At 39.6% G+C, this 107392-nt stretch overlaps 10 protein-coding genes across 18 annotated transcripts; 5 read left to right on the top strand and 5 right to left on the bottom strand.

The window, feature by feature from the left end:
• Window positions 1–3794: 3794 nt before the first annotated feature.
• Window positions 3795–9098, bottom strand: upf3b (UPF3B regulator of nonsense mediated mRNA decay). Of its 2 annotated transcripts, XM_053631366.1 has the most exons (11): window positions 8893–9098; window positions 8306–8412; window positions 8007–8113; window positions 7565–7663; window positions 7358–7468; window positions 7210–7253; window positions 6447–6638; window positions 5082–5242; window positions 4597–4927; window positions 4202–4275; window positions 3850–4055 (listed from the first exon to the last, which is right to left on the bottom strand). In XM_053631366.1, the coding sequence occupies exons 1-10, from the start codon at window positions 9004–9006 to the stop codon at window positions 4228–4230; spliced, it is 1314 nt and encodes a 437-aa protein (XP_053487341.1). In that variant the 5' UTR covers window positions 9007–9098; the 3' UTR covers window positions 3850–4055; window positions 4202–4227. The 2 variants fall into 2 exon arrangements, with proteins under 2 accessions (XP_053487340.1, XP_053487341.1); XM_053631365.1 differs by lacking the exon at window positions 4202–4275 and having other exon boundaries at window positions 3795–4055; window positions 8893–9097.
• A 311-nt stretch (window positions 9099–9409) lies between these two features.
• ndufa1 (NADH:ubiquinone oxidoreductase subunit A1) lies at window positions 9410–12546 on the top strand. Its single transcript, XM_053631650.1, has 3 exons — window positions 9410–9641; window positions 12213–12302; window positions 12441–12546. The coding sequence occupies exons 1-3, from the start codon at window positions 9540–9542 to the stop codon at window positions 12459–12461; spliced, it is 213 nt and encodes a 70-aa protein (XP_053487625.1). The 5' UTR covers window positions 9410–9539; the 3' UTR covers window positions 12462–12546.
• A 5940-nt stretch (window positions 12547–18486) lies between these two features.
• On the bottom strand, window positions 18487–23154 carry nkap (NFKB activating protein). The gene is made up of 8 exons (XM_053631575.1): window positions 22449–23154; window positions 21952–22032; window positions 21786–21850; window positions 21248–21340; window positions 20830–20869; window positions 20425–20610; window positions 20158–20307; window positions 18487–18920 (listed from the first exon to the last, which is right to left on the bottom strand). The coding sequence occupies exons 1-8, from the start codon at window positions 22802–22804 to the stop codon at window positions 18746–18748; spliced, it is 1146 nt and encodes a 381-aa protein (XP_053487550.1). The 5' UTR covers window positions 22805–23154; the 3' UTR covers window positions 18487–18745.
• Window positions 23155–27743: 4589 nt separating this feature from the next.
• On the top strand, window positions 27744–34583 carry zbtb33 (zinc finger and BTB domain containing 33). Its single transcript, XM_053630704.1, has 2 exons — window positions 27744–27827; window positions 28587–34583. Exon 2 carries the CDS (start codon window positions 28588–28590, stop codon window positions 30505–30507), a length of 1920 nt encoding a protein of 639 aa, XP_053486679.1. The 5' UTR covers window positions 27744–27827; window position 28587; the 3' UTR covers window positions 30508–34583.
• A 628-nt stretch (window positions 34584–35211) lies between these two features.
• On the bottom strand, window positions 35212–58090 carry tmem255a (transmembrane protein 255A). 5 transcript variants are annotated; one of them, XM_053630706.1, is made up of 10 exons: window positions 57699–58090; window positions 56711–56853; window positions 56236–56298; window positions 54973–55062; window positions 54803–54868; window positions 54597–54685; window positions 54343–54414; window positions 52304–52466; window positions 39289–39429; window positions 35212–36125 (listed from the first exon to the last, which is right to left on the bottom strand). In XM_053630706.1, exons 1-10 carry the CDS (start codon window positions 57751–57753, stop codon window positions 35982–35984), a joined length of 1026 nt encoding a protein of 341 aa, XP_053486681.1. In that variant the 5' UTR covers window positions 57754–58090; the 3' UTR covers window positions 35212–35981. The 5 variants fall into 5 exon arrangements, with proteins under 5 accessions (XP_053486681.1, XP_053486683.1, XP_053486680.1 ...); XM_053630708.1 differs by having other exon boundaries at window positions 57858–58090; XM_053630705.1 differs by lacking the exon at window positions 57699–58090 and having other exon boundaries at window positions 56711–57180.
• A 4420-nt stretch (window positions 58091–62510) lies between these two features.
• Window positions 62511–69180, top strand: atp1b4 (ATPase Na+/K+ transporting subunit beta 4). Its single transcript, XM_053630676.1, has 9 exons — window positions 62511–62702; window positions 63020–63095; window positions 63903–64131; window positions 65652–65780; window positions 66761–66874; window positions 67214–67413; window positions 67679–67735; window positions 67882–67974; window positions 68169–69180. Exons 1-9 carry the CDS (start codon window positions 62662–62664, stop codon window positions 68328–68330), a joined length of 1101 nt encoding a protein of 366 aa, XP_053486651.1. The 5' UTR covers window positions 62511–62661; the 3' UTR covers window positions 68331–69180.
• Window positions 69181–72111: 2931 nt separating this feature from the next.
• lamp2 (lysosomal-associated membrane protein 2) lies at window positions 72112–78404 on the bottom strand. Of its 2 annotated transcripts, none has more exons than XM_053630677.1 (6): window positions 78222–78404; window positions 76264–76757; window positions 76026–76151; window positions 75790–75844; window positions 75528–75698; window positions 72112–73452 (listed from the first exon to the last, which is right to left on the bottom strand). In XM_053630677.1, exons 1-6 carry the CDS (start codon window positions 78262–78264, stop codon window positions 73304–73306), a joined length of 1038 nt encoding a protein of 345 aa, XP_053486652.1. In that variant the 5' UTR covers window positions 78265–78404; the 3' UTR covers window positions 72112–73303. The 2 variants fall into 2 exon arrangements, with proteins under 2 accessions (XP_053486652.1, XP_053486653.1); XM_053630678.1 differs by lacking the exon at window positions 72112–73452 and adding an exon at window positions 73789–75338 and having other exon boundaries at window positions 78222–78402.
• A 1370-nt stretch (window positions 78405–79774) lies between these two features.
• On the top strand, window positions 79775–93531 carry cul4b (cullin 4B). The gene is made up of 20 exons (XM_053630993.1): window positions 79775–80601; window positions 81252–81367; window positions 81588–81691; window positions 81857–81926; window positions 82508–82581; window positions 82674–82836; window positions 85436–85525; window positions 86153–86235; window positions 86327–86394; window positions 86531–86649; window positions 86731–86923; window positions 87059–87163; window positions 87246–87356; window positions 87491–87576; window positions 87670–87777; window positions 87880–87993; window positions 88185–88290; window positions 90262–90434; window positions 90531–90683; window positions 92281–93531. Exons 1-20 carry the CDS (start codon window positions 80013–80015, stop codon window positions 92374–92376), a joined length of 2721 nt encoding a protein of 906 aa, XP_053486968.1. The 5' UTR covers window positions 79775–80012; the 3' UTR covers window positions 92377–93531.
• Window positions 93532–94184: 653 nt separating this feature from the next.
• mcts1 (MCTS1 re-initiation and release factor) lies at window positions 94185–99971 on the top strand. 3 transcript variants are annotated; one of them, XM_053630491.1, is made up of 7 exons: window positions 94185–94311; window positions 94402–94453; window positions 96494–96646; window positions 96763–96860; window positions 99301–99449; window positions 99556–99623; window positions 99755–99971. In XM_053630491.1, exons 2-7 carry the CDS (start codon window positions 94443–94445, stop codon window positions 99834–99836), a joined length of 561 nt encoding a protein of 186 aa, XP_053486466.1. In that variant the 5' UTR covers window positions 94185–94311; window positions 94402–94442; the 3' UTR covers window positions 99837–99971. The 3 variants fall into 3 exon arrangements, with proteins under 3 accessions (XP_053486466.1, XP_053486468.1, XP_053486465.1); XM_053630493.1 differs by having other exon boundaries at window positions 94194–94311; window positions 99316–99449; XM_053630490.1 differs by having other exon boundaries at window positions 94262–94453.
• A 2261-nt stretch (window positions 99972–102232) lies between these two features.
• c1galt1c1 (C1GALT1-specific chaperone 1) lies at window positions 102233–105308 on the bottom strand. The gene is made up of 2 exons (XM_053630489.1): window positions 104629–105308; window positions 102233–104155 (listed from the first exon to the last, which is right to left on the bottom strand). The coding sequence occupies exon 2, from the start codon at window positions 104139–104141 to the stop codon at window positions 103182–103184; it is 960 nt and encodes a 319-aa protein (XP_053486464.1). The 5' UTR covers window positions 104142–104155; window positions 104629–105308; the 3' UTR covers window positions 102233–103181.
• Window positions 105309–107392: the final 2084 nt, after the last annotated feature.

The following is a 107392-nucleotide window of genomic DNA, read 5'->3' as shown; positions in this document are numbered from 1 at the left end:
GTCGAGCGACCATGGTGCAGTTCATTTATAGCATATGGTTAGCTTTTTATTTCTGGCGATTGTATTTAGGCTTCATAAAAGTTGTGTTCATTTGTGAAAATTCTCTTGATGGACAAAACGTGTTAGTATTGTAAACTTGTGTTGATCACAGAGCTTATTTTTTGTGATAATCCAAAAGCCTATGGGAAAATCCTATTGGGTTTTTGTTGAAGGAACCAGTATGATGCTAAATTCTGGGTTCCGGTACAAAATGACGTCACCCCTGCACCACTCTGTTCATTGTTCGTCGTTTTTTGTGTGCTATTTAAGGTGGCCGACAGAGGGCTAATGCACTGCAAATACAGAAAACACATGCAACTGCAGGAAATGCAAAATCAGAATATGTGCAAATGAAGAAGACAGTTAAAACTGGACTGGACTACTGTAATTCTTTGTATGTTGGCCTTCCTCAATCTGCCTTCTGATCTGCAACTTGTGCAAAATACAGCAGTAGATTTTTAACAGGGAACAAAAACAGGGATCATATTTCCACTGTTCTGGCATCTCTTCACTGGCTTCCCGTCAAGTTTAGAATTGGTTTAAAAATTCTTATTTATGTATACAGTGCTCTTTCCGGTTCTGCTCCACAGTACATCACTGACATTCTTCACCTTTACTCTCCTACTAGAGCATTGAGCTTGTGTAAACAACTTCTTCTATCTGTCCCCTGTTGTCGTATTAAGAAGGTTGGTCCCAATCTTTGGAACAAGTCAGAAAAATCGCAAAATCAGAAGACGTAACATCAGAGAACACATGCAAATACAAAAACACACGAAAAATCAGAAGACATGCAACTGCAGAAATTGCAAAATCAGAAAACGCATTCAATATACACTCACTGTCCAATTTATTAAGAACACCTGCACATTCATGCAGTTGTCTAATCATTCCATCATGTGGCGACAGCACAATGCATAAAATCATGCAGATACAGGTCAAGAGCTTCAGTTAATGTTCACACCAAACATCAGAATGGGGAAAACATGACTTTAACTGTGGCATGGTTGTTGGTACCAGATGAGCTGGTTTGAGTATTTCAGGAACTGCTGATCTCCTGGAATTTTCACACACAACAATCTCTAGAGTTTATATGGAGTGGTGCAAAAAACAAAAAAAATCCTGTGTGCAGAGGATCTGCAGGTTGAAACACCTTGTTGATGAGAGACATCAGAGGAGAATGACGAGACTAGTCTAAACTGACAAGAAGTCTATTCCTCAAATAAGCATGCTTTACAACCGTGGTGAGCAAAAAAGCATTTTGGAACACACAATACATCAAACCTTTAAGTGGATGGGCTACAACAGCAGAAGACCACATCAGGTTCCACTTCTGTCAGCGAAAAGCAAAAAATCTGAGGCTATCATGAGCACAGACTCACCCGAACTGGACAGTTGAAAACATTTTTTCTAATGTTCAAATGTTCTTGGCTGACAGGAGTGGAACCTAATGCTGCTATAGCTCATCCACCTCAATGTTTGAAGTTTTGTACATGCTGAGATGCTTTTCTGCTCACCATTGTTGTAATGAGTGATTATTTGAGTTACTATAGTATATCCTTCCTGGCAGCTCGAACCAATCCATTTTCCTCTAATCTCTCTTATCAACAAGGCGTTTCCACCCACTGAACTGTCGCTCATTCAATGTTTTTTTTTTTTTCACACCATTCTGTGTAAACTCTAGAGACTTTTGCATGTGAAAATCCCAGGAAATCAGCAGTTTTTGAAACACATTGATCAGACCATCTGGCAGCAACCGTCAAGCCACGATCAGTCACAGAGATCACAATTTTTCTTCATTCTGATGTTTGATGTGAACCTTAAGCTCTTGACTTGTATCTGCATGATTTTGTTTAGCATTGCACTGCTGCCACACAATTAGCTGATTAAATAACTGCATGAACGTGCAGGTGTTCAAGTGTTCCTAATAAAGTGGATGGTGAGTGTGGCTGCAAGCAGCAATTCAGGGGTCCAAGCACTTTTTGTCCACACTCCTTAGCAACTGAGGAAGTTTTTTATTTATTTTACTAACTTGTGAATTATATCCCCTCCTAGAGGGAATTTAGACAAACTTCTTGAAGTCCCTAAGGACAAGGTCATTTGCTCATCTACAAACTTTGGACAAAATACATCATATTGTTGCTGAGATATGCCCTCACGTCCTGTTTGGTGACTTCACAGACAAATTCATTTCAATTTTTCAACACAACAATTTTTGCTATAATTCAAAATAGCCCACTTCCTGTTACAGAAATTACAACTTTCTTAGATCACCAAGACTCTGAACCTTCAAGAAAATCAATAGAAACAAGAATCTTGAATTGATGTTGAGCAGTTCAAATGTTATGAGCAGTTTTCAAATTTGCAAATTACACCGACCCGTAGGGGTGAATTTAGACAAATCTTCTTGGAGCTCCTTAGGAGGAGCTTAGTCAGTTATCTACAAATTTTAGTCAAAATACCTCACACAGTTGCTGAGATATGCCCTCACATCCTGTTTGGCAGATTTGCCATCAAATTCATTTGCCTGTTACAGATGAACTGTCCTGTATATCAGAAATCTGAATTACAAATTTTTATCAGTCTGGTCTCCCAATGCTACATGCCAAATTTGGTGATAATTGGACAAAATTTGTATGGGAAGAAGCAAATAAATTCAAAATGTCCGACTTCCTGTTAGAGAAATCACAAATTCAGTACATTAACAAAATTGGCACCTTCAAGGAAATCAGTAAATCTAAATTTTCCATGTGGCTGGATTAACATTGGTTTCTGGATGAGCGGCTAGCTTAACCACAATGCTTCTTTTTATGAGTGATCCACTAGGTGATTCCATCACATGTCCCCCAGAAACATTTCCATGTTATTGTTTCTGGCCTATTGCAGTGTTTCTGATTTTGTGCTTTCTGCATTTGCATGTTTTTTGTATTCACAGCACTTTGGTCCCTGTAGGCCATCACAGCTATTGCCATATAAGGGCTCATATAAATCTCTAAAAGCTCTGCATGTGTAAAATATGTATTCTAGTTTAGTTCAATAATTGGTATAAGAAGATGTTAAGTTTAATGTTCATACCTGCTCACTTTTTTCCACTCAGTAGTGAACTTAAATTAACATTTAATAAAGCAACTTCCAGGAGTCAAATTACTGAAAGAGCTAATTTAGCTTTTATTTAGTGGCATATTGTTACTGACCAGTATAAAGTATCTGTAACAAGATGAAGAAAAATATTTGATGCATTTTTTGATTCTTCATGAGGTAAAGCTTTATTTTAAAAAGTAGGGAAGGCCACTCAGCGAATTCAACAAGACCTGCAGGCAAAAATTTCCTAATTTAAAAAAAACAAAAAAAAAAACCAACAAAACACCCTGACATTAGCAAAAGCCTGTTATAACAAAACCTCACCCTCTGTGCATCCCATTTTCCAAAAATATTCTCTTCAAATCAAAGGTCTGCATATGTGGTGTAACATGATGAGTGTCTTGTGAAGTACAGTACTAACTCCTTTAAAACAAACATTTCAATGAAATAAAAACTAAAATGATTTTGGAAGTGTGGAACGGGAAACAGATTGAATTGGTAAGCTTTAATACCAGAAAAGCAGAATATCTGAAGTACATTGTGTTTGATTGTGTACCTAGAGTAAGGTCACTTAGAGTGCTCATGGCCCAAAAACTTTGGCTTCTTTCACTCTGCCCCACTGCTCAGCTCAACTATAAGCGAACAGAAAGTAAAGGGGGCTTTAATCAGGCACTGGACGGTGGCAACGTTTACTTCTGTATCTCTGACAAACAGCTTATGAGGGACAGGAACCTCTTGCTTTAGCAACACTGCTACATTGCCTTGATTTGGCCAGTACTGTTTCATCTCCATGTGGTGGTCTTTCCTCACTCTTCTTCTTTCTCTTGTGTATTTTTGGCATCCCTCTCAGCCTTCTTATCCCCAGCCTGGCTAGCTCCTGTAGCTCCTCTGTTGCGGCTCCTTGCTCCTGGCTGGTACAGCTGAATGGCAGGGCGATCCTGGGGCAAAGCGAAAAGCACTCATTATGCATAAAGAAGAAACATTTGTGAAGCAAACTCACTTACTGGTAGACACCAGGGACACTGCATCCATGGTGTCTGAGAGAAGATGTGTTTAATTGGTGCGTTAATAAGTGCCCACTTACAAGCGTCTAACATTACTACGTTCAGCTCATAGACCAGTAGTGTTTTGTTTTGGTGTCGCTGAAGGCTTTAATAACTGAAATTGAATCAGGAGTACAAGAAAAAAAAAATTCATTCACAAACTATTGTGATATTTGATTATGAAATGATTTCCACATGCAAGACAAAAGGTACCAAGTAAATATTTACCATTTTCTTGACTTCAAAAAGAGATGAGCGGCTGTTATAAAACACTTTTAGTTGAGTATTTGACTAAAAATACATATTTAACACATTTATTATTTTAGTAACCAGCCAGTGGTTTACAGGATGACAAAGTACTCATTTTAATATTCCCATGACTATTTCATGTATATGTAGACGTACATGCAATAATATATTGTAAAAGACAATGTACCTTGTTCCTTAAACGATCCTTTTTCACATTTTCTTCCTTTTTAGCATCTTTAGAAGACTTGTCAGATTTGTCAGCTTGACCGTGTCCTGTGGATTCACCGGTATTCTCATTCCTTCTCTTTTCCCAAACATACTCCTTTTCCTTTTTACTCTCCTCCTCTCTCTTTTTGTAGGCGTTCTCTCCATCGTGGCGCTCTCTCCTCTTCCGACGGTCCTCGTCCTGCCTCTTGATTCGCTCCTTCTCTTTTTGCCGTCGCTCCCGATCCCGTTCACGGTCTCGATCTCGGTCCACTTCACGGTCTCGATGCTCCCTGCGTCCATCTTCCTCATATCTGCAATGAGTTGAGAAAAAGTGCTGATCCAATGAATATTTTGTATGATATGGATCCAAGTTAAAAGCTGAAACTAGAACAAAACATGCCACTGAGTAGTATTTGGCAGACCACAAAAAAACCCAAAAAAGAAAAGTCTAAGATGAATACAAACTTTCTTGGCTTGTCCTCTCGGTGTTCGCCATTTTGACGTTTTTTTGCATCTGCTCTCTCTGGAGCTCGGTCATCCCTCAGTTTCTCTCGCTCTGGCTTCTTGGGTTTCTCTTTTGGCTTTTCATTGTCACTATTCTCTTGCTTCTCTAGTTTCTTCAGGAGCTGAGGCAGAAAACAAATGTTAATAGATGGAAAAAACCTACACACACAGTTTTCTATCAGAACAAGTCAATATTTCTGAATATTTGCTTATTTAAGAGTTTTGAAAATGTGAACAGTAAATTAGGCATTTCTAGACACTTTATTTAATAGTAAACACAAGAGTTGCATATTGAGAATTGACCGGCTCTTCAGAAATTCAGTGCTGTTGGCTATTCAAACATTACAGCTTTGTCTGCCAACATCTCTACACGTAACGTACTCGGCGTAACATACTCAACTGAAATCTCTATCTGGCTCCTTCCCCATACATGAGCTCACAGATACCCACAACTGGCTGGTGTAGCTGGGATTGACAGGGGAGAGAGCGTATGCTATCACGCCCACCCAAAATACACAGCGAATTTGCTCTTGTGAACTCAAAGCTCTGATTTGTCCAATTCCAACCAATAAAATTATAAAGAAAAAACATCTATTGGCTGTCTTGGTAACTGATTCCAAATTAATTTAGCTTCCTATGTTTTATGAAATGTTATTGGGTTGAAAAAAAAAAAAGAAGAAATGTTTAATTACTTCAAAGTTAATTGGTTCAAATAGCTTTACAACTCATGGTGACAGCGCTGCATAATGCACATTCCAATCCTCATGAATACATTATTAACCACACAATGTCAATTACGAATAAAATTAGCAAAAGTCATATGAAAGAAACCTTGTAAACAAGTTTGGCTTGATTGCATACATTGCATTGTAACTATAGACTTTTTGGCAAACATAACACAGGAAAACGTTTTCCGTCAGGGAAGGAAACATGATAAATATGACCATAAATTTACGAAACAGTTGAACAACCTGATATTCAAGGACAACTCCACACGATACCTAGTGGGGAATAAGCATCTTTCAACTCGGGACATTGAGGTTCCACTGTTTCTCATGTTGGTCAGAAATAAATGATTACAAGTAACATTATTTCTCACATCTAAACATAAGTTATGTCAGGGGCCAACACTCGAGTCTAATGTATTCCCATACTTTGGTCATTCTGTTTTATCTGCTCTAACCTTCCGAGTACAAATTAATTTTTAAAGTGCTTTTTTTGTGATGTAGTGTGCACACAGTGTGGTTCATAAAATAGGCCAAATAATTGATAAGGAAAATCCGTTCTAGCTATGTAAATTATACAGATTTTGTTTGTTAGTTGTACCTTGATTCTTGGCTGCTCATCTTTAGGTTGGTCCTTGTCCTTTTCAGGTGCCTTTTCTGCTTTCTTTAATTTCTCAGCTTCTTTGCGCTTCCTTCTGTCCTCTTCTCTCCACTTCCGCCGCTCTTCATCACGCAAGCGTTTGCGCTCCAGTTCTCTCCTCCTCCTCTCCTCTTTCTTCTCCTCTCTTAATCTCTGGAAAGTGAGTGTGGATTAGCATTTCTAATCATGCCTAATACAAAGCTGCCCAATAACATGCAAGCATGGTGCCTGATGAGAAGCAGACTAATCAGCACAGACACTGGCCTACTCTGAAGTTAGTAGAACATCTTGTTATTTGCTGTGAAGAATTTAGGTATTGGACTCTATTCAGCATGCAGGTTGAAGTATTTACAACAGTGATCATCGATATATGCTCAAAAGGTTTTTTGTCTTTTTACATTCAGACAAATGAAAGTCATGTCATAAATCATTCTTTAACAAACTAACATAACCTCCATCCATCCATCTTCTATACCGCATATCCTTTTCTTCAGGGTCATGGGGAAACCTGGAGCCTATCCCAGGGAGCATTGGGCACAAGGCTTTAGACTGGGGGAGCATGGGGAGGACATGCAAACTCCGCACACACAGGGCCACGGTGGGAATCAAACCCCCGACCCTGGAGGTGTGAGGCGAACGTGCTAACCACTAAACCACCGTGTGCCCTACTAACATAACCTCTGGCACTTTATTTCTTGGCATCAACCAGAGACATAATATTTACCTGTTTATTCTTAAGGAAGTCCAAAAGAGGAGTTGTTTTCTTGGCTGAATAAAGAAAAAAAAAATTACAAAAAATTTAAACCTGGAAATAATTTCAGGCAAATATAAATTCACATATATTTTGCTGTACATGTCAACAATCAACTTACCAACTAGTTCCTTTGTCTTGGCCTCTATTTCTTCTAATAATGTCTCAGTGGTTGAAGTAAACTTCTCCTCATCACCATTGTAGATTTCCAAAAACTTCTTATAATCAGTATCTATGAAACACACAGTCATATTAGCAATTAATCAGTGATGGAAATCTGAGAGTTGTGGGGTTTTTTTGTTGTTGTTTTTTTGGCCTGATTTATTACCTTCTTCAATTGTTCCACTTTTGGAATCCTTTTTCTTACTCCTCTTTTTAGCAATCTTCTGGAATGGTGCGAATTCAACAACTGCAGGGTATTCTTGTCCTGTAGATCAAAATAACACTATCATTCTTACACATTATATCACATAGGGGCGGCTGTGTTGGCCGCAGGGTTGGCGGTTTTATTCCCAGCCCAGATGCCTCCAAGACCTTGGGCAAGACACTGAACCATTGCATGGTAGCTCTGCTGCCATTGGTGTGTGAGAGTGTATGTGTGTTTGTGTATGTGTGAATGAGAAACAGTGTAAAGCTTTTTAGAACCGCTAAGGTTCTATATAAGGTACTATATAAGTGCAGACCATTTACATAAGGCAAAATTAATTTGGCATAACAGTATACATAAACATCAAATTATCTTATTTTAAATGGATTATTTATATACAAACCTCGATTGTCAATGAACACATAACCATCAAAGCGGTCTCTGAAAAGAACAATGTCCTCCTGGTTCTTGAAATTTAGATATGCTCTTGCAAACAGATGAGGGTAGAGGCTGTAACGAAACAGAACAACTTCCACGTCAACGTTTATGAGAGTATGTTTTATCTGGGATAATTATTTCTCATGAGCTAAATTAAATGACATTATTTATTTATTATATTATATATTATTATTATATTATATATTTATTTATTTATAGATTCCTACAGACACAGTGGTTGTCTGTGACGAATCGGCCACAGACCTGGTGTCACTTGTGAAGAACTCGAGATAATCCACTTCTGGCAGAGGCTGTAACTGCTCCTCCAGCTCTTCTTTAGTTATACTGGGAGGGAGGCGGCGGATCACAATCTGATTCAAACACAAATCAAAATCATCATCATCATCATCACAACAACGCGGCCATGACAAACCAAGTCATTTAAACAGGAAATCTCAATCACTTCACAATTCACTTACGCTTTATTTAGCTGTTTTAACTCTGAGTTGAACAAAAACTATTTATTTGTTTGCATTGCAATTGTTCTTGTGGAATGAAAAGCTATATATGGTTCATCCCGAAACACTCGTTAAGGCTGTAGAGGTTAGCGTTATATAGTTTTTGCTTTTCCCACAGATTAGCTAGAGCTGAACACATCAACTGATGCACTTAACAGTCAGTAACTTACACGAAAGTAGTGAAGGAACTCTAACTGGCAGCTAATAAAGTACAAAACTGCGATACTGCTAAGAATGGTATAACCACTTGGTTGTACTGTACAGCCCTACCTTGTTGACGAAGCTAAGAAGCTAACTGCTCGTTACGTAGCTATAAGCAAGCTAGCTAGCTACCTTTGTCATGGCCTCCTTCTTCTCTTTATTTGGCTTCTCCGTTTTTTCATTTTCTTCACATCTGATCTCCACTTTCTTCTCTCTGGGCCGCGTATTTTCCTTGTCTTCTTTCATGTTTCAAAATGCAGCAGCAGTATTTACTAAGGAAGCTGTGAGGAGGAGTCGAGGCGGACTTCAGCCAACTTTGTCTGGCAGTTTCTCGGTAACACAGACGGACGCTTCTGATTGGCTGCCTGCTCTCTGGCCTATCTACAGAGATAGTGATGCCTCTGTTCATCTAGAAAGTATTCATTCTTTTTTCAGACTATATATATATATATATATATATATATATATATATATATATATATATATATATATATATATATATATATATAGTATTTACGTGATTGTTTATACTTCTTTGCATCTTAGATGTATTATGTATCATATATAGATATCGTGAACTCACCACAAGAGGGAGCTGAAAAATTATGGCTCCGTTTGCAAACAGGAAGTGGTGGACCATCTAGCGGAAGTCAGTGCATGACCGTCAACGCAGCAGACATTTTGGTCAAAATAGAGAGAGACTTGCAGTTTATCTCCTGATTAGTGCAGTAAGACAAGACCCTTGTTAAACTGCAGCTACATTACACTTTACCTTCATCATGTGGTATGAAATACTGCCCGGATTTGGTATAATGACGGCTTGTTTGATCATTCCTGGAGTGGCCACTTCTTACATACATAAATTTACCAACGGTGGAAAGGTGAGTGGTTAGAGATAACTAGTTTGAGTCTTGTCTACATTTCAGTTAGCAGCCACTCGATCCAAAGCCATGCTCGTTTGAGATAGTTTACAGACGTACAGGACAGTAGCAGAGGGTTAAAGGACTTGCAGGGATTTTGACTAATTTTTCTAATCTAGCTCAGAACTTAAACCTGAGCCATTACTGCCTTTAATATTTGTTGTTGTAAAAGGCAACCTAATGACAATATACTAATCACATCACAGTGCAGTTAGTGGAAATGTCCGCTTTTTGTGATTAGATAAGCAATGGATAATGGGTTATGATGCAAAAAAGGGACAATGTCTCTGCATCTTTTGATTTGATAAAATATTAGAATGGCCACATTGATCTTGTATTGTTTTACAAGATGAATGGTAAGTCCAGCTACTTATCATGTTATGTGCAATGGACATCTGTGCTGAATATTGATGCTAGTTCATTGTTCTCACCTGAAATTACAACCAAGAAGAGAAGCGACTCTCTTCATATTCTCTTATATTCAGCTGCATATTAGTCTGCTCAAGTTGATAATTTGTTCAGTAAATAATAATAAAAAAAATCCAGTAACTCAAACAATAATTATTTCGGTTCTGTTTCTGAGTATTGAGTACACTATGAGCAGTTACCAGTTACTATATATATAACTGGCTTAAAAACAAAGTTTTTCGGCAAACTATTAGCCAACATGTACTAAAATGGTTTCATCATAATTGGTATGGGAGCATTGTAGGCCCCAGTAGCAAATTAATCTACTCATAGATGTGTAAATAAAGGATATAAAACACCAATGCAGTCAATATGGAGTATACAGTGCCCTCCACTAATATTGACACCCTTGGTAAGTATGAGCAAAGAAGGCTGTGAAAAATTGTCTTTATTGTTTAACCTTTTGATCTTTTGTTAAAAAAATTCACAAAAATAATCTGCTCTCATGGATATCAAACAATTGCAAACAAAACACAGGTTTATTAAAAAAAAATGTTATATAGGTGTGCAACAATTATTGGCACCCATATGAATTCATATGAGAAATATATTTGAACTATATTCCCATTGATATTTTAAGTATTTTTTTTTTTTAGTACACCTAGATGACTAAGAACAGGAAATTGTTTGACCATGACTTCCTGTTTCATAGGGGTGTAAATATGAGGTAACACATATGCCAAATTCCCTTAGTCATTCATAATAATGGGTAAGACCAAGGAATATAGCTGTGCAGCAAAAGGTTCTTGAGCTTCACAAAATGGGAAGTGGCTATAAGAAAATAGCACAAGCATTGAAAATGTGACTGAAAATAGTGCCCGAAGTCACCTACATCACCACAAGTTGTTTGGAAGGGTTTCAAGAAAAAAGCCTCTACTGTCATCTAAAAACAAATTCGAGCATCTTCAGTTTGCCAGACACTACTGGAGCTTCAAATGGGATCAGGTTCTATGGTCAGATGAAACCAAAATAGAGCTTTTTGACGATAAACCCTAGAGGTGGTTTTGGTGCACACAGAGAGGTAGCCATATGGAAAAGTACCTCAGGAACACGGTTAAATATGGTGGTGGCTCTTTAATGTTTTGGGGCTGTTTTTCTGCCAGAGGTCCTGGACATTATGTTGGGATACATGGCTTCATGAAGTCTATCAAATATCAACAGATATTAAATGAAAACCTGACTGCCTCTGCCAGAAAGCTTAAAATGGACCGTAGTTGGATCTTTCAGCAGGACAGTCATCCAAAACGTACATCAAAATCAACACAAAAATGGTTTACAAAATCATGGTCCTGCCATGGCCATCCCAGTCCCCTGACCTGAAATTCATAGAAAACCTGTGGGGTGAACTGAAGAGGAGAGTCCACCAGTGTGGACCTCAAAATTTGAAGGATCTGGAGAGATTCTGTATGGAGGAATGGTCTCAGATCTCTTGCCATGTATTCTCCAACCTCATCAGGCTTTATAGTAGAAGACTCAGAGCTGTTGTCTTGGCAAAGGTAGGTAGCACAAAGTATTGAATAAAAGGGTGCCAATAATTGTTGCACACCTATATTTAACAAAAAAATTATTTTTTTTATAAACCTGTTTTGTTTGCAATTGTTTGATATCCATGTGAGCAGAGTATTTTTGTGAATCTGGTGATCAAAAGGTTAAAAAATAGACAAATTTTCACAGCCGCCTTTGCTCAAATTTACCAAGGGTGCCAATATTAGTGGAGGGCTCTGTAGCTCTGTATAAATGTTGCCAACATAAATGTCACATGTATCATTATGGACAACATTAAGGTCATTGCTTGCTTTCACCTTTTCCTCAGTCTCTGTACTGATCAACATGCATAACCCAAAAACCTCACTGAGCCAATCAGTTACAAAAAGTTAAGTTTATGCTTTTAAGCATAAACGATGGCAAATAACATTAAATCTCGTCCTTAAGAGTTTGGATCTTTGTTTAGTACAATCAGCTTGGACAAAGGCAAGATTTATTATCTGCAGTACAAGGTAAAAAAAAAAAATAAAGGCTTTATTCTTGGCATTTTTTTGAGACTTAACCTAATTTTGCATTTAGGAGAAAAGAATCGCAAGAGTTCCTTACCAGTGGTACTTGATGGAGAGAGACAAGCGAGTGTCAGGGACTGGACTATATTACCAGTCAAAGGTCAATTTCCTTTATTAAATTTATTCATTTTATTCTTTACATTTTGTATTTTATTGTTATGATCAGATTTGTATGTCTATTTATATTAGTGTGTGGCTTTGTTGAAGAGCTTTCTGAAATGTTTTCTTGTTTTTACAGGGACTTGAAAACATTAAATGAAGATTTTGCCATACCTCTGCCCCTGTCTAAATGTTTTGCAACATGCATTTTGACTAGCCATCTATTAAAATTATTTATATATGTACATTATCTGTTTTGTGTCATGGATTCGTATTTTGTGAGCCACAACACTCGATTTACCCAATAGCAGTTGACATACAGTATCTCACAAAAGTGAGTACACCCCTCACATTTTTGTAAATATTTGATTATATCTTTTCATGCGACAACACTGAAGAAATGACACTTTGCTACAGTGTAAAGTAGTGAGTGTACAGCTTGTGTAACAGTGTAAATTTGCTGTCCCCTCAAAATAACTCAACACACAGCCATTAATGTCTAAACCGCTGGCAACAAAAGTGAGTACACCCCTAAGTGAAAATGTCCAAATTGGGCCCAGTTAGCCATTTTCCCTCCACGGTGTCATGTGACTTGTTAGTGTTACAAGGTCTCAGGTGTGAATGGGGAGCAGGTGTGTTAAATTTGGTGTCATCGCTCTCACGCTCCCTCATACTGGTCACTGGAAGTTCAACATGGCATCTCATGGCAAAGAACTCACTGAGGATCTGAAAAAAAGAATTGTTGCTCTACATAAAGATGGCCTAGGCTATAAGAAGATTGCCAAAACCTTGACACTGAGCTGCAGCACGGTGGCAAAGACCATACAGCGATTTAACAAGACAGGTTACACTCAGAACAGGCCTTGCCATGGACGACCAAAGAAGTTGAGCGCACGTGCTCAGCGTCATATCCAGAGGTTGTCTTTGGGGAAATAGAAGTATGAGTGCTGCCAGCATTGCTGCAGAGGTTGAAGGGGTGGGGGGTCAGCCTGTCAGTGCTCAGACCATACACCGCACACTGCATCAAATTGATCTGCATAGCTGTCGTCCGAGAAAGAAGCCTCTTCTAAAGCTGATGCACAAGAAAGCCCGCAAACAGTTTGCTGAAGACAAGCAGACTAAGGACATGGATTACTGGAACCAGTGTCATGGTCTGGGGCTGCATGAGTGCTGTTCATTTGAGGGAACCATGAATGCCATGTACTGTGACATACTGAAGCAGAGCATAATCCCCTCCCTTCGGAGACTGGGCCGCAGGGCAGTATTCCAGCATGATAACGACCCCAAACACACCTCCAAGACGACCACTGCCTTGCTAAAGAAGCTGAGGGTAAAGGTGATGGACTAGCCAAGCATGTCTCCAGACCTAAACCCGAATGAGCATCTGTGGGGCATCCTCAAACGGAAGGTGGAGTCGACATCCGTGATGTCATCATGGAGGAGTGGAAGAGGACTCCAGTGGCAACCTGTGAAGCTCTGGTGAACTCCATGCCCAAGAGGGTTAAGGCAGTGCTGGAAAATAATGGTGGCCACACAAAATATTGACACTTTGGGAAGGATTTGGACTTTTTCCTTAGGGGTGTATTCACTTTTGTTGCCAGCAGTTTAGACATTAATGGCTGTGTGTTGAGTTATTTTGAGGGGACAGCAAATTTACACTGTTATACAAGCTGTACACTCACTACTTTACATTGTAGCAAAGTGTCATTTCTTCAGTGTTGTCACATTAAAAGATATAATCAAATATTTACAAAAATGTGAGGGGTGTACTCACTTTTGTGAGATACTGTGTATAGTCACATAATCAAAGCTTATTCCGATGGACAGCCAATTTAATCTTCTAGACGGTGATGGAAAAGTAAACTATGGTACCATTTACTGAGCAAAAATGTATTCTATTAAAGCTTCACTATATGGCCAAACATTGGGGTCTTCCCCAAACTGTTGCCAAAAAGTTGAAAGTGCACAATTGTCTAGCACAGGGGTGTCCAATCTTATCTGGAAAGGGCTGGTGTGGTTGCAGGTTTTCATTTTAACCAAGCAGAATCCACACCTGAGTCTATTGAAAGCCAAGATCAACTGATTAAACAGATGGAATCAGGTGTGGCTCCTGCTTGATTCATGATTGTATGATGATACCCCTGTGCACAAAGCGAGATCCATGAAGACATGGCTTGCCAAGGTTGGTGTGGAAGAACTTGAGTGGCCTGCACAGAGCCATGACCTCAACCAGGTTTCCTCACCCGACGTTCGTGCCTGACCTCACTAATGCTCTTGTGGCTGAATGGACAAATCCCCACAGCCATGTGCCAAAATCTAGTGGAAAGCCTTCCCATGAAGAGTGAGGGTAATTATAACAACAGAGGGGGAATAAATCTGGAATGGGATGTTCAAAAAGCATATATGGGTGTCCACAAACCTTTGGCCATATAATGTACAAGCTATATAATGTAAGCTACAGTGCATTCAGAAAGTATTCAGATCCCTTCATTTTTTTCCACATTTTCTTATGCTGCAGCCTTTTTTCCCCACATCAAGCTACACTTCATAACGACAAAGCAAAAATCAGATTTGTGATCTTTGCAAAATTATTGAAAAGAGAAAAACTGAAATCACATAATACTCCTAACTCAGTACTTAGGTGAAGCACCTTTGGCAGTGATTACAGCCTAAAGTGTTTTTTTGGGTATGATGCAACAAGCTTTGCACACCTGGATTTGGGAATTTTCTGGGATTCTTCTCTGCAGATCCTCTCAAGCTCTGTCAGGTTGGACAGGGACCATCCGTGGACAGCCATTTTCAGGTCTCTCCAGAGATGTTCTATTGGGTTCAAGTCCGGGCTCTGGCTGGGCCACTTAAGGGCATTAACAGAGTTGTCTCTAAGCCACACTTTTGTTGTCTTGGCTGTGTGCTTAGGGCCATTGTCTTGTTGGAAGGTGAACCTTTGGGCCAGTCTGAGGTCCTGAGTGCTCTGGAACAGGTTTTCATTAAGGAGATCTCTGTATTTTGCTGGGTTCAGCTTACCTTCCACCCTGACCAATGCCCCAGTCCCTGCTGCTGAAAAACAGCCCCATAGCTACCACCACTTGCTTGGAATTGAGGCCAAACAGTTCAATCTTCGTTTCATCAGACCATGAGAGTCCTTTATGTGCTTTTTTGGGTGCAAATTCAAAGCAGGCGTTCATGTGTCTTGCACTGAGGAGATGCTTTCATCTGGCCACTCTGCCATAAAGCCCAGATAAGTGGCATTGCAGTGATGGTTGAGCTCCACACACGATCTCTGGAGCTCATCCAGAGTGACCATAGGGTTCTTGGTCACCTCCCTTACCAAAGGCCCTTCTCCCACAATTGCTCAGTTTGGCTGGACAGCCGGGTCTAAGAAGAGTGCTAGTTGTTCCAAACTTCTTCCATTTAAGAATTATGGAGGCCACTGTGCTCTTGGGAACCTTCAATGCAGCAGAAATGTTTGTAGTCTTGCCCAGATCTGTGCCTCGACACAATCTTGTCTCTGAGCTCTGCAGGCAGTTCCTTTGACCTCATGGTTTTGTTTTTGCTCTGATATTCATTTTCAGCTGTTAGACCTTGCCTAGACTGGTGGGAGCCTTTTCAAATCATGTTCAGTCAACTGAATTTGCCACAGGTTGATTCCAATCGAAGTATAGAAATATCTCAGAGAATCCAGAGAAATGGGATGCACCTGAGCTAAATTTCAAATGTCATGTCAAAGTGTCCGAATGCTTGTCAGTGTGATATTCCAGGTTTTTCTTTTTAATAAATTTGCAAAGTTATCACAAATCTGCTTTTTGTTTGTCATTATGGGGTGTGGTGTGTAGATTGATGTGAATTTTTTTTCTCTGAAATGGGAAAGTTATCTCTCTTAAGCCTATTATCTAATCTCTATTATGTGAACTCAGCAAAAAAGAAACCTCCCTTTTTCAAGAGACTATTTTAAAGATAATTTTGTAAAATCCAAATAAACTTTACAGATCTTTATTGGAAAGGGTTTAAAGTTTAAACATTTATTTCATGCTAGTTCAATGAACCATAAACAATTATTGCACATGCACCTGTGGAACAGTCCTTAAGACGCTAACAGTTTACAGGCACTAGGCAATTAAGGTCACAGTTACAATAACTTAGGACACTAGAGACCTTTCTACTGATTCTGAAAAACACCAGAACAAAGATGCGTAGGATTCCTACTCACCTGCGTGAACATGCCATAGGCCTGCTGCAGGGAGGCATAAGGACTGGAGATGTGGCCAGAGCAATAAACTGCAATGTCTGTAATGTAAGACGCCTAAGACAGTGCTACAGGGAGACAGGAAGGACAGCTGATCATCCTTGAGTGGAAAATTACATGTAACCATGTGTCCCCCCAGACGTGATGGTGAACTTGCAAATGCCTTGGGGAAAGAATGGAGTAACATCTCACAGCAAGAACTGACAAATCTGGTGCAGTCCATGAGGATGAGATGCACTATAGTACTTAAAGCAGCTGGTGGATACACAACATATTGACTTACTTTTAATATTGACACCCCCCCCCCACCCCCCTTTGTACAGGGACTCCTAATTATTCCATTTCTGCTCGTCAAATATCTGTGAAACTTGTTCATTTTATGCTCCAGTCATTTAATGTTTTGTTACTACAAATATTTAGACATGTTAAGAAATTTGCTGGAAATAAAAACAGTTTAATGTGAGAGGATATTTATTTTTGCTGAGTTTATTATATAGCTATATGTACACAAATATGTACCAAATATTGTACACATTTGAGTAATAAGCCTAATATTTGAATAGTATTATGGATCATGTTCATAAAATAAATCTGTGCTGAAGAGGTCAGTGGAATGTAGTTTACAGTTATAAGAGTTTCCTGGCTTAAACTGAACCCCTGCTTTACATAAAAGATTTATGTCTGTAGTTTGACTGGGGAAAAGTGAAAGGTTAACATCACTGTTAATATCCACCCAAAGACAAATTTTTTTTTGTTTGCAAAATCCAGAAAATATCAATAACCTGGTTAGACCAACTGACAAGAAATACACTGTATCGCCAAAAGTACACATGCTTTTTGAACATCCCATTCCGGTTTAGTCCCCCTTTGCCGTTATAGTAACCTCCACTCTTCAGGGAAGGCTTTCCATTAGATTTTTCAGTGTGGCTGTGGGGATTTTCTCATTCAGCCACAAGAGCATTAGTGAGCTCAAGCACTGATGTTGGGTGAAATGGCCTGGTGTGCATTCAGCATTCCAGTTTATCCCAAAGGTGTTCAGTGGAGTTTGTGGTCAGGGCTCTGTGCAGGCCACTCCAGTTCTTTCACTCAAACCTTGGCAAACCATGTCTTCGTAGAGACTGCTTTTTGCACAGGGGCATTGTCATGTCGGAACAGGTTTGGGCCCCTAATCTCCAGTGTAAGGAAACTGTAATGCTATCGCATACAGAGACATCCTATACAATTGTGTGCTTCCACTTTTGTGGAAATGGTTTGGGGAGGCCCATATCTGGGGGTGATGGTCAGGTGTCCAGATACTTTTGGCCATATAGTGCACATAACTTGGTGGATTAAAAAGTATATATTGATTAAAAAAACTTCTAAAAAATAATAAGATACTTGATTTAAAAGTAATGATGCACCATATCACTACTGGGGAATATAACTATATTCTGATGCTACTGTAGCACTACCAGCCAACATTGCTTTAAGGCTACTCTTTTAATCAATATTAATTTATTATGTATAATATATTATGAAGAACTGATGGGAATAGAGGTGGTAGGGGCATTTGGTGTAATTTCTTAGTATAAAATGCTTAAAGAATGTATTCATAATGCCCAGTGTTCCTGGCATAGCCTTCACCTGACCACCATAAACCAGAACATTCTTTTTCCAAGTACTCTTCAAAATACTACGCCCAAACAAAGGCCATAATGTTAAATATTTCTGTACTGACTGGAATTAAAATATTCAATACCACCTTCTCCACTTGAGAATTCTGGTGCTAATGCAATTACTTCTAAAATAACTACAATCCACTATTTTTGCACTGATGATTTTAAAAGTTTACCTTTTGGATCTCACAGGACATACCAATTCTGCCAACATTACCATTACTACAACTCCCCCTTTTTAAAAAATTTTTTTTTTATCCGGCTCTATAAAGGTTGGATGACTCGAGTTTGATGTGTTTTCAGTGCATTTATTTGTACATTTTAAATCTAGACTGAATGATGTTTACATGGCTCTATGAACATTAATACAATAGATAATCTTCAGACTCAAAGCTTTTTTTTTTATCAAGAGGAGAAAATAAAACACAGCAAAAGGTTGATAAATGACTTCCTCAGTAAATTTTGCACATTAAGAACTATGACATTCCTACTAAATTATAATACAATGAAACCCAGAGCTGGGATTTTAGCACTGCTTTTAACATTCTACTTCTCTTCTTTTCCCTTAGTCTTTCTGTACACCATTTCCCTGAAACTGGAAAGGATTTTACTTTCTCTCTTTCTCCTTTCTTCCTGGTTGAAGGAGGCAAGGGCTCTCTTTTCATCAGCACTGTAGATCTGGTTTTCCTTTCTCAGACGCACAGCCTCCATACGCCGATGTCTGTGGGGTTATCAAGCGTTATAGAGTCATTAAACAGAACAAGCCCTAAACAATGCATCTTAATGCAGCTCTGAACTGCATCATGAAAGCTGTCACTGCAGGAGAAACAGACGACTAAAAAACAAAACAAAAAAACAGGCACGTATGCACAAACACTAGTGTAGCATTGCTGATGGACTACAGTGCTGGACCCTATGTCAGAAATCATCAAATGAAAAACAGTAACCAATTTATCAATGATGTGAAAAAAGTCCTCTCTGTGTATCATCAAGATGTCTCACAGTGCTTGATTATTGGTGGTTATTTACCTGGATCATTCAACATTTCATCGCAAAGCTGCTAGACAGTTAGTGAATGATGCCAGCAACAGCACAAGAAATGCTTTCAAAATTTTTCTTAATCCAAAATAAATCTAATATGCTTTTTGCGCAATTCAATTAAGAATGTCAGCTTTATAGAAAGAGTCAGCATGTGTATGTCACAAATACTCTCAGGGGCAGTAAAAATTGTACAGGTTTACATGGGGGTGTGAGAGCAGGCAGTAAAGGAAGAAAGTGCCACCCATAGGCGGTTGCCCAGTTAGCCTACGTGTGGTAATGGTGGCCCTGTCTTTATGCACTAATGTGTGTATTTATGCATCAGCTATGCATCTCAGTCCGTACAGGATTTCACATAGATATTTTGTGATTGTTATGGCCAAAATTTGTACATTTTGTTGCTGCTTTTTTCATAATTTGCAATGCAACGTGCGGAGAATTCATGCGACTTTTACGTCAGTCAAACTTGACATTTGTAATAATTTTACGCTACCAGGAAAGAAAAATGGAGGATAACAGTGAAGGAGGATTTCAGTGGTGGGATGATGAGATAACAGACTTCATAAACATTTGGGGTGATGCTGCTGTACAAGCAAAATTAGAAAGCACGTATCCCAACTACTCCATGTTTGAAGAGATCGCAAAAGAAATGGCCGAACACGGCCATACGAACACCTGGCTACAGCGCCAAAGGAAAGTTAAACGTTTCCGCTGCTCCTTTGCGCATGTGGTGCAGTTTAAGAGTGTGATCTGTTCAGACTAATGTCAGATATGGGCCACATTGAAAAAATGTGAACAGCCTAACAAAAAAAATCGGATTTGGGCCACTTTTGCCTACTGTGTGAACACAGCCTATGTGTATTACTTTGAGTGTATGTTGTTAATCCTTTGTTGATAAAAATCAATAAAAGCCCACATACCTGCTTCCGCTCATCACATAGCCTGATTTCTCAAAGTCCGCAATCTCATCACTGGTAAGGCCAATTTCACCTCTCCTTGGAATACGCTTGCCTGCTTTTACGTACTCCGCCATGGCAGCACCTTCACCGGGTAACAGAGCATGGCCAAAACTATAAAAGCAGGGACAGGGAGGAAAGCTTCATTAAACTCCAGACAATAATGATATTCAGCAGTAGTGTACTGTACAATAATAACCTTATGAGTAATATACTCATGCAAATACTCACTCTAATGGTTTATCATCCTGGGCCATGTGAGTTAGAGGAGCTTCAGGTCCAACCACATTATCATCAAGACGAGTTTTCTCCACCCACAGTTCTCCGAGATCATCATCTTCCTCTGCGGACTGATCACTGCTGGAACTGCTTGACTCTTTGCGGCTCTTTTTAGCCTTCTTCTTCTTTGATTTCTTCCTGAGATAATAAATATACATTAGAAGTGTACGTCTTTACTTAGAGCAAGGGGTTTCCAGAGAGCCACAGCGCTGCACAGTGTAGCATTTTACCTTCTTACACACACCTGATTAATCTTATCAGCTATTTACCAAAGCCTTTAGATGTCTTTTGAATTTGATGTCTTAGAAGGGGAAATTATACAATAGAAACATACATTAAGAAGAGATTCTCACTGACCTTTTACTTTTCTTCTTTTTCTTCTTCTTCTTGACCTCTTCTGTAAACAGAAGCAACAACAAACAAAAAAACATAACTGTTTGTATATCATGGCTGGTCTGATTAAAACAGAGGCTCAGTCAAAAATGTCTCCCCATTTGACATGTAAGACACTAGATCGGGGTCACTCAACTCCAGTGCCACTCCAAAAACTTTTCCAAGTTTTTTCCCCAGCACACCTCATCTAGCTCACCAGCTGATTATTAACAATTATCTTACAAGAGTTGGTAATGGCATGTTAGGGTTAGGAAATCTCACAAGCAGGACTGATTTATGCATGCTTGTATGAGTGTGTAACTTTTAGCCATACTGGATGTAATACAGTATACTGGGAGTAGGAAAGCAATTCAGATTAATGGTTGAATAAAGCAAAACAGACCTTCTGAGTCACTTTCTGATTCTGTGTCCTCCGAGTGCTTGCGACTTTTCTTTTTTTTCGATTTTCGTTTCTTTTTCTTCTTCTTCTTTTCCTCTGTAAATAAGAAATTGAGGAATCAACAACAGTACTCTTTAAATCAATTTACTTCATCAGCCATGATCATTAGCCATCACCATGAAACAGTTTAAGAGTTCTGTTAGGATCAGTCAGAGCACTGCTTGTGCAGGTCTGCAGAGTAAGGTTGTCTGTAAGGCTCACTGTGAGCCAACAAATAAAAAAGGGAAAGTTGTTGAAGGGGAAAAGCTCCTCCATGATATGATGCCAGCAGCTCTGTGTGAAGACACACTAACTTTTAAGGTGTTTTTTTTTTTTTGATGTGATGACATAGGATGCATCAGAACTGGTGTATGCAAGGTGGGATTTTTCAAATGGACTTTTCAAACCCAGGGTGACACTCAGGACCATCACATGTTGTAACACACACACAAAGCCCACAGCTTTAACAAGCACACACAGATGTAAATGTAAATCACCACACCTTCTGAACTTGTCTCAGAGCTGCTGTTCTTCACATCCTCTTCAACTGGAGTGTGTTCATCTGAGCTGTTGGGAGGAAAACACCACTAATTTAAGCACATACAGCTCTCACACACTGTTGGAGATCAGGTAGCATACTTCACATCCAAACTTTAACTCATACTTACTCAGGGTCTCGGACTCTTGGTGAATAGCCCCAGACCTCAGGACATCCCAGCTCACCGATTCTCTCACGCTCTTGCAAGCGCCTGAATATTATTATTATTATTATTAATAATAATAATAATGAGTCTTTATTTGTCACATATACATTACAGCACAGTGAAATTCTCCCCCACATATTCCAGGATGTTATAGGAAGCTGGGGTCAGAGTGCAGGGTCAGCCATGATACGACGCCCCTGGAGCAGAGAGGGTCAAGGGCCTTGCTCAAGGGCCCAACAGTGGCAGTGCTGGGGCTTGAATCCCTGACCTTCCGATCAGTAACCCAGAGCCTTAACCGTCAAGCCACCACTGTCCCATAACAATAATAATAATAATAATAAATAAAACACAATCACGTGTTACATAGGATTTTTTTTAATCAAGTGACACAACCTTATCTAAAGTCATCAGTAACTCTATTTTAGTGATTGTATAAGTCTGACTACTAAGTCAGATATTACCTGGCGATGAAGGCTTCTTGTCTTTGCCTTTGGATATCGTCTCTCTTGTCGTAGTAATCGGATCTCGATCCCGCATAGTGTCCCCGGTCCCGCTCGTCAGCCCAGGCCAACTTCTCTCGTTCTCTCGATCTGGACCGACTGCGCGAGCCGCCCATCCGGAAGCGGTTCCGGCTCTTCTCTTTGTTATCGGACCATTTCGACTTCCGCTCATCGGTCCTGTTGTGTCTGTGGTTATCGGCCGCAGGACTCGACACGCGCTCCCGCGAGCGACTCCGCGCACTTCCGCTGCTCGAGCGGCTCCGGCGGCGCTTTCTCGGGCTACTGGCCTCCGAACTTTTGCCGTTGAGCTCGGGCATCGTTAAGCGCTTTGCTGTGTTTAAACAGTCGCTTTCTTTTAGTACACACTTTAAGTGCTACTTTCTGAGATAAATAATTCCTCCTTGTTTACATTAATGCGTGTGCTGAAACCGTCAACACCAAACCTCAGAGGAACGAGCTGTGGCTTTAGATCCTCAGAGCGGCCGAAAATGGATTTACAGTTCAGACTGTGTTAACATACTGTCCGAGCCGTAAAACAAAAACCAATCATTAATCCGTGTATCTAAAATAAACGCGTTTCGAACAAAAAAAAAGGTCTAACTGTTATTTACGTCGCAATGTCGCGAGTTGTGCTAAGTTTGTAATATCGCCCCCTACAGTTTGAACCCCACATCGATACTAGGTACGCGTTTTCCCGGCGGAAATGCGTCATAATTTACTTTACTTCCGCTGTTTCTTCTACCAGAAGTCGCTTTCGCTAAAAAAAAAAAAAAAAAAAAAAAAAAAGATTGCCTGCGTCTTGAATCACAGAAAAGTTTTTAACACCGAATCTACCATTTTCTGGCATAATGGCATATTTTCTGGCATAATGCGGAACAAATAGTTGCGAAACACATTAAAGTGGCTAATTTTAGCTGTTCTAGTTAAAACAGCTGTGATTTTTTGTGGGGTGTTTGGAAATGTGTTTAAGGATTATGTAGTGAGTGTAATTGTATTTAAGTCTGTGTTTGTGTCAATGTGTAAGCATTTATGTAGATGTATTAATGGTTATATGTATGATACCAGTGACAGACAAATTTCTGCTCTGTGACAAACAGAATGGACAATATAGTAAAATTACGAAAATGTTTTGAATAGATGGTTACAAAGGGATTATCTCTGACATAATATTAAGGAATATTAATCAAATTCAGTATAATTTCATTTGGAAGAATAAACATTATATTAGAAAGGGCAACCTTGTAAAACCTGTTATTGAGGGTGGATTGAATGTAATTGACTTTAAGGCCATGCAATAAACAATAAAATGAAGTGGTTCCAGACATTTCTTAGGAAATGACAGTTGATCTGGTTCAAACCACTTAGTAAAGTTTTTGAGGATTTTTGGGTGTTGAGCTTCTTTTGAAATGTGATTTTGAACCTTGTAAATTACATGTCAAGCTTCTTTTCGCAGTCACGTATAAAATTGGACATTAATATATAAGCACAATTTTTTTTCACCACACAGCTGTTCATTGTGGAAAAATAGATTGATTCTCTTTAAAAGAAAATCTGTATTTTGTTCATGATTTTGTGGAACAAGGTGTTTGGTCTGTCACACCTAATGGATGAGATAGGGAACGTACTTACTCAAAAGTATAACTTCACTTGTGCTAAAAAAAATATTTAACATTGCTCAAAGCTGTTCCCTCTGGTATCACTGTTGATTTGTCTGTTAATTGGTCTTCTCATTCTCACAGCAATTATGTATTTACAACAGTATCTAATAATACGGATTTTTTTTCCTAGTCTACTTTATACCCTGTTTATTATGATGTTTCACAAAAACTATTTAAGGCACATAAAATTAATCATTGTATTATTTAACCATAGTTGTCAAAATTCATGAATCAGTTCATATATTCATTCACCTGCTGTCCCAAATGACCAAACCATGTTTTGTAATTTGGGACATCTTGAAAATTATTAAATTACAAAAATCTGTGCATTATGTGAACAAACTTCATGCTTATTTTGTTACAGTAGCATATGTATATATGCATAATAAATATGTGGAATAAATTAGTAATCACAACTTTATAACTTTAAAGGGGGGGGGGGGTGGCTAGCCAAAGTGTGTCATTTTTCATGCCTCAAGATTTTGGGGGTCAGCTTCATATTTGATTAAGTTATCAATCACTTCCACAGCAAGGGCTTAGTAACAAAACTTTTGACTTTCACCTGTCAGGCCAGACAATAAATGCTACTAAGTATAACAGTCCCATGAAGTTTACCTGATATCCCAATAATTCACGCTACTGTATGACCTTACATTTGAATATCACAACATATTTTGCAGTGATGGTCATGATAGCCTTGAAAATTTTGATTTTGAGTCAACATTTTTTTCAGCTGTAAGAAGGCAATGTCAGGAAACTTTTGTACAGGTCTGGTTTGATTTTGAAGTGACATTATATTGCTTTTGGCAGATTTGGCAACCCAGTTACTGAAGAATTGCAGTCAGTAGTGTCTGAACAAAGCCTATGTTTTGTTTCAGTAAATTGGTGTATACCACAGATTCCAACTTGTCCTCACAGTTTAGTGTTTTCCTTACTCTAAAACAAATAATCAGCTAATTAACAGCCCTTCCTGACTTTAACCATTTAATGTTTGTGTATGTGTCAGAGCAGGTAAAGGGGGTACTCCAGGATCAGGGTTAGGAATCTCATGATTATTCTTAATTTAAGATCATTTACAGTGGATATGAAAAGTCTACACAACCCTGTTAATAATAGCAGGTTTTTGTGAAGTAAAAAATGACGCTAAGATAAATCATGTCAGATCTTTTCTCACCTTTAATGTGAAATTGTAAAGTATACAAATAAAGTGAAAAACAATCAGAAACTTTTTTAGGGAAAAAACAACAACAACCTAGTTGCATTAGAGTGCAAACCCCTAAACTAATACTTTGTTGGAGAACCTTTTGAATTTATTACATCACTCAGTCTTTATGGGTAAGAGTCTATCAGCATGGCACATCTTGATTTAGCAATATGTTCAAACTCTTTCTTGCAAAAACATTCTAGATCCGTCTAATTGTAAGGGCATCTCTTGTGCACCGCCCACTTTAGGTCATCCCCACAGATTTTTTTTTTTTACTTGGATTCAGGTCTGGTCTCTGGATAGGTCATTCCAAAACATTGATCTTCTTTTGGCTAAGCCATTCTTTTGTTGATTTGGGATGTATGCTTTCAGTCACTGTTGTGCTGAAAGGTGAAATTCTTTTTCATCTTAAGCTTATTAGAATGTTTTGCACTAAAATCAACTGCTATTTGGAGCTATTCATGATTCCCTCCACCTTGATAAAAGCCCCAGCTCTGACTGACGAAAAGTAACCATAAAGCATCAAGTCAAGTCAAGTCAAGTGGGGTTTTATTGTCATTCCTCTATATAACTTGTATACGTTGGAACAAAATGCTGTTTCTTCAGGACCATGGTGCAACAAGGAACAGTACACAAGACTACATAAAGTGCAAATACACAACAGTGTGAGACGAGTGCAAAACAATAAATACACAAGACAATAGATATACAGAACATGGACTGTAATTGTAAACATGGACTGTAGCTATTTTGTAAAGTAGCAGCACAAGTATAGCAGCAATACTGGCAGCAAAAACAAGTTCCATAGAATAAAGTGACTGATGCAGCTACTGTATGTAAAGTGCAGTGTGCAGTAGTACTGAATCTTAATGGGTTAGTGCATGTGCAGTGGTATGAGGCTGACTGGGTTAGGTGTTCAACTAGCCCAGGTGAGTGTTGGGAGGCAGCAGGGTGTTGAGTAATCTGACTGCCTCAGGGAAGGAACTGTTGTGGAGGGTGAACAGTCCATGAAAAGGGTGAGAGGGGTCATCTGCAATACTGATGGCTTTGTGGATGCAGCAGTTGTTGAATGGCATGATGTGGCCACCACCATGCTTCACCGTGGGTATGTTATAGCCTAGTAATATGAGATCATTTTAGGTCTTTAGTGAAAAATATACATAAAGTCCCCAGAAAGAATTTACATATATAAATATTCACCTCAGTGTGAATGATTTACAGCAATTACAGATGCTACTTTTTCCTCTTTTTTTCCTCCTATTAGCTTTGCGCATTTCCCATTTGCAATTTTCAGGTCATGCCACAGGTTTTCAGATGGATTAAAGTCTTGGCTTTGACTCAGCCATTCCAAAACACAAACCCATGTTTCTCTCTCTTTCCCTCTCTCTCTTTTTCAGCCATTCCTTTGTAGTTTCTTCCCTGTGCTTTGGCTCACTGTCCTGCTGGACAGTTCCTCCTGCTGAAAAGCATGATGCTACCACCATTAATACATGAAGACTTTCTGCAACGCACGGTGCCTTAGTGGTTAGCACGTTCACACCTCCAGGGTCGGGGGTTTGATTCCCACTGTAGCCCCGTGTGTGCGGAGTTTGCATGTTCTCCCCGTGCTGCTGGGGTTTCCTCGGGTACTCCGGTTTCCTCCCCCAGGTAGGCTAATTGGCATGTCCAAAGGTAGGCCTTGCATGGTAGGCTGATTGGCATGTCCAAAGGTAGGCTTTGCATGGTAGGCTGATTGGCATGTCCAAAGTGTCTGTAGTGTGTGAATGTGTATTTGATTGTGCCCTGATGGATTGGCACCCTGTCCAGGGTGTACCCAGCCTTGTGCCCAATGCTTCCTGGGATAGGTTTCCCCGTGACCCTGAAGGAAGGATAAGCGGTATAGAAAATGGATGGATGGACTTTCTGGAGGCACTGTATATCTGCAGTGTCTTTATCCCAGCTCATTTGGCTGCGGATGTCCGTTTTGGGTTGCCTTTAACGCGCAGACCTGGCAACCCTAATTGAAAACAAACGCACGCGGGTAGTTGCGTCAAGAGGGTGTCATAACGTGCTGTGAGCTTGAAAAAGTTTTAGGATGAGGTCCATTCCAGCTAAATCCTACTTGTGCAGTAGTTTTCAATTCAGTTTATGCGAATACTTGGTCACGTGGATTAACGGCTAGTAATGAATGCAAAATCACATTCAGTTAGATAAAATACAGGCAAAGTAAGGTATCAAATGCACTGGTTACTTAAAGCGTTTATAACTATGACAGACATGAGAGAGATGTGTACATCATCACTGATGGTCATTATTCACTGCATGCCGGTTGATTGAGCAGACAGATGATTCTGCGACTCCTGTTGGTTATACAGAGAGTCGCAGCCTTTCCTTCAGCTCCAACAACAGACTTTTTGTTGTCTGCTGCCACAAACCAGCATTGTGTGTTTTTTATTACTTCAAAAACAGAAGCCTGGATACAGACGCTTCGCACTGCAGGTACACAATTAAGCATCACTAAATATTAATATTTTACAAACCTGTGATGTTTTCTTCCATTAATAAATATGACAGCTAAGTCAACCTAGCTAGCTTGGCATTTCACACCCTGCTAGCTAGGTTAGCTGTGCTAGCACCGTAGGCCGCAACCTGGCGCCGAACCAGGAGAGATGAACTGAACATTCAAGCGTTAGCGAGTCAGTTAATGTTTTTAGCCCTTTCTGCATTATCTGGTGATTTTATACTTTCGGGCACGTGTTTGCAATAAGCCTAGAAAATACCCGCTTATTAATGCTGCACTTCCTGAATGCTTAGCGACCAGACATGAAACTTGCATTGCACGTAAATTAATTACTTGTGTCCCTTTTTGTTGCTTTCACATCAGTTTAGCTTGTTAGCTAAAAGGTCTGCATTAACAGCGTTTAGACCCGTTAATACAAATAGAATTATAAAGGTCTGTTTCACATTAGCATATACTTTTTTTTGGTTTTTTTTTTTGTTTTTTTGTTAACGAAACTACAATTTTAAACGTTTTATAGTCCACCAATAGCATCACATGCGTCTATAAAAACAGTGTTTATTCTGGCTACCGAAACCCGTTACATGCAGACCACCAGCGACAGGTTTTATACTTCATGTGGTGGAAATGATATCGAATAATTATATTCTAAAATATTCTTATGTTATCTGCAATAAATAGTTTGTTTAGGGAAGAATGACTTTATTTTTCTCACCAAGTTTTCACCGCTTTCTTCACAGGATGTCGAAATTAAAGCTGATATCTGTAACTGACACACAGTTTCCTGTGTCATTGCTAGAAGCCATCAGTGAGCAGCGAAACAACGGATTATTCTGTGATGTGACCATAATTGTACAGGACCGCAAGTTCAGGGCGCACAAGACAATGCTGTCAGCATCTAGCACTTACTTTCGGCAGCTTTTTTCAGTTGCAGGACATGTGATTGAGCTAAATTTTATCAAGGCAGACATATTCGAAGAAGTCCTGAATTACATATACACCTCAAAAATCCACCGAATTCGCTCCGACAAGCTTGAAGATCTTATCAACGCAGGCCAGATCTTAGGAGTCAAGTTCATTGCCAATCTCGCGACCCCACTTTCACAAGTCAAGGGGCTACCTGGCTTGTCAAAAGAAGGAGACACCAGCAATGTTAATGCTGCTGAGAAAAATGAAACCGGAGTGTTGATTATGCCGATCATCACAGAATCCTTCTCTTTATCTGCCGAGGAATTCAAAATGGTAAGTGGCAGTGTTGACAGAGATGATCAAGACAACGATGTTCTTTTTGTCTCAGAGCTGGAAGCGCCGAAAGCTCAGAAGACAAAGCAATCTCAGGTTATAGATTTGGACGAGGAGGAAGGGCCAGATCCTAAAAGGCAAAAAGGCACAAATGAGGAAGAACTGAATCCTGAAAGGGAAAAAGCTCAACATGAAGAGAGCAAGCTACCTTCAGAAGGTGAAGTGCCAAAGAAATTCCAAGACAAACCACAAGCCCAATCAATCCCTGCAGCTGTTACTATGTCCCCAAAAACCGTTGATGCTGTTATGGTTTCTGATGCAAGATCCTCCACACAGAGTGCACCTGCTACCCCAGCTCATGTGAACAGTCATACCCCTGCCTCTCTAAATACCACTCTGCCTATGGAACCCAATGATGTGCTTGGAGTTCAGAAGAAGACGGTTTTGTTGGAGCAGTCACCAGATCGGCCAGACAAAATCAGACTGTCAGATGTGAGGCCAACCTTCAGCACTAATAATGGAACTGGGCTAGATGCTGCTTTGACTAAGAAGACAATTACATTAGACAAAGCCTCAGAAATCGATTCGCTGTCATCAGGATGTAAGGTTTATGCCAACATAGGGGAGAACACCTATGACATTGTTCCTGTGAAAGAGTACTCGGGTGAAGGAGAAGCTCGCCCTGCCCCTGGACGAAAATCACAGACCTCAATGCACGGTGCAAGCAATCTGACCACCGGCTCGCCTCGAGGTAAGAAAAAAGGTAAATCGGAGCAAGAGGATCATTATGAACTTATTATGGACGGAAAGACCTTTTATGTGTGCATTGTGTGCAAGCGTCCCTATGTGTGCCTGACAAGCCTTAGGCGGCACTTTAACACACACTCCTGGGAGAGGAAGTACCCGTGTCATTACTGTGACAAAGTATTTGCTTTGGCTGAATACAGAACCAAACACGAGATCACTCACACAGGTGAGAGAAGGTATCAGTGTTTACTGTGTAGTGAAACGTTCCTCAACTACCAATTGTTGTCATCACACTGCAAGCAAATGCACAATCAAGACCCTTCAGGCAGGAAGGAGAAGGACGACACGGACAATAACTTGTACCGCTTACTTCCATGTAAAACGCTGCAGTTCAAGCCGTACTCTTTCGTCTCGGGCGAGACCGGGGGGATTCCACTCATTAATGGAGATGGGATTGTGCAGCACGTTAGCCCTGGCAGGCCACAATTCACAAACCAGGAACTCCCTTCCAGCCAGAGCAAAATGTTGACCTGGAATGACATCTTTGTCGAGCCTGATGCACACAATCGACCAGGGGCTCATTCACGACCCGAAGCCCCTCCTCGACCCGCAAACCAAATGAACGCAGAGAACACGACAGAGTTTGAATTTGTCATACCAGAAACATACTGAGCTGGCATGTTCACAATTCTGAGTGCTATGGTGCCTTTTAATGTTCCAGGTTTAAAGAAATATGTTCTTGAATTCAGTCAACTGGATAAGTAAGTAAGTTAATTGAACACAAAATAGTCGTGTGAAAAAAATAAATACATCCCATGGAAAGTGTTGCTTTTTTTTGACATATTTGAACAAGCAAACAGTTGAACATTTGAAACAGTGCCTATTAATAAAGATTATTTACTTGAAAAAAACCACAAGGAAAATGATACTTTTCAAATATTTATTCAACAGAAATATCAATAGATGTGATATTCTTCTGTGGAAAAGTAAGTACACCCTTGGCCTTAGAAGCTAGTACAGCCCCCTTTATCAGAAATAACTTGTAGGCATTTTGCAAAATTGCCCACCAGGCTTGCTGGAGTTTTTGACCACTCTTGCATGCAATATTCTTTCAGTTGCAAGATGTTTGAGGATTTTCTTGCATGTACTGCCTGTTTCAAATCCCCCCACAACATTTCAATGGGATTCAAATCCAGGCTTTGACTAGTCCATTCCATAACCCTCCATTTCTTCTTTTTGAGCCATTCCTTGGTGGATTTGCAAGTGTGCTTAGGAACATTATCCTGTTGAAAGGTCCATTTTTTTTGTTCAACTGTTGTACAGATGGCCTCACATTATCTTCAAGCACTCTTTGATATGATGCAGAATTCATAGATGAATCAATGAATGCAAGTTGCCCAGACCCTGTGGCAGCGAAGCAACCCCAAACCTTAACATTTCCACCACAGTGCTTCACAGTTGGTATGAGGTGCTTCTACCCAAAAGCTGTCTTTGGTCTGAGCCAAACGTGTCTGCTGTTACTGTCATCAAACAACTCCTATCTTTGATTCATCTGTCCAAAGAACATGATTCCAAAAGGCCTGGTCTTTGCCTACATGCTCATTGGCAAACTGTAGTCTTCCAAAGGCTTTTTCCAGGCACGCCTCCCATGCAAGTCAGATTTGTGCAATCTCTTGTAGAAGCTTGCACTTTGACACCAACAGTTACTACCAAGACTTACTAGCAGTTACTACCAAGACTTACTGGCCATTTGGCACTCATTTGAAATCTGTGCCATTTGTAGATTATTTTCCTTACAGTGGAATGATGTATTTCAAATAATTTGGAGATCTTTTGAAATCCCTCGCCAGACTCCTAAGCATCCCAACCTTTTTTCTGAAGGCCTTACAGAACTCTTTAGATCTTTGCATGATGACACCACACACCTCAATAACAAAGGGAACACCAGACACTAGATATGAGACCAGTTTAAATAAGACAGATTCCACCTGCACTTCCTAAGCAGGGTCTAATCACTGGTACCCAATCCTGAAAACCTGATTCGAATTTTATGGATTTGAAAGTGTGATAAATGTAGGGGTGTACTTACTTTTGCAATGTGACTGATGGTTTTTTTTGTTAATTTAAATTGTGAAAATTACTACAAAATGTCAGCTTTGTGTCATTTGATAGTGTATCAACTTTATTAATTCTGTTTCAAAGAGTATCAAATGTTTACTTGTCCAAATATATCAAAAAGCCAACAATTTCCATGGGGGTGTACTTATTTTTTCACATGACTGTATGTTTACCATTCAAGATGGGGTTCAGGGGCTTTGTCAGAATCATGTGTTTGAAATTGTTCTGTAGCTGTTACATTTGTCTAATGCTTTAAATTTTGGCAGTACTTCTCATACAACAAATATCTTTGAACTTTTACTTTAAAAGTACAGTGTGGGCTTGATCAAAACAAAACAAACAATAGTGACAGTGGTAATTGAGGGATGCTATTTTCTTCCCTACATTAGACTGGATATTCCTTTATTGTATGAATATTATTTAAACCATGCAAATTAGGGCTGCAATTAATGACTATTATGATTGAATAATCTGTTGATTATTTCTTCGATTAATCGATTAGGTGGATTAAAAGACTGATTTTTATTTTTTGTATTGTTTCCGAAAAAAAACCATGTTATTTCACATTCTGCCCAATGTTGTCCTTCATTTGCACCACATTGTGCAAAAGATATTAAATGTATCTATGTGGGCTATGCTATACCTTGTGCAAAGGATTTTAAAAAATATTATCATTATATTTTTAAAACAACTGATTGTCTACAAGCTTTAAAGCAGAAGTTAAATCACCATATTAAAAATGCTAAAATAACAAAGAAAAGAAAAACAAAAGCGCAAACTAAGTAAGAAGTTGAATGATCTGCAGTAACACACACATTCACTTATCTGAACACAGTAACATGTTACTTTATTTTGTAAATGTATGACACTTCTTACATTTATATACAATTACATGTTATAACTTCATTACGGTTACTGCTCTCATAAAAAACACAATTACTTTTGTTTCTAAATATAGCATCAAACAACATATTTGATCAAAATGAACATTTTAGTCAGCGTTATTGCGCTTCCTTTCTATTGCACGCTGTTTGATTGACGCACATGCGTGGACTCGTGCTCATTCATTGAAGTTTAACGGAGACTCACTCGCTGTCAGGACGAGACTTTTATGTAAAATGGAAATACTGGCTTGAATTTCTAACATTTACAGATAAGGATATAAAGGTAAAAATGTAATTTCTGCGCTGAAGAAAACATGTCTGGAACACATTAAACAGGCGTCTGTCGCAGCATCTAACACGACAAGCCACGTTAATACACTCACGAGTTTGTTTGAAGCGCTTAATATAAAAAACATTATCATGTTTTGGACAACCTGGATCGTGCACTTTTCCCACAGCAGCTCACGCTGTGACCTCCACTGTTTTTCAGATGTCTTTTATTCATAGAAATGCGTTTTTCACCGTTGTGAAGTGACGTCACTGACGGGATATCCACAGTGACGTCACAGACCCAACTAATCCATAATGAAATTCGTTGTCGATTATTTTAATTATCGATTTTATCGATTAGTTGTTGCAGCCCTAATGCGAATCAGCCATTTGTTGCAGTAAATCAGAACTAAATGACATCAAGAAAACAAAGCATTTCATAGTGTACCCTTAATCTGTGAAAGTGTTGAATTGCTGGAAAAAAATTATGAATGGTATCAGTGGGGAAATGGTATGAGTTAGGGTAATGAGTACAGATGTTCTTTTTAGTTCAGTTTGAATTTTGGCATAGTTTGCATTGTGAGATTCATTTTACACAATCATGTTCAACACTTTTACAGTATTGCTAGCTTGGAGGAACTTTGATAATGTTTAGATTGAGTAACTTAATGATGAGTCTGAGAGCACACCATTTATAAAAAGTCTGCAAATGACCATGTATTATAACGCCAACACAGAAAACGTGGACAAATGTGCAGAAGATTAATTGTTACAGTTTAGTGCTGGAGACATTGACACATTCTATGAACAAAATTGTTTGTGTTTTGGGTCTTTCATTATGATCATTTCAATAATTTATAAAACAATAATACACTTGTTCCATTACAGAGACCATTCATTTTATACGATAATCTTGGTTTTCTTGTCTAGCATAAAGAAACAATTTTTGTATTTATGATTTGATTGCAGAGGAGGATAGAAGACATTGGTGAATGTTAGTAATATGTCCATTATTTAGCAGATGGCACTTGTAAAATTGTACATTTTTATTTATATGCTGGCCATATACGGCTGTGGTCATTTCCACCAAAAGTGTAATGAATGAAAATGAATTATTGTGAATTAATGAAGTAAAGTGGGTGAGCCTCTACTCAGCAGATCATTATCCAAGTGTAACAGGAGGAGTAATTTGTTGTTGTTGTTTTTTTTCCCATGTGTTTTTCTATATTTCCTTCTTACATATACATGTATGTATTCCATTGTATTCTAGTTAGTAGGTAATGGTTTGGATGGCTAGGATGATCATGTGACTAAATATTGCCACATTCATAAAGTGAGTGCTCTAACATTTGTTAATCTTGCATATTAACAAATTTTTGTTCTACTAAAGACCAATTTAATTGTTTCTATTTTGTTCAACTATATTTATTAGGTGCTGTACAATGTGAAATAAAACTTTAGAGTACTTATTTCTCATTGCTGTCAATTACGTAAACATTTTTCTCCAGCATTCATTCTTCATGGAGGTGTCTAGCTAAGTTTAATAATATAGCAAGTCTGATAACTGAGTATATAGAAGGTGGTATTCTACATTGTCTAGTCTGTTTTTGTTTCAAACCACCAACTCTACAGTACAAAGGTAATATTTATACACATAAAATATGTTTTCAACAGTGATTCTTGCTAAATTTTTTCTGCCATTTACAGATTTTTGCGTACAAAGTTGTACAGTTTGCTTTAAAAAACCCCCCAAAAACAAAGTACATATAAAGCTAGAGACTCCTCACTAATCACAGTGAATAGACACCTTTTAAGATATGATTAAATGTATACTAAGAGAAGGCAGTATGAACTGTTCCTGTACTTCAAACATGTAATACTAGGCCATATATAAATAGCTTAAGTGTACAGATTATGTGTAGTTTATATTGTCACTGCAGTAACAGTATCACTTTTTTTTTGTTAGTTGGTTTTAATGACCTGCCAAGAATTCTGCAGCTCAAGTGTTCATGTTCTGATATATTTCATTTGTAGCTACCTTTCTATGAGTGATGCAATTCCATATTTACAAACCTGAGACAATTGTCAGAGGTGATGTAAGGATCTATCTGCATGTTCCACTTACAAGTTGTTTCCTCTGTTTAGTCATTGTAATAGGATTATTCACAATCAGGAAAAGGATATTTACACTGCAGGTGATTGAACATAACATGATTGATTGCACAATTCAAATGATTTGTACCTGGGTGAGGTGCCAAATAAAATGACCGTTTTTCCATGTTGCATCTTGCTTAGACAGAATATTGAAAGTATGCTTTGGGCTCCACAAGATTACCTCTAGCTGCCCGAAGTGACACGGAAGGATTATGTTACTGTGTTTTACAGTTATATTCAGGTACAAGAAACTGCAAATGAACAAGACAATACATACATACAAGACTCCTCATTCCTCTTCAGCTGAGGTGAGGCGAAAAATCAAACCGCACGCTCTGTGCCACTTTGGAAACATTCACTTAATACAGTGAGGGAGATGCATGGTGGCAGTCACTGTGTCCAAATAGTTCATAGACATGACTCATGACAGGAGCATAATGACACTTTTAAGGCATATTTGTGAAAAAGTCTTGATGTTAGTTATAGCATGGAGTTGTGAGGCTGCCTACTGTACCTAAACTGGACATCTGCAGAAATCTCACTGCGTAGATCTGCTCTGTAGAGATGAACATCCTGGTTCTGTACTGTAGCTGTGATCTGCTTCCAGCTTTGCAGTGACCCTCCAGAACAGCAGGAACTGTTTTTAAGTTATGTATGCCCATTTTTCCCTCAACCCCTTGAGCGTATTGTCAGTATTACCATGGTTCTTTGTAGTGTCCCTTAAGGACTGTATGGAGGGGGTTTATCATCAGGTGGATAATAAGGAGGAGAATAGCGTGGAGGGATCATAGTGGGCCACATGTGACTGGCTCCAGACTGCGAGTCATCAGATAGGCCAGAAGAGTCAGGGAACATGTTGGAGACCTGAAATGACAGAGTATTAGTGTACTTTCTTTATTTTATTCATTGGTATACAGTGCTTTAGCATTGAAGAACAGTGTTGCTATGGAATGTAAATGCTAATATGGGTGATTCAGTTATTCTCCAATGATGGACTCAACTGAAACGAAAAGATCTAATGGAAATTATGTTTGCTGTATTGCATGACTGAATTGTACGAGTCTACAGAACCTCTATATTGCCTTATGGTCCTGAAAGTACAATATTTCTATCAGCTGCATACAGATGGGAGGACAATAAAATTGACAAAGTATTATCTTGTTTTATCACTAAAACAAGACTAGGTATGCCTAGCTTAGCTGGACTGTGGTACAACAATCAGACATTTAAGCTGTCACTATAGCAACAATTGCAAAACAGTGGAATTTAACAGAGATGGGTTTAATGCTTTAGATCCCACTACCATAACAAGATGTTTGGAATGGCTGTAGCATTTCCTAAGAGCAACTCATAAAATGCATTTTGTGACTGCTCCAAGACATTTGCACTGTTCCCAAGCATTAGTATCTTGTGGTATGGCCTCTATATTTCTGCTCTCAAAGTATTCTTTAAATAGTGGGTTGTGATACTTTCACCTCTGCCCTGTGGAGATGTTGGTGATGTCACTGACTGCTGTTTTTGGGTTTTTCTTCACAGCTCTTAAAATGTTTCTTCTGTTTTTTTAGCCAACCTGTTTGATAGCGGTTGTTTCATTCTTTTTCAGGGCATTCCAAATTGTTGTATTGGCTATGCCCAATGCTTATGCAATGGCTCTGATCAATTTTCCCTCTTTTCTCAGGTTTAAAATGGCTTGTTTTCTCTAATAGACAGCTGGTCCTCATATGGTTTATCCTTTAGCAAATTCACAGGACTCAAACCGAAAGTAGATATTCAGAGCTATTATAGTTTAAACAAGCAATCTAAGAGGGCACACCTGAGCAACAAGAAACACCTGTCAGTCACATGTTCTAATATTTTTGATCACTTGAAAAATGGGTGTGTTCAAACAAAAGGTGCCATTTTCTAAGGTGTAACACATCTAGATGTAAATATCAGGAAATCAGCTGAAATTCTGATCTACTCATCATCATCTTTTGATCTCAAACCCAAGTGTCTTCAATGTATAGAAAATCAAAAGAATTGGCCTTGCCATTCCAATACTTTTGGACTATGCATTAATTTTACCATTGCCATGAAAACATTTTCTGTGCCTTGAGTCACAACATTTTGAGGAAAGAAATCGCAGCTCTTCATGATTTTCATCTACCGTTCCCTCCAAAACTGAGGCCGTTTTCATTTGTTTTTACTGTAGAGTGGAGACATTTGGGTTTGAGATCAAAAGATGAATATGAGAAGAGAATTTAGAATTTCAGATTTTATTTCCTGTTATTTATATGTAGATGGGTTAAACGACACAGAACATAGCACATTTTGTATCAGACCACCAGAATTGTAGGTGAGCAAAAATATTGGAACATGTGACTGACAGGTATTTCTTATTACCCAGGTGTGTCATGTTAGATTGATTGTTTAAACAACAAATAGCTCTGAACATTTACTCTTGATTTTAGCTTTCAGTTTCACCTGTGAAGACTGCATTTGCATCTGCAAATTTAAAAAGGATAAGCCAACATGAAGATAAGGGAGCTCTCAACATGAAGATCATGGGAGAAAAGCAAGCCATTTTGAAGCTGAGAAAAGAGGGAAAATCAATCAATGGCATTACACAATCATTGGGCATAGCCAATATAATTTGGAATGTGCTGAAAAAGAAAATAACCACTGGTGTACTGAGAAACAGACACTGAATGGGTCGGCCAAGGAAAACAACAGTTGATGTGAGAGCTGTGAAGAAAACCCCAAAACCAACAGTGACATCACCAACATCATCTGTACTTTACACTGGGCAGGGGTGAAGGTATCAAAATGCACCATCTGAAGAGGACTTTGAGAGCAGAAATATAGAGGCAATACATAGATGCAAACCACTCATCAGCAATAAGAATGTGAGAGCCAGATTGGAATTCACAAAGAAATACAGAGATGAGTCATAAAGGTTCTGGAACCAAGATTAACATCTACAAAGTGAAGGAAAGTCCAAAGTGTGGTTAAAGAAAGGATCTGCTCATGATCCAAAACATACAAGCTCATCTGTGAAACATGGTGGTGGTAGTGTCATGCTTCTGCTTGCATGGCTGCTTCTGGAACAGGCTCACTAATCTTTATTGATGATGTAACTCATGATGGTAGCAGCAGTATGAATTCAGCAGTTTACAGGAACATTTTGTCTGCATCCAAAATAATCGGTAGGAACTTCATGCAGCAAAACAATAATCCAAAACACACTGCCAACTCAACAAAGGACTTTATCGGGAAAAATGTGAAAACTGAAGAGGAGACTGAAGAAAGAAACCCCCTAAAGCAAACAACAACTGAAAGAGGCTGCGGTAAAAGCATGGAAAAACATCACAAAAGAAGAAACCAACAATTTGGTGATGTAGTTATTGCAAGCAGGGGATATGCAACCAAATATTTAGCGTTATTTACTTTCATTTACTTCAAGATCTTGCTGTCAATAATAAATTGTTATGAAATGTAGCTAGTGTTAGCTGCCTTAGTTTATGTCATCACTTTGTTCATTCACTTTGTAGCTCTAGTTAAAATATCAGTACAATGAGCTAGCCTAAACATCAAAATGAGTAACATCACAGAAATACTGTAAACAACTCTCTGCTGAGGGTCTTCTAGAACAGTTTACATTAAAACAAGACATGACTCTACTACAGAACTGTCACCGGCTTCAGGTGCAATTACCTCATTAACCATACCCTTTTAATTATCATGAAATAATTTAGATAAAATGCATTTCTGTGATGAAAAATATGGGGAGAGTTATCAAGGTCAACTGAACTTGTAAAAAGGACATAATTCCTGAAAATAATTTGTGGAAATGTAACTTAAAATGTATGCCTGGCTTGTTGTCACTAAATGGGAATGGGCAAGGTTAAAAACTGTACTGCAGGGACTCTAGAGTGCCTCTAGTAGTTGTTTGCTGGCAGTAGTTTTGCTCTAAGTACTGTACTTATTTTAAGCAAACCTGCTCAACCGTGCAGCAAATATCAGATGGTGCAAAGACAATGCTGATTACCTGAAGGTCATAGGCAGTATAAGGTGGCAGGCAGGGGGTAGTGTTGTAGAAGGAGTTGAGGGTGGTTGGGGCATGAGTCTCAGGGGCTGCTGGAGTGGCCAGAGAATCAGGTTCACAAGTGTCAGGGGCAGCAATTGGATTCTTAAAAAAAAAAAGAATATTAGAAGCTAAACTTCCATCTGTCAGAACAAATAAACAATGGAGTCCAAAAGAGTCATGACCCATACCATCAGGTCAGTCATGAGCGTATATATATATATATATATATATATATATATATATATATATATATATATATATATATATATATATATATATATATATATTTACAGTGGCAAGAAAAAGTATGTGAACCTTTTGGAATTTCATGGTTTTCTGCATAAATTTGTCATAAAATGTGATCTGATCTTCATCTAAGTCAAGGGTATTGACAAATATAATGTGCCTAAAATAATAACACAAAAAAAATTCTGATCTTTCATGTTTTTATTGAGAACAACCTAAAAAACCTCATAGTGCTTGTAGAAAAAGTATGTGAACCCTTGAGTTAATGACCTCAAAAAAGCTAATTGGAGTCAGGTTATAGCACACCTGAAGTCTCATTAAGAAAATGAGTTTGAAGGTGTGGACTACAGCTACTTTGACTAATAAAAACCCCTCAAACTTTTGGAGTTTGCTCTGCACAAAAAGCACATGCTTTTGTGAGCCATGTATCACCAAAAAGAGCTTTCAGAGGATCTACGATCAATAATTGTTGATTTACATATAGCTGGCAAGGGTTACAAAGTGATTTCAGAGACTTTAGAAATTCACCAGTCTACAGTTAGGCAAACATTCTACAAATGGAGACACGTTGGGACTGTTGCTACTCTACCAAGAAGTGGGCGCCCAGTCAAAATGACACCAAGAGCACAACGAAGACTCAGGTAAAGAAACAACCCCGAATGACAGCCAAAGATTTGAAGGCATCATAGGACCTGGTTAACATCTCTGTTCATGAGTCTACAATACGCAAAACATTGAACAAGTAGGGTATCTATGGCAGGACACCACAAAGGAAGCCACTGCTTACTAAAAAGAACATTGCTGCACACCTGAAGTTTGCAAAAGAGCACATTGACACTCCACAGCGGTATTGGCAAAATGTTTTGCGAACTAATGAAACTAAGATTGAACTATTTAGAAAAACCACACAGCACTACATCTGGCATAGAAAGGGCACGGCATATCATCATGAAAACATTATCCCAACCGTAAAGTATGGTGGAGGAAACATCATGATTTGGGCCTGTTTTGCTGCATCAGAGCCTGGCCAGCTTGCAATCATTGAGGGGAAGATGAATTCCCAAGTATATCAGACAATTCTTCAGGATAATGTGAGATGTCTGTACATCAGCTGAAACTGTGTAGAAGTTGGGTGATGCAACAGGACAACGACCCAAAACACCGGAGCAAGTCCACAACAGAATGGCTTCAAAAAAACAAAATCTACCTTTTGGAGTGGCCAAGTCAGAGCCCAGACCTCAACCCAATAGAGATGGTATGGAATGACTTGAAGAGAGCCATACACATGAGACGTCCAAAGAATATGACAGAGCTAAAGCAGTTCTGCCAGGAAGAATGGGCTAAAATTCCTCCTGAATGATGTGCAGGTCTGATCCACAGCTACAGGAAGCGCTGGTTGAGGTTATTGCTGCCAAGGGTGGGGTCAACCAGTTATTAATTCTAAGGGCTCACTTACTTTTTCCATTGCCATTTTGAATGTTGAATGAGTATGTTCAATAAAGACATGAGGGATCAGAATTTATTTTGTATTATTATTTTAGGCACATTATATTTGTCAATACCCTTAACTTAGATAAAAATGGTAAATGGCGCACTTATATAGCGCTTTTATACAAAGCGCTTTACACTGTGTCTCATTCACCCATACACACACACACACACTCACACACTAATGGTAGCAGAGCTGCCATGCAAGGTGCTCACTTGCCTTCGGGAGCAACTTGGGGTTCAGTGTCTTGCCCAAGGACACTTCAGCATGTGGAGTCATGCGGGCCGGTCTACCAACTGATCCACAGCCACCCCATGAAGATCAGATCACATTTTATGACAAATTTATGCAGAAAACCATGAAATTCCAAAAGGTTCACATACTTTTTCTTGCCACTGTGTATATATATATATATATATATATATATATATATATATATATATATATATATATATATATAAAATCAGGTTTATTGTCAAAATTTACAGACATTCAGCTGTTTGCAATGAACAAATCAAACAGAAGCAATTGAAATAGTTCAACACAACAAATGGTTCAAGTGGTTTCCCCGAAATTCAACTGAAAATGCAACTTATAATGACTCCAGTTTCAAAATTATTCAACCTCTTCATGGCAAGCATCTTTAGTACTTAGTAGAGCACCCTTTTGCTGTTATGACCTGTTGCAAACAAGAGGCATAGCCAGACACCAGCCTCCTGAGGAATTTTAGCCCATTCCTCATGAGCAATGGCCTCCAGTTCAGTATTCTTATACAATACTCTTGGGTTTGCATGCTGTAACTGCCTTCTTCAAATCCCACCAGAGATTTTCTATGGGGTTAAAGTCAGGTGACTGCGATGGCCCTGTAGAATCTTCCAGGACTACTTCTACAACCAAGCCTTGGTGGAATTTGAGTATGCTTGGGATCATTGTCCTGTTGGAAGGTCCAACGATGCCCAAGCTTCAGCTTCCTCACTGATGGAATGATATTTTCTCTTAGGATTTCCTGATACTTCAATGAATCCATCTTGCCTTCCACATGCTGCAAGTTTCTAGTGCCAAAGGATGCAAAGCAGCCCCAGAGCATCACTGAGCCACCACCATGCTTGACTGTGGACAGAGCTTTCTTCATTCTTCTTTCTCAAAACATACTGCTGATCGTTCCAAAAAGTTTCAGTTTTGTTCAACGTTCTGCAGAAAAGAATCCCAAAACCTCTGTGGCTCAGTTATATGATTATGAGCAGATTTTTCTTGTGCCTTTGGGTCAGTACTGGTGTATGTCTTGGAGTTCTGGCATTGGAACCTTCTGCGTTTAGTATTTGCCTTACTGTGCTCACTGAAACCTCAGTGCCTGTTGCCACCAAGTCTTGCTACAGGTCATTTGCAGTCACTCAAAGGGTTTTTCAAAACCGGCCTTCACAGAAATCTGGTTGCAGCCGTCGATAGCAACGCTCCTGCCTCATCCAGGTATTTCATGTATTTTCTGTATTTCATAATAAGTTGCATTTTCAGTTGAATTTAGGGAAATCGCTTGAAGAATTCATTGTGTTGAACAATTTCAATTGCTTTTATTTGATTTGTTTATTGCAAACAGCTGAAAGGCTATAAATTTTAAATAAACCTGATTTCCAATGGGGTTGAATAATTTTGACTGCAACTGTACCTTTATATATACCACTCTATATATACTGCGATGGTGGGCCTGCAGCCCGGGCACACAAAACACTACGCACTCCTCGCGCACCTGCCGGCAGGGTTCTGACTGGACATCAAGTTTTCCTATGCTTCATCTCTTAACCCGTCTCTCTCCCTCTCTCTCTCACGCAGAGGCTGACACCGACGAAGACAATGCTCCCCGGCTTCACCACATTCTCTGTCGGCACCCATGCTCAGCTCCTCATGCCCTGGGCACCGCCTCAATGCTACTGCAGCCCAAACGCTCCTTCCCATGCTAGGAAGACCACACTAAGTTCCTGCACTCCTCACCCTCTCATCGCCTACACATTTTTCACTCAGTATAAAGAGCATGTTTTTCCCCATGTCTGCCCCCTGTGTGTCTGTGTTCCACCCTGTCTCAAACACTGAGTAGCTACACTAGTGGAGAATTTGGGTATAGGAACTCAGACCCAACTACACCTCACCATGGACCCCATGCTACAGCACCTGTGGGAGACTAAGATCCAGCAGCAGGCAGTGACCCAGGAGCTGGCTCAAAGCCTCTGCACCGCCACACAGAAACTTTTGAACCTTAAGAAGAGGCTGTTCGGGTGCCTCGGTTCCTCTCCCTCACCTGTGCATTGAGGCCCAGCATCTGCTCACAAAACTCTGCAGCGAAGACGACGTTGAAGCCTACATCCAGACCTTCGAGCACATCGCCCTCTGTGAGCAGTGGGAAGAAGAGACCTGGGCACACATCCTCGCTCTGTTTCTCACTTTGAAGGGAGAAATTCTCCCCCGCTGTTGCCTGTCACTCTCAACGTGGCGGCAGAGTTACAATGCGGTCGTAGAGTGGGTGGTCCATTTTCTGTGGGCTCTGCCTCCCCAAGAGCATAGGAAAGGTGTTGGGATGAGAGGAGAGAACAACCCCTGAGAGATGCTGGAAAGCCTTGTGCGAGCACTCGCCACCCTGGAGATTGGCAGAGGTGAGCGGCCTAGTTCAACCTAGGGCTCCACCATAACCAGGGGCCCCACTGGGTCGGCCCCAAAATCTACAGGGAGAGGAACTGCCACAACAGCCGCCCCGACTATGGAACTCCCCGGGTTGTGTCCATGCCCACCGAACCAAACCCTGGCTGGCTGTGTTCTCCATACACTGACCCTGCCCAACCCACCAACGCTCTCCATCCAGGTAAATGTTCGGCCAGTCACGGCCCTTCTGGATTCCGGCAGCACTGTGACCCTGGCACACCCAACCTCCCTGGTACAAACCCTCAAGCCCACTGGGACACTACCGGTCACATGTGTGCATGAGGATGTCAGGGAGGTCCTCGTGGCCAAAGTCCACCTCACCACCACAACCAGAGAGTGGTCGCTCCTTGCAAGACTCATCCCTGAGCTTCCCGTCCCACTGCTACTTGGATGGGATTGGCTAGGGTTCCCTGCGAGGGCTCAGAGATGCCGGCATAGGACACCAGCAGCCCAGACCCGGGTCTGGCAGGCCTGCAGAAAAGGGGACGCCGCCACCAGAGCTTCCTCAGATGAAACACCTTCTCCCTCTAACCCTGTCTAGTCTGTTTTTCCAGGTCATCCCAGAGGGAAACCTGCGGCGCGAACAGAAGGCGGACTACTGACTGAGGCACTGCTGGGGCCAGGTATGGCAGATAGAGGGGGTGAACCAATACCCTGATCAGCAGCTACCAGCCTCCTTCTTCCTGGTAGAAAACGACCTCCTCTATCAGCAAACTTAGCACTGGGGCCAGGTTTCTCATCTTCAAACTCAGCCCATTCATACACCTGGTCCACACGCACCCACTGGGGGGACACCTGGGTCCTAGAAACCCCCTGGAGAAGCTGCACAACAGGTTCCTCTGGCCGGGTATGGATGTTAAAGCCCGGGCCTTCTGCAGGCTGTGCCCTCAGTGCCAGTGCACTGAGCCCTGGAAACCACCTCCAGCACCCCTCAACCCGCTACCAATCTTCAGCATCCCCTACGAACGGATAGGTATGGACCAGGCAGGGCCGCTCCCGAAATCCGCCCAGGGCCACGAGTACATCCTAGTGATCCTGGACTACGCCACTAGATACCCCGAGGTAGTACCCCTGAGGAAAGCCACCTCCTGAAACATCACGAGGGAACTCGTGCTGCTTTTCAGCCGGGTCGGGATCCCCAAAGACCTGCTCACAGACCAAGGTACACCTTTTGTTTTGAAGCTTATGGGTGATCTGTGTCAGCTGTTGCAGGTGAAACACATAACGACCTCCGTCTACCACCCCCAGATGGACGACCTCATCGAGAGATTCAATCAATACTCAAGAGGATACTAAAACGGGTGGTAGACGAGGAAGGACAGAACTGGGACCTCCTCCTCCCCTATGTGCTCTCTGCCGTCCGAGAAACCCCTCAGGCCTCTACCGGCTTCACTGACTTCAAGCTCCTTTTCAGATGGTGACCTCGAGGACTGCTGGACGTGGCCCGGGAGGCCTGGGAAGAACAACCCTCACCATTGTGCTCCCTGACTGAATATGTCCAAGAGATGCAGGAGCGGATCGACAGGGTAATGTCAATTGTTCGAGAACACATGGAGGCCACCCAATGAGACCAGAAAAGGGTCTACAAACGCCTCCTGTAAGTTCCTGGCTCACTGGCAGGGCCCACAAACAGTCCTGTAGAGAGTAGGCACAGTAAACTACCGCCTGCAATAGCCCAGTAAGTGTGCCAACACACAAAAATATCATATCTATTAAAGAGGTGGGTCCAGCCTGCTCCTGTAGTGTCCGCCTTTGCCACTGTCTCCCCAGATCTCCCCAAGTGCACCTTAGTCCAGCAGGGAGAAGACCCAAGCCTGACACAAAGACAGGAGTTAACAGAACTAGTGGACCAGCATGCTGACATCTACTCCACCACGCCAGGTCTGACACATCTGCTCCAGCACGAATTTAAGACGGGAGTGGTGGTTAGACAGTGGCCCTATTGCATCCCGGAAGCACACTGTCAAGCTATCGAGGAGCAGGTTAGCCGGATGCTTCAGGATGGGATCATAGAGGATTAATCCAGTCCCTGGTCCAGCCTCATCGTGGTGGTTCTGAAGCCCATCGGTAGCCTTCGGCTGTGTAACGACTTCTGGAGGTTGAACACAGTCTCCAACTTTGACAGCTACCCCCTGCCTTGAACGACCTGGTGGAGCGCCAGGAGAGAGACTGGTTCATATCCACCCTTGACCTAACAAAAAGATACTGGCTCTGTCCCCGGACGCAAAGGCCAAGACCGCTTTCAGTACTGCCAGCAGCCACTGGCAGTGCCAGGTTCTCCCCTTTGGCCTACATGGAGCTCCAGCGACCATCCAACAGCTGATGGACATCATCCTGAGGTCGCATCTACCATTCGTGGCTGTTTACCTAGACGATGTCATCATTCACTCCTTTACCTGGGCAGACCACCGGCACTACCTCCAGGAAGTACTCGGGAGCCTGTGGAAAGCTGGGCTGACCACCGACCCAAGTAAGTGCCAAGCAAGTGCTGACAGAGGCACAGTACCTGGGGTACAGCATTGGCTGCAGTCTGCTGAAACCTCAAGAAAATAGAGGCTGTGAAAGATTATCCCCAACCCACCTCTAAAAAACAGGTATGTGCCTTCTTGGGACTGGTGGGGTATTACCGAAGGGTCCTACCTGTCTTCTCTCTAGATTCCCCCATCTCAGATCTCACCAAGGAGGGCCAACCGGACCGTATGTGCCTTCTTGGAGCTGGCGGGGTATTACTGAAGGTTTATACCTATCTTCTCCTCTCTAGCATCTCCCTCTCAGATATTACGAAGAAGGGCCAACCGGACTGGGAGCACTGGACCGACGAGGCAGAACAAGCATTCCAGGCCCTCAAAAGGATCCTCACCAGCTCTCCAGTCCTCAGGAATCCAGACATCGATCTACCATTTACGGTCCACACTGACCTCTCGGAAACAGGGCAGTCCTGTCCCAGATGTTTGACAGGGAAGAGCACCCGGTCCTATACGTCAGCAGAAAACTGACCCCCGCCAAGAGGAACTATGCCACCGTGGAGAGAGAAGCCCTGGCAAATGAGCCATAGAGGAACTCGGGTAATACCTGGCAGAGCGCCACTTCACCTTCATCACTGACCATGTGCCCCTGCAGTGGATGGCCAGGGTGAAGGACTCCAACACAAGCTTGACCGGGTGGGTCGTGCAGTGGCAGTGCAGACGGCCTCTCCCGCAGACATGCCATGTGGGCCCAACAATGGCCAGCAGGAGGTTCGGAGCTGGGCGGGGGGTACTGTGATGGAAGGCCTGCAGCCTGCACACACAAAACACTACACGCTCCTCACGGACAGTGCCACTTCAGCACCCCGAAGGTTTTGGACAGCACAGAAGCGCATGGCTGCAAAGTGGGGTGCAGAAATATACATGGCTGGCAGCCAATAATCACCATCCAGGAGAAGCCAGGAGAGTATAAAAGGGCGCATCCAGCCAGCAGAGGTGAGCAAGTTTTCCTATGCATCTTCTCTTAACCCATCTCTCTCTTTCTCACACAGAGGTCGATGACGATGCTGACAATGAAAACAATACTGCACAGCTTCACCATGCTCTCCGCCAGTGCCCATGCTCAGCTCCTCATGCCCTGGGCACTGCCTCGATGCTGCTGCAGCCCGAACGCCCCTTCCCATGTTAGGACAAATAATGAAATGAAACCTTTCTAAATAAAAATATACTACAAAGAGAAGTTTTTAAAGAAAACATCTTATATTATCACATTATCAGTCTCTCCAGGATTTTGTGATTTTGTGATCACAGAAATTAATGCAAAATCAAGTGATTAGCCTAATATTAGGAGGAGCTTACAATTTTTCAAAACTTTCAAAATTGTCATCACAATGCGCATTCAGAGTGTCAAAGCCCTCTTCAATTCATGTGCACTGAACATTGAGGTGGGCAGAAGGAGGGCAACCGGGATTCGAGCCAACCGGGAGTGGCTTGACATGATGTATGCCATCATGGGGTATGTCAAGGAAGAGCCTTCCAACCAGGCTGGAGCCATCTACCACCCCCCCTCCCCCACTGAGGATCTCCTCCAGCCTGCCGAGTCGATGGAGGACGTCGTTCAGCCTCCTTGCTCTTCTGAGGATGCCGCTCAGCATCCCTGTTCAGCTGATTACGCCGCTCAGTCTACCTGTTCAGCTGAAGATGTTGCTCCATCTCCTGGTGTGGCCTAGAGGTCTGCTTTTCTTCCCTGCTCTGCCTCAGACATCACTACTCCAGGCTCCTCTTCGGACATCACTCCGCCTTCCTACTCCACTGAGGACATCGCTCTGCTTTCCTGCTCAGTTGAGGACATTGCTCTGTAATCCTGCTCGGCTGAGGACGTTGCTCTGCATTCCTGCTCAGCTGAGGACGTCGCTCTACCTTCCTACTTGGCTGAGGACGTCGCTCTGACTTCCTGTTCGGCTGAGGATGTCACTCTGCCATCCTGCTCCGCTTAGGACGTCGCTCTCCCTCCATGCACTACTGATGGCCATTGTTGCTCCTTTGCTTTGTGCTGTATGCCGCTCCACCCCTTCCTGCTCCACGGAGGACATCGCTCCCCCCTCATGCTTCACAGAGAACATTGCTCCTCCCTCTGGCCTCACAGAGATCCTCACTCCCCCCTCTGGCCTTGCGGAGAACTTCGCTCCCCCCTCTGGCCTTGCGGAGAATGTCGCTCCCTCCTCTAGCTTCATGGGGAACGCTGCTTCCCCCTCAGGCTCTGCCTTGAGCTTTGTTCCTCCTGCTGGTTGTGCAGTAGCCATTGCTCTGCATTCAAGCCAGGCTGGGGATATCATGTCATCTCTCTGCAATGCAGAAGAGACCTGCCCACACCTGAACATCAGAGAGCATGTCATATGTCTGAGCATGTCTGAGTGTGATGAGACGGTCTCCCAAGCCATGTTCCTGTCTGAGGGTGCCGAGACAGCCTCCCAAGCCATGTTCCTGCCGGAAGTCGAAGAGACAGCCTCCCAAGCCATGTTCCTGTCTGAGCTTGAGGAGACGGCCTCCCAAGTCAAGTTCCTGTATGAGGTCGACGAGACAGCCTCCCAAGCCAAATTCCTGTCTAAGGCAAAAGAGACTGCCTCCCAAGCCAAGTTCCTGTCTGAGGCCGAAGAGAAGGCCTCCCAAGCCATGTTCCTGCCTGAGGTCGAAGAGGCGGCCTCCCAAGCCAAGTTCCTGACCGAGGTCAACAAGACGGCCACATGCCGAAGTGTCCTTGGGCAAGACACTGAACCCCAAGTTGCTCCCGATGGCAAGTTAGCGCCTTGCAAGGCAGCTCTGCTACCATTGGTGTGTGAGCGTGTGTGTGAATGAGACACAGTGTAAAGCGCTTTGGATAAAAGCGCTATATAAGTGCGCCATTTACCATTTTACCTGAGGTTCTGTGAAGACTTCTTGCCCATAGGGCCAGGACTGCCAGGGGAGGGAGTGTTTTCTGGCGCTGCGGGCGTAGCGCCTGTGGGTGGGTGGTGGGGTTCTGTCATGATTTCCCTTTGTGCAAAGCACTGGAGCTCACAGCGCGCTCTGAAACCCGAAGCGCAAGCTTAAAGCGCAAGCGCACATTGACATTGACTTTGTTTACGTTTGACATGTGTTTTGTTATGGTTTATGTCCTGTCTCCACCCCTGTATTGTTATTGGTTATTTCCCTTATGTAGCATCATTATACTCAGCTGTTTTGTGTTTCACCCTTGATTATTTAAACCCTTTGTGTCTCTTTGTTTGTCACGAAATATTGAGTGTTATCACCATGCCAAGCCTTTGTTCCTTGTTTCTGTGCCATAGTTTTGATCCTGTTCTCGCCCTTGTTTTTCGATTCTGTTTTGCCTCGTTTATGCCCGTTTGCCAATTGCCTGAGCTATTGCCTGGTTTTGACCACGTTATTGTTTCATATTTTGGATTTGTCTGCCTGTCTCTACTCTGGTAAAGCTCTTATCTGCACTTGCATCCATCCTAACCTCCATTACGTGACAATGGGAATTTGCACTGGGAGATAAAGTGCTCATATTACTTCCTATGTCAAGCTCTAAATTACTTGCAAAGGGCCCTTTGATGGAACATGGTGAGTTTGGGAAGTTGACTATGATGGAAAATAGTGGGAGGCGATGCAGTACAAATATGCCACCTCAACCTTCTTAAACCATGGAGAGAGGTGGTTCCTGTGGTTCTGGCAATGGTGGTTCTGGAGAGACAAGCTGGGACAGGAGGTCCCCTTAAAAAAACTTGCCTCATTCCACCATAGTCACTTGTGGAAACCATTTCTTCAACAGGTTGTCATGTTGCAAGGGGAATATTTCGATGTGTTTTCGCCTCAGACTTACTCAGTCACATAAATCTCATAGAGCACCAAATTGAGACTCCTCAAGGCATGGTTCTAGCAGCCACACCTATCATTTACCCAAACACAATAAAAAGATAGTTCAGGAGGAACTCAAGTAATCAAGGCTGATGGGTCAGTCCAATTCTGTGTGGACTTTAGAAAAGTCAACATGAAAAAATTCCCGAGAAAAAATTGTCTTTTTCCACTAAATGTGGGTTACATCAAATTGTTACCCTTCTGTTTGGTTTGGAGCCCCTGCGATGTTTCACCATCTCATGGACGGAATACTCTGCCCACACAATACATATGCCACTGCCTATTTAGATTACATAATTATTTACAGTAATGATTGGCAGAGGCATTTACAACATCTGAGAGCTGTCCAGAGAATGTTGAGACAGGCAGGACTCACAGCAAGAAGTGTGCAATTGGTCAGGTGGGACTATGGTACCTGAGTTTCCACTTGGGCTCTGGGCAGGTGCGTTTGACAATTGATAAAACAACAGCGATTGTGGCCTGCCCCAGACCCAAGACCAAAAAGGGGGTAGCTGTAGGCCAGAGAGCTCCACAGCCTCAGTCGGGCAGTGGGGGTCTGTGGGGGGGGGCATGGTTTGAGTGTCAGCTGCGGACGGAGAGTGGGTGGGTTGAACTGGCAGGTAACATGTGATGATTCCCACCTGTGTGTTCAGGGTTGACTTATGTGTGCTATGTTTGTCCTTTCAGGAGAAAAAGAGAACGCAGTGAAACTGAGAGGCACGGACAGAGTTGACAGTTGTTGCACATAACACACACGCATACCCACACATGCAGGAGTTTGAGCCTGGAAAGTGTTGCTGGACTTGAGCAAGGCAGAAGTCTTGAAATATTGGGACGTTGTTTTATTTAGTTTTTTCCATTGAGTGTTGGAAGCACGCTGAAAAGTGCTAGTGGGAAAAATAAAGCGAGCCTGAAGCTCTGATAAAAGTCAATGTGATAAAAGTCCTCCTTCCCACCCACCTTCAAACACACCAGGTTCTACACAGACACTAACCCATGATGATAAAATAAATAAAAAATTAAATCTTTCATTTCCGTTTGCTTCTACAAAATATTCAGACCGGTACTTTGTAGAAGCACCTTTGGCAGCAACTGTAACTTTAGGTGTTCTTGTGTAAGTCTCTACAAGCTTTTCACACCTGGATTTGGGCAGCTTCTCCATTCTTTATAGCAGATCCTCTCATGCTACATGAGATTAGAAAGGGAGAGTCTGTGAATTGCCAGGTCTCTCCACACATGTTCTATGAGGTTCAGGTCTGGGTTTTGGATGGCCAATCAAGGACATTCAGACACTTGTCATGAAGTCAGTCCAGAATTGTCTTGACTGTATGCTACAGGGCATTGTTGTGCTCAAAGGTGCACTTTTACCCCAGTCCTAGGTAGGTAATGTGCACTGTGATGCAGGCTTTCTTTAAGTCTCCACATCCCTGCCACTGAGAAGCAACACCATAGCATGATTTTACCACCATCATGCTTCACCACAGGGACGTTATTAGCCAATTGATAGGCAGTGCCTGTTTTTGCCAGATGTAGTGCTTGGGGTTCTGCCCAAAAGGTTAAAAAATTTTCTCATCAGACCTTTAAGTGTCCTTTAAGTGCCTGGAATATGCCTTTTACTCAGGGGTAGTTTCCATCTGGGCACTCCAACATGAAGGCCTGATTAATGGAGTATTTCAGAGATGGTTGTCCTTCTAGCAGTTTCTCACATCTCTGCAGAGTACTTCTGAATCTCAGAGTGATGATTTGGTTCTTGGTCACCTTCCTGACCAAGGCCCTTCTAGCCTTAGCTTATACCTCTCTAGCGGTTATGGAGTTTGGCTGGATGCCCTAGGAAGAATCCTGGTGATTCCATACTTCTTGTATTTCATAATGATGAAGTCCACTGTGCTCTAAGTCTGAATACTTTAAATCAGAGATTTTAATTTTTGATTTTTACTAAATTAAAAAATAACAAATAAACATGTTTTCACTTTGCCATTATGGATTATTGCATTTGGATTAATGGCAAATGGTAAATTTAATCCAATTTAAATTATATATTTAATTCAATAAAATGCTCAAAAATAAAGGGGTCTGAATACTTTCCAATGTATTTTTTCTCCCCTCAATTATGGATTTGTATGCACTTTGAGAAATTAATAAATAACAACTGTCCTAGTTACATAAAGTAAATGCAATATGCCAATTCTACCATGTCCTTGAAGGTTCCAAGTACTGCTGCTGTGATGATACCCAGGAAGAAGGCAATGATGTTCAGAATTGTGGCAGACCACAACAAGTGGTAAAGGTACACAACGTCTTGGCAACTCCGCACTTCAGTGTACTCATGGTAGCCTCCTCTGGGGTCAACGTGGCTGTCCGAGAGTGCAGAAAAAAGCATTTTAGCATAAGATTCATAAAATGAGTTTGTATCAACAAGACTAATAACATACAGCTACAGAAAAACAGACCTTCATGCAAGAAGAACAATGAAATAAAAAGTCTGCCAGTGCACATCACTCTTAAGAAGAACATAACATATAACATAAATAACATATGAACCAATTAATACAGGCGCATCTCAAAAAATTTAAATATCATGGAAAAGTTCATTTTTTTCCATAATTTAATTTAAAAAGTGAAACTTTCATATATTCTAGATTCATTACACAAAAAGTGAAATATTTCACGCCTTTTTTTAAAAAATCTTGATGATTATGGCTTACAGCTCATGGAAATAAAAAATCCAGTATTTTAAATATATTAGAATAAAGAATTTATAATACAGAAATATCTACCTTCTGAGAAGTATGTTCATTTATGCACTCAATACTTGGTCAGGGCTCCTTTTGCACAAATCACTGCATCAATTTGGCATAGCATGGAGGCAATCAGCCTGTGGCACTGCTGAGGTGTTATGGAAGCCCAGGTTGCTTTGAAGCGGCCTTCATTTATTAATGTACTGTTGGGTCTAGTGTCTCTCACAGATTCTGGTTCAGGTCAGGGGAGTTGGCTGGCTAATCACGCACAGTAACACCATGGTCAGCAAACCAGTTACTAGTAGTTTTGGCACTGTGGGCAGGTGCCAAGTCCTGCTGGAAAAGGAAATCAGCATCTCCATAAAGCTTGTCAGCAGATGGAATCATAAAGTGCTCTAAAACATCCAGGTAGACGCTGCACTGACTTTCGACTTGAGAAAACACTGTGGACCAACACCAGCAGATGAGATGGCACCCCAAATCATCACTGACTGTGGAAACTTCACACTGGACTTCAAGCAACTTAGATTCTGTGCCTCTCCACTCTTCCTCCAAACTCTGGGACCCTGATATCCAAATGAAATGAACAATTTACTTTCATCTTCCCCATGACTGTGTGTACTGAACCAGACTGAGAGATTAAAGGCTCAGGAAACCTTTGCAGGTATTAGGAGTTAATTAGCTGATTAGAGCTCTTCTCAGGCCGACATTTCTCCGTTATAAATTATTCAAGATTAAAACAAAAAAAAAGGCTTGAAATATTTCACTTTTTGTGTAATAAATCTGGAATCTGGACTGTGCTCCTGTGAACATTCAAAGCTTTAGAAATGGCTTTATACCCTTGCCCAGATCTATGACTTGACACAGTTCCATGGACTTCATGGCTTAGTATTTGGACTAACATGCACTGTGAATTGTGGGAGGGACAGTGGTGGCTTGGCAGTTAAGGCTCTGGGTTACTGATATTGAAGGTCGGGGGATCAAGCCCCAGAACTGCCAGGCTCTAGGTTGCTGATTGGAAGGTCAGGGGTTTGGGCCCCAGCACTGCCAGGCTGCCACTGTTGGGCCCTTGATTGAACTTCCTGACCTGCTGGGGTATGCGAAGAAAATAATTTCACTGTGCATATGTATATGTGATAAATAAAGACTCATTATATATGAAAGTTCCACTTTTTGAATTAAATTATGGGAAAAAAAATGAACTTTTCCACGATATTACATTTTTTTTAGATGCACCTGTATATACAACCCCTAAATTTGGCCTGCAAATGAGTTACATTTCCATTAGGATACTAGGCAGCTGCTTGTGAAGTTGAGAGATGAGGCCTGGTTTTCACTTCAGGAAGAAGCACCAGTAAAAAAATCTTTTATCATTTAAAAAACACCATGTTTCCAGTGGTGCAACCTGTACACAGCCACACTGAGTACTTCAACCAAAACAAATCATGGCTTGTCAATGTTGTCGAAGGAGCTAAAAATAAAAACAACCTACTTCCAAACCATGGATGATTTCCTAAATTTTTTCAAAACATCTTTATTCTGAAGTCCCAAAAGAGGATGTTCTCTGAAACATAAGTAAACACAGGCGGTCTTTTCCAACAGAGCTCGAGGCAAAATAAAGCATGCTTAGTGAAAGCTAATATAAACTGTAACATAAGTAAGATAAAGCAAAGATAGCCGTGTTTCACTTAAGAGCTGCCGTGAGAAACAGAGAATAGGCTGAGAGGGCAAAGGTCTCATACATACTTTCCACAGTTGTAGAGGTCACAGCAGTAGCATGTCTTACTCTTCACACGCAGGTTACATGACACACGTGACGCTGTCTGGCAGTGAACCTAAAAAGAGTAAAAGAAATCTGAATATGTGAATGCTGCATCTCTAGCTAAAAGCAGGTAGTAAGAAGTACACTCATATGCAAATACTTAGGTTATTATGAGATAGAATGAACTCACATCCACATCAAATGCTGTTAAACTGGAGTAGTATTCACATCGACCAGCATAAACAGGTCGGAGGTCCTGTGGGATCACAGAACACCAAAAAAGGGCACATAATAATGGGAAAATAGTGTATACAACCTTTTTGGATTCCTTTTTGGAATATCAGAAATAGAAGAACTCACTATGTGTCTTGCTGCAAAAATGCCGTCCACTATAGCACAACATAATGAAGCCACCACACCAAAGCTGATGAAGACGATGGAAGCTACCAGCTGCAACACAGACAGGAATTTACTGTGCAGTGCAGTATATTTGCAGTGCATATAGTAGTCTCACTATTTCTTACTATTTGTTCATTTTTATATTCACTCTGCCCAAATGCTCCTGTTTTATAGCCACATTGTTGTTACATAGTAACATCATAGTTTAAATCAACATTCTCTCTGAATAAAGGATGATCCTGGTTATCAGACTATTGTTTCTGTTGCACAGATTTATCAATTACCCTGTCTTCTGTGTATTTCAGTGTAACTAATAAACACTGTGGTGGCATTAGTTGGTGTATCTTCTACCTTGCAGTCATGGGTAATTAAGTGTGAAGCCCTTTGTAGAGGATATGATGAGAGTAAATTTGTTCCTTTCTCTGGTGCCCCCTAGTTGGCTCTGTGCCAAGCTCCCCTTGAATGAGCTCTCCTCTCCCTCCGCAGACTCAGAAACAGGGAGGATTCGATTTCACGTCATCCCATTCTTCCTGCAGTGCATGCAGCTCTGCTGGGCTGAGGGACCTGAACACTCCCAATGACATACCACCTTCTACAACTGACAGCTCCATGGAACCAGACTAGGCGCAAACATTGTATTGAAAAACACTGCAGGACAATTTTACAAACTACAGTTTTCAAAAATGTAAATGTAATTTTAGTGATCTGCTTATCCCCTTTAGCAGCTCCAACTTCTTCTATTTTTCCAATCCTATTTATACATCGCATTGTGCACATTTAACACTTGCTCCTGGCAGCCCATTATGTCAATTTACTATTTCTTCTGCTCTGCAGTTTTTTCCCCATACATTCCTGTCTCGACTCCTATCCTGCTCCTCTTACACAGAGCTATTTCTGGGTGCATCTCACCAGAGTCCCTGAAACATATTCTAATGTTCAAACTGTTTAACTGAACTGTTCCTCTGTTATAACAGTACAAGTAAGAACATTAACACAGTGTTCAAAAACCTGTGGGTTTCTCTGCCCCATAATGGAGGCAATGTGGAATTTCTCATAAAGGAGCAATGCTGTGTCATTGTCATGGTGCAAGAAAATTAGTACGATGCAGAGCAAAATTATATATATATAAATAAACACACAAAAAAACCAAAACAAACAAACAAAAAACAAAGAAAGAAAGAAAGAACAAAGAACAAAGAAAGAATGCAATGGAAAACCTCTTACCATCTGCCTCTTATTCTCAATTAAATGAGCCCCAATGATTCCAAGAAAGGAGCCGAAACCAAGCTGAAAATAACAGGATAGATGCTGTTACTGGTATTATCACTTGAGTCAGAGATGTATGAGCTTTATATAATCTCAGTCATTCATATTTCACACAGTATCTATTCACTTTTTTCTTCTTCCGAAAAAAAAAAATTACATTGCAGTATTATTAAACAATAAATAACTATTAAACAATTAAGTAGCTCATTCCATATTGATCTGTATTTAAACAAGTATGAAGGTACTTCACCTTATTAAATGTGCTACGGTCAGTTTATATAGATGGATTTCCTGTCTCTGAGATATGCACAACAAAACAATAGGAACTAATCTTTCTGAGACATCAACTTTAAATAGTGATAATTATTATTTATGTAATAATGCTCTTAGTGATGTAAGGTTATTTTAAATACATATAAGTATGATTACATACAATGACTCCAGGATAGTAGCCTCCAACTGTGATGTTCTGTGTCCTTGTGGTGGCAGCCAAGCCAAAAACTAGAATAAGTATAGACACTACAAACAACATTGCAGTCACAGTGATGGACTTTCGCTTCCTCCTCTTGAAAGTCCCTATAAGGATGATAAGTAGGTCAATGGCATGAAAACATGTGAGTTTATCTGATGGCATATGCTGGTTAAGCTTTATCGGGTTGGATTATTTTTTAAGAGCCTAGAACCGAACCCGATACAATCATTTATACACATCTGTGAAAAGCTTTAGTGCGTTTTCATTGTCTCAAATACCACTATTGCCATCAGCCATGCTGATAACTAAAAGCCATATTGATCTTGGAAGCCATTTTGTTTGTATGGTTATTAATTATGAATGACATAAGCCTAATGAATAATGACTTTTTATTTTATTGTTTACAAGATTTAAAAATGTAAACAAAGCATCCAAACACAATCTTCTTGGTTACTGACCTCAGGTTCGCAAATTTAGAGTTCAATGAATTTTAACTGAATGAACACTTGGAGTGTTTTTGGTTCAAAGGAGATCACGTTTGCTCTTAATGCAAGGTGTACAGTTAAAACGCAGAGTGCAAGGATTTCATTTGTCAGCAATTTAGCGACCATTAACTTCCACCGCCACACCTACAAGGTTAAACATTTCCCCATAATGATCACATCAAATAAGAAAGAACACTAGTGTAGATCAATACAATATGTTTGCCCTATATACCGTTATTGTTAGGACTGTAAGGTAAATCGTTAAGCTTGCAAAGGAGAATGTTATTCCTGTACCGTCAATCAAACAATGCACGATTTATAAGCGAGGTCATCGGTAACGGTAATATTCATTCATACACGCAAATGGTGTACAGTGCAATTCTTCGACTACAATAACCGGAAATAAGGTTATATTCGCACAAAATCCAAGCCGTGCAGCAGAACGGCATTGACCTTGCACGTACCCATAGCATCCGACATAGGGATCCCAGCAGCTTGCGCATTCACTCCCGTTGGCATTTTTGGAGGATCTCTAGCATGAACTGCAGTTCTGTTTTAAGACTAAAAATGAAACCCCTTAGTGAGACGATAATTTTTTCGCTCGAACTTAACGAATGAGACACCTTCGCTTTCCGCGGCATTCTCTGACAGCAAACGCGACGCCTGAGCTGTGACAGTACTCCGTTCAGCTCCACCGTTCTAACTCGCTGCCGTCCTCGTGTTTTGGTCCAGAAAACGCAGCCTCCGCGCATGCGCTCTGTGCGCCCTCCACACGCGCGAGCTTTTTCTCTGACAGAAATATCAGGACTAATGTATTTAGCGTAGAAAATTATTTTACCACAGAACAGTGTCCGGTTTCATCTTCTATAAACAGTTTCCTCAACTGGGAGATTTGAGTCATCTGAGTGATTCTGAGTGATTCTCTTACTGAGAATTAATAAAATCTAAAATTATACAATATTCTGAAGACATGTTATGGATGAGGTTGAGATATACATACATATATATATATATATATATATATATATATATATATATATATATATATATATATATATATATATATCCCTTTTTTTCATTAGTGGAGGCTAAGGACTAAAAATGGTGTAATTTAGCAATAAATAAATAAATAGACAAATCTGATTAATAATAGGCCTACACAATAAAGCAATAAAGCAGTTTCTGTTTGGGTGTCCTTAGCTAAAAAAACCCCCCCAAAAACAACAACAACAACAAAAAAACAACAACAACTAAACATGACTGTGTGATTTGTGGTTAAAAATAAAGGGGTTCTCAGACTTTTTGCAGACAGGGACGTCTTTAACCGTAAAAAGAAATCCATCTACTCCTAAACACTGATATATTTTATCAACATAGTCCAACTATTCAATTAACATGCACATTATTTAAGCATTACATGTGTACTATATTTTTCCTATATACTGTGGACCTTTTTCATCTGTAAACTTTTCAGTCAAATAACACATTTTTATCAAAAATGGTCATTTCAAGTTGACATTAAGTTTTGTATTAAAATCAAGTGCTCAGTTGAATAATATGTATATACATATATATATATATATATATATATATATATATATATATATATATATATATATATATATATATATATAAACCTTTTACTGACGGAGGATGTAAAGCCATGCATATTGAGTATGGCAACTGAATCAGGAGAAAATCATTCTGAAAATAAAAGACGTGGCCTTGTCAGCCCGAACAGTGCATCACAGCTCTGTCATCATGGCACGTGATATGGAAAAGAGCACGGATATAACTTCAGATTTTTTTCTCTTGCGCTGGATGAGTCTACACACACACACACACACACACACACGCGGACGCACGCACGCACGCACAGACCCCCCCCACACACACGAGGTTATGCTGCCCAGGAAACTCATCTTTAAAATTAATTCCATATTGCAATTGTTTGATGTATATTTGTTTGTTTTTCAGTTGTCCCTACTCAAAAACAAACACATAAGTCATTGTGATTTAAATGTTATTGAATAAACGTGTGTGTGTGGGTTTTTTTTTTTTTTTTTTTTACAATAGTAATATAGGCTATTAGTTTTTGCAATGGCTCTTTCGAAAAACAAAAATGAAAAAATGGCTAAAAATGAAAAAATGGCTATTTGGTGAAAAAAAGGTTCCCGACCCCTGTTCTATGGCATTCGTCCAAATAACTTCTTACTGGGACCTTTCTTTTCAAAAGTGTACACATGGCTTGGAATAATTCAGTATCTATCCAGTGACAAAGTGTCTAGCTTGCTTGGTTTTCCCCACTCATAGTGAATTTTAAATGTTGCATTTATAATGATTCTTGTTCTTCTAATAGCAACCTTGTACTGTATAGTGAATTCCGACTGTTTTTAAGAATCTTAAAAAACTTTTATTTATTTATTTATTATTTTTGCTAACAAGCAATACAAAATGTAGGCTATTACGTTACTCTTCTGTCCACTTCTGGGCAGTGAGACTGGACAAAAATCAGTGAACACTATATGCCATACAATCTGATAGGCCTATTAGACACTGACTCTGACAAAATGTGCCTTGGTGAAGACTGACTTAATACAGTTGATAGAAATGACAAATTCATTTTGTTTCTGGCAAGGAGAAAGCAGTTGAACAGATGAAATTGTGATTTTGTTTTGTTAGCAGTCATAAAGTTTGTCTTAATATCATTTCATGCATAATTTTACAGCTATTTAGCAGTTTAGATAGGGAATGGGTGCAGTAGTCTTGTCTTGCTCGGTTTGTAAACATTATTCAAGAGCCCCACACAGTGGACAACTGGAGCATTGGCGTCTCCAATGTGTCCCTGGAGGTCTACAAAACATATTGTACCAATCGCTATTAAAAACTACTCTTACTGTTCCATATATGGTATTAAACACAACAATTTAAGGTTGTATAGTCCTAAATTAAGGGCTTGGTATTACTATTTATCCGATTGCACTGACAAATTGACATATCTGTGCTCTATTTGCAAATAAATTTGCAAATAAATTCATACTTTAGCAAAGTCTATAAATAGCCCACAAGAAGGTTAATCAGACCACCAGTCTGCATTTACACACCTACTGCATTAAGTCAGTGAATGCTCTATAGACTTCATTTATTTACAGTGCCCTCCACTAATATTGGCACCCTTTGTAAACATAAGTAAAGAAGGCTGTGAAAAATTGTCTTTATTGTTTAATCTTTTTATCATTTGTTCAGAAAATTCACAAAAATATTCTGCTCTCCTGGTTATCAAATAATTGCAAACACAACACAGGTTCATCCAAAAAAAAATCTTTCTTAAATATAGGTGTGCAACAATTATTGGCACCCCTTTGAATTCATATGAGACAAATATATTTGGGGTATAAATATGAGGTAACACATAGGCCAAATTCCCTTAGTCATTCATAACAATGGGTAAGACCAAGGAATATAGCTATGATGTATGGCAAAAGGTTATTGAGCTTCACAAAATGGGAAGTGGCTATAAGAAAATAGCAACTAGTGGCTATAACAAAATAGCAAATAGTCAACTGGAAATGTTATGAAACAACCTAGAAGAGGACGTGTGGTTTGAAGAGGATGGTTTGAGTGGCCAAAAATCTCCAAGGATCACAGCTGGAGAATTGCAGAAGTTAGTTGTGTCTTGGGGTCAGAAAGTCTCCAAAACTACAATCTGAAGTCACCTACATCACCACAAGTTGTTTGGAAGGGTTTCAAGAAAAAAGCCTCTACTCTCATCAAAAAACAAACTCAAGCATCTTCAGATTGCCAGAGACTACTGGAACCTCAAATGGGATCGGGTTCTATGGTCAGATGAAACCAAAATAGAGCTTTTTGACAATAAACACCAGAGGTGGTTTTGGCGCACACAGAGAGGTAGCCATATGGAAAAGTACCTCATGCCCACGGTTAAATATGGTGGTGGCTCGTTAATGTTTTGGGGTTGTTTTTCTGCCAGAGGACCTGGACATTTTGTTAGGATACATGGCATCGTGGACTATCAAACATTAACAGATATTAAATGAAAACCTGACTGCCTCTGCCAGAAAGCTTAAAATAGACCTTGGTTGGATCTTCCAGCAGGACAGTGATCCAAAACATATACTTAAATCAACACAAAAATGGTTTACTGACCACAAAATCAAGGTCCTGCCATAGCCATCCAGTCCCCTGACTTGAAACACACAGAAAATCTGTGAGGTGAATTGAAGAAGAGAGTCCACCAGCGTGGACCTCGAAATTTGAAGGATCTGGAGAGATTCTGTATGGAGGAATGATCTCAGATCCCTTGCCATGTATTCTCCAACCTCATGAGGCATTATAGGAGAAGACTCAGAGCTGTTATTTTGGCAAAGGGAGATAGCACAAAGTATTGACTAAAAGGGTGCCAATAATTTTTGCAAACAATCATAACAATTTGTTATGTTTAACAAAGTTATATATTTTTGATAAACCTGTGTTTTGTTTGCAATTTTTGTGAATTTTCTGAACAAAAGATCAAAAGGTTAAACAATAAAGACAATTTTTCACAGCCTTCTTTGCTCATATTTACCAAGGGTGTCAATATTCGTGGAGGGCGCTGTACATGTTCTATTTTATATATAGTTTATGCATTGAGTCCATTCCATTGAAAGTTCACTCAGCGTGTGTGTGTGTGTGTGTGTGTGTGTGTGTGTGCGCGCGCGCATGATCCTACGTGCTCTTCATAAATAAATACGCGGGAGAAAAAAAAGAAGAACAAATTTTCCATGACGACATTTCCATTCATGTAAAAAAAACAAAAAAACAACAGCGGGTTCACACAAGCTAACAGAGTACAACGTGACTGGGATACAAATATTTAAACCGTTGACAAGTAGCGCAATTTATTATAATCAACAGGGGCCACAACTTTCCTCAGTCTAGAGTGGGAAGATCCTGGAGGCTTCTGTGTGTGCTATGTGTCAATGTATGACTGGGAAAAGGGGACAAATATAATTTAGATGTTCATTATGGAAATTATGGCCTATCAAGCAACTTTAAGAACAGCAGAGGTGTTGTCAAACCGCGCGTTTAGATGAGGGCAGAATCAGGGATTGTGGCTGTGTCTCATTTCAGACTGAGAGTGTACTGTGCGTGTCCAGAATAGCATATATATAACAGAGTGGCCCTCACTTCAGCCAAAAAGCTCTTCGGGGATTTAAAAAAACAAAAACAACAAAAAAAAACCCTCCTCCACCTTCTCCCCCACCCCCGACTTTCTCCCTGCAGTTTATACCTCATTCACTAGGATGCTGGCCCTGTAGCAGGGAGCTTCTCCGTGTGCGCTGTCCGTCGTGAGAGGAAAAACTAAATGAAATCAAAGAAAACATTTAACGTTTAATTTGAGCCAAATTATCCCGCCGTTCAGTGTCAATGCGACGTTTCGGTTTCCGGCGTACAAGACCTACTTTTGGGTACCGTGAAGATTAATTGTAACATTTGCTATTTTTTTTCCCCCCTTTTCCATTGTAAAAGTTGTAAATTTTTGGGCTTTTTTCCCCCTCTTTTTTTTCGCCTTGGCTCAAACTTTATTTTGGTGGACTAAAATATATTTTAAGATTTTAAGTCGTGTTCTCTTCCACTGTGCAAGTTTTACCTTTTTTCCCCCCCTTCACTTCACTTCACTTCTTTGGCTTGTCCTGAACTTTATTTCGGCGGGTCTGAACAGCGCGTTAGTGGCTTTGGGCCGCTCGTGTATGTGATTGGTTTAACAAGTGCCTTTGTTCTCCAGCGAAGGGAGCATGGCAGCCGAGAACACTGCGGGCGGAGCTGAGGAGCTGCAGCTCGAACCCTCAGCACCAAAAGCGGTAAGCAAACACACTCCACCAACATGCTGCATCTTTGCCATTTTGGGTCATGAGCAGTGATGGAAAAATGTTCATCCTTTATTTTACATCAGCACTGAGCCAAGTTCTGTCTGTCTTTGACAGAAGACAAGCACTCAAATGCTTTTTTACTTTTAATGGGTCCTCCCTATTCTCTTAATCGGTTTGATAAGGATAGTTTATAACTCCAGCCGCATTCATCATTTACAGCCGCTCTAGTCTAGTTGTCATAGGTTTACTTGATTGATAAGGCAAGAGAGAAAATAAAGTTGCTCCATGGGGGTTTGAGGCTCCTTTGCAGTGGTCAGATGGAGGTCTCAGTGTGTGCTGTGACTCTGTTCTGAGAACGAAAGTGCTGAGAACATCTGGACAGAGAATGACCCTGCTCTCCTTTGCAGCTGGGGGGACATTAACCTCCCCCCCCATCCTCCCACCCCAATGAGGGTCTTAGGAGTCAGCAGTGCTTCTCTTTTCTGCTTTCAGTCACATTCACAAGAACACTGCACTGAAATCGTGAATGAAAATTTCACACAGTCGGAAGGATGTGCCAGTTCACTTTGCTTCATTACCTAACTGCCTTATTATTCACTCTTTCCCCAGTCTTTTGCAAGGATTTAATTTAGTGCAGGTGCATGTAACAACATGATGTAGTGTAATATTGGATTGGATTTATATTTCTGGGGCTTGATTGTTGTGCTTCAGAAAACAATTCTGCTGAATGTAACTGAGCTGATTAATTTGTTTTAAAAAAAGTATGTACTTTAGTTTGTACTTTTATTCCCATATTAGCGTGCCGGGTCACTGCACAAACACTGCCATGGGCTGGCTGAATCCTTGGAGGTTGAGCAAGAAGGGCTGGTGGAGCACCAACCTCTGGAGCAGGACGACCTCAACTTTGAGAGATGGAAGCCCAAGCCAAAGCCTAAGAGGACACTGCATGAAAAGATAGATGACCTCAAAACATACCTGTGGAACCCTGAAACCAAGGAGTTTATGGGGCGATCAGGAAAGAGCTGGAGTGAGTAGAATGTAGAAGTGTGTGAATGAGTGTGAATCTGTTTAATGACCAAGTGGCAAAACAATGAGCACTTGTTTTAGTGAGTGTGTTTGGAGCTCACCTCCATATTAAGCTTGGGTTGGAAACAAAAGGCTTTAATTAGCAACGTTCTGTGTCTGTCTAACAAGCAAAGGCAAGTGAGTGCACAGATTATTATTTTTGCCCCTTATTTTTGCATTGGCTTTTGGGTCAGGATGAGACAAGAGGGGGTTTTGAACTATGTCTCTCTCATCCATGCCACTGCACACTCTGCTAAGAAAGCAAGTGCATATGCGTGTACATGTGTCACTGTGTGGGTCTGAACTAAGTGTTTACATAGGTGCACAGATAGCTTGGAGAAATCTGGACAAAAACAGACTGCCTGGGGAATGGTTCACGACGGGAGAGCAACTGTCGCAGTCCGCTTGCTGGCCAGGAATCACATTCCTATTCTCAAAAACCCATCGAATTCTAGAAAAGAATACACTCTCATGTCCCTAGTGCACCATAGCTTTGCATTGTGCTTGTCTCCCAGGAACTCTGCCGCGCCTATGAATAAGATTAAAGCAGACTTTTTTGGCAACTGTCACTTCCTATGGAGGTTTGCCGAGACAGTGATGGTAGACCAACAACACACTGAATCCCTGTTGGTTTGACATGAAACATTTCCAAATGACATGAAATTCCCATAGATAAAATGAATAATCACAGGAGTGCTCCTGTCTAGTGCCAGTGTAGTATAGTATCTTTTAAACCATACTGACCCGACTGAAATAGGCTTGGTTTCATTAGCAGAACGTTTCAGGAGCAGATAAAATGGACTAGTCTGGCAAAGCTGCGTGAGCAGGGGAGGGGCCCCCTCAGTCTATGAAGTGAATCTTGTGAAAGGAGAGTGTAGAAGAGTGTGTAGAGGCCTCACAATGCCAGAGTGGGGTGATCGGGCTCCTTGGAGCCGCTGGTGGCTCTGGATGGTGGCTAAAAAGCGTCACTCTGATGGCAACCGGAGGTTCACTGTGTTCCTGAGTAAGGGGACAGCTGGGAGAATTCTCACTGAGCTTGAACAGAAAGGCCATTGTGGCTCAGGGACACAAGGCTGGCTGCAGCTAGGCTCTGTAAAAATGCCTGTGCAGCAAAAGCCATTTCGTTTAGTCTTCGTTTGATCCTGTTCAGACCCTTAATTGGAAATTAAAATATAAACACAATAGCCACAGTCTGTTTCCATTCAAACTCATTTGCTCAGTGTGCAAATACAGCCCAAGCTCCAGACATGCAAGCAGCATGAATGAAAATAGTGCACAGTCAGGTAGATAGCTAATTTGGTTAATTGTGTCTTTACCTGATTCAGGTGATTACATACACAAAAATAAACCACGATATAAATCCAACAAATTTCTAACCATTAAATTAAATATGTACATGTAACAGCTGAAATTCCATCCTACTGACACAACATCTTACTCTTAACAACTTATTTCTCCTCTGTTTTTTTTGTTTCATTTTAGGCCTCATTCTTTTTTTCTACTCTGCATTGTACATTTTCCTGGCAGCCATGTTTGCTGGCTGTATGTGCTGTCTCATGTGGTCCATCAGTCCTTATGCTCCGACCTACAATGACCGGGTGATGCCTCCAGGTATAAATCTGATACTTTTAAAGTTTTGAAAATCACATCCATATGAACCAAGTATGACTTTAGATCAGGAGTTCTCAAATTTATAGCCAGGGACCCATTTTAGTGTAAAGAAATAGATAAATGCAAAACCTGTATCAGTAATAAAAAATAATATTCATAAAATAATTATTTTATTAACATAATCCAAGTACATTAGGCTAATATGTACCATTATATTTCTTTTTGGATCAATTGTAGTTGTTTATTTCTGAACTTTCTGTCAAAAGAACCCAAATCTGCTCACTATTTTAAAGTGTAGATTTAACGATTTAAAAGTCGACTAAAATGCATTAAAATAGATATCATTATACTTACTTGGAAGTTATTGAACCTTAAGTTAGAAAGTAGGAAGAAACACATCAAGTTGACTTGCATAATTTTAATCCAATTTAAGTGACAAACCAAGTAAGCTAATAAATGGTACCACTTTATTGACCTCAGAAGGCAAATTCATCTTACAGGAACCTACAAATAAGGCAAAGAAATAGGCTTAGCATGAAATAATAACCTAAATAACTAAATTATAATTTAATAGTAGTTGATTGTGAGCTTCAATATCATCACATTATTGAAAGAAATAAAAAACAAAAACAAAAAATACTGCCTTAGATAACCATGCACACAACTCTGTTTTGTTGATAAATGTTTTGCACAACATGAACATAATATTTGGATTTATTATTATAACAGTTTATCAATTAAACTACCAGTTTATTTTTAGTATAATTAATTTGATTTTGTAATAATAATAATAATATCAGTACATAGAGAAAGGCTATCAAAATGGTTGTTAATGATCTCTGGTTTAGTTACATCAATACTTTATTCTCTTTTGCATGAAAAGAAAATTTTATCAGCTACTCAAGTCTTTCAGATATTTGTTTGGATAAAATATGCATTTTAATTTAATTTGAATTTTTTTTTTTAATCCAAACCGACAGGGATGACGATGCTGCCACAAGTAGATGTTGTCCATGGATTTGAAATCACCTTCAACGCATCTGATCGTAGCTCATGGAAGAAATATGCTAGAGCACTGGAGGCTCAACTTAAACGTGAGTGTTGTCTAAAAGGTGCTTTTGATGAAGTGAAGTTGTTTGCTTTGTCTTCTCTAAAGAATGCATATACAAATCTCCCTCCCTGTATGCTATTCTTTATTGTGGTGACTTTGCCCAACTTTAGAGAAACAGAGGAAGGGGAATCCCTTTTGTACACTAAGCACAGTCACACTGTGCTACTTGGGCCCCACTTTTGTGCTGATCCTTTAGACTGAGGGGCCTGATAGGGTGTTTTGTCATTGTGTGGTTTATTTAATGCTTCTCTCACTCTCCCTGTCTCTCTCTCCCTCCCTCCCTCCCTCCACCCCCCTTGCTTCCTGCACTGCATCACTCCAGCCTATGATGACACACTTCAGAAAAGGCGTAACATTGAATGCAAGATGGGCACATACTTCTTGCAGGACAGCCTGGAGGAGAGTGCTGAGAGAAAAGCATGTCAGTTTAAGAGGTCCTCACTGGGGCCATGCTCAGGCATTGAGCAAAAAGACTTTGGCTACGCTCATGGAAAGCCCTGCATCCTCCTCAAAATGAACCGAGTGAGTGCGTAATTAAAGATAGAAGAACTGATTTTTAAGAAATGACAATCATTAAAGAAAGAAAGTGAATGGAAGAATATGTAAGAAATAACTAGACTATTTCTTGTACCTTGAGCCACATCTTGTTCTTAAAATGAAGAACCACTAAAACAATTCCAATTGGGGTGTTTGTATTGTGATTGTGTACCAATTTGAATAAGTGGATAGTTGGCATTTATTTAAAATTGGTCTTTTCTTGCTTTTATTTACTCCTATTATCGTGTAGATTCTTGGCTATCTACCAGGTCAAGGTACTCCAGTGAATGTGACATGTGCCGTTAAAGTAAGTAACGTATTATTAAGATAGTGAGCTGCAATTTTGGTGGGATTTTATACATCTTAGCTCTTGAGCATTCAGTGTGCATTGAGAACATGCACTGATTGGTATGCATACAGTCCTAATCTTTAAATTTCCTACTGTCTCTCTAGAAAGGGACGCCTGAGGAGCTCGGAGAAGTAGAATTCTATCCAAAAAATATTTTTGACTTGATGTACTATCCTTATTATGGGAAGCTCAGGCATGTAAGTGACCACGCAATAATAAATTAACCTAATTATTACAATTTTTTTTTTTTTTGTGAAATACAAAGGCATTTTCAGCTTTAAATTTAATTAACAATCAGAATAACCAGAAAAGATAACCTTGTGATTATGAATATAATGATTTCAAAATGTAATAACATGATTTTTAACCTCTTTTAAATTGTTGTGTACAGGTAAACTACACTTCTCCTCTGGTGGCGGTTCGCTTTCCCAATCTCCAGCAGGATGCTCATCTACATGTACAATGTAAGCTAAATGGCAAGGGGATAATCAATGATTCACCAACCGACCGCTTCCTCGGTAGTGTGTCTTTTAATCTACAAGTTGGTGCTTAGTCTGGAAGAAGGAATGCAGAGGGGCTAAACAAACTTCTCAGTGTACGTTATGGTTAAAATAGACAAATATACCGTCTTTACCCATTTTCCTGCCACTGCACCTTTCACTTGTGTTTAGCACATACATGCTTACAAACAAAATGCCCCAGTAGGCTACTAAGAAGAGCAAACATTGCAGTATATGATATTTAGAATAGTGTAGGAGCATAAATTGTGTTTATTTTCATCATACATTAATATTTGCTACTTTAAGAGGGAAAAAAATCACAAATTTAGGTTTTGAGCCAAACCTGTTCAAATGTAGATATACACTGTACAGTAAAGAGGGTCAGTATTGGGTTTTCGGTGAGTTTACTAAAACATCTCTATCTAAAGTCAATTGTATGTTTGCTTTTTTTGAACAAATCAAGAGATGTTTAGCTCTTAAGCCATACAAGTGATTAATTGTTTAACAATCACTTTTTTATGAATACATAAATAAAAACAAGAGGCAAAAAGAAAATTGGTAGTTTACTATACCAAGATTTGGTTTACTGGTCAATTACAAAATTACAATATGGTCAATTATTCTCCAAAAAAAAAAAAAGATTTTATGTGACAAATACGCACATACATTGTAGTCCAAGAAAGAACGAGTATTTAATGTTATTTATATAATTGGCAGCCAGTTTGAACCAATTTTAACTACATTTTAACTGCAAAAGGCTTCTTGTAGAATATCTAGCTCGATTATACAATATATTCAAGATGATTTTTCTCTCCTCAGTTATGTGTTTGTTAAACAATTATTCAAGCTTAAATGGCCTTAATTTGCAAAAAAAAAAAAAAAAAAAAAAAAAAAAAAAAAAAATTTAATGCCATTAAATCATTTTATATTTTAACGGATTTCTTTACATATCATGAACTAAAAAAATTTTGTCTATTAGTAAATTTGTATTTTCCTAAAAAGTGGAATGAAGTTTATCAGATATTATATAAAATTCTTTTCTTGTTGGATTCACACTGAAAAATAATATGAAACCCCTTCACAGCATTTTACATGATTCCATATACAGAATCACACACTACAAACTCACTCTAAGGTGAAAAATACTATACTTGTTTGGTTCTCTGTGAGAAGGATATCAACAGTATTATTTATTAATTGTATTTGCATAATTGACATGGTACAATTAGTTATTAACTGTGATGGCTAGATGGAAAGTGTAAATTCTTTGTTGGTGGTTCTTTGAGCGCAGTGAAAAACCGCACAAGAGTGTTTCCACCTCATGTTTTTAAAAAGCACTCCTAATGTTCTAGACATAAAAATAAAGATGGACCAGATTTAACCAAATGAAGTGTGTGTTTATTTGATATATCAGAAAAAAACAACATGGAAGCAAAAGCTTGGCTACTTGAGCTTTAGAAATTTTCCCGTTCATTTTTGGCATCTAAAATGTATATTCGTGTATATAAATGCATATACAGTGCCCTCCACTATTGTTGGCACCCTTGGTAAATATGAGCAAAGAAGGCTGTGAAAATTTGTCTTTATTTAAACTCTTGATCTTTTGTTAAAAAATTCACAAAAATACTCTGCTCTCATGGATATCAAACAATTGCAAACACAACACAGGTTTATACAAAAAATATATTTGTTAAATATATGTGTGCAACAATTATTATAGACTTTGTGCTACCTCCCTTTGCCAAGATAACAGATTCAATCACCGGCCCATTTTAAGCTTTCTGGCAGAGGCAGTCAGGTTTTCATTTAATATCTGCTGATAGAATCCATGATGCCATGTATCCTAACAAAATGTCCAGGTCCTCTGGCAGAAAAACAGCCGCAAAACATTAAAGAGCCACCACCATATTTAACCGTGGGCATGAGGTACTTTTCCATATGGCTACCTCTCTGTGTACCAAAACCACCTCTGGTGTTTATTGCCGAAAACCTCTATTTTGATTTCATCTGACCATAGAACCCGATCCCATTTGAGTTTCCAGTAGTGTCTGACAAACTGAAGATGCTTGAGTTTGTTTTTGGTTGAGATTAGAGGCTTGAAACCCTTCCAAATAACCTGTGGTGATGTAGGTGACTTCGGATTGTAGTTTTGGAGACTTTCTGACCCCAAGACCCAGCTATCTTCTGCAAGTCTCCAGCTGTGATCCTTGGACATTTTTTGGCCACTCGAACCATCCTCTTCACAGTACGTTGAGACAATATAGACACACGTCCAATTCCAGGTTGATTCATAACATTTCCAGTTGACTGGAACTTCTTAATTATTGCCCTGATGGTGGAAATGGACATTTTCAATGCTTGTGCTATTTTCTTATAGCCACTTCCCATTTTGTGAAGCTCAACAACCTTTTGCTGCACATCACAGCTATATTCTTACCCATGGACATTATGAATGACTAAGGAGTGCTTCTCAATACTCAAATTGATGTTTCCTCGTTTCCTCACTCCCCCATCCTGTGACCCAGAAATTGATTGTCGTCAATCATCTTGAAGGACATATCAATTCTCTAATTGCACCACAAGGAGGCGAGGAACAAGGAATGAGGAAGCTTCCAGAGGAGCTAGGAGTGAGGACACAGAGGTGTGGAAGTGTTTCTAGTCGAAAAACCTGACGCACGTCAGGGTGGCAGAGTAGACTTGACGCCGCTTCACTGCTGAAGCATCCGATGTATAATTTTAGCGGTGCAGAGTTTACAGAGATTACAAACTGTGGTTTTATCATCATTCCACACAAGAGACACACTTTACAGACAGCATGAAATCCCTGTGTTTTCCCACCCTCTTTTGATTGACAGGATATAATCGGCCCTGATCATTGGATGTATTTAAAAATAGCCTTTTTCGGCTGATACCGATTATCGGCACATCTCTATAATGAAATAATAATATGCTTACAATGAGTATTGTAATTAATTAATACTCACATGTTTGGATATGCAAAGCTGCACAAAAGATGTGATACTTTATGTATTGTTCATTGTTGAAACCCCCAGACATTTCACATACTATCATTTAATGACAGATCCCTGAAGCACAGTGAGGTAACCCATCTGAGAAGTCATCATTAATTGATGTTGCTTTGAAGTGAGGGAGCGAGGATTTTCTATTTGATTTGCTTTGATTCCTCTCTCCTTGCAGCCTTCCCTCACAAGGCTCCTAAGGGGGTGGAGCTAAGATGCAGCAAAAGGAAATGAGGATGTACAAATAAATGAGAAGCACCCAGGGGACTTGGCCTGTTACCTCATTTATACCCATGTGAAACAGGAAGTCATGGTTAAATAGTTTCCTGTTCCTAGTGACCAAGGTGCATTATTTTTTTTTTTTTAAGTATTAATGGGAATATACTTCTAATTCATATTTCTCATATGAATTCATAGGAGCACCAGTAATTGTTGCACACACATATTTAACAGATTTTTTTTTTTTTTTTGGAAAACCTGTATTTTTTGTTTGATATTCATATTGGTAATAGTAGTATTGATTTTTTTTTCCTCAAAAGGTTAAACAAGACAGTTTTTCACACCCTTCTTTGTTCATATTTGCCACAGGTGTTGATATTAGTGAGGATGTGATAGAGGTTTCAAATTCTGCTGGCAAAAAATAATTTATCACCCCCATAAAACATTCATTTTAATAAGTTGTAAATTTTTAAAGTCAGGTTGTTTCATTACCCAGAATGATTGTGTTAAACTAGGTTAATCTAGATGAGCTGCAACTTTAAAAACCTTGAGCTGGATTAGTAGTATTCATGATGCACAACACTGTAACCCAAGATACCAAAATCAGGCATTTTATTGAAGCTTTTTCCAGTGAAGGTAAGGAACAATGAAAAAGGCACAGTTTTTAAGGGGTGATTGCACTCGTGTTGGAATTTAGATTCACAAAATCACAAGTTTGACAGTTGGCGTTAGACTGGCACAAATAAAAGGTCCACAGCCAGATGGAATGAGCATTGACTTTGTATGAAGACTAAAGTGGTCAAATAAGTTTATCAAGTGCTTCTGCATAACTGCCCCAGTTGATTGCATTCAACTGTTTCAACAGGGAAGCCAGCAGGTTGAGAAACAAGTTACAAATAGCCACTGCAAATATTAGGGTCCCTTTTTCCAAAGTACCAAATTTTCTTTAAAGAAAAAAAACAAACAAAAAAAGAAAACCCCACACACCTCATGTGATCCATGTTCAAGTTGTATAGAACTTGAATTACTCATTTACAATCAAGGGACTAACCAAAAAAAGGCATACAGCATAGAGTAATGATGTAGGTCTGATGTGAGGGGAGGGGCTCTTAAATCTATCCTCATGCATTTGAAACATTTAGTTAAAGGCCAGAGATTAATTTGACAGAATCCAACTCAGCAATGTTGTAGCAGCTTGGCACACTGCCTCTTCTGAATGGGGAAGAACAGTCAGCAAAATAAGTAATTTAACACAGGCAGCAAACAAGTGAGAACTTCACAGAAGCAGTAAGCACTTAGATTGGAGGAGTAAGAGGACTAAAATTAGATAGAACATGGGATGAACAGGTTGCAGAGCATGGGAGAAGATCAAGATTATAGGCAAGCACTAAACAGCATGGTTTTGGGGGGTATACAGACTGGTATCCAGTGTGGCTCTGACTAATCAGGTAAGATGAGCACAAGGAAGATTAGGAAGCCAAGAGCCATGCAGACAGCAATCAGAACAAAAGCTTAAATCAGCATCCAGAAAGCACTCCTCCACTGCCGAGGAAAGAAGAGACTAAAAGGTTAGAGTATTATGGAATGATTCACCCAAAATAAAGAAGGGGAAAAAAAAAAAAAAAAAAAAAGTGGCTTACGGGAAAAATTAAGAGCTCTTCTGTAGTGCACTTAAATGTCTTGCATTACAATGTTCACATTATAGGTGGGACAAAGACTAAAGAGAATTTAAGTTCACAGATGTGTACAATATGCATTGTAGTGTAATCAGTTAAACTGAGCATAATTTAGCTGAACTGTTCATAGCTAGTAACTCTGCTTCTGTGCCGTCCAATAAGATAGGCCACCAAGACAAGAAGGACAAGAACAATGAGGGCAACTCCGACTGCAATAGGCACTATGAAGTTTTCTGCCTCATCAGCCTTGCAATCTTCAGCTGAGGAAGAGAGCATGCATGTGTGAGAAGAGTGATTACTTATTTACAGAATGGTTAAAGTACAGTAAACATTAGAATTTAGACTGCAACATGTTTTAAATGTACATGTGTAGAACATGCTAGGAAGTCATTTAAAAATAGAAAAGACCAGCCATTTCAATGACAGAGTGCCAGAATTTATTAAGTTTTATGCCAGGAGTCAGAATTCCCTTTTCATTAAGTTACATTGTGTGTGGGAGAAAAAAAAAAAAAAAAAAAAAAGCAAGCTTGAAATTGACACGTCAACCCATCTTTATTGAGCTCAGCTGCACCTTCATTAAGCAAGGCATGAACCTAGATGACCAATCAACTCCAAACTGATCAGACATGTGAATTAGTTAAGCATAAGCAGCTGTTTACAGGTCAGGTGGGGAAGAAAATACAGAATGATTCTCAGCGACATTGAATCTAATGCAGAACAAAAACATAGAATGAGCAACATGAATGCAGATTTATATATATATAAAAAAAAAAAAAAAAAAAAAAAAAAAAAAACACACACACACACAATAGACAAAACATACACAAGCATTCATGACACTTATTCACCTTTGCTCATGCCATAGACACGCATGACAAAGCTCCATAGCATGCAGTTGTTCAAAGTGCTGCTTTACAAAGATGTTCCAACCCAAAGTTCTAGTTGTACAATAAGATGAGCCAAATGAAAACTAGTCAAGATACCTACACAGATGATCACATGCACTTATACCCAGAAGTCTGAAAATTACTTTTAACACTTCATTGAAAACCTTCCTGCTGTATTAAAATAACCCTGCATATGTAGACAGCCAGTTAAACGAGTACATGCAGTTAGTTTAATAACTTCCTTTCAGTAAATGGAAGAAAACTGCACTTAAAGCTTAAACCTGACACCTATTCAGCATGTCGTCAACTAGCGAAACTGCCGGAGCTTCAGGTTGGGACAAAAGTCAAGCAACACATTAAGAACCAATCTGGCAGCAAAAGCAATTCAGATGTGCAATAGGTAGCAAGTATTCCTCTCCACTCAGTTTTGGTCGTTTTATTTACAGAGAGTAACTGACGAAGCAATGCCATCCCTTTTTGAAAGCCTTATTTTAAAACTGAACAATTTCTCTGAAAAGGTAATGACATGTAACTGAACTGTGCAATTTTAATCCCCACTGCACCAATCAAGCCACAAACATCCCCAATCAACCCAAATATTTATATCTTATGGCCTTTCTGGTGTAGGCAATAAGAAACATACTAAATTTAGTCACTGGAGCAAAAGCAAGTGTAAGGTCTAATAGAAAGCTATGAAAGTATGGAATTGCCCCATCAGTATATTGGCCAGTCACCCTAAACACAGGGGAACATGTCAATCATAGGACTTAAGAGCACCAGTTGTAGAAGGTGGATAAAGTACAACCTTTCAATTGCTTCCAATACTAAGGAAGAGGGGGAGGGGGTTAGGGGAGGGGAAAAAAAAAAAAAAAAAAAGAAAAGCACACAACACAAGGGGATAACAGCATTACCAGGGCCCATGATTCTGGAACAGATGCACAGATCACACTTCAGATTTTAGTTCAGAGTTCAAGGAGCTGCCAAATTAGTCATTACCTTAAACAATGGAAAATTGACAGTGAGGCTCTAGCCAAATGAAAAGGTTAACAGTTGCAGTGGCCCAGGATCATGTTAGATAACTGGAATGAATGCCGTATGATTTGTGATTCAGGGAGGTCATTACAGGGTCTGATATCCAACATAGGTCTTTCGTCGACCAATCACATATGCAATCACTACAATGAGAATCAAGACAGCCAGAGCTGCACCAACAATGATTGGGATTAAGAGGCTGGTGTCATCCACTGAGCATTCATGGGCTGCAAGCAGAGAAAAGATACACAATAAGGCTGCAATTTCACATCAGCATAGGAACCAAACATTCAGTCACAAACAAGCATGGCAAACTTGATTACAATGGGATATCCATGCACAGTCACAATTTGAAGTGGTGGGGTTTTTTTTTTTTAAGAGCTTTAAACAAGTTTTTATAAAAGGCTGAATCTTACCTGTGTTGAATTGGTCATTCATGACTCCAAATGGCTGAACTTGGAGCTCAAATGTATTCAAAATGAGGTTCTCTGTGATGTTGAAGCTCTGCTCCTTTTTGCACATGTATGAGCTCCCCAGTGATGCCTCCCATAGAGATAAGTTAGCATTGCCATCCTTGAAGGACACACCTGTGACCAAAGTCAGATTTGCAAGAAAGTCATTGCAGTCAGAGTCACTGGAGGAAAATGCACCAATAATTACACATTGAAGTTTACTTACCACTTCCAGCCAACACAGTCAAGGTCAAAGCACTCAAGAAGAATTTGCTTGTTTGCTACAAGAAATCATGAAGTTCAATAAGATTTGGGTGGATCAATGGGACATCAATGTCCTTGAAAGTGTCAGGAGTGGTTGACAAGCTTTAAGCCCAAAGGGATAGTAATGTGAATGTACAAAATGTAAGGTTTATAAAGCTAAACAGCCACTGATCCAGATGTATATAAACAATTACTTACATTAGTGAAGATGAACTGGACAATAGTTGTGTCTGCTCTCAGCATAAGCGTAGAATCATTGTTTCCACAAGTTCCATTGGTTGTAGTCACATTTGGGTCGAGATTTATTGTCTGAAAACTGTCTCCCTGAGTGGAGACACAGTAAGATTTAAGACACAAGACTATTCGTAAGAGAATGACAACTCATACTTTAATAGCTAGTAAGTTAATAGCACATAACTGCCCTATATACACATACCATTCTGAAGCTAAACTGCAAACCCATCCTTGCCATCAGACACGCAGAGGAGTTCCACTCAGCCCGGACAACATAATCTCCAACCTTCGGCAGTGGGATAGTCGTAGGAGCAGGAGTGGAGGCCGTTGTAGAGTTGGTGGGCAGAGGGGTCGTAGTGGAGTTGGTGGGCAGAGGGGTCGTAGTGGAGTTGGTGGGCAGAGGGGTCGGAAGAGCTGTTGTGGAGTTGGTGAGCTGAAGTGGAGTAGTTGGTGCAACAATTGTAACATTAGACTGCTGAGTTGTTCCTTCTGCATCACTGTCTGGAGTAGGCTGGAAAGTTGTAGTGATGGGCACATCAGGCTCAGGGGTGGTGGTGGTGATCACTCCTACAGCACTGTCAGAGCCTTTTGTGGTAGGTGGGATTGTAGTTGCAGGGGTATCCTCCGAAATTGGCTTATCAGTGAGAAATAAGCTTGTGGAAGATGTCAACAGAAGCACATCAGCCTGCCCAAGAACTACAAGACAACAATAGGTATTAAACTAATGTCAGCTACACACAGCACCCAACTTTGGATGATTAGTTATGGCATACTTAACTCATGACTTCTTTTATCAAGCTGAGGAACCTTTCCTGCCACAAACAAAGGTTGAACCACCAACTGGATAGCAGCTCATGTTTTATTAAAGCCAGCTTGTGAATAATTGCCACTGATTTCTAAGTCTCAGGAGTTGTTACCTCCCTAGCCAACCTACCTGGCATTGCTATTAGACAACCTTAAAGACCTTGATTAGTAGGATCAGGTGCTTGAGATTTAGACAGAAACTATAATTGGCAGTAATAATGATCTCATGATTTGGGTCCACTAATCTAAGTCATGAGCTCAAAGAAACCCCAAATACCTCTTGGTGCATAACAAGTCCAAGGGTTGGAGTCAGACCATCTCAGAAACCCATCCATTCCTCATAAGGACACTGCTTATTAATTAGTCATGAAAATGACTCCAGCCTGATAGGGTAGAGAACCCCCGGGCTACAAGATCACGTCCTTCTTGCAAAAACCCTGTGATGTTCCTTCAATACATCTGATCATCAACTTCCACTCATACTGCACTCAGCAGGCATACAAACAAGAGTGATAGCCCCAAAGTGTTCAACTGTTACAAGCAAAAGCAACTTGTTACAAACAATAACAAGCTGGCAATATTTGAGACAACGCCATTTGAAAGGGATAGGAAAGTCAACGTCCGAAATGGCACCATGGTCAACTAGAAGTTTTTAGCAGAACATTGTAACACCTTTTACAGGCAGTTAAGTGGACACCACGAAGTTCACGTACAAGTGGTTGGAGTTTAGACTGACACTACAGCCAGATCACAATATAATGATTAGCTTGAGGCATTTTACAGGTGTCTCATGACAAACACTCCCGGCCATATGGTGTCGAATAAAGCCTGGCAGGAAAAAGGTGCAGCAGTCACATGCCTATTTATAAGAGTTAACACCTTGTAGAGAGCATTAACTTAAGTTACCACAACACTTCATTAACCGAATGAAACCGTGAGAAGCTAAAAGTTACTAACTCGTTACGATAAGCAGTGTTTATTAAAACTGAACAGGGAATTCACAAACCATTTTGCTAAGCATTTGTTTTTGCTGGTGAGATGTTGAAACTACAGACAGACACCAAGAAGAAACCGTCAATTAACTTGCGCGCCACCAAAATGCGTCAGGCTTCAGCTAGCAAACATTACTGCCCTCTGCAAGTTAGCAATGTAGCATAGCTTATGAAATAATACGGTTTAACTACATATTACAATAAGATTAGATACAACAAACGTTAACTAACAGCAAGTTACCAGGTTTGCCAAGACACTAGGAAGCTGTTCCGCTAGCCAGCGTTAGCATTCAGGCCTCACACTTAACGGAATAAAAAAAGTTGCGACAATGGCGCACTCAAATTAAAAGGTCTGTGTACTCACCATACAAAGGGAGCAAAATGAACAGACAAACCCAGCGAGACATAGCCACGGTTACTTCGCCACACAGTTCCCAGAAAACCAAGACTCCAACCTGTGTGAGAACTAAAAGACAAGTTGCACCTGAGAGAGTGGCTGAAGCTGGCGCTATAAAAGGCTGAAAATCAGCCCAGCTGATAGGAAGTCACATGACCACCCAGCTGCACCGAGCTGTGTGTTGCCATGTTTAACAATAAATCCCCTACAAGCGGGGATTTTTGAAACCGATGTGTCGGGTTTAGCAAAAGAAATTTATTTATTTATTTATTTACAAATATAATGGGAGAGACGAATGTGTCGACTCAAGTCAACTTTACTGGCATATGTTTCCAGAATACAGAGTTTAGAAAATTATGTAATTTTGTTCAATATTAAAGTGCACGTGTATGCAACATGCATGACAACAACGTAAGGAGATAATTTCACATAAGTGGGGGTAAAAATGTTGCGCAAGTGCGCAAGCGCAAACAATATCAAATCATGCAATATGATATTGAACATTCAAAATGTAGTGCAAGTAATGATACAAAGGGACGAGGTACAGGATACCAAAACAGTGGAAAAAGATGCAAGTATTAGGCTAGGTAGATTACTAAGATGCATGAATAAAAAGATGCAAAACATATCACAGAAATTAAGTTTACACTTACACAGAAGTTCTGTGTAGTGAGTTATGGAAAGTCAGTTAAGGTGTGCTGTTATGATTACTGCTATGCCTGAGTTGCAGTGTGCAGTGATGCTTCAGAAGAGTTTGTTGGAGGGGGAGGAGAAAAACAAGGCATGAGCTGGGTGAGAATCCATGATGTATCTGAGAGTTACGTAACTCCTTACATGTAACAGTACATACTGTTCTTGTTCAGCATAAAAAGAAATAAGTGAATCTAGAATGCAGTCACTTTATATGCGGCGATGTTGCAATGCCAAAAAACATGTTTTGGTTAGTTTGTTTGTATTTTCAGGTTAAGTTTATGTAACATGATCAGCAAGGTTTTAACCTGCTATAACTGGAATGCAGAGCTATAAAGTTATTAAACAGCTAAGTAAAGTGAAAAAAAAATCAAAATGTGTGTGTGTGTTTTGTAGGCTACTTGGTCAATAAGTTACTCTTCCGTGGCGGTGAATTAAAGACTATTGAGGACTCATGCAAAGACTAATAAAACTCAACCTTGATTAGGCTAGATAGCATTTTGTCATAATATAGACTAGTAAAAACCTGTGAAATGTGATGTGAGTAAACAGACGCAACTCATTAAAAAAAAATATATAGTAATAATAAAAAAAATATATATACACTTGTACTTTAATTAATTTGATGACAGTTAGTCGTTGTGTTGTTGTACATGTTGTTGTGCAGTTGAACCAGGTCTGGTGCGCCCCCTGGTGGCAGGCCCACGTTAGAGGAAACCCACGCGCACAGAGTAGCGGCTGAGCTAACAGGCTAACCACAACAGCATAGGAAGTACTTCCGGTAGGTCAACGTATCGGCCTGTAAAGTTTGTCATAACTATTCATCATCGGAATTACTTTAAAGATTTCATAGCAGTTTAGCTATGAAACTAAATATAAATACGAATAAAACTATCACAACGCACAGCTGTGGTGCTTTGTGGACGGAGATGAACTGTAATCAGTTTGAAGGATCTCACAAGCGTGTGTCCAAGAGGAAGCAATAATCAACCATCTTTCCTCTGCCAGCAATAACAAGAAAAGAGAGGCTCTAAGTAGGGCTACAGTTCTCAATTTATTGTCTGTTTAATGCTAAACAGAGACTGGACGTTGGGTTTGGATTTTTGGGGGTTTTTTTTGCCGCACACTAAGGGCCAAAGGATTATAGAAACCCCTCCACCGGCACATCCAGGAGCGCAGCGTTTAGCAGATCACCTACTTGATTTTTTTGTATTTCTTTTTTTCATGTTTCCAACAGGTTTACCTTCCCCTAATCCCCCAGCGCCAAGCCAAGAGGCCAGAGCGGCAGCTTCGGATGTGAACAGCGACAGCAGTCTCACACCTTGTAGGAAGAGGAGGATTCACAGCTCGGACAGGGAGGACACTGACTCCGTCTCTGCGTCTCCCAAATCCCCCAAAGCCGCGTGCAATTCCTCTGCGTCCTGCTCTTCCTCCTCGTCGCAGCACATCCAGAAGAAGTTGCGGTTCGAGGAGCGCTCGGAGTGCACAGGACTGGATGTGAAGATGGCAGAGGAGTCTCCCACCGCATCGTGCTCCAAGGCTAAAAGCGCGTTTTTCTCCGGTCACGCTAACGGACTCACCAAATCCGTCGGATCGGCGACATTCGCCAACAGCAAACCCGGAGCTGCTAAGAAACTTGTGATCAAAAACTTTAAGGGTAAAAGAGCCCAAACCTCTGGCCTCTAGCTCCATGTCTGTTTGTCCCTTTCCGGTTTGAAAACGTGCATCAGTTTTACATTTACATTCACACTTAGGATTATAGACATTAACACGAATGCATCATTCTTGTGTACAGTTTGTTGTCACATAAGAAAATGACAGTGTTTATAATCTAATGCATGAGCATTGGGTCTCCAGCTGTGTCCATCCAGAGGCATTTAAAGTTTATAATACTACAAGTACTTGTGTACCTCAGTTATTAGTATTAGGGCCTGTACATGCAAAATATGCCTTTTAATTAATGACAATATGAAAATCCTATATTGAATGACCGAGATAGGACCGAAAGAGTAAGCCTTCATTAGAAATTCACGTTGCAGCGTAAGGATTAAAAAAATTGCTCCCATATGACCAGGACTTGTTTCTGTATACTTGTGTTATACACACTATTAAATATTATGGCTAGTGCTATAACAGTTTAGGCTTCTTATAGTCCTTATAAAAGGGTCAACAAACTTTGAAGTACACAGAGTCCTATATAAATAACTTCCAGAGTCCAGAACATATTATTATTTAGTGATATTTTAATGGCACGTGTCCTTGTGTTATAATGTATTATGTTTTATTATGTATTCTGTATTTTGACAGAAAAGCCAAAATTGCCAGAAAACTACACACGTGAGACATGGCAGAAGTTGAAGGAAGCAGTGGAGGCCATACAGAATAGCACGTCAATAAAGTACAATCTGGAGGAGCTTTATCAGGTGGGAAAAGAAGTGCTCTACGCTGCTCAGACTTGTAGCCATTACTGCTGATAGTAACACCACCTAATAGTGATGTCCTTGTTCAGTCAGGCTGTTGGATATGACTGTTTCTGCAAATTCAGCACACATTCCCTGTAGAAGTATTAAAACCCATAGCACTGCAGTATGTTTTCCATATATGCACGTGTTACCACTAAATCTATATTCTTCATATTTTCAGGCTGTTGAGAATTTGTGCTCCCATAAGATATCTGCCAAGCTGTATAAGCAGCTAAGAGTGGTATGCGAAGACCACATCAAGGCACAAATCGATGAGTTTCGAGAATATCCTTTTCAACATGTTGATCTTGCGAGGTTTGCTGTGATGAAAGCCCTGTGTTTGCAAATCCATGTGAATTCTGTGAGACACAAACTGTGATATGAAACCAGAGTTAGATAAATTTTGACTGACATGACGTCATGATGCCTTTTTCTTAACCCTGCTGTTACGGACTCTCTGGACAGTGTGCTTTTCTTGAAGAAAATAGACAAATGTTGGCAAGACCACTGCAGACAGATGGTAGGAGAACTACCTTGACACTAAACCATCGAGTTTAATGATTCTTCTGTAAATATTTAAAATGAAAATATTGTTGTTAATCATATGTTTGACATGGCAGCACTGTTTGGGTTTCTGTACTGATTAACCACAACTCTGCGATGCCCCTCGGAAAGTTTATTATATTGGCTCTTATGGGAAATGTACACTATTGATTAGTAATGATGGTTGTCATTATTCAGTCAAAGTGCTATTGAATGGAGGGCTGAAGAGAACAACGTGGTGTTTCTAGATGGTCAAAAACATAAAGCTGGGTTTTTGTTGCTGCAATTGCAGTGGTTTTATCCTGATATTCTCTCTAGCTGTATATTATTGCAGGACATTAGCATATGTTGTTTCATCGTAGTGATATATTAAATTCACTACTTCTCTTTAGCAGTTGTATTTAGAATATTGTACTGAGTTACAGTTGTTTTTTTGTGTACTCTTAGAAAGTGGGGATTAGTTTTTTTCATGCATATATTTCTTATATGTTGTCTATTGCATTTTAACCTATACACTAAGTAATGTTTTGTCGTCTTGGCTTTGTTTTGTTTTACCAGATCATGATTAGGAGTATATTTTTGTTTTTGGACCGCACATATGTTTTACAAAATTCAATGCTGCCATCAATCTGGTATGTATCCTTATTTGCTGTAAGTTTAATGAATCCCAACAAATGTTCTTTTTTTATGATGAGTAAAAGTCCACTTTTTTTGTAATCTTTAGGGATATGGGACTGGAGTTGTTTCGTTTCTACATCATCAGTGATTGGAAAGTACAAAGCAAGACAATTGATGGGATCCTGCTCCTCATAGAGAGAGAACGCAATGGGGAGGCTATAGACCGCTCTCTTCTGAGGAGTCTACTGAGCATGCTGTCTGACCTACAAGTACTACTAAACCACATTACATATGTGTTAGATAAGGAATAAAACACATAAGGGTTCACTGTTATGTGAAAACAATCAACGGCAGGATAATATAAACCAGAATTGATTGTTTTCCTATAATAACATGTCCTGAAGTGCTTTATTCCTCTAATACCAGAGCAGATTAAATTTTTCTTTTGTGTCTTCATTTTTGTTTGTTAAAGAATGAAATTTTATGTTTTGTCTATTTATTCTTACTTTTAATGCTGTGGAATATCCAAAGAACAAGTTAGTTTCAGTTATCACTTACGTTATAGCAGCTATAAAACAGGTGTTCCCTAACCAGCCTCTCTTTTTGATGTCATGAGGAATTGCAAAGCCCTCCATTCTGAAAGCTTTCCAATGTCAGAAAACGTAAAGTTACAGATTTACCTTTAACTGTTACAAGTAACTAAAACTTTACTATATGAACATGTAAACATGTCAAAATCAGATTATGTGGTGCATCCGCCATATACAGTGCCCTCCGCTAATATTGGCACCCTTGGTAAATATGAGCAAAGAAAGCTGTGAAAAATTGTCTTTATTGTTTAACCTTCTAATCTTTTGTTTTAAAAAGTCTCAAAAATATTCTGCTCTCATGGATATCGAACAATTGCAAACAAAACACAGGTTTATCAAAAAATATGTGTTAAATATAGGTGCGTAACAATTATTGGCACCCTTTTAGTCAATACTTTGTGCTACCTCCCTTTGCCAAGATAACAGCTCTGGGTCTTCTCCTATAATGCCTGATGAGGTTGGAGAATACATGGCAAGGGATCTGAGACCATTCCTCCATACAGAATCTCTCCAGATCCTTCAATTCACCCCACAGGTTTTCTATGGGTTTCAAGTCAGGGGACTGGGATGGTCATAGCAGGACTTTGATTTTGTGGTCAGTAAACCATTTTTGTGTTGATTTTGATGTATGTTTTGGATCATTGTCCTGCTGGAAGATCCAACCACGGTCCATTTTAAGCTTTCTGGCAGAGGCAGTCAGGTTTTCATTTAATATCTGTTGATATTTGATAGAGTCCATGATGCCATGTATCCTAACAAAATGTCCAGGTCCTCTGGCAGAAAAACAACCCCAAAACATTAAAGAGCCACCACCATATTTAACCGTGGGCATGAGGTACTTTTCCATATGGCTACCTCTCTGTGTGCGCCAAAACCACCTCTGTGTTTATTGCCAAAAAGCTCTATATTGGTTTCATCTGACCACAGAACCCGATCCCATTTGAAGTTCCAGTAGTGTCTGGCAATCTGAAGATGCTTGAGTTTGTTTTTGGATGAGAGTAGAGACTTTTTTGTTGAAACCCTTCCAAACAACTTGTGGTGATGTAGGAGACTCCGGATTGTAGTTTTGGAGACTTTCTGACCCCAAGACGCAACTAACTTCTGCAATTCTCCAGCTGTGATCCTTAGAGATGTTTTGGCCCCTCGAACAATCCTCTTCATAGTGCGTTGAGACAATATAGACACACGTCCTCTTCCAGGTTGGTTCATAACATTTCCAGTTGATTGGAACTTCTTAATTATTACCCCGATGGTGGAAATGGGCATTTTCAATGCTTCTGCTATTTTCTTATAGCCACTTCCTATTTTGTAACTCTCAACAACCTTTTGCTGCACATCACAACTATATTCCTTTGTCTTACTCATTGTTATGAATGACTGAGGGAATTTGGCGAATGTATTACCTCATATTTATACCCCTGTGAAACAGGAAGTCATGGTTGAACAATTTCCTGTTCCTAGTCACCCAGGTGTACTAAAAAATTTTAAAATATTAATGGGAATATACTTCAAATATATTTTTCTCATATGAATTCATAGGGGTGGCAATAATTGTTGCACACCTATTTTTTGGATAAACCTGTGTTTTATTTGCAATTGGTTGATATCCATGAAAGCAGAGTATTTTTGTGATTTTTGTTGTTTGTTTTTGTTTTAAAGAAAAGATCAAAAGGTTAAACAATAAAGACAAATCTTCACAGCCTTCTTTGCTCATATTTAATAAGGGTGCCAATATTAGTGGAGGGCACTGTAAGTTGTTACTATGAAAACGGTAATGTACTGTATTAGAACAAGTGCATTAATATAAACCGGTCATTTGCCTTGCAGCTGGCACTACTGTCCGAGCTACGCTGTTATAGAAAATTAATTAACAACTTCTTACCAGAATGATCAGATTTGAGAACCCTCAATAACACTGTACCTGGAACTGTCTACTCCTTATCATTGTTTCTAACATTATATATAACTGTATACCTGTTATTGACCCTGTCTGTATCCCAAACTTATTTCTTTCACTATCCCTAGTCCTATATATGTCTCAGCTATCCCAATCCCTGTCCTTTATATCATTCTATTTTTCTCCATATCTATTTATGCCTATCCATATTCTAATCTTTAACATTCATTTAATCCCTATATCCAGCTTTACCTAAAATCTTATGATCCTTTAGGTCATCTCATGACTCATACAGTTCATGCCATCATGTTTCCTGTAATTTGTGGCTGATCTGGAAGTTAAATATTCTTAAATGGTCTGTTCAAATCTGTCTTTGAACAGATTTATCAAGATTCCTTTGAGCAACGCTTTCTGGAGGAGACAAATCGGCTGTATGCTGCAGAAGGTCAGAGGCTGATGCAGGAAAGAGAGGTGATGTACCTGTTTATAATGTTGGGTTTTAGAGGATTATTCCATATATTGGCACAAATATTTGTCTTGTCTGTATTGTGCAACTTAGAAAGCTCAATATGTACAAGCTAAAGCCTACATGCTTATGGGACACACACTGTGCCACATTTATCTGATTTAGCTGATTTTCTTCACGCTTGCGTGTGTATGTTGATCACCTGTAAAGTGCAAAGAGAGTTCCTGACACAGTTGCATTTAGTGACGCCCACAAAACTCCATAAAAGTTCAAGAGTACAGTCAGCTGGGAGCACGAAATGAATAATGAGTGTAACAACTGAAAGACAAGTGGAAATGCTTTTGACTCAATTCTGTACCATTAAAAATATTTATTAATATTAATAACAATAAGCAAGTGCTAAATCTTCTGTCAGCTGACTCTCTCGCTTTTTTATTTTTCATATTCTTTAATGCTAGTAATATAAAATGACTGGTTTTCACAAAATTTTCTCGATGATCTTGTTAATCCCTGTCCTAGTGAGGGCATCTGATAAATGCTGTAAATGTAGTAAAAATAAACAATTTAAACTCGACAGTATATTCCATACATAAAAGTGGCAACTATAAATGAAGTAAATTTTTCTCCTGAAGGTGCCTGAATATCTCCATCATGTAAACAAACGTTTGGAGGAGGAAGCAGACAGGGTCATCACATACTTGGACCAGAGCACACAGTAATGCTTAAACTCATAATCAGCCCACAGAAAACTGATTTTTACTCTGGATATTGGAAATGTGACTGGTTTTCTGTGTGATCTGTCTTAGAAAACCCCTCGTAGCCACTGTGGAGAAGCAATTACTTGGTGAACATCTGACCGCAACACTTCAGAAAGGTACTAGCCTGGAAGATGACTCATGAAAGAACAAATTTTTTCTTCATTGTTGGGATCAATTCAACATAATTATTATTATTTTTTTTTGTAGAGAAACATTAATTTTTTTTGCCAAATGTTTGTCATGGTGTGCTAGGGTTGAATCATCTGCTGGATGAGAACCGTATCCAGGACTTGTCTTTGCTATATCAGCTGTTCAGTCGAGTTCGAGGTGGAGTGCAGGTCCTTCTGCAGCACTGGATTGAGTATATCAAGGTAAACTGGAGGTCTATAAATCTTGATTGAGCTTCAATTAATAAAAAAAATATTGATGCTGATATTGTTTTTATATAACAGGCCTTTGGTAGCACAATAGTTATCAATCCTGAGAAAGACAAGACAATGGTGCAGGAACTGCTGGACTTCAAGGATAAAGTGGATTCCATTATCGATATATGCTTCATGAAGAATGAAAAATTTGTAAATGCCATGAAGGAAGCTTTTGAGACCTTCATCAACAAGCGGCCGAACAAACCTGCAGAGCTCATAGGTGAGTACCGCTTGAAATGTCTTTGTCTGAGTTCATACTGCTTTATTGCAAGATTTAATCTAATTTGAAATTGCAGTCTAGTTTAGAAGTTCAAAGCAACGGTGCTGTGTGAATCTTACCATAATTTTCTTGTAGCAAAATATGTGGATTCAAAACTGCGGGCAGGAAATAAGGAAGCCACAGATGAAGAACTCGAGAAGATGCTGGACAAGATTATGATCATATTCAGGTTTATTTATGGTGAGATCTTTGTTTCCTAGGTACACCACCCCAGAACAAACATGTTTTGTTATTACAACCGAGCTTTCTTTTTGTTTAATAGGCAAAGATGTATTTGAGGCCTTCTACAAAAAAGACCTAGCAAAGAGGTTGCTGGTCGGAAAAAGTGCCTCTGTTGATGCTGAGAAGTCAATGCTCTCAAAACTGAAACATGGTAATTGCTGCACATGGCTGTAGATTTCTGTATGGCTATAATTCATTTAAGCAAATTGTTTAATGATACAGGACCTAGTGTCACTATTTCACTGAACAGAGTGATTACGGATTGCTTTTTGTTGTTGATTTTAGAATGTGGAGCAGCTTTTACCAGTAAATTGGAAGGAATGTTCAAAGACATGGAGCTCTCGAAAGATATCATGGTGCAATTCAAACAGGTAATGGTTTTAACTGAAGTCCAGTCGCCCGGTTGAGTGCTCACGTGGCTTAACATCTTAACATACCTTTTATCTTTTGTTCTCTCACCTCAGTACATGCAATGCCAAAATATCCCAGGTAACATTGAGCTGACTGTGAACATTCTCACTATGGGTTATTGGCCAACGTACGTCCCCATGGAAGTTCATCTGCCTGCAGAGGTTTGTTTGGCAAAAAAAGGCTTAAATCAACATTATAATTAATTGATAAATAAATTGAATTAAGATCAATTATTAATAGTGTTCTTGTTTTTATTGTCCAAGATGGTGAAGCTACAAGAAATTTTCAAGACCTTTTATCTTGGGAAGCACAGTGGAAGAAAACTACAGTGGCAATCGACATTAGGACATTGTGTATTAAAAGCTGAATTCAAAGAGGTACACCAGTTTTGAGGCACATTAGGAGGAAAAAAGCTTTCCAGTGAATAAAACCTTGTGTAAATCATTCAGTGAAACGAAATTAAACGCTACCCTTTAGCTTGTAGACTGAAATTTATAATTAATAAACTGCATCCTCAGAACCAAAAGGAGCCCTGAGACAACTTAACCTTATTTCTGATTTTCTAAAGGGGAAGAAAGAGCTTCAGGTGTCACTGTTTCAGACATTAGTTCTGCTGATGTTTAATGAAGGAGAAGAATTTTCCTTGGAAGAGATCAAACTGGCAACGGGAATAGGTATGTGTAAATATAGAATTATTTTTCAATGTGTCCTCATTTTAAAGTCACTGGGATATTTGTTTTCTCACTGGGAATGATGAAGTCTGGTGTGTATGTGGTGATCAAGGAAAACACGTTACATCTTACTTGTCTGCCATTAATATACTGTGACAACTCAGAAACAGATTTCACCCAAACAACGTGGAATTTTTCAAATTGGGGTCTAGGCTGACAGACGTTCTGAGGTAAATGCACCGCTAAAGTAGTTCCAGTCAGGTCTTGACTGCAGTACAGTTCCATATCACTTCGCCAAGTTAACTGAAATAACAGAAAAGGTAGCCTACTGTCCACCACATTTAACAGCACACAAAATGACAGAAAATTTTGATTTTCCAGAAATAAGTAAGTAATAATTGATGACGGGCTGTTTAATTATTAGAAAAATAAAGCACACCCGAGTTGGTAATACAGCCATGAGGCGAAGCGGAGGCTTGAGCCATTGATATGCAGTTACTGGAGAGAGATGGAGAGAGAGAGAGCAAAAAAAAAAAATGGAACAGAGCGTGTGAGAGAACACATGATTGCAGTAACGAGACAGAAAAGTCTGTGAACAAGTATCAATATTTATATGTTGTAATGAAAAACCCTGTGAACAAGTAGGCCTATTGATATTTATTTATTTGTTCTTTTTTTATATTCTCAGCATGAAACAAAAAAAACTGAACTCTCTCTCTTGCTCTCTCTCACTCTCACCAATAACTGCATATCGATGGCTCAAGCCTCTGTTACCAGTTCTAAAATGATGTTTCATAATTAGCTTCAGACGCTTGAGATAGGATGTGTAATAAATTAGTTCCACACACAAAAGCGTTTTAAGGCAAGGCAAGAGTTCTTATCAAAACCCCCAAAAGCAAAGATGTGGAAGTTTTCCTGCAATGACGATTTCAACCACAAGCTCTTTAGGATTAAGATCAATCAGATCCAGATGAAAGAAACGGTACACACCCCATCGTGACTCTTATTTCATCAAAAATATCCTCTTGCCTTGGAGGTTATGAAACATTTTATTTTATGCATGATGCCTGGATTACAGGTGGAGGAGCAAGCTAGTACTACAGAGCGAGTTTTCCAGGACCGGCAATACCAGATTGATGCCGCCATTGTCCGCATTATGAAGATGAGGAAGACTTTGAGCCATAACCTCCTGTGCCACATTTATCTGATTGACAAAAACCCTACAAATGTCTTGAAATAAAACATCTGAATAATGTCTTCAGGTGTAGTAACTCTGGTATAAGCGGAATAATTGATTCTGGTCCGTTGAAATATTAGAAACTAACGCACATCCAAGGTGTAATTGACCGGTGTCAATTATTCCCTACTTGAAAATTTTCTGGCCAAGTATGACTTTCTCACACCGTGAATGTCACAATTTGATTACGTTTTTGGATACTTACATGTCATATGTTAGTAGATATGTGCATAAGAGAAACATATTTTGGCTCAAGAAAGCCTGATGTTTTATACAATATACAGATGTGTACAGATATTATGCAAAATACAACCCTGTGTTTCAGATAAATGCTGTAATACTTTTTAAAATATATCTAGTAGTTTTCCTGATAGTGGCAATGTGCTTTAATTGACTTCTAATGCTACCTAATGGAAATGAGGAAGTTACCTATTGGAGAGAGGAATAACTGTTTCTTTCTTTCTTTCTTTCTTTTCCTTCCCCTGTCTTGAAGATAGGGTGTGGGTAATTGGTTCTGTAATTATTTGGAATTTCAAGTGGAGGGGTTGTGGGAGGGTTTAAATTGAGACATTGGTCTGCTGTTGACCAGTACTTTTCATTGAATGTACCATTAAGCTCTGTCTTGGTAAATACTACTACTAATAAAAAAAGATCAGGACAAATGTATCAATTAGTAAAGTAATGCAAAATATTTCACTAAAAATAAGGCTAATAATTATTATTTCAAATGTCTACAGAGGACAGTGAGCTGAGGCGGACCCTCCAGTCCCTGGCTTGTGGCAAGGCAAGAGTTCTTACCAAAACCCCCAAAAGCAAAGATGTGGAAGATGGAGACAAGTTTTCCTGCAATGACGATTTCAAGCACAAGCTCTTCAGGATTAAGATCAACCAGATCCAGATGAAAGAAACGGTACACACCCCATCGTGACTCTTATTTCATCAAAAATATCCTCTTGCCTTGGAGGTTATGAAACATTTTATTTTATGCATGATGCCTGGATTACAGGTGGAGGAGCAAGCTAGTACTACAGAGCGAGTTTTCCAGGACCGGCAATACCAGATTGATGCCGCCATTGTCCGCATTATGAAGATGAGGAAGACTTTGAGCCATAACCTCCTAGTGTCTGAGGTTTACAACCAACTCAAGTTCCCTGTAAAGGTGAGGTCAAATGTTTGTTCAATTTTGATCATGTGCTTTAGAGGCATCATAATTAATTTGCAGAAGCAAATACAAGGTAATCTATAATAATAGTTCTTGTATACAGTGGGGGAAATAAGTATTGGACACGTCAACATTTGTTTCAGTAATTATATTTCTAATGAGGTTATACACATGAAATTTTCACTAGACATCAGTATTAACTCAAGAAATCCACACACACAAAGAAATCCAATCATTAAAGTCCATAAATAGTTATGTCTAATAAAGTGGGATGACACAGGAAAAAAGTATCGAACACGCTAAGAAAAAGCAGTTCTCTAAGGCAAGGAACCAGCTGAAATTCGTAAGTAATTATACCCCCTATCTGTGCAAATTAATATTAGCTAGGTTAGTAAATTGATGGTCTATAAAAAGTCTTTTCGTTACCAAAGTGTCACACAAGAAACATCTCATGATGGGTAAAAGCAAAGAGCTCTCCCAAGACCTTCGCAACCTTATTGTTGCGAAACATATTGATGGAATTGGATACAGATGTATTTCAAAACTTCTGAATCTTCTAGTTAGCACCATTGGGGCCATTATCCGCAAGTGGAAGTAACATCACTCTGTCATCAACCAGCCATGCACAGGAGCTCCTCGCAAGATTTCTGGCCAGGGAGTCAGAACGATAGTCAGGAGAGTAGCCCAAGAGCCAAGGACCACTCGGAAAGAGCTCCTGAAACACTTGGAGACAGCAGGTGCCATCGTCATAGAGAAAACAATAGGCAATACAAAGTCTGGTCAGACGAGAGCAAAATTTTACTTATTGGCTGTCATACTACACACCATGTTTGGAGAAGAAATGGCACTGCACATCACCCTAAAAACACTATACCAACAGTGAAGTCTGGAGGAGGAAGCATCATGGTGTGTGGCTGTTTTTCATCAAATGGTACTGGTAGACTTCATATAATTGAAGGAACGATGAATGGAACCCTTTACTGGGAGATTCTTGAGAAGAATCTGCTGCCATCCACCAGGATGATGAAGATGAGACGTGGGTGGACCTTCCAGCAGGACAACGATCCAAAGCATATAGTTGTCAATTGGGAAACTGTCAATTGGTTTCAGAGAAAAAAAAAATCAAGGTGTTAGAATGGCCCAGTCAATCACCTGACTTGAATCCAATTGAACAAGATTTAAAGACAATATGTTTAGAAGAATGGGCCAAAATCACACCTGAATACTGCGGCCGATTAATTTCTTCATACAGGAAGTGTCTTGAAGCAGTCATTACAAACAAAGGCTTCTCCACTAAGTATTCAATACATTTCAGTTAGCGTGTTCAATACTTTTTTTCCTGTGTCATTCCACTTTATTACACACAACTCTATTTATGGATTTTAATGTTGTGAATTCTTTATATTTCTGGATTTCTGGAGTTGATACTGATGTCTGAAAATGTGAATAGCATCATAGGAAATCTATTTACCGAAAAAAATGTTGACGCGTCCAATTCTTATTTCCCCCACTGTATAAAGAAGCACAATATTTATCAAGCAAAAGCATACGTATAAATGTTAATTCATGCCAAGTGTTTGTCTCTGCCTTGCAGCCTGCTGATTTAAAGAAGAGGATAGAGTCGCTCATTGATAGAGACTACATGGAAAGAGACAAGGAGAACTCCAATCAGTACAACTATGTGGCTTAGAGAAAGAGAGAGCAATGAATAGAAGGAAGGAAAGAGTGGAGAATAACAAGAAAGAGGAGGCTGTTCTCAGTAAACATGTGGAATAGAATCCTCCAGTTATCTTTACCCTCTTTAACCCAGTGACCGACAACTGAATGGAAATTGTTCTCTGGGGTATGTTCTCGGCTGGATTGCATGCCCATTAAAAGAAATGTATTCTTCAGTGTCAGAGCTCCTCTCTTTGAATTGGACAATCCCAGATACATGATTCCCACCCTCACTTTTTTATTTACTTAAAGGAAAAGTGTATTTATTTTTCAGAATTGGTTCCAAGTCCATTTTGTTTAGGACATCCTTTTCTGTTTATTTTTAAGTCACATTTCCTTTTAATTCACTGTGTATTCTGTGCAAAATGTTATTGCGTGTGGAGGAAAAAATGGAAAAAAGATCTTGCTAATAAAATGAGAAATTTGTTCAGTGCTGTAGCACCATGAGTGTATAACATTAAAAATAGGATTTCACGTCTTTAATGGGAAATCTATACAGACAGAAACAAAGCTTCACTACTGGAGTCTACAATAACTCACAGGTTATCTGAAAATGGACAAAAAAAGCCTTGAGACATTAAGTGGTAGAAGCCAAATTCGAAGTACTAAAACTGTGTGCCAAAATAGATAAAACCAAGCACTCATTATGTTATAGGATGAATTCATGCTGCTAAACTTGTCAATACATATATTCCTTTCTACTCAGCTTTTTTTTGTTTTATTTAATTTTGTGTTTATAAATAGGTCATGCCCACATCCACCTTGCACCCCAACTTGGGCATGGATTTATTACTGCAATGTTAAGGGTGGTTTTCTAATAAAAATCCTGTTTCATTGCAGTTGGAGGGTAAACTTTCTGTTTGTTGGGAATTAAATTAATGCAGATGAACATTTTTTCCAGAAACTAAACAGTATAAAAGCACAGCAGTGTCATAATTACATTATCTTAGTAACTCGAAGATTTGTATATCCTTGGCATATTACACTGAGAAACTCCTGTATGGCATCACTGGATGAATAGAGTTGTATGATTATAGTGTTTCGATAAATCATAAGTGGACAATTATCTCTTGTCTGAATATGTCTGCTTGTTTTTATTGCTTCAGATTAAATGCCTGTGTTTCCATGATCATGTCCTTTTTCTATTCAGCTACCTATTTTTTTAATCATTCATTTTGTGAGGCGTTTTTGAAAAGGCAATTTTATAAAAGACACGTGAACATTGGTTGCGTCAAGCCTATATTATCAAGATTCCTGGGTTAGGGTATTATGGAAAAAATATTCCTGTAATTGTAGATCCCCAGGCAAAAATTATGGAATCACCACACTTGGTTGTGGATGTTCACCTGGCTTTTTTGGTTCGTTGCAAATAAACAAGTCACAGATATGACAAAACAATTTTTGCTTAATAGTTGAACATTCTGGCTTCATGAAACATACCTCAAAACAAATTACATTAAATTGTTTTTATTAATGGAATATTTTTTTGTCAAAAACGGCTATATATATATATATATATATATATATATATAAAAACTGAATAGGTTTAATATCAACCTCAATAACATCATTTTAGACATAATGCGTTGTGTCACTGGAAGGTTCCAGAATAAAGACCTTTATTATGGCTATAATAAATAATTACACATGTTTAAACACAGCCTAATGTTTGAATAGTTGGATTTGGTTAAAAAAATAAACGCGATAAGGGTTTATTTTAATAATTAAAGGGGTCTCTGGCTGCATAATGTTTGAGAAACCCTTACTCCCGAGAAATCGCTTAGTGATAATATTCTTAATGACAGCAAGCGTTGCTGCTCACGGTTTTGAATTGCCGTAAAGAGTGGAAGACTGTCGCAAAAAGGCGTCCGTATGTCGTAGAGACTGCTGCGCTGTGTTGCTGCACGACGTGAGGATTGAATCGTTTATTTCATTGAACATCGTCTGTTACAAGTTCTTTATTAATTGTTGATTCCTAACCATTTTTTATTTTAAACAGTACGAAACACAGCATAGAGGATAGAGATACATCCAGCAAAAATGTTTAAAAAGTAAGGATGGGCTATGCCTAATTAAGACTTTTTAATACCAATTTAACAGTTAACAGCTTATCAACATGTGCGTGTAAACTAAGTTCATGTTTTCATTAATGATGAGATGAAATCTGAACAATTTATTTCGCGTAGTATTTCTACGCTAACAGCTTACTAACCTGCTCTCAGTTCATAAAGCCAGTCTACATGCTAGCTAGCCAGGAAGTTCACTGTCTTACAGTTTATGTATTAGTTATGGCGCTGGTTAATATTCGGTTTATTACATGGTTAAATGTATTTGTGTGTACCTGTGTTCCACCGAGACCATGCTATTTGTGTTTCCTCGTGTATGGCAGTGATTAGTAGTAAAGAGACATTGCATACTGAGAAGTTAGTAACGTTTTACGTCAGAGGTTTTTACTAAAGCAACTCTGTGAAGGATTATCAGTCAATGAATTCATATAAAATGTGATCAGTGCTCTAATCTTTCGCTATTGATTGATCAGGTTTCGATCAAAGAGCCCTGTGAATCATGTGGACCGAGCTTTATTGACCAAGTACACTGGGAAATAGGTTCCCAAACCTGGTCCTGGACACCTCCTTGTCCTGCACATTTGAGTGTGTTTCCTGCTCTGACTTTACAGCAGAAGCCCTACTTCTTGTCCTGAATCATACTGAAAATGCAAAGGGACGGAACTTTTACTGACTCAAAATCCTGCCTCCAAGCACTAGAATCTGTGAAGACAGATCATCCAATAATTGTTGATATTTTCATTAAAACAAAGCAGTTATGGAGACACAATTACAGCATATATACATATATAATTACAGTGTATACATTCGACAAGTGGCAAGAGCAATGTCATGAGACAACGCCTTTTATCAGGTAAAACTCTGAAACACTTGTTTTGTAAGATGGACCCAGGAAAACGTTTACAATTTTTATCACGAGCAAATTTATAGGATCTTTTATAGAGTCGTACTTACAGAAATGTTGAGTGACTGATAAATACCTGTATTCGCCATGAAATAGCTATTGAAGCTGGTATGGCAATAAACCCAAATACAAACAAACAATTTCCTGCTCTAACACACCAGTTCCAACTAATCAGATAATTAACAGTTATCCCTTAGTTGAATAGAGCAGGGGAAACACAGAATTGTGCAGGACAGGAGATACTCCAGGACCAGGGTTGGGAACATTAAGGACTTAGTCTCGGTTGTTGTTAATCATTAACAACAACCCAGACATTAATCCTTACAATATGATAAAAAGGACATAAGGGGTGGCTATGGCTCAGGTGGTAGAGCGGGTTGTCAACTAATCGTAGGGTTGGCGGTTCGATTCCTGGCCTGCATGACTCCACATACTGAAGTGTCCTTGGGCAAGACACTGAACCCCAGGTTGCTCCCGATGGCAAGTTAGCACTTTGCATGGCAGCTCTGTTACCATTGGTGTGTGAGTGTGTGTGTGAATGGGTGAATGAGACACAGTGTAAAGCACTTTGGATAAAAGTTGCTATATAAGTGCAGAGCATTTACGTAAACAACAATAATATAAAACACGTCTGCTGTGAGCAGAAGTGGATATTATTTATGACTGTTGCACTGTAAGTTAAAAAAATGATGTGAATCAGCTTGAACTATAAATGTGCAGATGTGTTAAATGGTAGGATTTTTCATTCAGCCCCAAACCAGAAAGGAAACTCAAACAGGCACTTGACTTTCATTCATGTGTCGTAGAATACTTGCCAAAACAAACACTGTAATCTGTTTCTTGCTATATATCATGTTAGATTTTGGAACCAAGTTTACGCCCAGGTAAACGGCGCACTAACAATCTGTTCTACTCCAGAGACTCCTTAGAGATAAACAGTAGCGCAACCTTATAACAACTTACGCATTCATCCATAACAACAACTGACAGTCCAGACTAAATAGGGACATAACTAAAGGACTAATATTAGGCTCTGATTGTCTTTATCTGAGTATTTCCTCAATCCCCTATGTTCATTTTTTAAAATTCACTTTAATAATGCAGTTGTTCCTGTTTTCCAGGTTTGATGAAAAGGAAAATGTCTCCAACTGTATTCAGCTAAAGACGTCTGTAATCAAAGGCATTAAGAATCAGCTTGTTGACCAGTTCCCTGACATTGACCCATGGCTCAATCAGATCATGCCCAAAAAGGATCCAGTCAAAATTGTCAGATGGTATGAGATATGGAATGCTTGTAAATTATAATTACTTACTTTTGTGAGTTCAAAAGTCTTGCTTAAGATGATGTCTTAATTATATATTTTTGATTCTTATTTGTTTACTATTGCAGTCACGAACACATTGAAATTCTGACAGTAAATGGTGAGCTGCTCTTCTTCAGGCAGAGAGAAGGACCTTTCTACCCAACCCTGCGACTCCTTCATAAATGTAAGTCTTCGAAAACATCAAATACCCTAACTTGTGCCAGCACAGATTCATGAGTAGAGAATAGGCATATCCATGTTTATTATTTATCTATTATATGACAGCACTGTTGAGTTCTCGATTCTGATTGGTCAGAGGGTGTCTTATATGCTCTACATAAACTAAATCTAATAATAAACGGATTAAACGTGCTGTTGAACAAAGAGAAGTTTGTTTGTTGATAATAGTGAAATTTTTTGTAATGAGAGTCTCCAGTGTCAGCACTTTGTAACAGTCAGTAAGTTTTCTGCCTGGGAGTCTTCTGGTTTCTTGGTAAATGTAATGTGCATTGTTGTATTATTAACTTCAAGAGAGCACAAAAAGTTGGTGAGGGACCACTTTTTATACAGTCCCCTCCAAAATTATTGGAACAGCAAGGCCAATTCTATATTTTTATATATACAATGAGGACATTTGGGTTTGAGATCAAAAGGTGAATATGAGATGATGGATAAGAATTTCAGTTTTAATTTCCTCATATTTACAACTTAGAACATGGCACCTTTCGTATGAACCCACCCATTTTTTCAAGTGATCAAAAATACTGGACTGATAGGTGTTTGTTGCTGCCCAGGTGTGCTCGGTTAAATTGATTGTTTAAATCATTAATAGTTCTGAATGTCAACTCTTGGTTTGAGCTATAGGTTTTGCCTGTGAAGCCTGCATTCCTTCTTAAAAAGGAGAAACCAACATGAAGACCAGAGAGCTGTCTATGGGAGAAAAGCATGCCATTTTGAAGCTGAGAAAAGAGGGAAACTCTATACACAATAAAACAATTTGAAATGTCCTGTCAAAGAAAGAAACCACTGATGTTCTAACAACCCGACATGGAACAGGTCAGACAATGAAAACAGCAGCAGTTAATGACATTGTGTGAAACATTGTGTGAGCTCTGAATAAAACCCCCAAAACAACAGTCAGTGACATCACCAACAACCTCCACAGGGCAGGGGTGAAGGTATCACAACCCACCGTCTGAAGGAGACTTCAGCTGCAGAAATAAAGAGGCCATACCACAACATGCAATCCACTCATCAGCAGTAAGAATTTGCAAAGAAATACAGAGATGAGCCACAAAAGTTCTGGAACCAAGATTAACCTCTACAAAGTGATGGAAAGGCCACAGTGTGGTGAAAGAAAGGATCTGCTCATGATCCAAAACATAGAGGCTCATCTTTGGAACATGGTGGAGGTAGTGTCATGGACTGGGCTTGCACGTCTAATCTTGCTAATCTTTATTGATGATGTAACTCATGGTGGTAGCAGCAGAATGAGTTCAGAAATTTACAGGAACACTTTGTCTGCAAATTTACAGAGAAATGCATCCAAATCAATTGGGAGAAATGTCATCATGCAGCAAGATCCAAAACACACTGCCAATGCATTTCACCTTCTGAAGAAGAGAATGAAAGGAGAAATGCCCAAAACAAACAACAAACGAAAGAAAAGCACGTTCCAGAAAGTACAAGCCTAGAAAAGCATCACAAAAGAAAAATGCAACAGTTTACTGATGTCAGTGGGTCACCGGCTTGATGCAGTTATTGCAAGCAAGGGATATACAACCAAAAATTAAGTGTTATTTACTTTAAACGATCTGTACCTATACTTTTGCTCACCTAAAAATTGGGTGGTCTGGCACCAAAGGTGCCATGTTCTAAGTTGTTTGACACATTTAGATGTAAATATCAGGAAATGAAAACTAAAATTCTGATCTACTGTCTAGTAAACATCTTTTGATCTCAAACCCAAATGTATTCAATGTATAGTGAAAACAATAGAATTGGCCTTGCTGTTCCAATACTTTCAGAGGGGACTGCAGCTGCTGTAACATGAGTGACAACAGGAAATAACACTATTTTGTGGACATTACACAGCATTAAATGAAATTAGATAATGATTAAAAAGTGCATGTCATTCTTTAGTAAATAAAAATGGTTTGCCTTGGCAAATTACTCTGGTAAAACAGGAATAGAAGGGTTCAGAACATGCTCTTATAAGACAAATAATCAACTTTGGGGTTATAACAATAATGGTTTGCTTTGTGTCAGGCTGCATCACAAGACCCTGCCCTTGATTGTTGACCTATATGTCCTGTCCTGTTAAATTTTTTACACAACTCCAATTGGATTAGAATCAAAATTCTGGTATGATCTTGACCTAATAGCTTAATATGATTTAAAGTGTATTAATAGAAATATAGATCTGCATTATTACAGGGGAAAAAATGTTTTATGTTAAAAATATGTACATATAGTTTTGTTTTCTTTGTTTGAAATATAACAGGCAAAATATAAGTAAGAGGTAATGTGTTATGTTAATAAAATTAAAAGAAGAAATGAAAAATTGCTTAACCCAGGATCCAATATTTGATGCATTGCTCTGGCATTTCTTGATTCATGCACAGTCTGTTATTGTACAGATCCTTTCATTCTTCCACACCAACAAGTTGATAAAGGAGCGATCAAGTTTGTTCTCAGTGGAGCGAATATCATGTGCCCCGGGCTGACGTCACCAGGAGCGAAACTCTACCCTGCTGAAGTGGACACAGTAGTTGTATCCTCTGAGATTCTGCAGCACAGATTATTTCAGCAGAGATAAATGTTACACTTTGTCACAGAATAAAAGACAGGTTATTTTTGTCCTTGACTCATTGTGTCAGGCAATAATGGCAGAAGGCAAGCAGCATGCGCTCTCTGTGGGTGTGATGAAAATGTCTGCAGAGAACATGTAAGTAGCCTTGCTCTTCAAATGTGAAATTCATTGCAGAAAGTACAAGCAAGGTGATACACGTTAATTGGATTGTGTTCTGTGGTGTATTCTACCTGAATAACCATAATCATTATTATGTCTAAAAACAGAGAGAAGGTCAACAAGGGGATTGGGATTGAGAATGTTCATTATCTCAATGATGGACTGTGGCACATGAAGACATATAAGTAATAACACCATAAAATGTATGTTATTAAAATCTCTGACCTGCCAGACACCATTCTCTGCCTGTCTGCTGTACATCAACGGCAAACCACGCTGAAGATTAAGAACCCAATGCACTAATAAAACCTGCATTCAAGCCAATCTGAACCAGCGTTTTTATACATCAGGGTGTTCTATTGTACAACCAGCTGTTCTCCAAAGTCTAAACAGCAGTGTAAAGTCCACTGAAACCCAGTGTTCCAAGGTGAAAAGAGCTTCTAAATCACCCCAGATTGTCTTACTTCCACATGTAGCTCAGCAAACTGTACCTAGTACACTAGGTCTTTTTGGGATGCTACTGTTTGTCAAATAACACAATATACTTCATTCGTCATATTTAGTACTTAGTTAATATTCGATGCACAAAATACTTTCAACTGCCTAAGGCAGGGGTGGGCAACCTTATCCGGGAAGGGCCGGTGTGAATGCAGGTTTTCATTCCACCTAAGCAGAAGCCACACCCGAATCTATTGAAAGCCAAGCTCAACTGATTAAACAGGTGGAATATGGTGTGCCTCCTGCTTGGTTGGAATGAAAACCTGCATTCACACCGGCCCTTCCCGGATAAGGTTGCCCACCCCTAAAGGAATGCAAAAAATATTTATTAGCAATAATTGTAACTCAGAATTAAAACAAACCCTGCATTATAAAGAGTTGCCAGATTATCATGTAGATATTTTGTATCTACATTCATTGGCCTTTTGTCAAATACACATACTCTGTTGACCAAATATTGTTAGGCTTCATTATCAGCACAGCAGTGACATTGGCACAGTATTGAGTGTGTATCAAGTGCAGATGTTTTACTGCCCACTTTATTAGAAACATTTTTCTGTTTAGTCCACTGTGTAGGTGTACAGTTTGAGACTTTGGATCTACAGGGATCACTTTTATTATAAAAAATTAACAAAGTTAATAAAATTGTTCCTAAATTGGTTGAATAAGATGTGAGTATAGCCAAACTTTTTCCTTTCACAGTGTGTGAATCTTCTTATTAACCATTATCATGGCCAGTTTCTGATCACAGAACAGTGATCACATCAGATAATTTTTGGTTTTTTAATTATTGGTCCAATTGATACACTGTGGTCAAAAGTATGTGGACACCTGACCATCACACTCATATGTACTTTTTGAACATCCCATTCCCATCCCCATCCCATTAGGGGCGGCTGTGGCTCAGGTGGTAGAGTGGCTCAGGTGTCCACTAATTGCAGGGATGGCAGTTTGATTCCTGGCCCAGATGCCTCCACATGCAGAAGTGTCTTTGGGCAGTACATTGAACCCCAAGTTGCTCCTGATGGCAGGCTAGCTCCTTGTGTGCAAGTGTGTGCATGTGTGTGAATGGGTGAATGAGAAACGGTGTAAAGTGCTTTGTAGAACCGCTAAGGTTAAAAGGCACTATATAAGTGCAGACCATTTACCATTCCAGATTTAGTCCCCTTTTGCTGTTATAATAACCTCCACTCTTCAGGGAAGGCTTTGCATTAAATTTTTCAGTGTGGCTATGGGAATTTTCTGATTCAGCCACAAGAGCATTAGTGAGGTCAGGCACCGATGTGGGATGAGGAGGCCTGGAGCACAGTCAGTGTTACAGTTCATCCCAAAGGTGTTCAGTGGGGCTGAGGTCAGGGCTCTGTGCAGGCCACTCGAGTCCTCCACACCAACCTTGGCAAATCATGTCTTCATTGACCTCGCTTTATGCACAGGGGCATTGTCATGCTGGAACAGGTTTAGGCCTCTTAGTTCCAGTGAAGGGAAATAATAAGGCTACAGCATTAGATAATTCTGGATAATCTTGTGCTTCCAACTTTGTGGCAACAGTTTGAAGAAGAATCACATACGGGTGTGATGATCACGTGTCCGCAGACATAGTGTACACTCGTACACATACCACTACTAAGTCATTGACAGTGTGTTGAGAAGGAAACACGACCCTAATAACATCTGGCCAGTGGCAGTCCTATAGGAGTCCCTTAGACCTCATGAACAGTAATTATACACCTGTGTCGTAGGTGATAACACGGCCAATGCTTTTTATATTGTAAAGTGGCAACTCTGTGTAACAATAGAAAGAGTTTGTTAGACTGGGCCATAAAGAAATGTCCCATGTTTAGTAAATCTCCATACTAAATATTACCTTGCAATAATTGCTTAATGTTTTAAGCTTAATGTTTTTACCTGATTTACCTTCAGGTAGCAATTATTACTGATGACTTAGAAAAAAATATCTTGCCAAATTTTCTTACCATATTTTAAGACAAAACACTTCACAAGTGCTGCTCAGTTATAGGATCCTATCTGCCATCTGCCTTTCAAATTATTTATATCCCTAAAATATAACCACACAGATTCCAAAACATTTAAGATTTTTGTAAAATAAGAATGAGAATTTGAGCTTTATTTTAATAATATTCCAATACCCCAACAACACAGCGTTAACACGTTTCACTGATAATCAGAAACCAATGATCAAATGAATCCAGTAGAATCCAATGAAAAGAAACCAATGCCCCATGAAATCTCTTTTTACCCACATATATAGAATAAACCTCTGCCAGAATATATTCTCATGAAAACAGAAACATAGCTTTAAACAGAATAACAAAGTATCATCCTTCATTACAGCGCTAATTCAGCACTGCTAAAACAGCATTTGATCTTTTAAAACATAAAACGATTTCTGATGGTCCTATGGATGTAACCAAGTGCAGGAACAATGAAATCAAGTTAATCACTGCCATACATAGTGCTTCAATAAGACAATAGTATTTCATTAATACTCATTCATCCACTCACCATTATTTACTGTATAAGACTAATGTAAACAATTTAGAAATAACGCAATTATAAAGATTATTTCTAGGTGCCCAAGTATAGCCCAAGATATGCTGTAATGTGTCTTTGGGTTTCTGATCTTGTTGGCAGATTCATTTCCTACCCCTAGCTATAAAAATACTTTTTAAAATATTCATTCATCTTCAGTAATTGCTTCATCCTGGTCAGGGTTGCAGTGTGTACAGAGCATAATCACTGGATTAAAAAAAATCCCCCACAATTTGTCAAAGAGGAAAAGAAGAAACATTTCACCAAGCTAAGTTGAGACAGGCACGTGACTCTCTTGGAGCCATAATAAAGTTGAATAATGCTAACTAAGAGCATTATTAAACTTTACTTGACAAAAATTGCTTTACCACATTTCTTTTAACTAACAGTTTACGTGGATTGATCCATTGACCCTCTCGCAATGTGCGCTTTATCACTGTCCATTATACAACATTTTTGGCAGAGCAGTAGCGTCAGTGTTAGTGATTAGTCATTGTCCGAGTTCTTTGGAGGTAAAAACATTAAAGAGTCATGAAAGTTGTGTCCATATGCCCTCAGCCTGTAAACTCCGTACATCATGACCTGCATCTGGCTGGGGGACATGCCACTGTATGTGATGGCCATGTCAGAGCAACACGCCTCCACGACATCGTCAGGGTTCTGGGTTATGCTTTCAGAAATGAGCTCGTTCACACCCTTTTTGTTAAAGAGCCCCTTTCCATGACCATCTTCTCCATTTTCAGCAAACACTCCGCTGAACTTCAGGCATGTAGCAAGCTGCTTCTCTTCACTCAGCTTCCACAAGCTATAGCCTTGCTCAGGGCACCTGTCCTCATCATCAAACATGCTAATGAGTCTTTTCACAGCCTCATAGCTAAGCACAATGCCACTGCTGTACTCCACATACTCCAGCTCACCAGACTTTTCCACATGGCCAATGTAAAAGGGCTGACTGGGATCTTTAACCAGAACCAGATATTTAAGGTTCTCAATGATGGTGAAGGTCGTAGGTTGGGCAATGTAGAACCAGCGGAGGCCATCTGCATGCTTGTATGCATGCACGATTGCTTTACGCAGCCTAATCCACTCGTCCTTTTCCTGCTGATCAACAGCCTCCATTACTTTGGATGATTCAGAGCTGTAGAAAACGGACTTATCACAGTGTTTGCTCCAAGTGTTGTTGGTAGCAACCCAGTGCATCAAGCTCTTGGGTGTCACCATAATCATACAATACACTCGCACCAGCTGGGTGAGATGAGACATCTGAGTCTTGCTTAACTTTTGCATATCCTCTTTGCTGTGGGGTTTGAGATGATGGTGGTGGTCGTGGTGTATTTCTGCAGGATGGGGAATTGTTGGACTAAAGGTTCCAAATAGTGACAATACCAAACAGAAAATTCCTCCCAGGACCATACCCTTGAAAAACGAACTGCCTTCAGACATCATTTTGCCAGATGGTACTGCAGACACAAAAGACAAAAGGATTGGTGCAAAAGAGCATCACTTTAAAAACAACTTCAAAACATGTGATACAAATGAAGATTAAATTCTGCATACACTCTGTAGCTCCACGGTACTTTTATTATTTAAAGACACAACCCAGCACTTTAACAAATTCAAGGTAAGTGTAAATAAATCAATAAAATAAAGAATTTCTACCACCAGCATTTCCGCATCGCCTCAAGAAGGAAATCGTGTATGTCTGGAGCACTTTATACTGTGTGCACTTTCAGGATATGTACTGTAGCTCACAGCTAGCTCATACAAACACGAAGTCATCAGAATACTTGACAAGTAATGTATATAGAGCTACAAATATCGGAATGGTAGGTTGACTACCGAAGTGAGCTGAGTTACAGAACAAGCTAGCAACACAACCGCTACAATCAGCAATTGTTATATTTAAAAGAAAGAAAGAATGTAAACAAGTTACCTCTCCCTTGTTGAAGTTGCTGCCCAGTTAGCTAAAAAGCTAAACGCACATCTGAATGATTTCCGGTTTTTCCCCCCGCTTGATACAGTTTATTTACCTGTTGTCATTAGTAACAGTTATACTGCTGTAATTAAGTGGCTTTTATTCCGTGATCCAGTGCAGCCGGATGTAGGGCAAAGAGATGACAGCTCACTAGTGACGTCACCAGCTATCATGGGATAGGCAGTACAAAAGATATTCAAACAAGCCGAAAAACTAGAGAGCCGAGTTTACTAAACATATAGGACAACAAGTTCGGAAAAATTATACATCAATATTCTGATGTATAATATATTCTTATGTAGTTTAAAAAAAAAAAAAAAAGAAGAAAAAAGATGAGAACAAACTAAAACTCCTAACATAACCGGAAGTCGAACAGTAAACGTACGGCGCTGCTGCCATCTACTGGTAAGCAACAATATATTTTTAAAAAACCACACGAAAACGAAACCAAATTTGAGTCGATGCATGCTGGCATAAACGATTTCCATACGTCAGGTCGGAAAGGTGAGTTTGTTCATACTTGATGCGGAATTATAAAACATCAGACTGGCTGATACATGAATGTTTGCATCATTTTATGGACACAAGATTATGTTGTTGAATTGGTCCTGATTAAATGTGAATATCACACAGAACAAAAAGCAATAAAGCAGAATACATTCCAGTTCTACACGAACACAGATACACTATATGGCCAAAGGTTTATGGACACCTGACCTTTACACTCATGTTGCTGTTATAATAACCTCCAGTCTTCTGGTAAGGATGTCCACTAGATTTTGTGGCTGTGGAGATTTGCTCATTCAGCCACTAGAGCATTAGTGAGGTCAGGCACTGATATCAGGTGAGGAGGCTTTGGGAGCAGTCAGCGTTACAAATTATCCCAAAGGTGTTCAGTGTGGTTGAGGTCAGGGCTCGGTGCAGAACGCTCGAGTTCGTCCACTCCAACCTTAGCGTATAGAAGAAGAAGAAGCCTTTATATGTCACAGATACATTACAGCAGAGTGAAATTCTTTTCTTCACATATCCCAGCTTGTTAGGATGTCGGGGTCAGGGCGCAGGGTCAGCCATGAAACAGCGACCCTGGAGCAGATAGGGTTAAGGGCCTTGCTCAGGGGCCCAACAGTGGCAGCTTGGCGATCCTGTGGCTTGAACTCCCGACCTTCTTACCAGTAACCCAGAGCTTTAACCATTGAGCCACCACATTGAGCAAACCGTGTCTTTATGGATCTTGCTTTGTGCACAGGGGCATTGTCATTCTGGAACAGGTTTTGGGCTCCTTAGTACCAGTGAAGGGAAATTGTAAAGCCATAGCATACAAAGACATCCTATACAAGTGTGTGCTACCACCTTTGTGGCAATAGTCTGGGGAGTATACACATATGTGTGTGTATTGGACGTAAAGTGTATTATGATGGCTGTATTATTCCTGACAAATCGTGCATAATTTTCATTTTTAGAGAAATATTTTAATCCAAATTAACTCTCTTAGGCCTGTTTTACCAGGAGAGTCACTCAATGGGCCACTCTTACGATTTGGTGTCTTTTATGCCCCCTGAATATTACTAATAAGAAATAAATCACTAAACTATAACTGACCCAAATGAATAAATACATTCACATGTTTTTACTATGTAATCCAAAAGAATTTATACAAAATAAATGTAAAAGTTTGTGTTTCATGGAAATATTACGGGATGTGGTAAATGTTTGTTACTTATCAAAGGTTTAACATAATACTGTATAGGCCATTTTTCTGCCAGAAAGAAAGAAATGACGTGTAAGACTAAAATGAAAATGATTACCCCCACATCCGCCCACCACCCATTCAACTCTGTTATGATTTTAAACCCTGCTAAACTGCATTCAACCCTGTAACGTGATTGATTTTTTGCCCATGTACTTTTCCATGTGGCATAAAACTGTTTATGAAGCTATTTCAACACCATAACACATATTTTTGGGCTGTTTTATATTTAAATATCCAAGAATACTTAAACCATTTGGACCAAATGATTAAGGCTGTAGTAGCTGATGAGCTGCATCTTGTGTCTAAGCAGAGTGCACGGAAAACTGATAATATGCAGAGAAATAAAATACATTCACACTTCTGACCATTGTTAAAATATGATCAAGCATTATGGTTTAAAAAAAATAATAATAAGAGAAATACTGCACCCAGGTTTACTATATTTTCTCAGACTGCATGCCAGTGAAGCTTAACTATTTATTTATTTATTTATTTATTCAAACCAGATGGTCTGACAATGTGAACTTTGCCATTATCGAAAGACAAAACAAACCAATAAATACACCAACAAAAAAAGATTTTTCGGAAATAGGATAAGAAATAGAAGAGCAAACACCAGACATACTGCTTTTCAAAACAAGACGGAGTGGGATGCAGAAAAACAGATGCAGCAAAACATTATGAAAAGAGGTTGATAAGTAACAATGTGATGATGATGCTGCACAAATTCGAGTTACATTTGCCTAATCCAGGATAATAATGACAAATTTTCTCTTGGCTTCATTAGAAATTATCTGATGAACCTACTAATGTGCTTTATGCATGAATAATTACGCATCTGCATATGGCTGTATAAAAACCACCTCCATGACGGGTGCTCAGGCCTAATCACTACAGAAGCCAGGAATTAAACATAACGGGATGTGCCGTTAAAAGAAAATAATGATGGGGTGGTTGATTATTGTCCAGTAA

Source organism: Ictalurus furcatus, chromosome 8 (assembly GCF_023375685.1).
Source record: "Ictalurus furcatus strain D&B chromosome 8, Billie_1.0, whole genome shotgun sequence".
Lineage (NCBI taxonomy): Eukaryota > Metazoa > Chordata > Actinopteri > Siluriformes > Ictaluridae > Ictalurus > Ictalurus furcatus.
This window is presented reverse-complemented; position numbering and strand designations above follow the sequence as displayed.

Bases quoted from the DNA above. Each gene is read 5' to 3' on its own strand.
- nkap (XM_053631575.1), bottom strand. From the start codon at position 22,804: ATGCCCGAGCTCAACGGCAAAAGTTCGGAGGCCAGTAGCCCGAGAAAG. The intron at 20,611-20,829 runs GTCAGTGAGAAT...TTATTATCTCAG, and splicing joins AAAAAGAAGAAAAGTAAAAG to GAAGAAATCAAAGAAGAAGA. The intron at 18,921-20,157 runs GTATGTGGGCTT...ATAACCCCACAG, and splicing joins TATGTGATGAGCGGAAGCAG to ACATCGGCGTATGGAGGCTG.
- cul4b (XM_053630993.1), top strand. From the start codon at position 80,013: ATGCTAAACAGAGACTGGACGTTGGGTTTGGATTTTTGGGGGTTTTTT. The intron at 81,927-82,507 runs GTAGGAGAACTA...TTGTTTTACCAG, and splicing joins AAGACCACTGCAGACAGATG to ATCATGATTAGGAGTATATT. The intron at 87,164-87,245 runs GTGAGATCTTTG...TTTGTTTAATAG, and splicing joins CATATTCAGGTTTATTTATG to GCAAAGATGTATTTGAGGCC.
- lamp2 (XM_053630677.1), bottom strand. From the start codon at position 78,264: ATGTCTCGCTGGGTTTGTCTGTTCATTTTGCTCCCTTTGTATG. The intron at 75,699-75,789 runs GTAAGTAAACTT...CTTTGGTCACAG, and splicing joins GACTGTGTTGGCTGGAAGTG to GTGTGTCCTTCAAGGATGGC. The intron at 73,453-75,527 runs GTAAGATTCAGC...TCTCTTCCTCAG, and splicing joins GAATGACCAATTCAACACAG to CTGAAGATTGCAAGGCTGAT.
- c1galt1c1 (XM_053630489.1), bottom strand. From the start codon at position 104,141: ATGATGTCTGAAGGCAGTTCGTTTTTCAAGGGTATGGTCCTGGGAGGA.
- upf3b (XM_053631365.1), bottom strand. From the start codon at position 9,006: ATGAAAGAAGACAAGGAAAATACGCGGCCCAGAGAGAAGAAAGTGGAG. The intron at 8,413-8,892 runs GTAGCTAGCTAG...TGTTTGAATCAG, and splicing joins AGAAGGAGGCCATGACAAAG to ATTGTGATCCGCCGCCTCCC. The intron at 4,056-4,596 runs GTACATTGTCTT...GCTTTGCCCCAG, and splicing joins AGGATCGTTTAAGGAACAAG to GATCGCCCTGCCATTCAGCT.
- tmem255a (XM_053630705.1), bottom strand. From the start codon at position 56,911: ATGCCATCAGATAAACTCACATGTTTTCATGCCATTGACCTACTTATC. The intron at 54,869-54,972 runs GTGAGTTCTTCT...GTGATCCCACAG, and splicing joins TTTTTGCAGCAAGACACATA to GACCTCCGACCTGTTTATGC. The intron at 52,467-54,342 runs GTAGGTTGTTTT...ACTCTCGGACAG, and splicing joins AAATCATCCATGGTTTGGAA to CCACGTTGACCCCAGAGGAG.
- ndufa1 (XM_053631650.1), top strand. From the start codon at position 9,540: ATGTGGTATGAAATACTGCCCGGATTTGGTATAATGACGGCTTGTTTG. The intron at 9,642-12,212 runs GTGAGTGGTTAG...TTTTGCATTTAG, and splicing joins AATTTACCAACGGTGGAAAG to GAGAAAAGAATCGCAAGAGT. The intron at 12,303-12,440 runs GTCAATTTCCTT...TTGTTTTTACAG, and splicing joins GACTATATTACCAGTCAAAG to GGACTTGAAAACATTAAATG.
- atp1b4 (XM_053630676.1), top strand. From the start codon at position 62,662: ATGCGACGTTTCGGTTTCCGGCGTACAAGACCTACTTTTGG. The intron at 63,096-63,902 runs GTAAGCAAACAC...TTCCCATATTAG, and splicing joins AACCCTCAGCACCAAAAGCG to CGTGCCGGGTCACTGCACAA. The intron at 66,875-67,213 runs GTGAGTGTTGTC...GCATCACTCCAG, and splicing joins ACTGGAGGCTCAACTTAAAC to CCTATGATGACACACTTCAG.
- zbtb33 (XM_053630704.1), top strand. From the start codon at position 28,588: ATGTCGAAATTAAAGCTGATATCTGTAACTGACACACAGTTTCCTGTG.
- mcts1 (XM_053630491.1), top strand. The intron at 96,861-99,300 runs GTAAGTCTTCGA...ATTCATGCACAG, and splicing joins CCTGCGACTCCTTCATAAAT to TCTGTTATTGTACAGATCCT. The intron at 99,624-99,754 runs GTAAGTAGCCTT...GTCTAAAAACAG, and splicing joins AAAATGTCTGCAGAGAACAT to AGAGAAGGTCAACAAGGGGA.